This window comes from Aquarana catesbeiana, linkage group LG08 (genome assembly GCF_042186555.1).
Source record: "Aquarana catesbeiana isolate 2022-GZ linkage group LG08, ASM4218655v1, whole genome shotgun sequence".
Taxonomy (NCBI): Eukaryota; Metazoa; Chordata; class Amphibia; order Anura; family Ranidae; genus Aquarana; species Aquarana catesbeiana.
Window position 1 is genome coordinate 98,975,222 of NC_133331.1, and position 144,179 is coordinate 99,119,400.

At 43.3% G+C, this 144,179-nt stretch overlaps 1 protein-coding gene across 1 annotated transcript; it reads right to left on the bottom strand.

The window, feature by feature from the left end:
- Positions 1-58,404: 58,404 nt before the first annotated feature.
- HTRA1 (HtrA serine peptidase 1) lies at positions 58,405-117,991 on the bottom strand. The gene is made up of 10 exons (XM_073596208.1): positions 117,835-117,991; positions 116,707-117,183; positions 110,201-110,300; positions 106,857-107,064; positions 85,598-85,792; positions 83,289-83,321; positions 80,349-80,463; positions 68,996-69,053; positions 68,525-68,620; positions 58,405-61,262 (listed from the first exon to the last, which is right to left on the bottom strand). The coding sequence occupies exons 2-10, from the start codon at positions 117,116-117,118 to the stop codon at positions 61,094-61,096; spliced, it is 1,386 nt and encodes a 461-aa protein (XP_073452309.1). The 5' UTR covers positions 117,119-117,183; positions 117,835-117,991; the 3' UTR covers positions 58,405-61,093.
- Between the last annotated feature and the right edge of the window lie 26,188 nt (positions 117,992-144,179).

The window sequence follows — 144,179 nt, forward strand, 5'->3', positions numbered from 1 at the left end:
TATTCTCTGTATTTCTGATTCTAGAATGCAATTATCATAACCCTTCTCCACGAAGCGATCTCTCAGAGTGGATGCCTGCAGACTAAAATCGTTTAACTTGGAGCAATTTTGTCTAATTTGTTGAAATTTACTTTTAGGAACTGATTGTAACCAGTTGGGATGATGACAACTCCCAACTGGTATAAAACCATTTTTATCAGTGGTTTTAAAGAACGTTTCTGTCAGAAGTTTATTGTGTTGCTTGAATATAGTAACATCCAAAAAGTTGATTGAAGTATCATTCCATTCGTTAGTGAACCTAATACCCCAATTGTTAGTATTCAGATCACTCATGAAAATATGAAGGGAGTTCTCCCCATCCATATGAAAAAGGCGTCATCAATGTAACAACGTCAAAACCTCACCCCTAGAATCAGTAGTTTTTTCAGCCATCAGAGACCCATATCTAACAGTCAGGTGAGTGGACCATCGGTCCTTTGACTGTTCGAATCGCTGTACAATAAACAAGCCTTGTCCTGCAGATACCTTCTACCCACTGTTCTATTTTGTTAGACCTCCCACTGAGCTACCCCCCCCCCTATATATGGTTTGGCCTGAGGCTGTACGTTTGAACAACTGACTGTTGTGGCTACACATGCCACCCTCTAAAGCGTTTACCATTAGCTGGACATCAAGTTTATTCTGTCTATTCAGCGGCACTGGCGTCATAGGGCTTACTACTTAGTATTCAGGTCTTTAACAATTACACTCCATACCCCCTAGGCTGGGGCTTGATGGTCAATGGTCGCTGAATATGCACATGTCCTGATGGTGCCTGTCACCAGGACTTCTGTGCCAATTTAACTGCCACTTTTTGCACCATATATTGATATTAAACTTTCTATGTACATGGTGTGTGCTTGCTGTATGATGTGACGCAGCTGCTTTTACATAGACAATGTTGTCCTATTTTAATATTTATTCTAGGTGTTGGTGGTGGGTACCCAGTTTTTGTAATTTTTGTAATAATTTTGTGCAATAAAAAATGTTCCTTAGTTAAGCTGCTTGGTCCACCCATGACTTCTTTTTAAGTCTCTTTCCCCCTTATCCCTTTTTCCATAACATTTTTTTACGCACACTTTTTCATGCACTTTTTATGAAGTGAATCGTATATTTTTCACTTAATGAGTCATTTCATTAATTCTTTTATTTATTTTTTTACACTTGTTTTTGTAGGAGTGGACTTTATGGCCTTAAATTTTTGTCATGTGTATCTTTGCACTGTGAATATTCTTATAGATTAGCACACCTGTTTCTTTTAATTATCTATGCTTATGGTAGAGGTTCGGACCTTTTGAGGTTGCAGCTTTTCTTTATCTTTATATTTTCATTTATTTATTAATGTGTTTGATTTCTCTATTTCAATAGTCACATTTCCCTTCACCAGGAGGGTAGGATAAGCGCAGGATTTTAACCATTTTTTAACCACTTGTTACTGACAATGTTTACTGACTACTATTCTGCTTGATCCCCACCTACTATATCTGCTACTTGTCCCTGGCTTGCTCATCCCCTGTGGGGAGATCTTGAGAACCGTGACCTGATACTAACATGCAGCTAAACCCATCTCTGGAGCTCTGGTGAATGTGGATTAATTCTTAGAACTTGCACCTCGGATGAGCCCACGTCATCTGCCAGGGTGACCTGCTTGTGTACTTATCCAGCTGGTCAGTGGAGCCTCTCTAATGTTATAGCTACTGGTCTCTGAGTCAGCTCCACCCCAAGCTGAAGCCCAATTTATGAGTGTTCCTAAAGGGTAACTGCAGTACACCATTGTACTCATATCAACCCCTTCATAGGTATACCTGTAGGGGAACATCTGTATGTTTCAAGTAAGCATTTAGCGAAACAGGGGGATAGCTTCAGTCAGTGAGTGTAAGAGATATTTTCTAAAAAGTTCATGCTTTCAGTTAACTCACACCTTTAATATGTAAACGTGCTAATTATCATATACCAGCGCTGTCCAAAGGGTGGACCATATGACTTTGTTTTGCAGCTTGCCAGTTTGTTACCCTTTCTTTCTATAATCTATTAGAAAGGATATGCAAGACTGAGCTGCTATGCTATGCCCAGGCTCCAAGTGCTGACCCAACCCTTCTAGGTGCTGCTATGCCATGTTGTGATTCACAATGGCAGGTCTCCCTCTCCCCCATTGCTTTGGTGACTGATGGCACACTCCTGTCTGCAGTGCACACCTGCTGAGCAACATGGTCAAACAATAGTGGGGTGGGGGTGGCAAGCTATCGACCACACTAGCTCAGCAACCATAGCATGAATCAGAATGGGACCAAGTGCTACAAGCACTGGGTACCTCAACAACAGTTTTGATGTTGTTCTGATACTTCCTGATTCGGAAGTTTTTTTTAATATACTTCACCATTCACCTCAGCAATCAAATCTGAACTTTAGGATATGCCTGTCTAAATAAACAGGTGCCATAAATTTGCTATCCCTAAAAGCCTATTAAGCTCTTTGTGCTTATATGGTAATGACATAAAACACCTGAATCAAGCTATACTATGATCAATTTGTTGTATACTGTCTTGGCATAATAAATCATGTAAAAACAATTAGAGAAACTCTCGCTTGGTATTTAAAAGTGAAAAAAATAAGCTGCAACACCTAACCATGTCTGAATGTCTACAAAAACAAGTGCTGATACCATTGAAATTAAAGTTAATCAATAAATCTTTAAAGCTCCTGTGAATATGTCAAAGCCCTGAAAAAGCAGACCTACCCAGAACAAACTGCTGATTTCTCCATTGCGCTCCAGACATTCATCGCTCAGCTGGCTGACTGAGGGTCGGCTGGCGTCTCTCTATGCTTGGAGGGGGGCAGCGGCAGTGAGCAGTCTAGCAAGCGGCTGTGATAGGTGGATCGAGAGCCGCTACAGTGTGCTGTTGTGTGCCAGGCTGGTGAGAGGACGGGGAGGAGAAGCCCGGACCCCCGGAGGATGGGTGAACTACCAACAAATAGCGGTATGAGGGAAACGGGATGGCGGCTCCTGCATAAGCCCTGAGAAGCCATACACCGCTCAGCTGAGCCTCAGAGACGCCTAGGAGGTGAATCGTGGAAGGATGAAGTGCATGGATATTCCTGGAAACCGGGTAGGATCAGCCAAATTAACACCTTAAATGTGCACTTATACACATATCTTGTACCTGAAAGTATAGAGCACTTATATATTTTGTACTGGAAAGTATAGAGCTGATAAAGAAGCTGGTCAGGTAGAGCAGGATCAGAGGGACAAGGACTATTAATATAAGTGAAAAACTGTCTGCTCTGATCCTCTCTGACCTATAGCATCACAAGGTGAAAGATTCTGGATGAGCTTTGATGGACTGAGAAAATGATTTACTAGAATGTTTTAAAAGACTTTATTTGCCCACTCTCCAGTTAACCCCACAAGAAATCTCCTCTTTCCTCCCCTTTGAGAGGACCTTTGAGAGGACCTGTATAAGGAAAAAGGCTAAACGCATACACCCTGCAGTCTCACAAGGGCATCCTCACTTATACCCCCCTGCAAAACTGAAAAGGGGGGAACATCCCACTGTGAACAGGTAGAAGCTGGTCAGGTAGAGCAGGATCAGAGGGACAAGGAATATTAATATAACTGAAAAACTGTCTGCTCTGATCCTCTCTGACCTATAGCATCACAAGGTGAAAGATTCTGGATGAGCTTTGATGGACTGAGAAAATGATTTACTAGAATGTTTTAAAAGACTTTATTTGCCCACTCTCCAGTTAACTCCACAAGAAATTTCCTCTTTCCTCCCCTTTGAGAGGACCTTTGAGAGGACCTGTATAAGGAAAAAGGCTAAACGCATATACCCTGCAGTCTCACAAGGGCATCTCCACATATACCCCCCTGCAAAACTGAAAAGGGGGGAACATCCCACTATGAACAGGAGTAATCGGTACTGATCCATATTGTACTTTGGGGATCTCACCCTCCCCCAAAAGGTCAGAGGACTGTAAAATACATAGCTTTATAAGACTTTATAAGACTCCTATGGACTAATGTCCCTCCCCTCCTAAAATCTACACACGAGATATAGATATTGATAATGACTACACGCCGACAAGCTGCGCAGCAACCAGCAAAAGGAAATCGGAGTGAGTCAGGAGGGATAAGACTTTATCTCTCCCCACCTGCAGAGCAGAGATACCATCTGGGGGGGCTGGAAGAGAGAGGTGGAGGGACAATAGAGACTAAGCAAGACGCCGGGAAGCAAATGGAACGTAAGTCGCTAACATCAGGACGCGGCGCACAAGTGGCTGGACGAAATTACATAGAGCAAGGAAGGGGGTCCCCGACAATAGGGCGAGGGAGGAAGCTACCTGAGAGAAATATCCCTAATACTAAGCAACACTCTCCAAGCATGGGAAAAGTTATAATAGGAGGGGGACAAGATAGTCTGGGACTTGAAGTGGAGATGCTTAATATGGAAAGGATGGAAAAAGATCAAGGAAAGGGCGAGAATAAAGAAGGAGACACACAGAAAGGGGACACTTTGATGGTGGAACACAACCCCCCCGAACCCGTAAATAGTAAGATTCTAGATGCTTCACCCCTCAAGGAAAACTCGGCTATGATAGAGAGAGGAACTCCACCTCTGGAGGGAGAATCAGTAACGAAAGAGGAAAAGCAAGCATTGGCAGGCCGCGGCCACTCTACAGACCCCTCGTGGGAAAAAAGGGAGATACGGTCCCCGGCTCCAAGGGGAGAGGCAGGGGAAGCCGAGAAAGAAATTAAGGAAATTAAAGATCTACTAAGGGCCCTCCCTACAAAGACTGATATCCAGCAACTAATCAGCACAGTGGAGCAGGCTTTCCAGCAGGCGGTAGAGGACCTAAAAGAAGATACAAAGGCACTAGGGCATAGGGTGGAAAGCTTGGAAGATTACTATGAGGCAACGATACAGGCGGTGACGGAGGTCCAGGACTCGATCAAGGAGCATGAGGATGTCCTAAATCTATATAAGGATCAGCTCGATGATTACGAGAACAGAGACAGAAGGCAGAATATCCGCATAAAAGGGCTATCTGAAACAATTCAAACAACTGATTTAACCTCAGTGGCCCAAAAAGTTTTCTGTCAAATTATGGGGACCTCCATACCTGAAAGTATTGAGATAGATCGGATTCACCGAGTCCCCACATACTCCACTCAGAACAGGGAGAAAGCTAGGGACGTTATATGTAGATTACATAAGTACACAATAAAGGAAACCATAATGAGAATGGCCCGCAGTAGCCCTGAAATCCTATTTGATGGCATGACTCTATCATTATATCCAGACCTAACACGCAGGACTCTGTTCCAACGGCGAGCTGTCCGGCCTCTGCTTGAAGCCCTGCGTTTAAAGGAGTTAAATTATCGGTGGGGATTCCCATTTAGCTTGACAGCGTCAAGAAATGGTAGAACAGCAACTCTACGTACGAAGGACGATCTACAGTCATTTGTGGAAACACTGGACCTCCCGGCAGTAGACTTCACAGACTGGAGGACTCAAAAAAAGGGGACTCTCCTACAGCGGCCCGAACAATGGCACCAAGTCTCCCCTAAGGCCCAATGTAGAAACCGCTATGGAAGGCATGACCCCGCTTAGGAAAAGGAAGAGAAGGGGGAAGAGAAGGAATAAGAAAGGAGAAGAAAAGAGAAAAAAGAAGATTAGAAGATAACCTAATTGTATAAAGTACACGGAACTCAATGCTAAGTAAACGGGTTTAAGGAATGGGATGAGGATTGACACTTAATATATAAGATAGGTGTAATAGGTGATATAAGGGTGACAGGTAAAGGTGGAGGAAATTAGCCATTACTGTAAGAGTGAAGAGGGGAACATACGCAGATCTTTGGAGGGTAAGACATAGTATAGGAAGCAGCTACAAAGAAATCACTAATATTAAAGAGAAGGAAGAGAGAGGGAAGAGATGGGAAAAGAGAAGGAAAAAGGAAAAAAGGTTTTTTAGTTGATATAGTTAAGATTTAAACACAGGGAGAATATAAGAGAAAGAGTTCTGGGAGGAGGGAATTAGAAGGTGACCCGTGGGGTTATATTGTTCCATTAGGTAGGTCCCGATATAATGGGACTGGTTGAACTGGTACTAGTGAGGGGATGGAGGGGATCTGGCACAGGGGGTGTGCCCGGACCCCTCCACCAGTTAGATAAGATACTCCGAATGGGGAGATACTTTTGCAGTGTCTGGGGGGAGGGGGGGGTGGGAGGGCGGGTTGGAATTTTTCTGGGTTTTTTTTTTTTTTTTTTTTTTTTTTTCTTTTTTTTTTTTTTTGTTTTGTTTCCTCCAGGCAAATGACAAATATGTATTGGCTCCCTTTTTTTGGTTTCTCTTGAAGGATGGCTGCACCATTAAGGATTGTATCCTATAATGTAAAGGGACTGGGCTCACAACATAAAAGGCGCCAACTTTGGCATGAATTACAACATTATGCAGCGGACATAGCATTTCTTCAAGAAACGCACTTTAGGGAGAGATCAATACCTAACCTACCGAGACATATGTTCAGCCATTGGTATCATGCAGTATCACCGATTGCAAGGGCAAGAGGGGTCACAATAGCATTTAGAAAAACTTGCCCATGGGTATTAACGTCTGTTCAAACAGACAGAGAAGGTCGTTTCTTATTTGTCAAGGGGGCAATATATGGCCAGCGATATACATTTGCTGCTATTTATGCCCCAAATATGGGAACAATTAAATTTCTTGTCGAAATGCTGAGGACGCTGGAGAAATTCAGGGAAGGATGTCTGATCCTGGGTGGAGACATCAACATGGTACTAGACCCGGGTCTAGACACAACATCAGGGAAAACCTCCATATCTTTTAGAGCCCTAAAATATTTAAAACAACGCCTACGCACCCAACATCTGGTTGATAGCTGGTGGGCATTGCATAATGAAGCAAAAGATTATAGCTATTACTCTACAGCACATAAAATGTATTCACGTATTGATGTATTCATGGTAGATCAATTCTATCTGGAGAGTGTCCGGGATTGTACTATTAAAGCTATAACTATCTCGGATCACGCCCCAATAACGTTAACATTCTTCCCGAACCAGACAGGGCATATAGAACGAACCTGGCGACTGAACGAATCGCTACTGGATAACAAAAAGATAACTGAAGAGTTAATAGTAAAAATACGGGAATATTTTGAAAGGAATACGCCAGGAGAGGTGTCTGAGCAGTCAGTGTGGGAAGCTCATAAATCAGTTATAAGGGGAGAATTAATAGCCTATGGAGCCTATATTAAGAAAGAAAGGAAAAGGGAAGTGACAGAGCTATTGGAGAAAATTAACATATTAGAGACTAAACATAAAAAAAACTTAGATCCCTCAGATATCCAACAACTAGGGCACCTTCGAACAGAACTTGCACAATGTCTGGATCGTAAAATAAACAATAAATATAGATATTTTGCCCATAGGTTCTATGAGCAAGGTAACAAATGCGGGAGACTATTAGCTAAACAACTTAAAAAGCAGCAAGATCCTAGACATGTTCATAATCTATTAATTCATAACAGGAAAGTAGTGGAAACACAGGCCATAGCGAAAGAATTTCATAAATTCTACCAGACCCTATATAACATTCAGACACCGGAGACAGCTCAATTAGGAAAAAAAGAGGATCAAAGAAGGGAGGAAACACGAGAATATATCAGGGAATCATCCATGCCGACCATATCTGAGATGATTAAGACGGAAATGGACCAGCCAATTACGGTGAATGAGTCGAGCAGAGCAATAGCGGCCCTACCAGCGGGGAAAAGTCCTGGCCCGGACGGCCTGACAAATGCTTACTATAAAAAATTCTCTTCGGAGTTGATAAAACCGCTATGTAACTATTTTAACTCTATTAATGCAGTTAATTCTTTGCCCCCAGAAGCCCTGGTGGCGTATATAACCATAATCCCCAAAGAGGGGAAAGACCCTCAATACTGCGCCAATTATAGGCCTATTTCTCTGCTCAACTCAGACACTAAATTGCTTGCCAAAATTTTAGCTATGAGATTGCAAGAACATATAGGGGATTTGGTGCACACCGACCAGACAGGTTTTGTAAAAGGACGTGAGACAAGGGATAATACAATCCGGGCACTTCATCTGCTCCACTGGATACAATACGGTCCAGAGAAAGCCCCAAGGATCGTACTATCGATGGACGCAGAAAAAGCCTTCGATAGGGTGAATTCGGACTTTATGAAAGAAGTTCTGAAGGGAGTGGGTCTAGGTGACCGTATGATGGGATGGATAATGGCCCTTTACGCAGATCCAAGAGCAAGAGTTAAAGTGAATGGTACAATCTCGGACTATCTCAACATACGAAACGGAACAAGACAGGGGTGCCCACTTTCCCCGCTAATATTTGCTATAATGTTAGAACCATTTCTCTGTAAGATTAGAGGTAATGGGGAGATAAGGGGAATAGGCGTGGGGGGCGTGGAGCATAAGGTATCAGCCTATGCTGATGATCTGCTGTTTTAACTCTCAGCACCTCAGACTTCCCTAGTGTCACTCATGCAGGAAGTAGGTAAATATGGTAGGCTATCTAATTTTAAAATCAATTATGAAAAACCAATACTTCTTCCCAGTCATGTCCCTCAAGAGATGGCAGAGATATTGAAGAGGGAATACCCCTTTGTGTGGAAGAAAGATTCACTGTTTTACTCGGGGATTCATGTCACCTCAGATCAAAAAATGTTGTATGATCTTAATTATACTCCCCTAATAGCCGGGTTAAGGAAGGACTTAAAGAAATGGACAGGACAATATTTAACATGGTTTGGAAGAGTGAGTGCCATTAAGATGTGTATACTACCTAGAATTATTTATATGTTACATACAGTTCCGATTAAGTTACCAGGAATCTTTTTTAAACAGATACGGAAGGCTTTTACAGCATTTGTGTGAAATAATAAAAGACCAAGGCTTCCATATGACATCCTGTGTAGAAGTAAGGCTGAAGGAGGTTTGGGCCTTCCTGATATATCAACAGACTATAAGGCAATGTCGCTGGTCTGTATTCTGAATTGGTGTCATGATTCCCCTAGTAAAATGTGGGTCCCATTAGAGAAAGCTATAGCGGGGAGGAACCTGGCAGGAGCTCCCTGGATTCCGAATACAGAAAGAGGACTCTCGAAATGGACACCCCCCTGACCTGGAACACACTGATAACATGGGATAATCTAAATAAAACAGGAGAGTACTCCCCCCGGGTGTCCCCCTTAGCTCCACTGGAGGGTTTCCCATGGTTCCCACCGGGGGAGGGAGGAGGATTCCTGGGGGCATGGGGGAGGGACGGAGATGTCACCTGTGGCAAGTTTGCCCCACGGGGGACCTTAGCAACTTATTCAGAGCTGGTTACAGCACTAGAGAATATATCTATAACAGGATGGAGATACAATCAAATGAAAAGTTTTTTCAAAAAAATTAAACCCCTTCTGAGACCATTAAATACAATAACGAGGTTTGAGAGCCGGTGTGTACACCTGGGGGAAGGCAGACATATGTTGTCCCAGATGTACAGATGTAATCTTTTTTAAACAGATACGGAAGGCTTTTACAGCATTTGTGTGAAATAATAAAAGACCAAGGCTGACATATGACATCCTGTGTAGAAGTAAGGCTGAAGGAGGTTTGGGCCTTCCTGATATATCAACAGACTATAAGGCAATGTCGCTGGTCCGTATTCTGAATTGGTGTCATGATTCCCCTAGTAAAATGTGGGTCCCATTAGAGAAAGCTATAGCGGGGAGGAACCTGGCAGGAGCTCCCTGGATTCCGAATACAGAAAGAGGACTCTCGAAATGGACATCCCCCTGACCTGGAACACACTGATAACATGGGATAATCTAAATAAAACAGGAGAGTACTCCCCCCGGGTGTCCCCCCTAGCTCCACTGGAGGGTTTCCCATGGTTCCCACCGGGGGAGGGAGGAGGATTCCTGGGGGCATGGGGGAGGGACGGAGATGTCACCTGTGGCAAGTTTGCCCCACGGGGGACCTTAGCAACTTATTCAGAGCTGGTTACAGCACTAGGGAATATATCTATAACAGGATGGAGATACAATCAAATGAAAAGTTTTTTCAAAAAAATTAAACCCCTTCTGAGACCATTAAATACAATAACGAGGTTTGAGAGCCGGTGTGTACACCTGGGGGAAGGCAGACATATGTTGTCCCAGATGTACAGCCTGATATTTAGTACCCAAAAGAAAACAATCCCATACTTTGTCAGGGAATGGGAAAGAGAACTAAATAAAGTACTATCAGACGAACAAATTAAAAAATGATCCAATCAACTTATTCAACATCCATAAGCTCGTATTCTCAGGAAATGGCCTATAAATTTTTGACAAGGTGGTATAGGACACCAGCAAGATTAAATAGGATATATCCAACAGCAGATGCCCGATGCTGGAGAGAGTGCGAGCAAAGGGGTACATTTCTTCACCTGTGGTGGGAATGCCCCAGGATTAAGGAATTCTGGGAAGCAGTTGCACCATGGATCAAGAGGTTAGCCCCTAGATCTATAGAGTGTACACCTTTGGACTTCTTATTTTATGGAACAACTGGCACAATTAAGGCCTATAGGAGGAGCATTACACCACATTTATTAAATGCAGCCAAAATTTTAATTCCAAGATTTTGGAAGCAGATTACCTGCCCAACATTAGAGGATTGGAAAAGGGAGGTCAACCGGACAATGGAAGCGGAAAGGTGGATTCATGTAGTTAAAGACAAAAAAGGGGAATTTGAGGACATATGGGCAGGCTGGATACAGTGTGTACAGGGGATAGATTAAGAGGGAAATATGAAACGAGAAGGTGCAGGGAGCCAGGGCCATATAAATACCTTGGATTAGTTGCATAGGGGTTTAGCCAGGGAGGAAAAGAAAGGAATTGGGGTTCTTTTATATATTTTTTTTTATTTATTTATTTATTTTTGTTTAGACTGCTGTCTCCCCCCCCCCTCCCTGTCCCTTTTACCCGTATAATGAGATACCTGATTTGGTGAAAGGGGGGAGGGAGGTGGTAAGGTGAATGTCTCTTATTTTTCTTGGGTTTTTTTTTTTGTTTTTTTTTCTTATTGTTGTTTAATGTGCTGGTTTGTAAGCGCATGGTGTAGGGAACGTCACTAAGGAAGGGGATATAAAGATTGAAACACACAATCAATGGGAATTATGCTAATCACCTAGGGTTTTTTTTTTTGTTTTGTTTTTTATAGATGTTATAATTAATATGGCCGTTAGTGGCCTCTTACACAATAGGGGGTAACACATGAAGGTATTTTAGGATCAATTGGATCACTTTAAATAAATCACTTAATAGAAGTGAAGAACTAGGCCATGATTGGCCAATAAATATAATTATGGGATAATTAACAATAACCACAGGGTATGTACGGGTGTGGTGGGTTTTTTTTTTTTTTTGTTTTTTTTAGAAGTGAGGAACAATTATGGAATAACAATAATAAACACGGGGATTGTATGGACGGGGCCGGGGGTTTTCCCTTTTTTTTTTTTTTTTTTTTTTTAAGCTTGTTTAATGTGTTGGTTTGTAGGTGGTGGGGGTGTCAATGTGGAATTGGATACACAGACCAATACGCACAAATATTGGGAATCTCATCAATCACAGGATATATTTGGTTGTCAAACATATGTCGGGGGAGGGAGGGGGTTGAGACAGGCAGCGTTTTTTTCATTCCCCTTTTTTTTTTTTTTTTGGGAGGGGATAGGGTTAGTTGTAAGAGAACGATGTTACCAATTGGTCTCTTATTAATGTTTAATATGTTAATCCTGCGTAATTATTGTAAAAATATGAAATTAAGGATGTTTAATTATGAATTGTGAAAAGTATAACAGAAAATAAAAAAATTTTGATTATAAAAAAACACATTACTCAATGTTGATTCAAACATCGATCAAATCGATCAAATATACCAGAAAACTTAGAAATAATGATAAAAACATGCAAATCATTAAACATTTATTGAGTTTTTTGATGAATTTGATCATTTAAAAAGTCCACAATTCATATAGTAAGTGCTTAAAAAGTCCCAACTTCGTTGGTGATATTGTGAATAAGTGCTCTCAGTGCCACTCCAATCAGCAAAAAAGTGCTCCAGTGCTGTCAGGGATGTGCTGGCAATATCGCTACTAATATTCAAAGGCAGTCGCAATCCCGCTAGTGCACATTGTGCCAGGCACACGAATGTGCGCATGCGCATGAATATACGCATATGGCCAATGAACATTGGCGCCAAGTGCCATATATGTTCAGCAGTTGCACTACAGCTTTGCTGTCGGATCTGCAGCCGTACCTGTGTTCCTTAAACTTGATCCTGTTATTCCTGTGTTTGACTCTGACCCCATTGATAATCTCCTACCTTGACCCTGACCTGTATCTGCACTTTGCTTCTTGTCCCTTGCTCATCTGTCTGAACTCACGTTGCCGATCTCTGCCTGACTATTCTTTGCCTGCATCTGAACGTCTGTTACCAATCCGGCATGTTTGACCACGCATTCTGTGTCTCTCCTGCTCTGCATGCACCTGCCTGGTCCCTGCTGCCACCAGCCCGGAATCTGCTGGCCTGCCAACGCCTGCTGTTTAACCTTTTGTTCCACCCTGGTGACACATTCACCATACGGAAGATGATCCAGGCACCCATACACCCCCACACTCTCGAGGCCACTGTTACAACATCGTTGGTCCTTGAGGCAGAGTTGTACGAGAGGCCTTCCCTCTACACATCAGGCTCAGCTGTCAGGTACGTGACAAGTGCTCAGTGGTAGCCCGCATGCACAGCTTCTTACCGAGCCACAAGATGTCAACACAAGAGGATCCAATAGCGCTTTAGCTGTAACACAGCGGGAGGTTGCATTGGCTGGATCCCAAAATGTATTGTCACAGGGATATCCAGAATAGGCACTCAGTCATCACACTCAGCCATATACAGTGTTACCATTGAAAAAAAACACAGGAGAAGCCTCATAGTGCAGTAAAATCAAACCAGATTTAATATAAGGATAATGCACTTACACAGATTAAAGAGAAAAAGGCGTGGTATACAATCCAAAGCACCACCGCGGGCATGATGCTGTCACAGAACAGCTCCGTCTGACGCATTTCTCCTAAACAGGTATCATCAGGAAATGAGGAAAGGAGTTGTATACTGCTTTGGCTGATTAAATCATGTCTCACACAGTGCAATAATTATTAAATTAATATTTTCCATGCAAAAGGTTATATAAACAACATTGCAATCCAGGTAGTTAAAAAGCAGACACAAATTTAAACGTATTGTTCCATACTTAATGTTTACTTCCACCTATATTTTATATTAGAGGTTGATATTTGGCCTTTTTTAAGGAATCGGCATCGGCCGATTATTATGTAAATTCAGCCAATTTAATAGCACCGTACCCCATCGACCCACAAGTGTTCCTCCTCCCTTCCCCACACTTCATTCGCAGAGCGGCGCTTGATGCTTGCAAGAGCAGCAGAGTGTGTGAAACTGACATATGTAACTAAATGCGATGGAGACCAGCTTTCAAAATTCATTTTGAATCCTTTCTTAAACCACTTAAGGACTAGCCTCGTTTTGAGATTTTGGTGTTTACAAGTTTAAAACAGTTTTTTTTGCTAGAAAATTACTTAGAACCCCCAAACATTATATATTGTTTTTTTTCTAACACCCTTTTTTCTCACCATATTTGCGCAGCGGTCCTACAAGCGCACTTTTTTTGAAAAAAATTCACTTTTTTGAATAAAAAAATAAGACAACAGTAAAGTTAGCCCAATTTTTTTATATTGTGAAAGATAATGTTTCGCCAAGTAAATTGATACCCAACATGTCACGCTTCAAAATTGCGCCTGCTCGTGGAATGGCGTCAAACTTAAATGGCGTCAAACTTAAAAATCTCCATAGGCGACGTTTAAAAAATTCTACAGGTTGCATGTTTTGAGTTACAGAGGAGGTCTAGAGCTATAATTATTGCTCTCGTGCTAACGATTGCAGTGATACCTCACATGTGTGGTTCGACCACTGTTTTCATATGCGGGCGCTACTCACATAGGCGCTCGCTTCTGCGCGTGAGCTCGTTGGGATGGAGCGCTTTAAAAAAAAAATTTTTTACTTATTTATTTTACTTGATTTTATTTATTTGTTCACTGTTTTTTTTTTAAAAAAATTTGGGTCACTTTTATTCCTATTAAAAGGAATGTAAACATCCCTTGTAATAGAAAAAAGCATGATAGGTCCTCTTAAATATGAGATCTGGATCAAAAAGTCCTCAGATCTCATATTTGGACTTAAATGCAATAAAAAAAAATAAAAAAATGTTGTCGTTTGAAAAAATTACTTTGAAAAAATGGCTCTTTAAGACGTATGGGCAGAAGTGACGTTATGACGTCGCTTTCGCCCTGTTATGGTATGGAGACGGGTGGGGGCCATCTTCCCCTCACTTGTCTCCATACCCGGCCACAGACAGGTCCCGATCGTCTCCGCCGCTGCCGACGGCTCCGGTATGCAGGGGAGGGCGCAGGAGAGCGGCGGGAGGGGGGTGGCACCTCTCCTGCGGCCGATAACGGTGATCTCGCGGCGAATCCGCCACAGAGACCATGATTATCGTAAACGCGACCGGCTCCTGAAGAGATGGATACCTTGGTTGTGGCAGCAGCTGCTGCCGTTACCGAGATCTCCATCTTTAAAGTGCTGGCGTATATGTACAGGAGTCGTCGGCAAGTGTGGTTGTACACCCTGTACAACCACTTTTACCTACAGATAAGCCTATATTAAGGCTTACCTGTAGGTGCTTGAAATATCTCCGAAACCTCCACAGTTTAGGAGATATTTACTAAAAAGACAAGGGCCGATGACTACGGCGCATGCGCCCTTTAGAAAGGGCACATTGTGCCGTTTTTAATAGGGGTGATGCCGTGACTGGCGGCTCCCACGCGTATGTGCGGGAGTGACGTCACGCGTCTCCAGCTAATCACAGAGCCGGAGTTCACGGCCCCGGAAGGAAGAGGGGCGAAGATGGACGCTCCCTGCTCATGGGGACAATGGCGACAGCACGGGCTTCGGTGTCAGGTAAGTGACACATAATGGGCTACTATGCGATGCATAGTAGCCCATTATGCTTTACCTTTGCAGGCAAATAAAGAGGAAGTAAAACCCATCAGGGTTTACTTCCTCTTTAAGCAGCCCAATCATTGGCTGGTGTTTGATAGCTGTTGGGTCCCACCCCGGGCCCCGCCCACCCCCGACATCACCAAATGAATTTTTACAGCTGGTCTTTCTCTGCATTCAGGTACATATGTCAGTTTCACACAGTTACACTATATCGGCTCAGTGTGAAACCTGCCAGTGCCAACCAGTGCCACCTGCCAGTGCCATCTGTCAGTGCCAACCTGTGCCACCTGCCAGTGCCAATCAGGACCATCTGTCAGTGCCAACCAGTGTTACCTGCCAGTGCCAATCTTTGCCACCTGCCAGTGCCTGCCAGTGCCAATCAGTGCCAACCAGTGCCACCTGCCAGTCCTAATCAGTGCCACCTATCAGTGCCACCTGCCAGTGCCAATAAGTGCCAACCAGTGCCACCTGCCAGTGCCAATGTGGAGAGGTACTGACTGACCATTCAGGGGTAATATCTAATACAGTGGAACCTCAGATTGCGAGTAACATGGTTAACGAGCATTTCGCAACACGAGCTATTATTTTTTTAAAATCCTGACTCAGTTTGTGAGTGTTGTCTTGCAATACGAGCAGGATTCAAGCCTCTGCGGTGTGCAGTACCACATTTGGCCAGAGGTACGGGGCACGGGTGACACTCGGAGCCGTGGATACGCTCGGAAATACTTGGAAACACTCAGAAATACTCAGTTCCCGAGTGTTTCTGAGCGCATCCGATCGGTCTCAGAGTATTTCCGAGTATCTCTGGCGCCCATGCGGTATTGCATGCAATAGAACTCAATGTGGAACTAATTATCTTTGTTTCCATTGACTTCTATGGGGAAACTCGTTTTGATATGCCAGTGCTTTGGATTACAAGCATTCTCTTGGAACAGATTATGCTTGTAATCCAAGGTTCCACTGTAAATTATATCTACCTAACTTTTGTTGGAAATGGATAATTGAAGCAGAACCAGGAAGCATTGTAGAACTCAGTTTCTCCTATGTAAAGTAAGTACACCAAACACGTGGAAATTTTATAAAGTAAGTACTCAAAAGCATTTGTTAATTGTATTAACAATAAACTTCCTTTGCTATTTTATTTAAAAAGGATGGATCCCGAATCTGTTCTGGATTGTCACTTTGGGGCTGTGACAATATACAACGGATATTCAAACAACAACATTGTGCTTGGGAGGATGTGTCACTATACAGAAAAAAAATTCTATTCCACTTCCCCAGTAATGGCAATAATATTCGCAACTGATTCCCTTAACGCTGGAGATGAATTCGAAGCTCACTATAATACTCAAGTGACTCCTACCTTTGCAAAGTGATCAGACTTGTGCTGTTAGGCAGTGGTATGTGACTAAGTGAAAGTTGATTGTTTTTGAATAAATGCAATCATTCACACTATGTGTGAATTTATAAAAACTCCCTGTATGAATGCCAAAGCATTTGCAAAGCCATTGCAAATAATCTCCATAATGTGTCTAATATGTTTATTTTCTATGTCCGTCAGCTCCATCTAGAGGCCATAATGTGGTATTTTCCTGTTTCAGGTATTTCAGGAAAATACCACATTATGGTCACTAGATGGAGCTGACAATAATAGAAAATAAACAAATTAGGTGCATTACAGGAACTATTTGTGACAGCTGTGCAAATGCAGTAAGAGTGTACACTCGTACAACAAATTTCCTATAAATAGAATCCTGGGTTTTTACTATGTTCATTTGCTTTTGGTACATGTGTGTCCATTTAATGGGAGTCCACAGAATAAACAGAGAAAAATCTCAGCCACCGCACACAAGCCCAGCTTGCAATAAGTGATAGCAGATACCTCCATAACTAAGCCCCGTAGATGGGGAAAAACATGTCGGGCGGGCATGGCCTGGATGGAGCTAGGCTGAGGATGCTGTCACTTATTACACGCTGGGCTTGTATGGTGAGCAGTGGCTGAAAATTTTCTCTATTTGTTCTGTTGATTACATGGAGTCAGGGTGGACTCCTAGCCTGACCTGCACCCTCAGTGGAACACACCGAATGGGGGACATAGATGCGGGAACAGAGACCCTAAAGTTGGTTTAGGTTCAGATTTAATGGGGGTACTTAATTCTCTGATCAAAATTATGTAGTGTAATATTGTCTGAACATTTTTACTGAAATAAAAGGTAAATTTAAATTTAACCCCTTCCCGCTAACGTAACACATATATGTGGCCTCACGGAAGTGGGCTTTTTTCCATGGGACCGCATATATGCATATCTCGCTTTGTGCTGGGAGCGCGCCACACAGCGCTCCTAGCACAGAGATGGGGGTCTCACAGATCTCCCTATTCCGGGTCACCTGGTCACCATGGTAGCCTCTGATTAGCTACCACAGTGATCAGTCGCTGTGAAGCCCATCCCTGCATTTTTCTCTTTCTGTGAATGGAGAGGAAAGATACGTATCTCTCTCTTTCCTTGCAGAGAGGGGGAAAAAGAGTTTGTAAAAAAAATAAAAATATAATCAAAAATTAATTAACAAATACCTAGATCAAGGTTTGATCTAGGTCATTGCCAGGGTTAGTGTTTGGGTCAAGTAAGGGTCAAAGGACAGGGTCAGTATATTTTTGGCAGGATTTATTTTATATTTTTTAATTAGCATCAATGTCACTTAGTGTCGGTGTGTTTTAGGTAGAACAAAAAAATGTGCACTATTGCTTCTGGGCTATACTAAGGGTACAGACAACAACTGACATACACATGTGGCATTGTTGCAATTGTCAGAAGTATGAAAACATTTTTTTGAGTTGTTCTTTGGTGGTACCAACAACTTTGGTAGTGGTCTTATGGTAGCAACAAGAAATATACAGCTACATTTACAAAAAAACAAGGTATAATCCACCTGGATGCACAAAGTAGTTGTGATGTTATATACGGTTTTACTAATACATGTCAAAGTTGCAAAATTGTGCTTAGGCATTTAGATTTGTTTTACAATTAGGTATAAAGCAACTAAAGGAACTCCTGCAAATTTGCAAAAATTCTTACCTGTACAGTCCTCTTCTTTGAGTACATCATGGGACACAGAGTCAGGCTAATATTTATTACCTGCTGGGTTATACTCCATCATTAGGTGAATGGACACTGGTAGACCAAAGGTCTGCAGACAGGAAGTGATCCCCTATATAACCCCTCCCATACCGAAAGTACTTTAGTTTTGTAGCAAGCACTAAATCCTCAAAAAATAGGGGAGGGATCTGCCCCATGATGTACTCAAAGAAAAGGATTTTACAGGTAAGTATGACGTAAAAATCCTATTTTTTTTTTCATACATCATGGGACACAGTCAGGCTAATATTCATTACCTGTGTCCCAGAGCAATAGCCTTAAGGGGAGGGAGACACCGTGTCAAACAATAGCCATCAGAACTTATACGGCAGCCCGCAGTACACCGTAGCCGAAAGCCGAATCCTCGGCTGCACGAAAATCCACTTGATAAAATTTTGTGAACGTATGCACTGAAGACCGGGTAGCAGCCTTACAAATCTGAGCCACAGATACCTGATGGCGAAAAGCCCAGGAGGTTCCTACACCCCTGGTAAAATGAGCTCCCACCCTAAAGGGAGGAGCTTTGTGTTTCAGACCATAGGCCTGAATGACCAATTGACGGACCCAATTGGCAATGGAAGCTTTGGAATCTGCCTGCCCCTTCCTGGGTCCTTTTGGTAAAACAAAAAAAGAGTCTGATCCTCGGATCTCCCCAGATCTAGACAAATAAACCTTGACTGCCCGGACAACGTCCAAAGAATGCAGAGAGAAAGATATCACCGCTCTAGGAAGGTCAATCAGGAACAGACCTCTCCTCCAGGCTGGAAGCCACAGGTGCCGGCAATGCTTGTAATGATAAAGTTATGAGAAAAGTCCTGGACAGCCGCACTCAAAATAATGTTCGCCTTTATTATTTAAAATCAACAAAAATACATGCCACAGCAGGAAGTGCAGGGAAGCTGATGCGTTTCACACTACAGTGCTTAAGCATTATTATTATTATTATTATTATAATTATTTTGAGTGCGGCTGTCCAGGACTTCAGGAAGGCTAGCTTGTGTGACAGCAAGTCTAATGGAATTTCTTTAATAGGTTCAAATGGTTGTTTCTGTAACACAGACAGCACCAAGTTCAAGTCCCAAGGACACATAGGTGACCTAATTGGGGGAAACAAGCGAGTTGCCCCTTGCATAAAGGTTCGGATCAGTGAATGGGAGGCTAAAGGCCTTTGGAAAATACTGATAGGGCCGAAACCTGACCTCTGATTGTACTCAAAGCCAATTTGATTTCCACAGCAGACTGTAGAAATGAGAGAATTCTCCCAATCACATATTTCCGAGGATGCCATTTTCTGGCTTCACACCAAGCAATATAAGTCTTCCAGACCTTATGATAAATCTTCCTAGTGACAGCTTTAATAGCATTCACTAGGGTAGACACCAATGGTTCCGAGATGCCACGGTCCTTTAACACCCTGGCTTCAATAGCCATGCCGTCAAATTTAGAGACTGTAAATTGGGGTGGAATATAGGACCTTGAGACAGTAGATGGGGGTGACGTGGAAGCGTCCATGGCCTGTCTATTGTCAGTCTCACAATCTCTGGGAACCAGGGCCTTCTGGGCTAGGCTGCTGCCATCAGAATAACTGGAATCCCCTCTCTCTAAATCCTGCGCTGCTGCGCAACAAATGTAGAAGAGGAGGGATCAGAGGGAAAGCATAAACCAGGGAGTACTGGCTCCATTGAACTTTCAGAGCACCTGCTCCAATTGCCAGAGGATCTCTTGATCGAGACAAACTGCTGTAGCTTGTTGTTGAACCTAGATGCCAGTAGGTCGACCTCTGGCCATCCCAAAGGTTGGCAAATTTCCTGGAACACCTCTGGGCGTAGGGACCATTCCCCCGAGCAGATCTGCTGGCGCCTGAGATAATCTGCATTCCAGTTCTCTACTCCCGGGACATGGACTGCCGATATTATTGACACATGTCCCTCTGGACAAAGGAATTTCCCTTTCGCAGGTTCTGATCCTGCAACCACCAGTTTAGGCTTAAGCATGCCTGAGGAGATAAGCACATTGGATAATCTGGGGCTTTTCTTCCTCTGTTCCAAGCCAACAAGATGTTTTGTTGTAAAGGCCTGGAATGGAACTGGGCATAGGGCACTGCCTCGAAGGAGGATACCATCCTCCCTAGAAGACTCATACAGAGCCGAATAGAGGGTTGTCTGGTGCCCCTTATCTAACGCACCTGATCCTTCAGGGCACAGATCCTTGCGGGTGGCAAGAATACTCTTGCTTGGACCGTGTTTATAATCAGAAATAAATATTTTTAGACTTTGAGCTGGTCTCAAGGCTGATCCAGGTATTTATGATCTAGCCTAAGCTTTTCAAATACCTCACTATGTATATTATGCTCTGTTCTAGAGCCTGTACTGAGTGATCTCTGAGCAGGAGGTTGTCCAGATAACCGGGCACCAGGATCCTTTAGGCCCTTAAAAGCCCCAGTACTGGTGCTAGGACCTTTGTGAACACCGGGCTGTAACAAGCCCCAAGGGTAGAGCCACAAACTGAAAATTATGTTCCTCTACTGCAAAACGTAGGAACCTCTGATGAGGCTGAAAGATAGGTACGTGTAAGTATGCGTCCTTTATATCGATGGAGGCTAAAAAGTCTCCCCTCTGGAGTGAGGTTACTACTGAGTGGACAAACTCCATTCGAAAGGATTGTATCAATAGATACTTGTTCAGGGACCTTAGGTCCAAAATGGGCCTTGTGTCCCCCGTTTAGTTTCTGAACCTTAAACAAGTTTGAGTAAAACCCTGTGCCCCTTTTGGATACCAGAACCTCTACAATCACTCCTTGATGCACTAGATGATGTTGTGCAAGAAGCAATAATTTTCTTTTTGGAGGATCTGAGGGAACGCTGGATCTTAGAAACCTCTGAGGGGGCACCCCCCGTAACTCCAGCTTGTAACCGTGAGATATAATTGAGATGATCCACTCGTCCTGAATTGTTGTTTTCCAAATATCCGCAAAGTGCAGCAGCCTTCCCCCCACCCGATGGAGTGGGGGCATCCCCTCAAAAAGAGGGCTTGGTGCTGGGTTTAGAAGAATTTTGGACCCAGGGCCTTTTCTGGCCCTAGCGCCCTGTTGGCGGCGGAACCGCCCTAACACTGAGACTTTTGAGGAAGCAGTCCCTGGGTTTTTAAACAAGGGATGTTTGGTGCTTTTCTTCACAGTTAGTAGAAAATTCTTCCCTAGTGCTAAGAATGGAAAAACTGATATACCAACACAGAGGTAGTTCGCATAAGTTTGAAAGGTTGTGGGCACTGTGGTTGGACGTACCAGGACTATCTCCGGTAGATTTGGTAGCAGGCAGACTACTGGGAATAAATGGTGGATGAGATGGTGATATGTGAATTAATAAAGAGGAATGTGAAATATTAGACATGTAGACTTTACAGATAAGCGGGTCTCTGAATGGTTACAATATCAGGATTTTATTAATGTATTAATAAAACATGTTGGTATCAAGATTCAATACAAATGACAATGAGAAACATGCATGTAATGTACCTTTGAAAACTAAATAAAAGTTTGTTGGATATAAAAAAAAAAAAAAGAGAATTCTTCCCTCCAGAAATCTTTTTGGATATATTTGTCCAAGTGATCACCGAATAAACGTTCCTCATGAAACGGGAAACCAGCCAATAACCTTTTACAAGGAAACTCGGCTAACTATAAAAGTCTGCGCATATGTACAGACAAGAGAAACCTGCTGTATTGAATCCTTTAAAGCATCAACAGCAAAACACAGCGCTCGAGGAATATCTGTTTTACTTCAGGCAGATAATCCTCCTGGTTAGGCCTATCCAGTCGTTTGACTTGATCCTTTATGGACTGGTAAATACCAATTGCTGCAACAGCTGGCTGAATAGCTTAACTGGCCAAAGAAAAGGAAACCTTTAATAATAACTCCAATTTCTTGTCAACAGGGTCTTTCAAGCTCTGTGCGTTATCTACCGGACAAGTTAAGTTCTTGTTTAAGGAAGAGACTGCTGCATCTACGGCTGGCATGCTCCATTTTTTAACAAACTTTTCATCCATGGGATATAAAAGGGAAAACCTTTTAGGAGGCAAAAAAGTCCTGTCAGGATGTTCCCAATCAGCATACACCGCCTGTTCCAACAGGGGGTGTAGCGGGAAAGTCTGTGCGACCTGAAAAGGTCTCAGAGATGCCAAAGAGGACTGGGGGGGATCAGTCACCTCTGCAAGAGGCAACTTAAAGGCAGAACGAACCATTGACTGTCAGAGTCAGTATCAAAAACCTCTGTGACTGAGAGGCAGACATCGAGTGGATATCTTCTTGTCCAGATTGCTCGGAAGAAGACTCATCTGCCGGGCACTCCACCGAATCCTGAGCTTTAAGTTCTTCCCCATCCTCAACCCATTCCTGCTTCAGACGAGGAGACTCTGGGGAGGGGGATCTGTCACGCTTCCTGCCACCCTGCGGGATGGAGGCAATCATGCCGGCAATCCTGTGCTCTAACCCGGCTAGGGCTGAGGACAGTTCATCCTTAGTGATAAAGGGTGAAGCAGCAGAAATTGACTGTAGGCAAAATACCAGATAGGCGCAGTGGCTCAGATTGGCCGGGAGCCTCTGGTCTTTCAGGGGATACAGCACTAGGGATACGACTAGGTTCATCAGGAACTACTGATAATGTAGGTGTGGCCTTCCCTGTGGTGTTAGTCCCACTCCTCTTTTTGGAAGACATTCAATGCCGCAAACAAAGGGTACTTGGGTGTAATTAAAACACCTCAAAAGGGAGACCCTTTAACAGGGCTCACCAAGCCCCTATGCAACAATCCTGCTAAGCGCCTTTAGCCTGCCAAGCAACACCTGTTGACTCACGTGACCCGGGTAAGGAGAAATGAACCACTGTAAGTGTCTGTTCAGAGCCTGCTCTGTGTCCCACAGGTGCCTTCTGGAAGCACCACATGCTTGGCATACACAGTTTAAATAACCTGTGCATGGTCCCATGGCTGCCAAACAAACTGCTGAGCCCAGCGGCACTCTTGCGAACGCACGTGCGCCATGGCGAACCAAGGCGAAATAGCGCACCGTAGTGCGCCATCGTACAGGTAATAAAACAGCCAGACACAAGCAAAAAAGGACCACTTTGCAAACACCCACAGCTAGCCCAGAACTCCCCCGTATGGTCCCCTCACACAGGTGTCCAGCCTTTAGCTAGCTTGGGCCCAATTTTCACACTGGTCTCACAAGCTCAGCATGTTTTTGTTTTTTTTGCCCATCTACACAATTTTCTGAGCCTGCAGGTAGTGAAAAAAAACAAACAACGATGCAGCAAGGGGCAGCAAAGATGTAAACAAGGAGGGTGGGACTTTATATGAAGCTCATGATGACAAAATGAACAGTATGGTGGAAAATAAAAATTGTTTAATAATGCATAAAAACATGTTTGACATACATAGAATTGCACACACATAGAAATGCACCAATAACAAGGTGCCAATTTCTAAACTGGCAAAGACTGGTAATAAATTGTTTAAAATCATAGATATTAATAGTAAAAATGAGGGGTCCACCAATATTCATGAATAGGTATATATGTTAAAAAGATAACATCTGCACAGTCAATAGTTCTTAGAATCCCTATCAAGGTAGAAATAATGTCAACACATATCATAATGGATGTGTAAATTGTACACGATATCTAGTAGCTTGACGCGTTTCGCGGCTTTAAACCGCTCTTCAGGAGCAGACATGTGAATTATCTGCAATAAAAGAATGATTTACGTAAGTGTGCTATGTCAAGGTAGGAGGAATATTGGTAAAAATCCCCCCAGGAAACCCATTTAGGACAAGCAAACTTACGAATATGTATGCACTAGCAGCATGATGTCAGGGCCGGCAGGCCAGCCGAAAGCATCAGTAATGGGAGCCAGGAGGGCGCGTCCAATGGCGGTACCCACCACAGGCAACAGTCCCAGCCGATCAGGGCTCCCCGGGCTCACCTGGTGTAATTTTAATTGAAAAGTAATGAGTGAATAAACTGAAACAATGTTGGGGCAATGTGAGGAACGAAAGAAATTTGAAAATAAATGATAAAATTGATATTGTGTAAACATCATTGAAGTGTAAAGGTGAGGGTGGACTGGTGGGGGAAGTAATGAGTGATAGAGTGAAAAATTAGAATGGTGGTCAACCTGGAGTGAAGGTGAAAGACCATAGTGAAGGATCATCACCAAAACACCCGATATAAGGGAGGAGAAATGGAGTGACAAGTGAAGTGTACCTGTGTGGGAGGGAAGGAAGGGACCAGTCCAACCATGATTGTGAAGCCAATCTAACAGAGAACTCAAAGAATCCCGGACCACGCCAGGGCCATCGCCCATAAATGCATGCCACCATGGACACGCCCCCTACGTCACACCGCACAAGTGCAGAGGGGAGGGGCGCCCGGATGCCGACGTCCAGGCAGGAGATTAGCCGGCGCCAACACAGCCCCTCCCACCACTCACGCAGATGGACAGCATTCCGCCGGAAGGACCACGTCATGAAGATGCTGCACATTCGGCACACATGTGTGACGTCGATACGCAGTGGTGGCGCATCCGCCCCCGAACGCCACTCTATCACTCATTACTTTCCCCACCAGTCCACCCTCACCTTTACACTTCAATGATGTTTGCACAATATCAATTCTATCATTTATTTTCAAATTTATTTCTTTCCTCACTTTGCCCCAACATTGTTTCAGTTTATTCACTCATTACATTTCAATTATAATTACACCAGGTGAGCCCGGGGAGCCCTGATGGGCCGGGACCGTTGCCTGTGGTGGGTTCCGCCATTGGACGCTCCCTCTCGGCTCCTGTTACTGATGCTTTCGGCTGGCCTGCCGGCCCTGACATCATGCTGACCAGTGCATACATATTCGTAAGTTTGCTTGTCCTATATGGGTTTCCTGGGGGGATTTTTACCAATATTCCTCCTACCTTGACGTAGCACACTTATGTAAATCATTCCTTTATTGCAGATAATTCACATGTCTGCTCCTGAAGAGCAGTTTAAAGCCATGAAACGCGTCGCGCTACTATATATCGTGTACAATTTACACATCCATTATGATATGTGTTGACATTATTTCTACCTTGATAGGGATTCTAAGAACTATTGACTGTGCAGATGTTATCTTTTTAACATATATACCTATGAATATTGGTGGACCCCTCAATTTTACTATTAATATCTATGATTGTAAACAATTTATTACCAGTCTTTGCCAGTTTAGAAATTGGCACCTTGTTATGGGTGCATTTCTATGTATGTGCAATTCTATGTATGTCAAACATGTTTTTATGCATTATTAAACAATTTTTATTTTCCACCATACTGTTCATTTTGTCATCATGAGCTTCATATAAAGTCCCACCCTCCTTATTTACATCTTTGCTGCCCCTTGCTGCATCGTTGTTTGTTTTTGTCACAATTGACAGGGATAGAGGCACATGGCTCTACCCAGCCATAGCTTCATTTAAAGTCCCAATCTCCCAATTTCCCCCTTCTTTTAATGAGCCTGCAGGTAGATGTCATCAGGGTAGACACTTGTCACAGCAACCTCCTGTCAGGAAGTGACAGTAGGATTCTGTAGCTAGTCACAAGGCCCCGCACATAAGAGGGGTTTAAAGGCTGTCATATACTGTAAGTAGCATAACATCTTGGTTTTTAAATGTATTAAGTGGCACAAAATGCAGCTCTTTGACACTTAGACGTGCTTTATCAGAGTACAAAACAAGGTGACAACATCAAATATAGACCACACCTAAAATCAGCCTTCTAAACCCTGATCCATTCAAGCCTAAGTACAGCCAAATTAAAATAAAACTGAGAAATCAGTACAAAACATATAACCTACAGTCAGTATGATGTGTCCCTTGCCCTGATGCCTCTTTTAGTTGAAATCCCCCTTCATACATGCCCTGCTTCTTCCCCTTTAATCTTCCAGTACAGGGTTTATTACAACTAAGGGGCTGTCACACTCATCAAGAGAGCCCAACTATGACCACCCTTTCCCACAAGCTGCTCTATTCATAGAAGCCATACTATAGCTTCTATGAATTAAACACAATCTATGAATGGAAGGGGCGGACTTATCAATCATCCACCCATTCTCAATTCATAGATCATGTTATATTCATAGAAGCCGTAGTACAGCTTAGGGGGTTAGGCATGAACGGATTTCTAAAACTTACTGATTACGCTATATTATGGATGTATAATGATTTTTTTAGAGGTTGCCCAAGGCATATGAATTATTTCAAGGGTTCTTTGTTGGTAAACAGGTTGAGGAAAACTGGAATAGAGGTTGTTCACTAGTGGAAAGCACAGTAAATGTTAGTAAATAATGTGAGTGAATGTCTATTAACTATGAATATCCAGTCATGTGTAAGGAAAATTTAAAAACAGAGTTTTTGCTAGAACATGATTGGTTGTGTGAAGTGAACACGCAATTTTATTTGCTAAGCCTAGTGAACAGCTTCTATTCTTTTGGTCAAAAAACCCTACTGTACATAGGTAAATATTAGGGATGCTTCTCTAGTTTCAAGAAATATAATTACAACAAAGGTTTGATTTGCCTGACAGCATTTTCTTTGTGCCCTTCACATTTTACTTGCTATGGCACAATCAATGTGCTGCACTACTAATCAGAATAACAAGCAATAAAGCTAAATAAAAAAATGAGCTAGACGTGATGTTCAGCTTTTTTAAATGTAAGTTGATAATGGTGCTTGCTTAGTAGAAGTAGACCACTCAGAAAATATAAAGTGCAGGAACTGTTCAGCAGAGCTGGGACATGGAACTTCAGTAGTTTACACAAACAAAAGAAACAAAGTACCAATTGATCAGTTCGAAAGTCCATATAACCTCTATTCTTGACAACAGTGTTTCAATGGTAGTGAATGTATTTTGGGGTCTCAGTCAGACAAATATCTGATTGCTTTAACTGGAAGCATACAGAGCTCAATGAGTATGTGATAGCACACCAGCAATCAAATGTCAGCCCTGATGAAGGGAAATTTCTTGCCCCCGATATGCGCTGGATACTGTTGTGACATTTTTGTCAAGAAAAAAGGTTAAAAGGTTTTTATTTAGCTTGAATATTGTGGTGGTATTAGTAAGAAAACAGTTATATGGACTTTTAATCATTTGGTGCTTTTTTTCTTCTGTTCATGTTTACCCAGCAAAACAGCAAAACAGCAAGTAGTGAGTGTACAGCTTGTATAACAGTGTAAATTTGCTGTCCCCTCAAAATAACACAACTCACAGCCATTAATGTCTAAACCGCTGGCAACAAAAGTGAGTACACCCCAATTGAAAGTTTACAAATTGGACCCAAAGTGTCAATATTTTGTGTGGCCACCATTATTTTCCAGCACTGACTTAACCTTCTTGGGCATGGAGTTCACCAGAGCTTCACAGGTTGCAACGGGAGTCCTCTTCCACTCCTCCTTGACGACATTACGGAGCTGGTGAATGTTAGAGACCTTGCACTCCTCCACCTTCCCTTTGAGGATGCCCCACAGATACTCAATAAGGTTTCGGTCTGAAGACATGCTTGGCAAGTCTATTACCTTTACCCTCAGCTTACTTAACAAGGCAGTGATCGTCTTGGAGGTGTGTTTGGGGTTGTTATCATGTTGGAATACTGCCTTGCAGCCCAGTCTCAGAAGGGAGGGGATCATGCTCTGTTTCAGTATGTCACAGTACATGTTGGCATTCATGGTTCCCTCAATGAACTTTAGTTTCTCAGTGCCAGCAGCACTCATGCAGCCCCAGACCATGACACTCCCACCAACATGCTTGACTGTAAGCAGACACACTTGTCTTTGTACTCCTCACCTGGTTGCCGACACACAGGCTTGACACCATCTGAACCAAATAAGTTTATCTTGGTCTCATCAGACCACAGGACATGGTTCCAGTAATCCATGTCCTTAGTCTGCTTGTCTTCAGCAAACTGTTTGCTGGCTTTCTTGTGCATCTTTAGAAGAGGCTTCCTTCTGGGACAACAGCCATGCAGACCAATTTGATGCAGTATGCGGCGCATGGTCTGAGCACTGACAGCTAACAGGCTGACCCCCCACCCCCTCAACCTCTGCAGCAATTCTGGCAGCACCAGACAATTTCTGGATATGATGCTGAGCACATGCACTCAACTTCTTTGGTCGACCATGGCTAGGCCTGTTCTGAGTGGAACCTGTCCTGTTAAACCGCTGTATGGTCTTGGCCACCGTGCTGCAGCTCAGTTTCAGGGTCTTGGCAATCTTCTTATAGCCTAGGCCATCTTTATGTAGAGCAACAATTCTTATTTGCAGATCCTCAGAGTTCTTTACCATGAGGTGCCATGTTGAAGTGCAGTGACCAGTATGAGAGAGTGAGAATGACAACACCAAATTTAACAGACCTGCTCCCCATTCACACCTAAGACCTTGTAACACTAATGAGTCACATGACACCGGGGAGGGAAAATGGCTAATTGGGCCCAATTTGGAAATTTTTTACTCACTTTTGTTGGCTGAGGTTTAGGCATTAATGGCTGTGTGTTGAATTTATTTTGAGGGGACAGCAAATTTACACTTTTATACAAGCTGTACATTCACTACTTTACATTGTAGCAAAGTGTCATTTCTCCAGTGTTGTCACATGAAAAGATATAATAAAATATTTACAGAAATGTGAGGGGTGTACTCACTTTTGTGAGATACTGTATGTCCAAGTGACCAATTTTAAATTTAATCATCAGTTCTATTTATTCTGGTGAGGAAAGACACAGGATTTGCATTAAAGGCCAGTTCACACCACAATTTCTGTGTTTATGGATGCGTTTCTGCATGTGCTTTTTTATGCGTTCTGACCTATTTTTTATGTGTGCCGATGCAATTTTGATGCTTTTCTGCCGTATTCCAGATGCATTCCATACAGAAAAAATGTGAATTCTATGTTTATTAGTATTCTTTTTGAGAAGGTTGAGGCAAGGAACAGGGGACCCATCCTATCCATTAGCTCCTACAAAGGTAACAGAAGAGGGATCCACATAGTGTAATGTCCTTTATTAAAAAAATTCCATATAAAACAATAGATTTACACTCACTTTTACAAAGGTTAAAATCATAAACCTCTGAAGACACCTTATTGGCTGGTGAAACATGTTAGATGGGACTATCCAGTGATGTCATATTCGGCGAGGGGAACGGTATGCCGTTCCTTTAGAGCAGTGGTCATCAACCCTGTCCTCAGGGCCCACTAACAAGCCAGGTTTTATGTATTACCTTGGGGAAATGCAGACTAGAATACTGCAGCAAATGATATCACCTGTGATGTATTTCAGTTATCTTTCAAACCTGGCCTGTTAGTGGGCTCTGAGGACAGGGTTGATGACCACTGCTTTAGAGCACATGCGCCGGTGATGTCACCAGTGGCTTCACAAGTAAATATCTCCTAAATAGTGCACTTTAACCACTTCAGCCCCGGACCATTTGGCTGGCCAAAGACCAGAGCACTTTTTGCGATTCGGCACTGTGACGCTTTAACTGTCAATTGCGCGGTCATGCGATGTGGCTCCCAAACAAAACTGACGTCCTTTTTTTCACACAAATAGAGCTTTCTTTTGGTGGTATTTGATCACCTCTGTGGTTTTTATTTTTTGCGCTATAAACAAAAAAAGAGCGACAATTTTGAAAAAACAGCAATATTTTTTACTTTTTGCTATAATAAATATCCCCCAAAAAATATATAAATTTATTTTTTTTTCGTCAGTTTAGGCCGATACGTATTCTTCTATATATTTTTGGCAAAACAAAACTCGCAATAAGCGTTTATTGATTGGTTTGCGCAAAAGCGTCTACAAAATAGGGGATAGTTTTATAGCATTTTTATTAATATTTTTTTTTTACTAGTAATGGCGGTAATCAGTGATTTTTATCATGACTGTGACATTATGGCGGACAGATCGGACACTTTTGGTGCTATTTTGGGACCACATTTATACAGCGATCAGTGCGATTAAAAATGCATTGATTACTGTGTAAATTTGACTGGCAGTGAAGGGGTTAACCAGGAGGGGGTGCTGTAGGGGTTAAGTGTGTCCTAGGGAGTGATTCTAACTGTGGGGGGGAGGGGCTACGTGTGACACATCACTGATCACTGCTCCCGATTACAGGGAGCTGTGATCAGTGACAGTGTCACTAGGCAGAATGGGGAAATGCTTGTTTACAATAGCATTTCCCCATTCTTCCTCACCGTGAGACGATCACGGGTATCACCGCGGACATCAAGTCCGCGGGACCCGCGATCCTACCCACAGAGCTTGCAGCGTGTGCGCTCGCGCGTGGTGCCAGCAGCGCGAACGCGATGGCATGGCGGCAAATTCAAAGGGACGTACAGGTACTCCCATTTGCGCAGCCGTGCCATTCTGTCAACGTATATCTACATGCAGCAGTCAGCAAGCGGTTAAGGAGACATTTACTGTACCTACAGATAAGCCTTACTACAGGCTTACCTATAGGTAAAAATCGCCCATGGGAGTTTACTCCCACTTTAATCTGCAATAGGCAGCAGATAGGAGTGTTTACATGCTCATTCATGTTGAAGTGCTTTGTGCCATGATTGAAAGGTACTGTTACTGGCTGCCCGTCCTTTTTGATACCTGATACAAGGGAAAAATGCCATTCTATAGTTTAAGATGAATTAACCAATTGGCCACCTTTCCAGGGAGTGGCAGGATCCTCTTTCATTGCTAATGTTCTTCTAATCCTCAGACCAGGTAAAGGAGGAGTGGCGGTGGTTGCCTCAGCGACCCTTTAAAGCTGTTTTTCAGAATACATTAGCTAGGCATGTCTCTTGGCAGCAGTTACAGTCAGTGCCCTAAACTATATGATCTCAGATTACCTGGGGTCCAGAGCAGTTGTGGACAACCTTCCAACTGAGAACCCCATGGACTTTTGGGTGTCACCTGAAGCTTGTGCAGTATGGGAGTTGTGTGTGGTCACAGAGGGCATTCAGTGCAGCGGGAGGTTTTGTGACAGAAAGACAAAGCTGCTGCCCCATAACACAGCTGACCAACTCACTTTTATAAAAATGAACGAGTTCTGGTTTAGCAATGATTACACAGCTAGTGCAACTGATGCTACCTTGCTTGGAATTTAGCCCCCCAAATTTTTTATGCAATTACCATCTCTTGCCACTGCTGCTGGCCTGACACTATTACCATTTCTTACCACCATTACCATCTCCTGACCGCATTGCTGGCCTGCCAACATTACCATCTCCTGCCATTGTTAAAGCTCCTTCCATTTTTGCTTGCCACTATTACCATTACCTGCCACCATTACTATCTGTTGCCATCATTGGTGGCCTGCCACCATTACCATCTCAGGCTCTCTCTGCTGCCCATTCCAGGGTTCTAGCATTGTAAAGGTGCCACATATCATTTTTCTGCAGCAGAGCCTTAGCTGCCAAATTTATTTATTTACTGTATTTTCTTTTAGCAGTGTCAGTGCTGCATTGTGTTGATTTTTTTCATGTGGCACAGGTCAGGGCTCAAGTTTGCTTTAAATACTGCATATGGAGTCTGCACAGAATTTTTGCCCCTTTTTCAGTGAAATATAAACAATTCAGTTTCTATTTTTTTATGAAAAGTTGCTAGCCGTGTGTTTTTCCCTGACAATAATGGGGCTTACTTTACACCCACTTTTTCAGTGTACCACAACCCCTACACCTATTTCTTTCTCGTACATCACGGGACACAGAGCCTCAGTAATCACTGATGGGTTATAGGGTATCACTAGGTGATTGGACACTGGTCACACCCTAGACAGGAAGTTCAACCCCCTATATAACCCCTCCCCTTACTGGGGATATCTCAGTTTTTTCGCCAGTGTCTTAGGTGTTGGTCACGAATAAGATGTGCTGTGCTGAGCTCCAAAGGAATATCCTATACTGGGGCAAGCCATGCAACTGGATCCATTCAAAGAGCTTTTTCAGGCCAAATTGGATGGTACCCGGGCCTCGTGTCCAAAGAAACAAGGTTTTACCTGTAACGCTTCTCATTTTAGAGACCTGGACCCCGGGATCCAGTATTTGTTTTTTTCAGCCATATCCCTGGCGGGGTGCTTTATGGGGCCAGAACTGCGGATCCTCCTATTCAAGGGGACCCCAGTCTCTGAAGGTTTTTCAAATGGAGCCTGTATAACAGAACCCTGCGGCTGGATAAGGTAAGGGAGACTGCTCAGGAATATTTTAATTCTAGTAGGTTTTCTCCTGTAAGTAAATGTATGCTATGCCTATTGTCGCCACCGGGGGCTGTCAAGAGCACATACCTTTTCATGCTTGTTCTGTCTGTCTCAGTGTCCACGCTGTACGCTCCTCCAGCCAGGCTCCAGGTAGTATGGGTTGGGGGTTCTCTCCCCCCCATGGTTAGGGGGGCCGGGGTGGCCTGAGCAAACTGCGGTAGTATACCGCACCACCCGCCGCTACTGCCATTTTCGGCAGGTTCCTATCCACCGGCCCTTCTCTCTCCTCCACCCCAGCCTCCCCTCCATGCTTGTCCCGAGGATCGGAGCCTCGGCTCGCGCGGGAAAGCACAAGTTTTTGAAAAAACGAGGGGGGGGGGGCGGGAGGGGTAGTCGGAGGAGGGGGAGCGGAGCATTGACCCGACGTCCGGCGTGATTAGACGCCCACATCGCTGGCTACACAGGCCATAAAGTGCACACAGCCTATGGAGGGACACAGAGCTGACGGGCGCATGTGAGGTGGGACACAGGCATTCTCCCAGGCAGCATTTACTTAAAACACCAGACTGAGCATTGGTAGCACCAGCAGTTTCTGAACTACATCGCTCAGCAGTCAGTGTTTGTTTGTGGTACCTCCACCTTTTGTTGCTTTGCACTATGGGTAGAAGAGGTACAAATACCCCGAAAACCAGAGGCTCTAGGGGACCTCCCTCAGGCTCTGAGGACCCCCCTTCTGAAGCACCTTCCCCCCCGAAGGACCTGGGATGGCTGGCCAGGGTGAGCCGTCGGGGTCAGGGGCTGCATCTGCTTCGGGCACTTCAGCCCCTTTATACATTACGCAGGAGGTTTTTTCCTCAACCATTAATGGACTAGAGGAAAGACTAATGGCCTTAATCGCATTTTCACTCAGTGGAAGAAAACGCACTAGGTCTCCCTCTGTTACCCAGGACCCTCAAGCAGAGGAACTCTGGGAAAAAGGAGAGGAATCCCTCTCAGAGGATCGGGATGAGACTAATGATTCCTCTTCTGAGGAATCAAGTGGAGAAGGGCCCTCTTCAGCTTCTCAGGATGAGGTGTTAGTGCAAATTCTTTCTGGATTGGTCCGCTCCACATTTAAGTTGCCCGTATCTGAGTCAGTTAAAGAACCCTCCTCTTCCTTGGGTTCACTGAAGCCTCCTCAAACAACACATGCTTTTCCTGTTCATAGTTTACTAGAAAAGATCATTTATTCTGAGTGATATCACCCAGATAAACATTTTTTTCCGCCTAAAAAGTTTTCAACACTTTATCCTATGAAGGAAAAATTTAGAAAAATGTGGGGTATACCAGCAGTTGACGCCGCCATTTCCTCTGTAAATAAAAGTCTGACTTGTCATGTCGACAATGCTCAGATGCCTAGGGATCCAACTGATAAAAAAATGGAATTCCTGTTAAAAAATATTTTTTCCTTAGCAGGTTCAGTAGCTCAACCTGCAGTGGCAGCAATCGGAGTCTGTCAATACCTGAGAGACCATGTTAAACAGGACCTCAAAGTTTTACCTGAACAGCAAGCCCAGGGGTTGGCCAACCTTCCAGCGGCTTTATGTTTTGCTATTGACGCAATCAGAGATTCTATTATCCAAACCTCTCGCCTGTCGCTTGGGTTGGTGCATATGCGTAGAATCTTATGGTTGAAAAATTGGTCAGCCGAATCACCATATAAGAAGCTTCTGGCTGGATTTCCATTTCGTGGTGCAAGGCTGTTTGGAGAGGATTTGGACAATTATATCCAAAAGATCTCTAGTGGGAAAAGCACTCTCTTACCAGTTAAGAAAAGGAGTAAGCGTCCCTCTTTTAAATGGGCTCTTTCCCCAGTGCCAGGAGCATCAGCCTCCAAGCAGTCGCGACGGCCTCCTCCGTCAGGCTCAAGAAATACATTTCAGAGTCGACCCCAGGGACAAAAGAAGTCCTGGGGGAAGAAGCCTACTAGAAAAGACGCTAAAGCCTCTTTATGAAGGAGCGCCCCCGCTCGCTCAGGTGGGGGGGAAGACTGCTACAGTTCTCAAAGCTCTGGCAGGAAGATTTCCAGGATAGGTGGGTGATCTCCATGGTAACCCTAGGTTACAAACTGGAGTTCCGAGCATTCCCCTCTCCTCGTTTCCTCAGATCAAATGTCCCCAGAGATCCAGAGAAAAAGCAGTCTCTCCTTCTAGCGTTGGAGCGACTATTGTCGCAAAAGGTTCCCACGGAAGAGCAGGGATTGGGGTTTTATTCAAACCTTTTCACGGTTCCAAAACCAAATGGAGATGTCAGACCCATTCTGGATCTAAAGGATCTAAACCGATTCCTAAAGATTCGATCCTTTCGCATGGAATCAATTCGATCAGTAGTCTCCATCCTACAAGGAGGAGAACTTCTGGCGTCAATAGACATCAAGGATGCGTACCTGCATGTACCCATTTTCCCTGCTCATCAAAAGTACTTTCGTTTCGAAGTAGAAAAACGCCACTTTCAGTTTATAGCCCTGCCTTTCTGGCTAGCCACTGCACCTCGGGTGTTTACAAAGATTCTGGCTCCTCCTCTGGCCAGATTAAGGGTCCAAGGTATAACTGTCATAGCATACCTAGATGACCTGCTCTTGATAGACCGGTCGGTAGCCTGCCTGGACCAGAACTTGGTCACCACAGTCAACTATTTGGAATACCTAGGTTGGATTGTCAACTTAGAAAAGTCTTTTTTTCAAAACCAGTAAGAAGACTAGAGTATTTGGGCCTGGTCATAGATACAAGCCAAGAGAAGGTATTTTTACCTCAGGCAAAGATCAGTGCCTTAAAAGAACTGATTCAGGTAGTCAGGACAAAAAAGGGTCCTTCTGTTCGCCTTTGTATGAAGCTGCTGGGAAAGCTGGTGGCTTCATTCGAAGCAGTTCCCTATGCTCAGTTTCATTCGAGACAACACAGTATCCTGTCTGCCTGGAACAAGAAAGTGCAGGCATTAGATTTTCTGATGTGTCTGTCTCCTACAGTGCGTCAGAGCCTCAGTTGGTGGTTAATACCCGAAAACCTGCAAAAAAAGAAATCCTTTTTACCGGTTACCTGGACAGTGGTAACTACGGATGCCAGTCTTTCGGGTTGGGGAACAGTTCTGGAACAGTCTGCGGTCCAAGGGGAATGGTCCAAAATCGAGAGGACCTTACCCATCAACATTCTGGAGATCTGTGCGGCATATCTAGCCCTAAAGGCCTGGACTCTCAGGCTACGGGGTTGCCCTGTCAGGATCCAGTCCGACAATGCCACAGCAGTGGCTTATATCAATCACCAAGGAGGCACCAGGAGTCATGCAGCTCAGGGACAAGTGAACCAGATTTTAGTCTGGGCAGAAAAGCATGTGCCATGCATATCAGCAGTTTTTATTCCGGGGATAGAGAACTGGCAGGCGGACTATTTGAGTCACCAGCGGTTAGTTCCAGGGGGATGGTCTCTTCACCCCGACGTCTTTTGGGCCATATGGGGGGGTTCCAGATGTAGATCTCTTTGCATCCAGATTCAACAAAAAGATCTACAAGTTTGTGGAAAGAACAAAGGATCCTCTTGCATGCGGGACAGATGCGTTGGTGATTCCGTGGCATCGGTTCTCACTGATTTATGCATTCCCTCCTATTCTGCTACTGCCACGACTCCTTCGCAAGTTCAGGCAGGAAAAGAAGTCTGTACTTCTGGTGGCCCCAGCTTGGCCCAGGAGAGCTTGGTATGCAGAAATAGTAAGGATGACAGTAGGTTCCCGGTGGACCCTACCGTCACGTCCAGACCTGTTATCTCAAGGTCCAGTCTTCCATCCTGCCTTACAAACGCTGAATTTGACAGTTTGGCTATTGAAACACACGTTCTGAAGAATCGTGGGCTTTCAGGTCCTGTGATCTCTACCTTGATCAATGCAAGGAAGCCAGCTTCCAGAGTAATTTATCATAGAGTCTGGAAGACTTATGTATCCTGGTGTGAAGCCAGGGGTTGACATCCCAGAAAATATGTCATAGGTAGAATTCTTGACTTTCTACAAATGGGATTAGAAATGAAGCTGGCCTTGAGTACCATCAAGGGCCAGGTCTCGGCCTTATCAGTATTATTTCAACGGCCACTTGCTTCACATTCTTTAGTCCGAAAGTTTATGCAGGGGGTAACGCGTCTTAATCCTCCGGTTAAGGCGCCCCTAAACCCCTGGGACTTGAATTTGGTTCTGTCAGTTTTACAGAAACAGCTTTTTGAACCAATACGTCAAATTCCCTTGGTCTTGTTGACAAGAAAGTAAATTTTTCTGGTAGCCATTTCTTCTGCTAGAAGAGTATCAGAATTAGCAGCCCTTTCCTGTAAAGAGCCTTATTACTCATGCATAAGGATAGAGTGGTATTGCGCCATCATCCTAGCTTTCTACCGAAAGTGGTTTCAGATTTCCATCTAAACCAAGATATTGTTCTACCTTCCTTTTTTCCAGATCCCTGCTCTACGGAAGAAAGGTCACTACATTATTTGGATGTAGTAAGAGCAGTCAAAGCCTATCTGGAGGCAACTGCTCAAATTCGCAAAACGGATGTTTTGTTCGTGTTGCCAGAAGGTCCCAATAGAGGACAGACAGCATCAAAGTCTACCATTTCAAAATGGATTCGACAAATGATTATTCAAGCTTACGGTTCGAAACAGAAAATTCCACCTTTTCAAATCAAGGCACACTCCACAAGGGCTATTAGTGCTTCTTGGGCGGTGCATCACCGGGCCTCTATGGCTCAAATCTGCAAGGCCGCAACCTGGTCTTCAGTCCATACGTTCACCAGATTTTATCAGGTGGATGTGGGAAGGCATGAGGATATCGCCTTTGGGCACAGTGTGCTGCAGGCAGCTGTACGATGTCCTCAGGTCTGATTACACCCTACGTTGTGTGGTCCCCTCCCCTCAAATAGCATTTCTCTGGGACATCCCATCAGTGATTACTGAGGCTGTGTGTCCCGTGATGTACGAGAAAGAAAATAGGATTTTTATAACAGCTTACCTGTAAAATCCTTTTCTTTTGAGGTACATCACGGGACACAAAGGTCCCGCCCCTCTTCTAATACACATATTGCTTTGCTACAAAACTGAGGTATCCCCAGTAAGGGGAGGGGTTATATAGGGGGTTGAACTTCCTGTCTAGGGTGTGACCAGTGTCCAATCACCTAGTGATACCCTATAACCCATCAGTGATTACTGAGGCTCTGTGTCCCGTGATGTACCTCAAAAGAAAAGGATTTTACAGGTAAGCTGTTATAAAAATCCTATTTTTGTCTGTTTGTCACTGTGAACTTACACAATATTGGCATTGCCCACCATTACATACACCAAATACATTATTAATCTCAATCCCTTAAAGGTTTCCCTACTTTGATACATGTAAGCTGCTATGACAAACTTTGTACCATGTAAGCAGACTTTGTAACATAAAAAAAATAATGGTGGACTGTGGGTGGGGTAAGCTGTCCAGCTACATACAAACTGAGGGAAAACCTTTATGATAAAAAAGAAAAAAAAAATTGGCCCTACTCTTGTTCTACTCTTCTATACAGATGTAAAATAAGCTGTATCTTTTAAACCATGCCTATTTATTCATGCCCCCTCATAACGAGCCACGCTGCTATTTTGCTGTGGTGCCCACAGCTTTATGGTGGGCCTTTCATATTACTGCAGGAGATCACCAAAACTGAGATGCAAAAAGGAAGAAAAAAGGTTGAAAACAATCATTTTATTAAACAAACATGACAATTGTTTATGCTATACAGTGCTTTAGCAAATGAAATGCCATTCCAGTTAGAACTTACATGTACTTTAAATTCTTAGATGCTCAGCTTATTGCCACCAAGGAACTACATTGTCGCACGTTGGGTTGGATGACCCCTACTTCCAGTTCAGGGGTCGGCAGCATATATTCATGACATATGCTGGTGCATTTCTGGTATTTTAAGTGGAAAGTTGCTTAAGTTGGGTTTTCTTTTTTTTTTTTAAATCTTTATTTAGGGAATGCAGATTATACATTTAAATCAACAATACAATATGACAGTTATCTGTTTCTGTTAGTATTTTTCACACAGAAAAAATAAAAGAAATTCAAGTATATATTGGTTTAACAGCAGGCATGGTTCCTTTGAAATGTGCTATTGAGGCAGGTAGTCGTAGGTTAACGGTTCCAGCTTGATTTATTCATCAGCGCCGAGGAGGATGCCCTCTATCTGAAATTAAGTAATAAACATAAACTAAGCATAATTAAAACGAGGGTGCTCCAACAATGCAATGTAACTAACTGATTTCCCGAGGGGTAACACCATTCTATCCCTATTGGCCAGATAGCGCTCTGCTATCTTATGGTGAATTAATTCTATGTATTGCATTATATAAAAATTATGGTGCTCAATCCTACGAACATAGGAGTGGTACCAAAATGGGATACTGCAATCCGGGGTTTTTTTTTTGTTTTTTTTACCTTCCCCCTTATTGATGGGGAAAAAAGGTAAAGGACACTAGTGGTGCCAATGAAGGAAGAGAGGCATGGGTACAGGGTTCCAGGAAGGCCGACGACCCGCGGCCCCGAAGCATCTAGGGACCGAATACCTATGTATAAGAGTTGTATTCGTCTGAAAGGCGGACATATCCCAATGTGTCCAACGGGTGCCATGTTCCTCCACTTTTTCCCTGAGAGCAGCTGTGAGGCTCTCCATTCGCTGAATATCACAGACCCTGCTAAACCATTGTGTCACTGTTGGAGGGGACTGCTGCTTCCACATGCTGGGAATACACGCCCTAGCCGCGTTCAAAAGGTGTTTCAGCAAAGATTTGCGGTACCGCTTGCTAGACATCGGAGTCAGATTCAGGAGTACTGCCGCTGGATTGTTCTGAAGAGCCACATCAGCGAGTTTGTGAATGTTAGCCAAAACCTGTCTCCAGAAAGGAGTCAAGGCCGAGCATTCCCAGAAGGTGTGAATTAATGTGCCATTTTGTGTGCCACATCTCCAACATAGGGGACTGTGCCCCGGGAATATGGATGCTAGTACTGAAGGTGTCCTGTACCATCGTGTCAGAATTTTGAAGGTAACTTCTCGGTATTTGCTACATAAAGAGGATTTATGTGCATAGAAGAGGATTCGGGTTTTTTGGTCTTCTGTAAACGTAATGTTCAGATCTCTCTCCCACTTCCCCAAGTATGAGGGATCCTGTTGGGACATATGGGTCAGTAAGATATTGTAAGAATGAGAAAGAGATTTCCGAATTGGCTCCTTGCCCATGCACAACTCCTCAAAGGGTGTTGGTTGTCTACAGAAACTGCTGACCTCTGGAAGGGATCTGAGAAAGTGTGACAGTTGTAAGATCTTCCATCTGCCCAACATGGAGGAGTTAAAACTAGGGTATATGTTAGAAGGGTCACTCCAATCCAAAGGCCCACATAAAGAGGAGGCTCTAACTAGACTCCGATCTGAGTGGAGCCGAAAGGACCTATCGGAGAGGCCTGGGTGGAAATCCGGATGTCCAATTAAGTTGGGTTTTCTAAAGCTTATTTCATGTAATCAAAATAATGTCTATACCAACTTTTATTCCAAAAGTTTTTTTTTTAGTTTTGTTCTTCAACCAGTTCAATTACTGAACATTTAGGCTGGGTTCACACTATGTGCGGGGCACAGAAGGGGGTCCGGTGTGTCTTTGTTTGCCATTTCAGGTCCAAATTAGGCCTGAATTTTTGCCTGACTTCAGACCTGAAGCAGAACCAAAGACGCACAGGACCCTTTCTGCTGTGCGCTCCACACCTGCCCCGTAGATGTGTGAACCGGCTCCATTGAGAGCCAGTCACAGTCTCCTGCCATGCGAATTGGGTGAGGCTAAACCCACATCCTATTCGCATCAGTGTGAACCCAGCCTGAAGGATAAAAAATATGAGACTAGCAATGTTCACTATCTGGCAAGTCTCTAAACAAACATCCAGGATGGACCTACAGACTTTATAGGCAGCATTCAGATCCCAGTTTAGAGACTCACTAGATAGTTAAACTTGTGTCAAGTGTCAGTTTGTACCTTTAAAACAAAAAACAATCAGCTTTCATATGTCTGTCCTCACAGGTTTACTTTAATAAAAAATTAACATATATTGAAATGTACTAAAGGGGAAAAAGTATATTTTAACACACACATAGATTGTTGCTAATATAAGTTAATGGTCTGGCATTTATGGGGCACACTGGTACCTAAGAACACACACCAAACTTTTATTAGCTGCAGGTCACCCCCATTCAGCATATTGATAACTATAATGTATTTCTCAATTTTATGTACTATTCATGACATTGCAAGTGCAAACATGAATGAATGTGCTCAAACTCTTAGTAACCCTTAGTGTAATCAGATTACAGTTGACTGCACAACAATTTTGTTAAGTGATGACATATGAAAGGTTGTGGTCTGTTACACAAAATCTTTATTGCTGTTTGCTTTGGCTTGCTTGACTTGATGATTGCCCCATAGCATTGACATAGCAATGCCAGATTTATGACACAATGTTATTAAAAGATAATGCTTTTTGTTATCTTAAAATCTAACATAAAATAGAGAACTTGCCTGTGCCTAAAGTGCATATACAGCCAGGTGAACACAATGTAACAAGCACCACCCACAGGCTTCATGAAAGCTATAGGTGAACACTAAGATCCCTTTCACACTGGGGCACTTTTGAGGCGTTTATGCGCTAAAAATAATGCCTGTAAAGTGCCTCTCAAGCCACCCCAGTGTGAAAGCCTAAGTGCTTTCACACTGGGGTGGTGCACTTGCAGGACAGGAAAAAAAGTCCTGCAAGCAACATCTTTCAAGCGGTGCAGAAGCGGTGTATACACCACTCCTCCATTGCCCCTGCCATTGAAATCAATGGGCAGCGGCACTTTGCAAGTGCTTTTAACCCCTTATTCGGCCACTAGAAGGGGTTAAAAGTGCCCTGCTATCAGCCAAAAAGTGCAGCTAAAACTAGCGGCGCTTTACCACTAACGCCCCCCCGCCCCAGTGTGAAAGTAGCCTAACTAGGCATAGTATATTGCATATATCTGCTTCAAAATGCTACATGAGCTACATTCACCAAACAGAGACCTCAGCTCTATGTGGTCAGACAATGGCTTTAAAAGAAACAGGTGGTCATGTATAATAGTTTTCTTTTTTCTTATTGGCCATACAAATGTCATGGCCAAGAAAGAAAAGTCTAGGCATTTACTTCCTAAGATAAACATGTAGACTAAAATAGAGGCATTGGCAATGTAATAGGGGTCACAGCAGTCACAGCTACAACTGGGCCCCTGCTCCATGTGGGCCCAATCCCCTCTACTGTCTGCAACCCACATCTACAATTACTTTTTACAAAGAGTGTGACAAATGAAGAGGTGTTGGTCATTCACATCCTACAAAGCAGAGCTGTACAGGGAAGCTGCACTGACCTGGTACAAAGTGTAAAGATGCCCCATGATGTGTAATGCCTCCCATCTGCCTCCCATCTGTTTGGGAAAGGCTAATATGCATGGTATTGTCCTAAAAAGCATTTGGGGACCCGGGTCCTGCCCCAGGGGACATGTATCAATGCAAAAAAAGTTTTAAAAAATGATGTTTTTTCAGGAGCAGCGATTTTAATGATGCTTAAAGTGAAAAAAAAAAAAAAGTGAAATATTCCTTTAAATATCGTACCTGGGAGTGTCTATAGTATGCCTGTAAAGTGGCGCGTGTTTCCCGTGCTTAGAACAATCCCTGCACATATTGACATTTTTAAAGGTATAAAAGTCATTTAAAACTGCTTGTGGCTTTAATGTAATGTCGGGTCTGGGCAATATGGATGAAAATCAGTGAGACAAACGGCATGGGTACCCCCCCTCCCCAGTCCATTACCAGGCCCTTTGGGTCTTGTATGGATATTAAGGGGAGCCCCGCACCCAAATTAAAAAAAGGAAAGGCGTGGGGCCCCCAGGCCCTATATACTCTGAACAGCAGTATACAGGCGGTGCAAACAAGACAGGGACTGTAGGTTTGTTGTTAAGTAGAATCTGTTTGTAATTTTGAACTGGTACATTTCAAACTGGTACAAGGGGTCATCACCCCTGTAACAGTTGTTTTGCTGTCTGTGCACCTCTTCAGAAGATTTCACCTCACTTTCTGTCCCAATGACAAATGTTTTTTGAAAATTTGGGGTTTTTAGTGAAACAAGGATTGGTGATAAAGCATCAGTGTAGAGGAGACACGTTTTTCTCATATCAATTCTTACAGGAGAGAATTTCCCTTCCTAGGGGTAGATTTCATCTCACTTCCTGTTGTCTCCTTCCGTTTGCAAGTAGGAGTCGTTTGTAAGTTGGATGTTTGAAAGTAGGGGCCTGCCCTATATACCCTGCAGAAATTGGGGCCTTAGGTGTTGCCACAACACTGTAAGCCCTCACAATTACTCTTGGTGGGCGCAGGAACAGGCCCTGCTGTGAAATATTAGATCAAGAATTTTAATTACATGCCATTGTTGAAAAGGGGCAGAAAAATTGGGCCTTTGGTGGTGGTGGTGCTGATGCCACAAAACTAAGTCCTCACAGTTACTCTTGGTGGGCGTTGGAACGGGCCCTGCTGTGAAATATTATATCAAGAATTGTAATTACATGCACCTGTTGAACAGGGGCATAAAAATTGGGCCTTTGGTGGTGGTGGTGTTGCCACAACACTGTAAGCCCTCACAGTTACTCTTGGTGGGCGCAGGAATGGGCCCTGCTGTGAAATATTTGATCAAGAATTGTAATTACATGTCCCTGTTGAACAGGGGCAGAAAAACTGACCCTTGGGCACTGGTGCTGGTGCCACAACACTGCAACCCCTCACAGATACTCTGGTTGGAGCGCAGGAATGAGCCCTGCTGCAAAGTATTGCATCAAAAATTGTAATTACATGCCCCTGTTAAACAGGGGCTGAAAAATTGGGCCTTAGGCACTGGTGCCACAACACTGCAACCCCTCACAGATACTGTAGTTGAGCGCAGCAACGAACCCTCCTGCAAAATATTGCATCAAAAATTGTAATTACACACCCCTGTTAAACAGGGGCTGAAAAATTGGGCCTTAGCCACTGGTGGCGGCGCCCAGAACCAAAAATGTTCTTACAAGCTATCAGCATGATCATTGAGGAAGAGGATAATCACTCAGCATAACAGAATAGTCACTCAGCATCAGCATAGGCAGTCTTGAAGGGATCTGATATTTCAAAAAAAATTATTCGGTTACATCAGCATCGGTTGCCTGGTAGCTGGTGGTGATCAAAAACTGATTCATTTTTATGAAGGTCAGTCGATCAACCGAGTCGGTGGACAGGCGCACCCTGTGATCGGTTACAAAGCCTCCAGCAGCACTGAATGTGCGTTCCGAAAGAACGCTGGATGCAGGACAGGCCAGTAACTCAATTGCATACTGTGCAAGCTCTGGCCAGTGATCCATCTTCAAGACCCAGTAACCCAGAGGATTTTTGGTGGGAAAGGTGTCCAAGTCAGATCTTGCCCCTAGGTATTCCTGCACCATGTAAAACAGACGCTGGCGATGGTTGCTGGAACCGATCATACCTTGGGGCTGCGGACTAAAAAATTGTCTGAACGCAACGGTCAGACAGCCACCTTCTCCACCGCTCCTTCTTTGACTGACCGAAGCCTCAGCAACACGTTGTCCAGGAACAGGAGTTTGTAACCTCCCGGTCTCTGGGAACGCGTTGCACAGACCTTTCTGCAAGGCCTCCCAAAGATGTTTCATCCTCTGCTCCCTCTGCTATGGCAAGATAAGGTCCGCAACCTTACCCTTGTAACATGGATCAAGGAGGGTTGCCAGCCAGTATTCATCCCTCTCCTTGATACCATGAATACGAGGATCCTTCTGCAGGCTTTGCAGGATCAGGGAGGCTATGCAGCGTAGGTTTGCTGAGGCATTCGGTCCGGAGTCCTCTGGGTCACTAAGGACGACATAATCCGCAGCCACCTCCTCCTAGCCACGTACAAGTCCATGGGTTTCTTGGGACTGTAAATGATCCATTGAAGACTGCTGCTGATGCTGAGTGCCAGGCTTCACCTCCATGCTGACACAATCCTCCTCCTCCTCCTCTTCTTGTGTGATCGGCGGACATGCAGGAACACTGTCTGGATAAAGGGGGCCTTAAGAGGTAAGGAAGTCCTCCTCTTCCTCCCTTTGTTCTGCCTCAAGTGCCCTGTCCATTATTCCACACAGCGTGTGCTCCAACAGGTGGACAAGAGGTACAGTGTCACTGATGCATGCAATGTCACTGCTCACCATCCTTGTGGCCTCCTCAAATTGTGACAGGACAGTGCATGCATCCCTGATCATAGCCCACTGGCGTGGGGAAAAAAAACAAGGTCCCCTGACCTTGTCCTGGTGCCGTAGTCACATAGGTACTCATTGATGGCCCTCTGCTGCATGTGCAGCCGCTGCAGCATGGCCAAAAGTTGAGCTCCACCTGGTGGGCATGTCACAGATTAGGCGGTTCTTGGGCAGGTTAAATTCCTTTTGGAGGTCAGCCAGCCGAGCACTGGCATTATATGACCTGCGGAAATGCACACAGACTTTCCTGGCCTGCCTCAGGACATCCTGTAAGCCCGGATACCTGCCCAAGAACCGCTGCACCACCAAGTTAAGGACGTGAGCCAAACAGGGCACATGGGTCAGTTGTCCCTGTCGGAATGCGGAGAGGAGGTTGGTGCCATTGTCGCAAACCACCATACCTGCCTTAAGATGGTGTGGCGTCAACCACCTCTGAACCTGCCCCTGCAGAGCTGACAGAATCTCTGCCCCAGTGTGGCTCCTGTCCCCCAAGCACACCAGCTCAAGCACCGCATGGCATCTTTTTGTCTGCGTGCTTGTGTAGCCCCTTGAACGCCTACGGAGCACCGCTGGTTCCGAGGACAAATCAGCACAGGAAGAGGCCATGGAGGAAGAAGAAGAGGAGGGGGTGGAGGAGAGAGGTGTGGCAGAATCACCACTAGTAGAATTTTGGAAGCGTGGTGGTGGAACAACCTCCAACACTACTGCACCCTGTCCTGCATCCTTCCCTGCTGCCAGAAGCGTCACCCAGTGCGCAGTGAAAGATAGGTAACGTCCCTGTCCATGCCTGCTGGACCATGAGTCAGCAGTAATATGCATCTTACCGCTGACAGCCCTGTCCAGCGAGGCCAAGACATTGCCTTCCACATGCCGGTAGAGAGCCGGAATCGCCTTCCATGAGAAAAAGTGGCGTTTGGGAACCTGTCAATGAGGAACCGCACATTCCACAAACTCACGGAAGGGGGCAGAGTCTACCAACTGAAAAGGCAGCAGTTGAAGTGCTAGCAATTTAGCTAAGCTAGTATTCAACCGCTGGGCATGTGGATGGCTGGGAGCGAACTTCTTTCGGCGGTGCAGCAGCTGGGGCAGGGAAATTTGCCTGGTACACTTTGACGTTGGTGTACCAATAGCAGATTGCCCCCAAGTACTTGGCTGTGACACACCTAATTCTACACCTTCATTCCTCTCAGTGCAGGTCTCAGAGAGGACTGAAGGTATAGTGGGGTTGCAGATCCCAGCTGATGAGGATCAAGGAGAGGTCCTCTTTGTTCTTTGGTGTGGGTCTTTTAGGTACGCTTGCCAATGAACTGCATGGCAGGTCGACATGTGTCTCGTCAAGCATGTGGTGCCCCAGCAGGTGATGTTTTGGCCACGCGAAATACGCTTGAGACATATGTTGCAAATAGCAGCGGTGGGATCTAACGCACTCGTCTCAAAAAAGGCCCACACCAAAGAACTTTTGGAATAACGCGCAGAGACCGCAGCGCCCTGCACATGCGGAGCTCTGCGGTGTGATGCAGTCGGTGTGCTGCCCTTAAGCTGGCCCCTGGAGGGCATCCTGCCTCATTGGTGATGTGCCTCCTCCTCCTCTCAGGCACCCACGTGGAGTCAGTGAACTCATCATCCCATTCCTCCTCATCACTGGAGCAAACCTGGCAGTATGCTGCAGCTGGGGGAACATGACTGCGAGATTGCTGTCCTTCTTGGGCACCCCCTCTCTCTGGGCTCACGTTACTGCCTTCCTCTAGCTGGGTACCATCATCGGAGCCTTCAAATCGCTGGACATCCTCCTGGAGCATGTACCCAACACTGTGGTCAAACAGTTCGGGGGACTCCTCAGGAGGACATGGTGGGGCTAGGGAAGAAGAGATTGATGCCATTGAGCCGAGTGAAGAGGCCGCGTTGGCAGCTGCTTTGCCAGACAAAGTACCCTGAGCCTGGGTGAGAGAGGATGAGGAGGATGAGGACGGCTTGGTCATCCACTCTACCAAGTCTTCCGCATGTTGCGGCTCAACGCGGCCAGCTGCCGAAAAAAAGGACAAGCGTGTCCCACGGCCACGTGCTGATGAGGATGCACCGTCTCCATGACCAGCACTGTTGCCTCTAGACACAGAGCCTGCTTGCCCTCTTTTATTGGCTTGTGACTGTCTGCCTCTCCTTGTTGGCCTTCCAGACATACTAATTGCCTGCAGTGAGATGTAGCTGCACAAAGCTGGGATGTATAGATGTATATATATATATATATATATATATATATATATATATATATATATATATATATATATACTGATACTGCAGCTAGCAGAATCAACTGTGCAGAGGACGCAGTACACTAACTGTAAATACTGTAGCTGCCTGCCTGTGGTATTAATAGGATCAGAAGAACACCATCAATTTTCTTCAGGTAGCTTTAGGTGCACACTGTGCAGAGGACACAGTACACTAGCTGTAAATACTGTAGCTGCCTGCCTGTGGTATTAATAGGAGCAGAACAACAGCAATTGTCTTCAGGTAGCTTTAGGTGCACACTGTGCAGAGGACACAGTACACTAACTGTAAATACTGTAGCTGCCTGCCTGTGGTAATAATAGGATCAGAAGAACACCACCAATTTTCTTCAGGTAGCTTTTGGTACACACTGTGCAGAGGACACAGTACACTAACTGTAAATACTGTAGCTGCCTGCCTGTGGTATTAATAAGAGCAGAACAACAGAAATTGTCTTCAGGGAGCTTTAGGTGCACACTGTGAAGAGGACACAGTACACTAACTGTAAATAATGTAGCTGCCTGCCTGTGGTATTAATAGGATCAGAACACCACCAATTTTCTTCAGGTAGCTTTAGGTGCACACTGTGCAGAGGACGACACTACATTAACTGTAAATACTGTAATATATATACACAATACACTGTAAGTGCAGCTAACTGACTCGCCTGCCTACTCTATCTAACTTAAATCAAATGACACTGTCTCTCCCAACGCCGGAACACACTACACAGGGCCGACGTGCAGGCGGCCTTATAGAGTGTGGGGCGTGTACTAAACCCCCTGAGCCATAAATGGCCAAATCCACCCTGGCTTTGGCCAATTACAGCTCTCTGTACAGGAAACCAGTTGTGTCATTTTGGCATCATGTGAATTTAAAATACAAAGCAAACCTGAACAACATTTTAGAGTAACACAAAACATAGGAAACAAGCTATAAAAATGTAATCACTGGGTTTTCCAAATTTAATATTTATTTTAACATTTCTACTTTTTTGTCCAGTTAAGACACAGAATCTGGCACGATAGTTTGGAATAGGGCACATAGTCAGTGATGGGATGAGGAAGAAGCATAAGCAAAGGGCTTGGGAATGAAATGCTAAAGGGTTCTCCAGGCTGAGGCACATTAATACTCAGTGCTTATATACAGTGTCCTCCGACAGGCAGTGCCTAGATGTATATCTGTTGATTGGAAGACCTATGAAAACAGCTCTTTGCTTCCATTAAAAATGAATCTCTTTAGGTGTTACTGTGATGACGACATCCTCGTTTCCTCTTCGTATTACCATACGCAGGGGCCCTTCTTGTTTAATTGCCTCACTGACATCATTGCTTGAGGTCACAGTTTGACTGCCGATACTGATGATTACATCACTTTCCTTCAGCCCGGCCCTAAAGAAACAAATCAATGCCACAAAGACAATAATAACATGAGGTTAAATTAAAGAAAAGCATTGGCAAATGTATGTTCAACAAACATACACTTTAAAGTATTTCCTTATATAGCTGTCACATTTTTTTTACATGCTTGCTGCACCATATGTCCATTATTGTATTACATAAAAAGGATGACCAGCAATAGGAAGATTTTAAAAACCTACTGAAACAAATATGTATATCAGAGAGGGTCTGAGATGCTAAGATAAATACCAATCATCTATATCAGTGTTTCTCAACTCCAGTCCTCAAGGCGCCCCAACAGGTCATGTTTTCAGGATTTCCATTATCTTGCACAGGTGATTTGATCAGTTTCACTTCCTTAGTAATTACCACAGCCGATTCATCTGAGGGAAATCCTGAAAACATGACCTGTTGGGGCGCCTTGAGGACTGGAGTTGAGAAACACTGATCTATATTACTTAACAGATTGACAGATGTCAAAATATAGGAGAACACCTAATTAGAATGTGCTGCTCACCAGGACACCCTCAAGACTAGGGATGAGCCGAACACCCCCCCCCCCCCCTATTCGGTTCGCACCAGAATCTACGAACGTTAGAACCCCATTGACGTCTATGGGACTTGAACGTTCGAAATCAAAAGTGCTCATTTTAAAGGCTAATTTTCATGGTATTGTCCTAAAAAGGGTTTGGGGACCCGGGTCCTGCCCCAGGGGACATGTATCAATGCAAAAAAAACTTTTAAAAACGTCCGTTTTTCGGGAGCAGTGATTTTAATGATGCTTAAAGTAAAAAAAAAAAAAAAAAAAGTGAAATATTCCTATAAATATCGTACTTGGGGGGTGTCTATAGTATTCTTGTAAAGTGGCGCGTGTTTCCCATGCTTAGAACAGTCCCTGCACAAAATGACATTTTTAAAGGAAAAAAAGTCATTTAAAACTGCTTGCGGCTTTAATGTAATGTCTGGTCCTGGCAATATGGATGAAAATCAGTGAGACAAACGGCATGGGTACCCTCCAGTCCATTACCAGGCCCTTTGGGTCCTGTATGGATATTAAGGGGAACCCCGCACCCAGGCCCTATATACTCTGAACAGCAGTATACAGGCAGTGCAAACAAGACAGGACTGTAGGTTTGTTGTTAAGTAGAATCTGTTTGTAATTTTGAACTGATACATTTTTAAAGTGAAGCTCCAGCCAAAAAATCTGTTTTTAAGCTTTTTGGAAAACATAGGGAAGGGTTAGCACCCCTGTGACATTTGTTTTGCTGTCTCTGCTCCTCTTCAGAAGATTTCACCTCACTTTTTGTCCCAATGACAAATGTTTTTTTGAAAATGTGGGGTTTTTAGTGAAACAAGAATTGGTGATAAAGCATCAGTGGAAAGGAGAAAAGTTTTTCCCATATTAACTCTTACAGGAGAGAATTTCCCTTGCTATGGGGTAGATTTCATCTCACTTCCTGTTGTCTCCTTCCATTTGCAAGTAGGAGTCATTTGTAAGTTGGATGTTTGAAAGTAGGGGCCTGCCCTATATACTCAGCAGAAATTTGGGCCTTAGGTGTTGTTGTGGCGTCAACACTGTAAGCCCTCACAGGGCCCTGCTGTGAAATATTAGATCAACAATTGTAATTACATGCCCCTGTAGAACAGGGCCAGAAAAATTGGGCCTTTGGTGATGGTGGTGCTGGTGCCACAACACTAAGTCCTCACAGTTACTCTTGGTGGGCGCTGGAACGGGCCCTGCTGTGAAATATTATATCAAGAATTGTAATTACATGCCCCTGTTGAACAGGGACAGAAAAATTGGGCCTTTGGTGGTGGTGGTTGTGCTGGTGGCACAACACTGCAACCCCTCACAGATACTCTAGTTGGAGCGCAGGAACTAGCCCTGCTGCAAAGAATTGCAACAAAAATTGTAATTACATGCCCCTGTTAAACAGGGGCTTAAAAATTGGGCCTTAGGCACTGGTGGCGGCTCCCAGAACCAAAAATGTTTTTACAAGCTATCAGCATGATCATTGAGGAGGAAGAGGATAATTACTCAGCATAACAGGATAGTCACTCAGCATCAGTATAGGCAATCTTTGAATGGATCTGACATTTCAAAAAAAATTATTCGGTTACATCAGCATCAGGTGCTTGGTAGCTGGTAGTGATCCAAGACTGATTCATTTTTATGAAGGTCAGTCGATCGACCGAGTCGGTGGACAGATGCACCCTGTTATCGGTTACAAAGCCTCCAGCAGCACTGAATGTGCGTTCCGAAAGAACGCTGGATGCAGGACAGGCCAGTAGCTCAATTGCATACTGTGCAAGCTCTGGCCAGTGATCCATCCTCAAGACCCAGTAACCCAGAGGATTTTCGGTGGGAAAGGTGTCCAAGTCAGATCTTGCCCCTAGGTATTCCTGCACCATGTAAAACAGACGCTGGCGATGGTTGCTGGAACCGCTCATACCTTGGGGCTGCGGACTAAAAAATTGTCTGAACGCATCGGTCAGACGGCCACCTTCTTCACCGCTCCTTCTTTGACTGACCGAAGCCTCAACAACACGTTGTCCAGAAACAGGAGTTTGTAACCTCCCGGTCTCTGGGAACGCGTTGCACAGACCTTTCTGCAAGGCCTCCCGAAGATGTTTCATCCTCTGCTCCCTCTGCGACGGCAAGATAAGGTCCGCAACCTTACCCTTGTAAGGTGGATCAAGGAGGGTTGCCAGCCAGTATTGGTCCTTCTCCTTGATACCACGAATACAAGTATTCTTACGCAGGCTTTGGAGGATCAGGGAGGCCATCCAGCGTAGGTTTGCTGAGGCATTCGGTCCGGAGTCCTCTGGGTCACGAAGGACGACATGGTCCGCAGCCACCTCCTCCTAGCCACGTACAAGTCCATGTGTTTCTTGGGACTGATCCCTTAAAGACTGCTGCTGATGCTGAGTGCCAGGCTCCACCTCTATACTGACACAATCTTCCTCCTCCTCCTCCTTATCCTCTTCCTGTGTGATCGGCGGGCACGCAGGAACAGTGTCTGGATAAAGGGGGCCTTGAGAGCTAAGGAAGTCCTCCTCTTCCTGTCTCTGTTCTGCCTTAAGTGCCCTGTCCATTATTCTACGCAGCGTGTGCTCCAACAGGTGGACAAGGGGGACAGTGTCACTGATGCATGCACTGTCACTGCTCACCATCCTCGTGGCCTCCTCAAATGGTGACAGGACAGTGCAAATGAAAAGGAAATTTAGAGGAGCTGAAAAGCTCACTGAGATTGCTAACCCCAGAACATCTCCAGATTTACACACACCCAACAAATGTAAAGATTTGTTAAAGTGCTGTCAACATCATGAAGTAAACCATTTGAAATAAAGAGCTTGACATTACAGGGGATGGATGAAACCACTCAATCCTATAAATTGAGATATCTGTGCAAACCATTACTACACAATAAAATGGGACAGCTGAAAAAATACATAGAAAATACTTACATGTTAATAATGTATAAGCAAAACACTTTTGTCGGTGTATACAGTGCATCCAGAAAGTATTCACAGCACTTTACTTTTTCCACATTTTGTTATGTTACAGCCTTATTTCAAAATGGATTAAATTTATTATTTTCCTCAACATTCTACAAACAATACCCAATGTAGCACTAACTCTCGGTGGAGCTGCTGGTTTAAGCGGGTCTGTTACCTTCACTTTGCTTCCCTTGGTTTCACCGGCACCGGGTCTAGGGGTTCCGTTGAGTTTACTGCTAGACGACACACGCACCAACACTGGAGTACATTTTCAATGCTTTATTGAACAAACAAACTTTAGGAAGTAGCAGGAAAGAGGCGGAAAAGGAAACTTTCAGGAGAAACTCAAATATCTTCTTGTAGAATCTTAGCGACAAATGTCCTGGTAGAATTCAGATGACTAGGTGGAATGCGCTCCCCTTGTGGGACACACTCCTTGCTCGTCTGGATAGGCCTCTCTCACCGGTCTAGCAGCCAGTACGCAGCACGAATCAAAAGTCTCTGCCACAGACTTGTTTGAGGGGGGTAAGTCCGTACGATCCTCTGCCACAGGATGTATCAGATTTTCTCTGCAGTGAAAGTCAGTCACAGTGCTTGAACCTTTAAGCCGAACCGGCAACACTATGCTGTATAGTTACTTCTCTTGGATATGTCCTTCGACCGAGTCACCAGGCCCCTCTATAGACCAGCTCACCGCATGATCTCTCCAAGACAGGTCCTCCCCTGGGATCTCCTCGGCCGTCTAGCTTCGTCACACAGGACCGACAGCTCAGGACCATTCCTCGGCCGTGGTGGTAGGCCCCAGACAAGCCTCTGGACCCACCCCTGCGCCGCTGTATCGTGGGCCTCCCGATCGGAGGACCACGAGGTAGCTCCTTAACGCATACCTGTCGGCCAGGAGGGCCAGCAGGTGGCTGTAAAACCCCTAGAACATGGCGTCTGTCCCATAAATACCCTCTTCCCAGAATGCAACTCGGAGGACCACCTCCACCGAGCTTGTCTTCGAGACAGAGGAGCATCTATACACTTCGACACGTTGCCTTTCCAACACTGACCAGTGGTAACAGCAACACCCACCGGTCAGCACGGAAGCACACACAACGTCAGCCAAGCTGGAACAGAGGTGAACTTTTAGCCTTCCTAACACAATTCACTAAATTTACCTAACCTGCGGTAGATTGCAAATCTACCAGCGCTACATACTCCCCCCACTTTAATAGACGTTGTGCTCAACATCTGTCCCAACACAGTAACAGTAACTCTCAAGCCAGAGAGTAGCATTTGAGTTTCTCATAACTTTAGATAGGCAAAGAAAAAGAGAAAGGACAGTACAAAGACATTATGAGACTTATCCTATAACAATATGTTCACAGCCGCGAACAAAACCACAATATACGGTAATTATACACATCCTCACTAACTAACTAGCTGAAAAGCCTCCCAGCTATAGATGTAATCTGATGATCCCTAGAAAAAAAACATATTTAAGCACACATATATACACACTGCGCAACACCAGGAGCAAAGCCTCATTTAAAATGAGACTCTCTTCCCATTATCTATATTAGAAAAAATATATACTTTTGGAGTCCATCCCTGCATAAGAACTTTTCTTGTAAAAGAAATCCCACCGGTCAGCACGGAAGCACACACAACGTCAGCCAAGCTGGAACAGAGGCGAACTTTTAGCCTTCCTAACACACAATTCACTAAATTTACTTAACCTGCGATAGATTGCAAATCTACCAGCGCTACATACTCCCCCCACTTTAATAGACGTTGTCCTCAACGTCTGTCCCAACACAGTAACAGTAACTCTCAAGCCAGAGAGTAGCATTTGAGTTACTCATAACTTTAGATAGGCAAAGAAAAAGAGAAAGGACAGTATAAAGACATTATGAGACTTATCCTATAACAATATGTTCACAGCCACGAACAAAACCACAATATAATTATACACATCCTCACTAACTAGCTGAAAAGCCTCCTAGCTATAGATGTAATCCGATGATCCCTAGAAAAAAAACATATTTAAGCACACATATATACACACTGCGCAACACCAGGAGCAAAGCCTCATTTAAAATGAGACTCTCTTCCCATTATCTATATTAGAAAAAATATATACTTTTGGAGTCCATCCCTGCATAAGAACTTTTCTTGTAAAAGAAATCCGGCTAGCAAACAGAAGTCCTTGGATTTAAACACAGAACAGGATCTGTAGATCTTGACCACGCAGATCTCTTTACCCTGTCACTATCTAGCTAAGTAACTTTAAAGTGGTAGTGTCCATAATTTACCAGTAAAACCGAGGATCTGGCAAAGTCACATATTTTCCTTCTTTATCTACAGTGGTAATAAAGTACACAGCATTGTCCTTTCCCGGTCTGCAGATTACCACTTTATCAGCATAGATATGCCGACCATAGTTCCAATGTACGAAGCATCCGTTGAAACGTTCATCCATCCGGACAGAACATCCAGTCTTTCTGAAGGGCTTAGGCACAGACAAGTAGTCCCAAATAGCGTCACTATACCAAAGCTCCCGATTAGCTTTAATCTCCCGCATGACATCCTGGGGCACATAGGGGAACTCCAGTCCATACTCTGCGGCCACACGCTTTTTTAACATCCTTTGCAAGCGAGCAAGTTTTGGCAAAGGTCTGTCTCTCCCCATACCAGGCGGTACACAGGAATCCAATGACTTTTTCACCATAGACCCAGCCGGTGTCTGTAGAGAATCAATAACTTTAGACAAAGTCCCAGCAACAGCACTGTGCGTCTCCACACAGGGTGTCGTCTTCCCAGAACTCATGGCAGTCCATTCAGGAAGGGTCATTGTGGAGGCAACATCTTCGCCTTGTGACCACAATAGCTCTTGCGACATGGTTTCAAACAAGTCATCATCCTCGGAAAGATCCGGCATAGATTCTATTTCCGAGTCCCTTAATTCTTCCGCTGGCAAATATTTATTTACAGTCCCCAACAGTGGCTTACCCGTCCCAGGTGTAGACTCTGGTAGCTCCGGCTCAGGTAACCTCTGGGGTAGGCCTCGGCCGCGGGAAGCCTTCACAAAGCCCACCTTCTTCTGAGTAGGTACTACAGGAACAGGCGTAGTGGATTCGGCTCCACCACAAACAAATACTCTCCACACTGTGGATATCGGCCAAATGGACAAAGATGCATGGCCAATCCTCCACATCGATGGCAAGTCATGCTCAGTCCCTCAACATCTCCTGAGGTATACAGGACAAACTTCCCCTGCAGCTTCATTCGAACTCCAGTATCCGTGAGCAGAGTTCCAGATTGCACAGTATTCATCACGGTGCTTGCAGGGAACACTCTGGGTCCCACAACCGATTGCAACGCCGGAAAAGACATGGCCACACTCTGATCTTTCAGCACGATCACGAGGCTTCTCTTCTGGCGCCAAGCACACTACACGTGTCCCACACGGTAGCAAGTAGGGTAACTCCTCCCACTTGTTCTTTCAGTCACGTAGCTCTTGGGCTTCTTCTGGCGCCCAGCGTCTACGCACTCAAAAGAAAAGTCCCGCAGTTTAACCTTTCCTCTTCCTGAAAAGATTTTTCTCAAAGTCCAGCTCTCTCTGTAAACTCCCGGTAAAACACTCCACTGGGTTGCAACAATTGTCGGTCAACAAATCCCGGACGACGCACCCACATGTAGCACTAACTCTCGGTGGAGCTGCTGGTTTAAGCGGGTCTGTTACCTTCACTTTGCTTCCCTTGGTTTCACCGACACCGGGTCTAGGGGTTCCGTTGAGTTTACTGCTAGACGACACACGCACCAACACTGGAGTACGTTTTCAATGCTTTATTGAACAAACTTTAGGAAGTAGCAGGAAAGAGGCGGAAAAGGAAACTTTCAGGAGAAACTCAAATATCTTCTTGTAGAATCTTAGCGATAAATGTCCTGGTAGAATTCAGATAACTAGGCAGAATGCGCTCCCCTTGTGGGACACACTCCTTGCTCGTCTGGATAGGCCTCTCTCACCGGTCTAGCAGCCAGTACGCAGCACGAATCAAAAGTCTTTGCCACAGACTTGTTTGGGGGGGTAAATCCGTACAATCCTCTGCCACAGGATGTATCAGATTTTCTCTGCAGTGAAAGTCAGTCACAGTGCTTGAACCTTTAAGCCGAACCGGCAACACTATGCTGTATAGTTACTTCTCTTGGATACATCCTTCGACCGAGTCACCAGGCCCCTCTATAGACCAGCTCACCGCATGATCTCTCCAAGATTGGTCCTCCCCTGGGATCTCCTCGGCCGTCTAGCTTCGTCACACAGGACCGACCACCTCCACCGAGCTTGTCTCCGAGACAGAGGAGCATCTATACACTTCGACACGTTGCCTTTCCAACACTGACCAGTGGTAACAGCGACACCCACCGGTCAGCACAGAAGCACACACAACGTCAGCCAAGCTGGAACAGAGGCGAACTTTTAGCCTTCCTAACACACAATTCACTAAATTTACCTAACCTGCGGTAGATTGCAAATCTACCAGCGCTACACCAATAATACCCACCGTGAAAGAAGTTTGTTTGAAATCTTTGCAAATTTATTAAAAATAAAAAATGAAAAAAATCACATGTACATAAGTATTCACAGCTTTTGCCATGACACTCAAAATTGAGCTCAGGTGCATCCCGTTTCCACTGATCATCCTTGAGATGTTTCTACAACTTGATTGGAGTCCACCTGTGGTAAATTCAGTTGATTGGACATGCTTTGGAAATGCACACACCTGTCTATATAAGGTCACACACTTAACATTGCATGTCAGAACACAAACCAAGCCTTAAAGTGCAAGGAATTGTCTGTAGACCTCAGAGACAGGATTGTATCGAGGCACATCCGAGGAAGGGTACAGAAAAAATTCTGCAGCATTGAAGGTCCAGCATCCATAAATGGAAGAAGTTTAGAACCACCAGGAACCTCCCTAGAGTGGGCCGCCCCGGCCAAACTGAGTGATCAGGGGAGAAGGGCCTTAGTAAGGTGGGTGACCAAGAACTAGATGGTCACTCTGACAGAGCTTCAGTGTTTCTCTGTGAAAAGAGGAGAACCTTCCAGTAGAACAACCATCTCTGCAACACTCCACCAATCAGGCCTGTATGGTAGGGTGGCCAGACAGAAGCCACTCCTCGGTAAAAGGCACATGACAGCCCGCCTGGAGTTTGCCAAAAGGCACCTGAAGGACTCTCAGACCATGAGAGGGCCCAGACTTGAACCCGATTGAACATCTCTGGAGAGATATGAAAATGGCTGTGCACTGACACTCCCCATCCAACCTGATGGAGCTTGAGAGGTCCTGCAAAGAAGAATGGGAGAAACTTGTAGCATCATACTCAAAAAGATTTGAGGCAGTAATTGGTGCCAAAGGTGCTTCAACAAAGTATTGAGCAAAAGGCTGTGAATAATTCTGTACATGGGATTTTTTTCATTTTTGTATTTTTAATACATTTGCAAAGATTTCAAACAAACTTCTTTCACGTTGTCATTATGGGGTATTGTTTGTAGAATTTTTAGGAAAATAATGAATCTAATCCAGAGTCATCGGCTTGAAGAAGGAACCAATCAGCAGTTCCGAAACACGTCCCATTTTGATGACCTACTTCCGGTTTGCAGGCCACGCTGGTTGTCGTCCCCTCCCGCTGATGTAATTTGCGGGATTCATGTTCCACAATGACTTTGATAGGGTGATTGCTCCACCAGTGCTTCCAGAGCTTGTGGCATCCATCTGCTGGTCACCCTGGGATCTTCTGCTGCATATCGACACCACTGGAAACCTATAACAAACTGGGACCTTCCTGATGCCGGATCACCTGCCTTAAAAATGAAATGCTCCCTTCATTTTTATATCCTGTAAATCTCAATCCCTTAAAGGTTTCCATACTTTGATACATGTAAGCTGCTATGACAAACTTTGTACCATGTAAGCAGTCTCTGTAACATAAAAAATAATAATAATAAATAATAATAATAATACCATAATAATGGTGAATTGTGGGTGGGGTCAGCTGTCCAGCTACATACAAACTGAGGGAAAACCTTTATGATAAAAAAGAAAAAAAATGCCCTGGTTCTACTCTTCTATACAGATGTAGAATAAGCTGTATCTTTTAAACCATGCCTATTTATACATGCCCCCTCATAACGAGCCACACTGCTATTTTGCTGTAGTGCCCACTGCTTTATGGTGGGCCTTTCATATTACATCAGGCGATCACCAGCACTGAGATGCAAAAAAGGAAGAAAAAAGGGTGAAAACAATCATTTTATTAAACAAACATGACAATTGTTTATGATATACAGTGCTTTAGCAAATGAAATGCCATTCCAGTTAGAACTTACATGTACTTTAAATTCTTAGATGCTCAGCTCATTGCCAGCAAGGAACTACAGTGTCACACGTTGGGTTAGATGACCCCTACTTCCAGTTCAGGGGTCAGCAGCATATATTCATGAACATATGCTGGTGCATTCCTGGTATTTTAAGTGGAAAGTTGCTTAAGTTGGGTTTTCTAAAGCTTATTTCATTTAATCCAAATTATGTCTATACAAATTTTTATTCTGTTTTGTTCTTCAACCAGTTCAATTACTGAACATTTAGGCTGGGTTCACACTATGTGTGCGCGGGGCACCGAAGGGGGTCCGGTGTGTCCCTGTTTACCGTTTCAGGTCCAAATTAGGCCTGAATTTTTGCCTGACTTCAGACCTGAAACAGAACCAAAGACACACAGGACCTTTCTGCTGTGCGCTCTGCCCCTGCCCCGTAGATGTGTGAACCGGCTCCATTGAGAGCCAGTCACAGTCTTCTGCCATGCGAATTGAATGAAGGGAAACCCACATCCTATTCGCATAAGTGTGAACCTAGCCTGAAGGATAAAGAATATGAGACTAGCAATGTTTACTATCTGGCAAGTCTCTAAACAAACATCCAGGATGGACCTACAGACTTTATAGGCAGCATTCTGATCCCTGTTTAGAGACTCACTAGATAGTTAAGCTTGTGTCAAGTGTCAGTTTGCACCTTTAAAACGAAAAACAATCAGCTTTCCTATGTCTGTCCTCACAGGTTCACTTTAATAAAAAATTTACATATATTGAAATGTACCAAAGGGGAAAAAAGTAACACCAAACTTTTATTAGCTGCAGGTCACCCCATTCAGCATATTGATAACTATAATGTATTTCTCAATTTTATGTACTATTCATGACATTGCAAGTGCAAATATGAATGAATGTGCTCAAACTCTTCGTAACCCTTAGTGTAATCAGATTACAGTTGACTGCACAACAATTTTGTTAAGTGATGACATATGAAAGGTTGTGGTTCTGTTACACAAAATCTTTATTGCTGTTTGCTTTGGCTTGCTTGACTTGATGATTGCCCCATAGCATTGACATAGCACTGCCAGATTTATGACATAATGTTATTAAAAGATAATGCTTTTTGTTATCTTAAAATCTAACATAAAATAGAGAACTTGTCTGTGCCTAAAGTGCATATACAGCCAGGTGAACACAATGTAATAAGCACCACCCACAGGCTTCATGAAAGCTATAGGTGAACACTAAGACCCCTTTCACACTGGGGCACTTTTGAGGCGTTTATGCGCTAAAAATAACGCCTGTAAAGTGCCACTCAAGCCCCCCCAGTGTGAAAGCCTGAGTGCTTTCACACTAGGGTGGTGCACTTGCAGGACAGGAAGAAAAGTCCTGCAAGCAACATCTTTCAGGCAGTGCAGAAGCAGTGTATACACCACTCCATCGCCCCTGCCATTGAAATCAATGGGCAGCGGCACTTTGCGGGTGCTTTTAACCCCTTATTCCGCCACTAGAAGGGGTTAAAAGCGCCCTGCCATCGGCTGAAAAGTGCCGCTATAACAGCAGTAAGGCGCTGCTAAAACTAGCTAACGCCCCCCCGCCCCAGTGTGAAAGTAGCCTAACTAGGCATAGTATATTGCATATGTGCATATGTATGCTTCAAAATGCTACATGAGCTACATTCACCAAACAGAGACCTCAGCTCTATGTGGTCAGACAATGGCTTTAAAAGAAACAGGTGGTCATGTATAATAGTTTTCTTTTTTCTTATTGGCCATATAAATGTCATGGCCAAGAAAGAAAAGTCTAGGCATTTACTTTCTAAGATAAACATGTAGACTAAAATAGAGGCATTGGCAATGTAATAGGGGTCACAGCAGTCACAGCTACAACTGGGCCCCTGCTCCATTTTGTCCCAATCCCCTCTACTGTCTGCAACCCACATCTACAATTACTTTTTACAAAGAGTGTGACAAATGAAGAGGTGTTGGTCATTCAAATCCTACAAAGCACAGCTGTACAGGGAAGCTGCACTGACCTGGTACAAAGTGTAAAGATGCCCCATGATGTGTAATGCCTCCCATCTGTTTGGGAAAGTGACACCACAAATCACAAGACCAGGTACACAGGACATACAGGGGAGCCCCACTTCATTGTAACTTTGGGCCAAAACAGCTTCCCTGCACAGTTGTGCTCTGTAGAATAGAACTGATTTTCTATTCTGACCTTTCCATAGGAAACCAGTTGCGTCATTTTGGCATCACGTGAATTTAAAATACAAAGCAAACCTGAACAACATTTCAGAGTAACACAAAACATTGGAAACAAGCTATAAAAATGTAATCACTGGGTTCTCCAAATTTAATATTTATTTTAACATTTCTACTTTTTTGTCCAGTTAAGACACAGAATCCGGCACGATAGTTTGGAATAGGGCACATAGTCAGTGATGGGATGTGGAAGAAGCATGAGCAAAGGGCTTGGGAATGAAATGCTAAAGGGTTCTCCTGGCTGAGGCACATTAATACTCAGTGCTTATATACAGTGTCCTCCGACAGGCAGTGCCTAGATGTATATCTGTTGATTGGAAGACCTATGAAACCAGCTCATTGCTTCCATTAAAAATTAATCTCTTTAGGTGTTACTGTGATGACGACATCCTCGTTTCCTCTTCGTATTACCATACGCAGGGGCCCTTCTTGTTTAATTGCTTCACTGACATCATTGCTTGAGGTCACAGTTTGACTGCCGATACTGATGATTACATCACTTTCCTTCAGCCCGGCCCTAAAGAAACAAATCAATGCCACAAAGACAATAATTACATGAGGTTAAATTAAAGGAAAGCATTGGCAAATGTGTGTTGAACAAGCATACACTTTAAAGTATTTCCTTATATAGCTGTCACATTTTTTTTACATGCTTGCTGCACCATATGTCCATTACTGTATTACATAAAAAGGATGACCAGCAATAGGAAGATTGTAAAAACCTACTGAAACAAATATGTATATCAGAGAGGGTCTGAGATGCTAAGATAAATATCAATCATCTATATTACTTAACAGATTGACAGATGTCAAAATATAGGAGAACACCTAATTAGAATGTGCTGCTCACCAGGACACCCTCAAGACACAGTCAATGGTGTAATACATGAGGCAATATTGTATCTCTTGCTACTGGTACTTGTCCTTGCAAGCCCTATAGGTGTAGCAGAGGCAAATGCTAAAGCTGAAAAACAAAGACTAATAAAAAGCGCATAGGATAGTGCAGATCAATATTGATTAGCATTAAGGATAATAAAAAGTATTGCAATTACAGTAAAGCAATAACACACAGGTACATCTGATGTTATTTATTATGCAGAGTAAGCAGCCAGACGTATCATGAATGGATCTACCGTCTTTGAAATGGAAATGAAGAGGAGCTGAAAAGCTCACTGAGACTGCTAACCCCAGAACATCTCCAGATTTACACACACCCAACAAATGTAAAGATTTGTTAAAGTACTGTCAACATCATGAAGTAAACCATTTGAAATAAAGAGCTTGGCATTACAGGGGATGGATGAAACCACTCAATCCTATAAATTGAGATATCTGTGCAAACCAGATACACTGAATTACTATACAATAAAATGGGACAGCTGAAAAAATTCATAGAAAATACTTACATGTTAATAATGTATAAGTAAAACACTTTTGTCGGTGTATACAGTGCATCCGGAAAGTATTCACAGCACTTTACTTTTTCCATATTTTGTTATGTTACAGCCTTATTTCAAAATGGATTACGTTTATTATTTTCCTCAACATTCTACAAACAATACCCAATAATAGCCAACGTGAAAGAAGTTTGTTTGAAATCTTTGCAAATTTATTAAAAATAAAATATGAAAAAAAAATCACATGTACATAAGTATTCACAGCCTTTGCCATGATGCTCAAAATTGAGCTCAGGTGCATCCCGTTTCCACTGATCATCCTTGAGATGTTTCTACAACTTGATTGGAGTCCACCTGTGGTAAATTCAGTTGATTGGACATGATTTGGAAATGCACACACCTGTCTATATAAGGCCACACACTTAACATTGCATGTCAGAGCACAAACCAAGCCTTGAAGTCCAAGGAATTGTCTGTAGACCTATCGAGGCACATCTGAGGAAGGGTACAGAAAAATTTCTGCAGCATTGAAGGTCCAGCATCCATAAATGGAAGAAGTTTGGAACCACCAGGAACCTTCCTAGAGTGGGCCGCCCAGCCAAACTGAGTGATCGGGGGAGAAGGGCCTTAGTAAGGTGCTTGACCAAGAACTAGATGGTCACTCTGACAGTGCTCCAGTGTTTCTCTGTGAAAAGAGGAGAACCTTCCAGTAGAACAACCATCTCTACAACACTCCACCAATCAGGCCTGTATGGTAGGGTGGCCAGACAGAAGCCACTCCTCAGTAAAAGGCACATGACAGCCCGCCTGGAGTTTGCCAAAAGGCACCTGAAGGACTTTCAGACCATGAGAAACAAAATTCTTTGGTCTGATGAAACAAAGATTGAACTCTTTGGCCTGAATGGCAAGTGTCATGTCTGGAGGAAACCAGGTACTGCTCATCACCTGGCCAATACCATCCCCCTGCAGTGAAGCATGGTGGTGGCAGCATCATGCTGTGGGGATGTTTTTCCGCAGCAGGAACTGGGAGACTAGACAGGATGGAGGGAAAGATGAATGCAGCAATGTACAGAGACATCCTTGATAAAAACCTGCTCAAGTGCGCTCTGGACCTCAGACTGGGCGAAGGTTTATCTTCCAACAGAACAACGACCCTAAGTACACAGCCAAGATAACAAAGGAGTGGCTACAGGACAACTCTGTGAATGTCCTTGAGTGGCCCAGCCAGGGCCCAGACTTGAACGTCTCTGGAGAGATATGAAAATGGCTGTGCACTGATGCTCCCCATCCAACCTGATGGAGCTTGAGAGGTCCTGCAAAGAAGAATGGGAGAAACTGCCCACAAATAGGTGTGCCAAGCTTGTAGCATTATATTCAAAAAGATTTGAGGTTGTAATTGGTGCCAAAGGTGCTTCAACAAAGTATTGAGTAAAAGGCTGTGAATACTTCTGTACATGGGATTTTTTTCATTTTTAATAAATTTGCAAAGATTTCAAACAAACTTCTTTCACGTTGTCATTATGGGGTATTGTTTGTAGAATTTTGAGGAAAATAATTAACCTAATCCAGAGTCATTGGCTTGAAGAAGGAACCAATCAGCAGTTCCAAAACACGTCCCATTTTGATGACCTACTTCCGGTTTGCAGTTCACGCTGGTGGTCGTCCCCTCCCGCTGACGTAATTTGCAGGATTCATGTTCCACAATGAATTTGATAGGGTGATTGCTTCACCAGTGCTTCCAGAGCTTGTGGCATCCATCTGCTGGTCACCCTGGGATCTTCTGCTGCTGCATATCGACACTCCTGGAAACCTATAACACACTGGGACCTTCCTGATGCCGGATCACCTGCCTTAAAAACATGTGAAATGCTCCCTTCATTTTTATATCCTGTAAGTGTTTTTAATACTTTTTGGGGATATTAAAAGTTTTAATTCTGCGCCTTTTCTTCTGTTTGTCTTTTACTAGAGATTGCTCCCCTCTTTGAGTGCTGCCCTAAGTGTTTGAAGACCTCATCATATTCAGAGCGCCCTTTTATACACTCTTTATCTGGAATTATGGGGTATTGTTTGTAGAATTTTGAGGAAACTAATTAATCTAATCCATTTTGAAATAAGGCTGTAACATAAAAAATTGTGGAAAAAGTGAAGTGCTGTAAATACTTTCCGGATGCACTGTACATACTATAAAAATATTTTTCATTATATAGAAAAAAAATAGAAAATATAAAAGTTATAACAAAATGTGAAAGACCAAAATATATTTAAACAAAAAAAAACATCACTATGTGCTGTTCAAAAAGAGCCTGTTTGTTTTGTCCGCTTGCCCTGTTTGTACCACAGCAAGTACAGGAGTTCTATGTTAGAAAACATTAGGATTGCAATAACTTCCTTTAACCACTAGATGGCAGCCACATTCTTCCTGATAATATTGATAGGAATTTATCAGTGGCACACTTGCTGCCCTTTGAAAACTATTATTATTATCATCATACAGGATTTACCTCCCAAAACTTTTATAACACTTATGTCAGTTTCTGATACCTCATCTAACCTTATGAAAGACAGACAATCTAAAACATGTCAAATCAGATAATTATTTTGTTTTTTGACAACATAGGGACCTTTAGATGCAGCAACCTTAATGTGCAATTTGAAAATACACAGGTGCATCTCAAAAAATGTAAATATCACCAAAAAGTTAATTTATTTCAGTAATTCAATTCAAAAAGTGAAACTCTTATTTTATATAGATGCGTTACACACAGAGTGATATATTTCAAGCATTTCTTTTCTTTTAATTTTGATGATTGTGGCTTACAGCTAGTGAAAACCCAAAATTCAGTATCTCAGAAAACTAGATTACATAAAACCAATAAAAAAAAAAAAAAAAAAAGATTTTTAATACAGAAATGTTAACTTACTGAAAAGTATGTCCATGTACAGTATAGTATGCACTCAATACTTGGCTGGGGCTCCTTTTGCATGAATTGCTGCATCAATGCAGCGTGGCATGGAGGCGATCAGCCTGTGGCACTACTGAGGTGGTATGGAAGCCCAGGTTGCTTTGATAGCAGGCTTCAGCTTGTTTGTATTGTTGGGTCTGGTGTTCATAAACCCCATAGATTTTCTATGGGGTTTATGTCAGGCGAGTTTGCTGGCCAATCCAGCACAGTGATACCATGATCATTAAACCAGGTATTGGTCGTTTTGGCAGTGTGGGTAGGTGCCAAGTCCTTCTGGAAAATGAAATCAGCATCTCCATAAAGCTGGTCAGCAGAGGGAAGCATGAAGTGCTCTAGAATTTGTAAAATGTCTTTCCAGCACCCGAGCGGAGGTCACCCCCCAGGCTAGGGGGCACTGACAGCCTCCTCAGCATTTCTTCTCCATCTTCCACCCAACTGCCACTGCTGACCTGACCCATAAGAGTTTGAGGTACCTGCCCCCTGCCAGCCCATTTGCTGGGGATTGGCTGAGGCCCTTATCAATACTCCAAGCAGCTCCTCCTAGACTTAACCCTCTACTTCTGGAAGCTTCTCCTGAGTCACTCAGCTCTGACCCAGATTCAACCTAGGCCTTGCTCTTCGCCAGGCCAAATTTTCTTACACTAACAACTGCAAAACCTTCACTAACAACCCTAGCACACTAGCAGGTGCTACAGAGGGTAGGGCAGTTTTCATCCATTCGTGATTCTTTGGCCTGCTTACTTCTAAACCTTGGAAACATTGGATATGTCTGTATAACACCATAACTGAACTGTAAGTGAAATACTTTTTTATTCCTTTATACTGCTGATCTGTGCTATCTAGTGTGCTCTATTTTTGTCCTGACCCATGGACTGCACTGACAGGCTGTTCAAAGACAAATAAGCCTGCTCCAAGTACATATATAATTACAAGCATTATATAGAAACCAGGCTTTTAAAAACATTAACATACTGATATGGTTATGTACACCACCCTTGTCCTTTTGACTTTTATTCATATAATAGAAAATCTAAAAGGCTCTACAAGGTGTGTCTAAAAAGTTTGGTAAATGGTCCGATTCCTCAACGGCAACATGGACCAGGTGAGCGTGCATGCACTGGCTATCCAGAGACATGTAGATAAGCACTACCTAGCATGAAGGACACGTGACTGTCAGGGTAAACCCGCTGCAGGCAGTCAAATGTGAGAAGTAGGGTCACAGTGCAATGGAGAAACGAGTGAACATCAAGTTCTGCTACAAATTGGGAAAACGGTGAAAGAGACGCATGAAATGTTGGTGCAAGTGTACGGGACAGAAGCCATGAGCAGAAAATGTGTTTACGAATGGTTCAAACACTTTCGCGACAGGAAGGAAACTACTGAGGTTGAGCCACGTTTAGGTCAGCCATCGACCAACAGAATCCCAGACATGACCTAGCGCGTGCGACAAATGCTGGCACGAGATCAGCGACTGACTATGATTGATGGTGGAAGAATTGGGCATTAGCAAGGACGTGAAGATTTAGGTAAGAGGAAGATCTGTTTCCGGTTTGTGCCAAACAAGTTGACAAGCGAACATAAAGCAAAACAGGTGGAAACCTCTGGAGATTTCATTACCATGGGTGACCAGGATGCATCCCCTTTCTGCGAAGCATCCTCACAAGGGATGAGACCTGGTGCTACAAGTTCAATCCGAAATCCAAGCGGCAATTGATGGAATGACGTTGACTGTCTTCCCAGCGACCGAAAAAGAGTCACCTCAAAAGTCCAAGGTCAAGACAATGTTGATCACCTTTCTTCGACAACTATGGCTTCATCCAAGAATGTGTGACAGCGGTTCTGCGATCGATTCCTAAAGAGGCCTTTCCTGACAGTTTCCAGAAGCTTTATGAACATTGCCAAAAGTGTGTTGTGAAGGATGGCGATTTTGAAGTCCAATAAAGGTAATTTGTTTGCAGCCTCTGTTGTGTTTATTTTCTGATACCATTCACCAAACTTTTTAGACACACCTCGTAGTTTGTTTTTAATATGGGAAATTAATATTTGTAATAATATGTGTCACCAGTAGGTGACATGTAAAGGCCTTCCAATCTGTCTGTATTAAAATGGTTGCCAACTCTGTTCCACCACTTGTACCTACAGGTAAGCCTATAATAAGGCTTATCTGTAAGCACTGTAAATATTACAGTAGCCACTGTGCCCATCATATGCAGCCACTTGTGCCCATCATATGCAGCCACTTGTGCCCATCATATGCAGCCACTGTACCCATCATATGCAGCCACTTGTGCCCATCATATGCAGCCACTTGTGCCCATCATATGCAGCCACTTGTGCCCATCAATTGCCGCCACTGTGCCTATCAATTGCCGCCAATGTGCCCCCCACCAGCCCACCGTCTGCACTTACCTGTCTCTGTGGGACAGCTTCTTGATGTCTTCTCTCTTCCCATCCTCTGCTACGATTGAACGCCTGGCGTCCAATCACAGCGCCTGTCGTTTCAGCCAATCAGGTGACGGGTAACAGATCGGAGCACCTGATTGGCGGAGAGGCGGTTTAGTGTTAGGAAAGCAAATATTCATTCGCTTTTTTAACACAGCTGAGTAATCTGCGAGCACCCAACATGGCGCTCGCAGGTCACCTTTTTTGACGCCTATTAGAGCCTATGGCTCTAATCAGGTGCTTCAAAAACACCCACCGCCACTGTAATGCAGGCGCCCTGCGCCCGAAAAGGGGGTGGCGGCGATGGCCATAGATAGATTCATGCAATGCATGAATCTATCTATTGGTGCTGGGGGGGTGGCAGGAGAAAGGGGGCAGCGCCCGTGCGCCCTTATGGACGCACCGCCACTGCTTACCATATTATCACAGTTCCGCTATAAGTCACTGATCGCTGCCATTACTAGTATCAATAAATAAATAAAAATTTCAGTACATATACTATAGTTTGTAGACACTAACTTTCAAGCAAACCAATCAATACCCTTATTGGGATTTTGTTTTACCAAAAATATGTAGCAAAATAAATTTTGGCCTAAATTTGATTTTTTTTTTTTCTTTGGATATGTTTTATAGCAGAAAGTAAAAAATATTGTTTTTTTACATTTTCAGTTGTTTTCATTTATAGCTTTAAAAAAAAGCCCAGGGGTGATCAAATACCACCAGAAGAAAGCTCCATTGGTGTGAAAAAAAAATGATATACATTCCATTTAGGTACAGCGTGGCATGACTACACAATTTTAAGTTCAAGTAACGCAGTACTAAAAAGCAAAAAATGGCCTGGTCATGAAGGGGGGTAAATCTCCCAGGTGGCAAGTGATTAAAGAATGCAGCTAAGATGAATCATATTCCTGATTCTCATGTCACTCAGAAACTCAGTCAAGGGAACAAAAACTAAGGACAGTTTAGACTGCACTTACTCTTCTGCCGGCGTATCTGGAATCACTTCTACAATGTAAGCTCCGGACGTCACGTTAGGGAAATCCTTCAGCTGTTCCCTGAGCTCCTTCACTTTGCTGTTATGAGAACAGGGTTACTTGAAGTGACAGATAGTACAGCACATCAAAATAGTGTCAGATCATGCACCAAAGACTGCATAACCTTCAATGTCAGTTATCTGGTGGTTAGGAGACTAATATCTTAATGTTATTTTATGTTAAAACTTCTCTGGTATTACCTAGGGACCAGTAAACCTGGAGCAACCTATATGAAAATCTTGACAACCATGCAGTCGAGAGCTATGACATAACGCTTGCATTGTAGCATAATTTGTAGTGACCAACAATTCAAATTATATTTGATTAGAGAATAAATAAAGACAAATAATAAACAAATAAAAGAATCATACAAAATGTCCCCCTAAAAGGTATTGTGTAAATTGTTTATCTCACCCAGGACTCAGTGACAGCATCCTTATACCCAAGTATTTTTTCTTCTTAATTCCCTGACCTGCAAAATAGTCTCCAGTTAGAAAACACATAATAGAAAAGTGATGTGAAATTAGATCTGAACTGTAGGGCGGTCTGTGGGTCAGTCAACCATATTATAGTTTGCTGATCCTGAGAGTAGCCATGCACAAATTCAAAACACAAATTGTATAGCAATTTACCCAAGTGAAAGCACATGTATATCCTGTGGGAATGTTATTAGGCTATTTCCTGCGCTGGTCAAGTGTTTCTCATTGATTTAAAATAGAAATTGCTACATGTGGCCACTGGATGGCTCTAAAAATCATATTTCCTATTATACTTAGCACTTTAGCTTTAAGTGCTTGAATGCAGCATTTGTTGCAACCATTCTACACCCTAAATATGAGCATAACCTGGAGAGGGCTGGAGCGCAGCGTACAACGGGATGACGTCACGGGTATGATGCTGCACTCCAGCCCTCTTCCTAGACCTGCAGAGTGCATTCCGGACCTCGCTTTGGATCCCGCCCGAACGATGGAAGTAACCTGTCCAACAGAGCACCGATCTAGCTGCACACGGCAACACAGGAATATACAGATGCTGCCAGTTAACACAGCAGATTGACGCTACACTGGACTCCAATATGACGTTTTAAAGATGCCTCCATGTGAGTGTTTAAATGCATTTTGTCAATTAAATCTATACAGTTTTACTTAAGAAGTGCCTTTTTTTCCTTTGTTCTTTACTCCTCACTCCAGGGGCCGTTGCTTCTCCTCCCAGCTGAACAGGAAGTGGGTCCTGAGACAAGATTGGCCGGGAGTCCTAAGACTCCCTGGTCAATTGGATCTCAGGACCCGCTTCCTGATTGGCCAGGAGGAGAATCAGGAAGACACTACCAAATATTAATTTGTTATTGTCACACAACCAACTGGGTGGGCTCAGGGCACAGTGCTCTGCGCCCGGGCCCACCTTTTTTTGAAGTCAATTAAAGCCTCTAATCATGTACGTAAAAAAAAACAAAAATCATTTCTTTAAAAGCAAATAAATACTAGCAGTACTAACAACATACAACATTGGCCTCTTGTTGATGCCCCTTGTGACAAAACATGTCGGGCGGAACTAGCGCTGATGTCATCACATCCACTCCGTAGATGTAGAAGTAGAATGTTTGTTACAAGCTTGTTTTAATAGTTTTACTAGTGAGTATCTCTCATCTTTTACAATTACTACACTATGGCATTCCTGTGTTCTTCCCCTATATGGCTGTTTCGTGTATGAATATTTCTGGCTGTGCATCTAGTAGCAGAGAGGTCCCTGCTCTGCATCCATCTGTGGCCTGGACATACATTGGGTGCTGTTAGACCTCTTTCATTTGGGTTCTCAACATCTGGTAAGGTGTTTTTTTTTACTTCATGAAGTTGGTCACAGATGAATAAAATTTGTACTCTGCTTATTATATATGGACTTTAGAGGGTATATTGTTCTGCAAATTTGTGTGCTGTACACTTTGCTGTACCAGTGCTTCCTTTCATGGCTAGATTATTAAAAGGATTGACACAGCAGCCAGACAAGGGTCATGTACAGTAGTTGCTTATTACTGGATTGGTCAGGGCAATAGGATTCAAACACATGGTGATGACTACTTACTAGGTTGTAATGTGCGCATTCATAAACATACCATCTGTGCATATTTACTGATTAGGTATGCAGTGAGAACAGTCAACTATAAAGTGATATTAAACCTTCCATTTTTAAAGCACTTTCAGTAGCTAATGAAATCACTGAGTATGTAGCATCATTATCTTTTAATCCTTGCCTCTGTTCTGGTTTAAGCTGGAGCCATGACTGATACCCCAGGTTTCTTGTTTCAGGGTAGCTTTTTTCTCTGGCAGCAGCCTAAAGAGCCATTCTTGCAAGCAGGTACTAGAGCAGGGGTCGGCAACGGCACCTGGCCCGGCACCGCTAAATGTCCGGGCCCATCAGTGCCCGCAATTAATTCACGGCACCCGGCCCGCTGACATTTTCACCGCTGTCCTCTTCATTGGACAGAGGCGTGCAGCCAATATCACAAGGCTGGATGGGGACGGGAACCGCTGGAGTTAACTTTTTACAGTTGATTGATTGCTGGGTGATCCTCGCAACCAATTACCAGCTTGTTAATGTGAGAAGTTAACTTCAGCAGTTTCCACCCCCACCTAGCCTGTGATGCCGCTCTCTGTGGTGCTGTACACCTGTTTAAGGTAGGAGAGTTCTACCTACACAGTGTTCTTATGTGTGTTTGTGTGTGGGGTGGGGTGCAGGGGGGCAGAGGACACTATGTGGACAAAGAACTGTTGGTAGAGCAGGGGACAGTGGATTGTTGGTGGAGCAGGGGACAGAGGATTGTTGGTGGAGCAGGGGACAGTGAAAAGTTGGTGGAGCAGGGGACAGGGGACAAAGGACACTGCTTTGGGGGGCACAATAAACTGCTATGGGGGGGAACGGAGCAGAGGACACTATGGGAGTGATGTGATGGGGGACAGAGGACACTGCTATCGGGGTACAGTGGACACTGCAATAGGGTGGACCCTATTAAGGACCACATCACCCTTAGGGACCCCATCTCCCCTGGGGATGGGAACCCCATCTCCCCTAAGGGCAGGAACCCCATTTTCCCTAGGGGCAGGAACCCCATCTCCAGACCATGCTGGCTGGCGTCAGCCACCCTTGGATGCCAGGATGGGGAGGAGGCAGTAATCCGAATCCCCAGCCACATGCTCCCTCAGGGTGAACTGGCTTTGTATTAGTGAAGCACCTTAAAGTGAGGTAAACCCATGCTGTTATTATTACTATGTTAGGATTATCTTCATTTATCAGCAGGTGGAAAAAATAGGATTTTTATAACAGCTTACCTGTAAAATCCTTTTCTTGGAGTACATCATGGGACACAGAGCCTTAAGTAATTACTTAATGGGTTATAGGCTACCTTCAGGTGATGGACACTGGTTATACCCAATCCAGGAAGTACACTCCCTATATAACCCCTCCTTCTTCCAGGAGCACATCAGTTTTTGTAGCAAAGCAATATACCTAAAACTCAAAAAAGAGGGGAGGGACCTCTGTGTGATGTACTCCAAGAATAGGATTTTGCAGGTAAGCTGTTTTAAAAATCCTATTTTCTTTATCGTACATCATGGGACACAGAGCCTTAAGTAATTACTTAATGGGACGTCCCATAGCAATGCTACTTGAGGGGAGGGAGGCACAACCTGGAGGGTACCCCCAGACTTGAGGACCTATACTGCTGCCTGCAGCACACTGCGCCTGAAGGCGATATCCTCATACCTCCTTACATCCAGCTGATAAAATTTTGTGAATGTATGCACTGAAGTTGCGGCCTTACAGATCTGAGCCATGGAAGCCTGATGACGCACTGCCCAAGAAGCACTAACCGCCCTGGTAGAGTGCGCCTTAACTTGAAAAGGGGGAATCTTACCCCTTAAATCATAAGTTTGAATTATCACTTGCCGAATTGACTTAGCGACAGTGGATTTCGACGCTGCCTGCCCTTTTTTAGGACCCTCTGGCAGAATAAATAAGACATCAGTCTTATGAATCTGAGCAGTTGCCTTTAAATAGATTTTCACTGCTCTCACCACATCAAGACAATGTAGTGACTTTTCTTCCCTGGAACATAGTTTTGGAAAAAACGATGGCAGGACAATATCTTGGTTCAGGTGAAAACCTGAGACCACTTTTGGAAAAAAACTTGGACGAGGGCGCAACACCACTCTGTCCTCATGAAAAATCAAATATGGCTCTTTACAAGAAAGAGGGTATAGCAACCAAACATACCAACTTCCTTGTCAGAAGGACTAAGGGAATATGTTGTATTGGTTCAAATGGCTGTTTTTGTAACACAGACAAAACTAAATTCAAGTCCCAAGGGTTCAAGGGAGGTTTGACATGCGGATTAAACCGCGTTACCCCTTGCATAAAACCCCGGACTAAAGAATGTGTAGCAAGTGGTCTTTGAAATAAGACCGATAAAGCTGAGACTTGGCCTTTAATAGTACTCAAGGCCAATTTTATTTCTACCCCTAGTTGTAGAAAGGCAAGAATTCTGCCTATGATATATCTCCGAGGGTGCCAACCCTTGGATTCACACCAGGAAACATAAGCCTTCCAGACTCTATAATATATAGTTCTGGAAGCTGGCTTCTTTGCATTAAAGTAGAGATAAGTGACCCGGAAAACCCACGTTTCTTCAGAATGTGGGTTTCCATAGCCAAGCCGTTAAATTTAGAGACCGTAAGGAAGGATGGAATATATCGGTCCCTGTGAGAGCAGATCTGGCCGTAGTGGGAGGGACCATGGGCCCTCCACTGCCATCTTTATGATTTCTGCATACCATGACCTTCTGGGCCATGCTGGTGCCACCAGAATTACCGGCTTTCTTTGCAGCTTGATCCTGCAAAGAAGTCGTGGCAGTAACTGAATGTGGGGGAATGCATAGATCAGTGAAAACTGATCCCACGGGGTCACTAACGCATCCATTCCGCATGTGAATGGATCCCTTGTTCTGGCCACAAAGTTGACTAACTTCATGTTGAACCTGGACGCTAGAAGATCTACATCTGGAGTCTCTCATCTTTGGCAAACAGCCCGAAATATGTCGGGGTGAAGAGACCATTCCCCTGGGAATAACTGCTGGCTACTCAAGTAGTCCGCCTGCCAATTCTCTACACCCGGAATGAAGACTGCCGATAGGCACGGAACATTCCTTTCTGCCCAAGTTAGAATATGGTTCACCTCTCTCTGCGCTGAGAGACTTTTGGTGCCCTCTTGGTGATTGATATAGGCCACAGCTGTGGCATTGTCGATTGAATCCTGACAGGACAATCCCGTAACCTGAAAGTCCAGGCCTCTAGAGCCAGACGCACTACTCGAATCTCTAGGATATTGATGGGCAAGGTTCTTTCCGTTCTTGACCACTGACCCTGGATAGTGGTCTTTTCTAGTACTGCTCCCCAGCCTGAAAGGCTGGCATCCGTCAATTCCACTTTCCAGATGACTGGTCTGAAGGATTTTCCTTCCAACAGATTCTGGGTTAGTTACCATCAAGTGAGGCTTTGGGACACTATTGGGGACAGCCGCATTGTCAAGTCTAAAGCTTGAATTGTTTTGTTCCAAGCAGACAGGATACTGTTTTGCAACAGTCTTGAATGAAACTGGGCATAGGGAACTGCTTCAAATGAAGGCACAATGGTTCGTAGCAACCTCATACAAAGGCGAATGGAGGGATTGCCTTTTGACCTGACCATCCGCACCAGCTCTCTTATGGAGTTGATTTTTGCCTGAGGCAAGGACACCTTTTCCTGGGCTGTGTCTATGATCAGAACCAGGTACTCCAGCCTTTTTAGCAATATTAAGGAAGATTTCTCTAGGTTGAGAATCCAATCCAAACTTTCCAGATAATTGTTTGTAGCGCATACGCTTTGCGCCAAACAAGCCACCGACTGATCTAATGAACAATCTAGTAGTAGATTGTCTAGGTACGCTATGACTGTTATGCCCTGTGCCCTTAACCTGGCTAGAGGTGGGGCCAGCACTTTTGTGAACACCTGGGGTGCTGTGGCTAGCCCGAAGGGCAGGGCTACAAAGTGAAAATGCTGCTGTTCTAACTTGAACCGCAGAAACTTTTGGTGAGCGGGAAATATAGGGACATGCAGATATGCATCCCTGATGTCGATTGATGACTCCTAGAAGGATAGAAACTACTGACCTGATCATCTCCATGCGAAAGGAGCAGATCTTCAGGAACTGATTTCAATTTTTTAGATCTAGAATGGCTCTGACATCTCCATTTGGTTTTGGTACCATAAAAAGATATGAATAAAACCCAAGACCTTGCTCTTTTGTGGGGATCTGTATGATCACCCCTTGAGATATTAATCGGTCTAGTGCTTGAAACAGAGATTGTCTTTTCTCTGGATCTTTGGGAACGACTGACCTCAGGAAGCAAGACGGTGGAAAGTCCCGAAATTCCAGCTTGTACCCCAGCGTTACCATGGAGATGACCCATCTGTCCTGAATTTCCTCTTTCCAGACTTCTGAAAACTGCAGAAGTCTTCCCCCCAACTTGGTGAGGGGGGGTTGCCTCTTCATGATGAGGCTTTAGGATTCTGCTTTGCAGGTTTCTGACCCCAGGACTTCTTTTGAGCCTGGGTCTGACGGCGGAGGCCGTCGCCACTGCCTAGAAGCGGAAGCCCCTGTCGCAGGGGAAAGAGCCCATTTAAATGAAGCGTTTATACTTTCTTTTGACTGGCAAAAGAGTACTTTTCCCACTAGAAATTGTTTGGATATATTTGTCCAAGTCTTCTCCAAATAGTCACTCCCCATGAAAAGGGAACCCAGTTAGGAGGTTTTTACATGGTGCTTCAGCTGACCAATTTTTTAACCACAGGATTTTACGCATATGCACAAGCATAAGCGTAAGGCGGGACGCCTGGTGAATAGAATCTTTAATGGCATCTATGGCAAAGCATAATGCTTTTGGTAGTTCAGCCAATTCCCAAGCTTGTTGTGCAGGAATCTCTCTAAGGGCCTGTTTAAATTGGTCCTTTAGTGATTGACTGATGCTTATTGCAGCAACTGCAGGCTGAGTAACGGCACCTGCCAAGGAAAAAGTAGATTTTAACAGGGATTACAACTTCTTATCTGTTGGATCCTTAAGCATTTGTGCATTGTCTACAGGACAAGTTAGGCCTTTATTCACACTGGAAATCGCAGCGTCAACTGCTGGTACTTTCCATTTTTTTGGGAATTTCTCCTCCAGGGGATAGAGAATTGAAAATGGGAGAAAACGCTTATCCGGGTGATCCCATTCAGCAAGAATAAGCTGTTCTAGTAATGCATGTGCAGGAAACGCATGCAGAGGCTGAGAAGGTTTTACGGAAGCCAAGGAAGAAACCAAGCTTTCGGGAGACTGCATTAGGGGCAGCATGAAAGTGGAACGAACCATCTCCGTAAGAGTTTGTATCAGCAATTTCTCAGATTGTGAGGCTGAAAAAGATTCATCTACTGTTGTTTCCTCCACAGAGGAATCATCGGTTTGTTTTTCCTCCTGATCGACTGAGGTAACACCTCATCCTGAGCCCACTGTTCCCCTTGCAAAGGTTCTGAAGTAGGGGAGGGGGATCTAGCATGCTTCCTATCCATTTGAATGGAGGATACAATTAAAGCCACTAATCTTCCTTCCAGACCCTGCAGGAAGGAGGAAAGGACATCTTCAGTCACGTATACAGGGGCTGAGATGTGAGAAGCAGCTGCACCATCAATTTGTTCCAATGGCTCACCCTGGCTTATCATAACTGGTGATTCAGGCGAGGATGACAGCGTGGAAATGCAACTCGAGAACCTAACGCCTGGGGGTGAAACCTTTACTTTTTTGGTCTTTGTGGTGTCTTTTTTGGTAGGTATAGTCCTAAGTACAAAAACAGAGGCACTATACAATTGCACTTAATCGCTGAATATAGTCATGACATTTAAAGTCGCTATAAATTTCAGCCTAGTGCTGGGAAAAAAATGTCCTTCCTGTATCAGTAATGCCAGTTTACAACCCTCACGTGTCCCACAGCTCCTGTGTACCTGTGTGCAGGCTGCTTGTTTCCTCCTCGTCAGCCAAGGAGAGATTGTCATAACTGTAATTTTATCTGTTTTGCCTGCCGTGCGTCCTCATCGACGTTCACGGCGCCGCACTTAGGCCCGCCCCCTCCAGAAAAAAAATCTGACCCTTTTTACATTTAAAATGTTCCCGCGCGGCGTTTTCGGGTCTTACAGACCCAACACGAGGGGGAGGGGGAGGGGAGGCAGAGACCTGTTTGTAGCAAGCACACACAACAGTAACAGCATTCAACAGTTTAATAACATTAGCAGTACCAGCGGGACCTCAGCACCCCCCCCCCCCCCGCGGCGGGGGAGGGGTAATGTTAGGGGGGTGCACTGCTGATGTCCCCCTAACCTCTCGTCCCTTCAGGGGGGAGAAAAGTAAACATTTGGCAGATTTCTTTTACCTGGGAGGAATCTCCCTGCACGTGCTGCTGCGGCCACACACAGACTGACCGAGCTTTACAGTGAAGACAACAGAGTAAGGTATGTGCATAGACTCCCTCTAGTGGAGAATTAAGGCATGACAACATTTTTTCCCTAATGGAAGAATCCATAGGTGTTTTTACTACCCAAGTTTCTTCCCTTACCTTATCCCCGCTGTAGGATTTGCTGAATTAACAGACAATCCAACCTTCACCCATCACTGCGGGCTGCGTTTAGCAAACCTTCAAGGACCAGGTCCCTAGATATCCGGGTTCCAACTCCCTTGGACCTGTAAAGCACCCCACCAGGAAAGCTAGGTAATGTAGCAAGACCAAAGCCCTGGGTTCCAGCCCTACAAAGAGGTGTTACAGGCAAAAACCTTGTGCTTCGGATACGAGGACCCAGGTACCATCCTTTTAGGCCTCAATGGCACTTTGGATGGATCTGGTCTAAGGAGGCTATTTAAATCCAGCATGGATCCCTCCTGAGCACATCTTCACCCGTGACCAACACCTTAGACACTGGCGAAAAAACTGATGTGCTCCTGGAAGGAGGAGGGGTTATATAGGGAGTGAACTTCCTGGATTGGGTATAACCAGCGTTCATCACTTGAAGGTGGCCTATAACCCATTACGTTAAGGCTCTGTGTCCCATGATGTACGATAAACAAAGGTTGCTGACCCCTCTACTAGAGCTACACTATATTGTCAAAAGTATCGGGATGCTTGCCTTTACACACACATGAAAGGGTTCAATATTGAGGCGGCCCACCCATTGCAGCTATAACAGCTTTAACTCTTCTGGGAAGGCTGCCCACAATGTTTAGGAGTGGGTCTATGGGAATGTTTGACCATTCTTCCAGAAGCACATTTGTGAGGTTAGATACTGATGTTGGATGAGAAGGCCTGGCTCACAGTCTCCACTGTAATTCATCCCAAAGGTGTTCTATCAGGTAGAGGTCAGGACTCTGTGCAGGTCGGTCAAGTCCCTCCACCCCAAACTTGCTCATCCAGGTCTATGGACCTTGCTTTGTGTACTGGTCCAAATGATTTGGTGGAAGGGGAATTATGGTGTGGGGTTATTTTTCCAGAGGTTGGGCTTGGCCCCTTAGTTTCAATGAAGGGAACTCTTCGTCAGCATACCAAGACATTTTGGACAATTTTATGCTCCCAACTCTGTGGGAACAGTTTTGGGATGTTCCCTTCCTGTTCCAACATGACTGTGCACCAGTGCACAAAGCAAGGTCCATAATGATATGGATGAGTGAGTTTGGGGTGGAGGAACTTGACTGGCCTGCTCAAAGTCCAGAACTCAACCCGATAGAACACCTTTGGGATAAATTAGAGCGGAGACTGCACTTCTGGAAGAATGGTCAAACATTCCTATACCTACTCCTAAACCTTGTGGACAGCCTTCCCAGAAGAGTTGAAGCTGTTAAAGCTGCAAAGGATGGGCCAACTCAATATTGAACCCTACTGACAAAGACTGGGATGCCATTAACATTCATGTGCGCGTAAAGGCAGGTGTCTTAATACTTTTGGTAATATAGTGTATGTCTCCTTATACAGTGCACCAATAGAAACATGCAGCCACACAGCCTAGTATTCAAAGAAAAAAGGGGTGGCCCCTAAAAGTCGCACTCCATGGAATCCAGGCTGAGGTTGCCACTCTATTCACCCCAGAAAACCCAGATGTGCGACTTTTAGGGGCTACTCCATTGTTCTTTGAAGCCTTATAGGAACTAGGATGGGTTCCATCCCCTGTCAGCACTCTAGCGGAAGCATTGATGACATACCCATTTACCACTAAGCCTGAGCGGCACACGCACACTTCCTAGGTCACATAGCCTAGTATGCCAAGGGACTCTCCTGCTCTTCCTTCCTCCTCCTTCTTCCCTTCTTACCGCTAATAGATTAACTCCAGACTGCACTGTCCACTGTTAACTCTTTCCTGTAAAAACTGGAAATTCAGGGAAGAGCAACACTGACAGAACAGAAGTCAGCAGCACTGAAAGTTGTCAACTGCAAGTTCTTGGGTAAGAATTTTAACAAATATTTTAACAAAGATTTTACTGGGGGATGTTTGATTATGCTGAGTATGTTAAGATAAAAAAAAAACTTGAGGAATGAATACTACTCTGATGGCTGCATGTGGGGTACATAATTTAACCACTTGCCGACCAGCTGCCGTCATATTGCGGCAGGTTGGCACGATCCCGTGAACCGTCATAGCTATACGTTGGTTCCTTAAAGGAACCAACATATAGCTACGACGGTTCGCGGGATTGTGCCGCACAATCGTCCCTATGTAAAACACATAGGGAACACAGTTAACCCCTTGACCGCCCCCTAGTGTTAACCCCTTCCCTGCCAGTGACATTTATACAGTAATCAGTGCATTTTTATAGCACTGATAGCTGTATAATGGTCAATCGTTCCAAAAATGTGTCACAAGTGTCCGATGTGTCCGCCATAATGTCGCAGTCTCGTTAAAAATCGCAGATCACTGCCATTACTAGTAAAAAAAAAAAAAAATAATAATGCCATAAATCTATCCCCTATCTATTTTGTAGACGCTATAACTTTTACGCAACCCAATCAATATACGCTTTTTGCAATTTTTATTACCAAAAATATGTAGAATACATATAGGCCTAAACTGAGGAAAAAATTTGCTTTTTTAAAAAAAGATTGGGGCTATTTATTACAGCAAAAAGTACAAAATGTTGTGTTTTTTTCAAAATTGTCGCTCTTTTGTTTATAGCGCAAAAAATAAAAACCGCAGAGATGCTCAAATACCACCAAAAGAAAGCTCTATTTGTAGGGAAAAAAGGACGTCAATTTTGTTTGGGTACAGAGTTGCACGACCGCGCAATTGTCAGTTAAAGCAACGCAGTGCTGTATCGCAAAAAATGGCCTGGTCATTGAGCAGCCAATTTTTCCAGGGCTGAAGTGGTTAAACTAGACAGGTAAGCACTAAATCCACCTATTCATTTGCTCGTTGATTTAGTGTCTAAACATCATTTGGGATAATTTGTGGACAAAGTGCTGATCTGTTGCACCAAAAGGATAGGTTACAACGTGTGTGGCCTTGTTATTGATATGCACTATGTTAATAACACCCCTTTAAAAAGCCTGCCCTTTGGTTTATTTACATTAAAGCCACAAGCCAGTAAGTGGGCAGGCTGGCATGCTCTGTCCATTCTGGGATGATAAAAAGGCAATTATTCACACATAGGGAAAGATAGCGGCTTCACATTTACCTGCGGATTGCCTGCTGTGTGACTCGGCGAGAAATTTGCGTATTTTATCAGATGGGATAGCAAATGAGATGCCAGCAGTGACTTTCAGTGTGTTTATTCCGATCACTTCACCGTCCTGTGGTGAAAAGAGGAAAATGCCGGTTAATGAAGTGTGGTTGGCAAGCAGCGAGGAAAGGACACACTATCCTGCCTGATGGAAACAACATTTCTAGATGATAACTTCCAGAGAGCACTCCTTAATAGTAGCAATGTTCAACGCATCTCAAGGATGGTTGTGGTATGCAAGAATTAAACTGATGATTTATACATTGTGTCAAGTGATTGAATGGTCCTTAACAGGGCTTTTTTTTCAGCGGGAACGCGGGGGAACGCAGTTCCGGCACCTCCTGCACTGAATGTATGTAATGGCAAAGGGTGCTGGGGTGTGTTGGGGGCTGAGAGATCTATTGTTGATGGGAGGAATCTACTGTTGAGCGAAGGGTCTATTGTTGTTGGCTGCTGGAGGGTCTATGGATGCTGGCTGCTGGGGGCCAATTGCTGCTGGGAGGGATCTACTGATGAGAGAGGGTTTATTGTTGCTGGCTGCTGGAGGGTCTATTGATGCTGGCTGCTGGGAGATCTGTTGTTGCTGACAGGGGTCTATTGTCGCTGGGGTGGATCTGTTGTTACTAGTGTGGATCTTTTGTTACTGGAGGGTCATTTTGTTGCGGTGGGGGGTCTATTGTTGAAAGGGAGGATCTATTGTTGAAAGAAGGGTGTATATCTTAATGCTTAATAATAAAATCTATACAAATTACTTAGCACCACAAAATGATACTTGGTTATGTATTCTCTAGAAAGGGCCATAAAGGAAGATGGGTAGAGGATGGAACGGTGCTCAGAGGTGGATAGGGGGCAAAGACAAGGGGTGACTTGAAAAGGGGAGTTCCTGAACCTATTCTCTGAGAAAAAAAAGCCCTGGTCCTTAAAGTCATTGCAATAGATCACCTTAAAAACAACCCATTCAGTTTGAAAAATAAATGAAAGGAAAAACATATGTGTAAATATATATATATATATATATATATATATATATATATATATAAATCTTTTCTTTCCCTTTTTATAAGTGACCACATTTCCTCTGTGCTCAGCTGCATAAGAGCTAGGGGGAGGAGAAGCAACAGTACAGTGAATGGCTGTGCAGGGAAGGGGGGTATCAGGCCAAGTATGATCATTCCAGGAAAGCAGGCCGAGTTCCCAGCATAGCTAGAGAACTGACCACGGTGTGCTCTCCTGCTTAGTGTGGTCATTTATTAAAAGGAAAGCAGAGGGACTGGTGGGAACACCAGGGATTTTACATAAAGGAAACAATACAAAGAGAACAGGATTTTTTTTTCATACAAGTACATGGTACAGCAGGCACATATCAGGAATATGAAGTTCTGGGTTTATATAATCTTTAGGTGCCCTACACCTTCCCCAATGCCAATGGCTGAGAGCGCTGACCAGGAGCCGGTTGGCCGCTGGTTTTCCAGCATGCTCATCTGACAGAAGCCTGCTTATGTAGGACCGGCTGATATACACACGGGCCGAATGTCGGACAGTTTTATTGAACCAGCCAATGTCTCCCGACATTCAGCCCATGTGTACTAGGCATTAGTCACTATCTATCTACTGGACTATGGCTACAGACTGACAGCCTTGTGTATCAGGCAAGGAAAAGAAAAAAGGAAGAGAAGGGTGGAGGAAGGGAAGAAATGGGATATTCCAACATGCTGCACAGTAACAAGAGGACACTCTACTCCAGGCTCCTACTCCAGGATTCTGCCAAGGACAGGGGAACAGCCAGTATTCTGAGAACCTATTAGAGCGGTCTCAGCCGACAGCTACCTCTGGCACTTTCATCCCAAAAGCACACAGTCATCAGGGATCACAATTCAGGGATAATAGTCACAAGTCCCTAGGACAGATGCACACCTTCCAGCTTCCTCTGGACACAGTCCAATGACGGAGACAATCCTTCTCCAGACCCAATCCCTTATGCTGAAGTCCCACAGTCAGCTCTCAGACAAATACTCCAGGTCTTAGCTCTGCCACAGCAGAAACCTAAAAGAACAGCTACGCAGTCCACAGGCTGCCAGGGCATCCAGACCATTTATCACCTCCCTAGTCACCTTCTGGACACTCCCTTCCAGGAATTGGCAGGGGCATAGTAAATATTCCATCTGGTCATTTGCATCTCCCAGCCTCATTTTCCGGAAACTTCTTCCAGAAGCAGGAACCAAAAACTAAATGTTCCCAGCATCCTACCCTAGAAGGGTGCCACATCATGAAAATCAAATGAGGCACAGTCAAAAAGAAAGACAGAACAGAAAGCATAAATTCAGAAGAAGAAGAATGCAGATATAAGACACAAGATGTGACCACAGGGGGAATTCTGAAACAGATAGGGACACACCTAAGAAAAACAGCTTTATGGCAGGAATAAAGGTAGGAGCAGTTAGAAGGAAAATACAGATGGTGGTTTGGGGAAACACAGGGCTTGCAATGTTTGTTTAAGTTTGTCATCCCATCAGAGGTAATAATTTTACTCCATTAATCTTTATTTTCTGCCTCCCACTAAAAAAGTTGCAACACTTCCAACGCATGAAGATTTCCTGTCCGGATTTACTTTTAAAATTATCGCCATGTCAGTGGGCTGGAAACTTTAAATTTCCCCCAGTGACTAAACGTCAAAGTTTAGATCTATCGAGCTTTTACATGTGTTTCAAAGGTTAGTCAGTCAGTAACACCACCACCCTCTGAAAGTTTTGCCAACCACAGATCTGAGTCATAGTAATGTAATGCCAGTACAGCTAACCTCCTGCCAGGCTCTATCAGTCAACGTGTTCTGACAGCACATCATGACTCTACACATAGAACCAGTACCTGCAGGCAGGGAAGGACATTAGCTCTTACCAAGTTCACAAGAGGTCCTCCTGAGTTTCCATACTGAAAGACAAACAAACACAGTTAGTGCTGTCCCAGTTATTACCTATTTATCTTTCTTTTAGAGCATTCAGAATCAGACAGATAGATATGTTTTTCAGATACAAACTTAAAAGTGCTGTATATAGAGGCACATGACTGTCAACATTTATTTGGACTAATTCTGCCTTGTCACCAGCCATTTGATATTATGATAGCTTAAAGTGGATGTAAACCCAATTTTTTTTTTTTTATGTTATAATGTAGAGTATAATTATATACCGATAGTTCCTATCATTTGAGCCCAGTCTTGCCACAAAGAGTTAATCCAGCTCTGAGCAATCCTCTTTTATTGTTCAGTGAGAAATCTTGACAAGCAGAGAAAAACTTTGTCAAATCCTCCCCCTTGCTGTGAGTGACAGGTGATTTACATATCTTGTGCACTAGCCTAAGACATGCATTATTTTTTAATTCCCTCCCACTCCTTTCTTCAGCAGCTCTGCAAGGATTGGCTGTTCCACACCTCAGCATGATTTGGCATGCTGAAGTCATGTGGTTACTTTCCTGTCTTTTCACTGGATGTTAGAGATCATAGCAGAATTTCAGTGTAAGAAATACACAGGAGAAAATGCATATTGACAAGGGGAGTGTAGAGGTGGGCGGGGAGTCTACTGACACCAGGACTCCACCCACCGAGCTCCAGACAACAGGCCCACCCACAAAATCTGCAGTTTTTCGGCTCTCATAATAGACAGAGGGGAGACATTTGACAGGTAAAGATACATGCAGGAGGCATGTATATCCTTATAGATAACCCCTATGGCAGTAGTTTAGAAAGGATGACATTGGGTTTACATCCACTTTAACACCATATTTTAAACCACCCAGAATTTTTCTTTGTTTACAAAGTTGCCATTATTAGACTTTAGAAAACATTGGATTCTAAATAGAGCATTGCAGCAAAGTAGCCTCAGTGGTTGTAGGCACTCCCTAGTATGAGTTTTTTACAAGTTTGATCTTCTGCCAATCAATATATGCATTGAATTGTGGTATTATACCTCCTTTTCTGTTTTTAAGGTCAGCAGCCTTATTTGGAATGCATTATACAGTCTACAGATCAGCTGCCTTCAGTGAAAGAAGGATGCATGTTACGCAATCTAGTTTTGTGACTCCTCTTTATATCCCCTACACCATCTTCATTGTTGAATTCCCTGCAGGTTTGCACTGATGTCCAGATTGGGTAGCACCAAAACGATAAACCTAAATTGTCAGACTGTTCTTTTAGTGCTGTCATCTCTTTAACTGCTATAACAAGAGGAGGTCTGAAGATTTCCCCATCCCCCCCCCCCCCTCCCACCCGTGTATCCTTTGGCAGTTCAAATAAAGCTTCGGGCCTGTGAACTCTTTACTCCCTCCCCTACCCCACCTTCTCCACCCCCCCCCCCCCCCCCCCATCACACCCGTTGCCCATTTGAATGTTATTTGACTGTATAACTGGACTTTTTGTGAAATGTTTTTTAAGTACTGCTTTCAGGGTAATGCGGCGTCATGCATGATGTGATGTTTCGGGGTATTACTACTCTGCACAACACATTAGGCATCATACCGCAGGATGAATGTAATTTATTTGTATGCTTGGCAATGTATTGTTATGTAGTGTATTTATGCGCTGCGTCACAGTACAGAATGTACCCTGTTTAAGTATTTGTTTTTTGTATACTTTCTTGCAAAATAAAGTATACATTTTCAATAAAAAAAAACAATCAAGGATAACCTCATGGTAAAAATAAATATCCGGAAAACTGGTGCTTTTGCATAAAACATATCAGCTATATCAGATCTATGACTGGGCCTTTGGAGTTGGTAAGGTTACAGAAGTAATGGCATTGGTGCTGGTGGTAATGCCTGTTAGGGACACAAGCTGTACTAAATAGGGTAATAAATAATGAGATATAGCAGAAATAAAATGGGCCAAGACTGAACATATAATTGTCATGTGAGTTCCAGATGTGGAGAGGTTGGCCAGAGGGCACCACAGCTAGTGGGTATGCAAAAGTGTAAGAAAGCAAAAACAAACAGTTTGTGTAGGAGCAAATTACTATGTACTGCTATTTACATAAGAATATATAGAATTGGTTCACCTTGAGCTAGGAGTGAAAATGTGAAGAGCCATGCATTTGTCAGGTTACAATAAAATCACTAACATATATTACAAAAAAAAGGAATAAAATAATTTTCAGACTCATAATTAGCATGTTATGGCAAATGCTAAGGAGGTGCAATAACTATGAGGCACTCACATTTATGATAGCATCAGTTTGGATGTATTCCATATCAGAGTTCCTTAGGCCCAGTTCTTTCCCACCACGTTGTGCCGTGCTCACAATACCTGTTGTGACTGTATTCTGCAAAGAGAATGGACTTCCAATGGCCACAACAAACTCACCAGGGCGGAGGTCTTCTGATCGACCCAATAGCAGCACAGGCAGCTTCCCCTGTAGAAAATGCAACACAAAGACGATGATTATGGCACACTTATGGGACATCATTTCTCAAAGCTTAATCATTCTAGAAGTCATGAATGTTTTGGTTTCTAAAGGGATTTAAAAAAACTCAGGAAAGGAAAACTGTTGAGCTATGAATGGGAATTCTATTTGACAAAAGAGATAAATGACTGAAAAAGGGGATACATCGAGAAGAAACTGGGGAGAAAATGCAGGCATGGTGAGGGGCTTCGTGGGCAGCAAACTGTTGGAGCATAGGTGAGTTTTCTTGTCTTTGGTTCTGGTTTAACTATTGATGGAAATAAAATATGTATCATGGACAGTAGTACTCAGTTGTGTTGTTTCAAGTGTACTATTATGACTACAATCACCTCTAGGGATTTATGGGTCATTCTATCATGAACATTTCAAGTTATCCAGGACCAGCAAAAACAAAACATGCAGGTCATATTAATGCAATGCATGCCTGTATGTAATGTAGTACCAAAATATGTGACACAACAAGGCTTAACGTAATAAAAGAGCTAACACTTTCCCTCAAAGATATTGAAACAACAAATAATCATAATGCACCACCAAAAGAAAACAACACAAACATATACTACAGTACAAACACATAGCTATTAGAACAGACTTTTTGAATATGTTCTATTTAGTATGTTTTTATAGTATATGTTCAAGCTTTTAGCCCTGCTTCACCTGTGAGCATTTGTGAATCTGTGAAAGTAATTTAGGGGAAAGAGTTGCATATAATGTACTTAATTGAGATTATAACATGAAGACCATGGAAATATCCTGAGATTTCTAGGAGACCCTTATCATAACAGCCCAATCGTACTAAATACTTATTTATGTCTTGTTTAAAGGGCTCGTTTAGAACCCCCCCCCCCCCCCAAAAAAAAAGACGCCTGAAGTCATTGTATTATAGTAAGCAGTTGCTCTAGATCAGGGGTAGGCAACCTGGGGCCCTCGAGCTGATGCAGAACTACAAGTCACATCATGCCTCTGGGAGTAATTGTAACTGCCAGCCTTGCAATGACTCATGGGAAATGTAGTTCCACAACAGCTGGAGGGCCAGGTTGCCTACCCCTGCTCTAGAACATGTGTGGCAACCACAACCACTCATGAATATACTAACATACAACCAGGTTCGATCCAATATTGTTAATTGTCAATGCCAATGTGATAATTGTTGTAACATTGGCATGGATGGATTTAGGCCTATATGCAGATGTAAAGAAGAGCAATGGTACTGCTTATGAGAGATGTTGTCTGAATTTGAATCTACATAGTCTAAAGAAGCCAAGCCCCTTTTAGAAGATGAAGAACTGATATGTATGGATTAGGGGGACAGATAATATGGTTATGTTACAGATGGCACTTACCATGTGGTAATAATGTTTACATGCACTGCGTAAGTGCGCAGTCCTTATTTACAGACACAGCCTAATGAAGAAGTACTTAATTATCTGTAATGTACTGAAGCCAATTGTTTAAATATTAATCAGGTATAGTGAACATGCAACATGGCCTAAGGCTGGATATACATTGTTTCACGTGCATCGTGTGGACATGGTAATACACACATGTAAATGGGCCCATATGGTTTAATTTTGTCTGCCTGTGGAATCATGTGACGAGTGATGAATACCCCAACATCTGAGACCACTATACACATAGAATTATTAGATTAGCTGACCACTGAGGACAATTGTGCTCATCATTTAGGACACCAAAAAGCCAGGGGAAGTCTGAACTGTAAATAGACATTCCTTGAAGGAGCTTCCCCAGGTGTTTTTCAACATGTCTCAGTGGCCATAGGACAAGGAAGCAACATTATCTAAGGTATACACAGATTGACACACTGTTATTAAAGTGGAGTTCCACTCACTTTTACAACTCTTCAGCATCCCTCACTAAACTGTGCACTGTAAACGAATTGGATATTTTTAAATTTTTTTTCTCAGCACCTACTGTATATCTGCTGTATTCATTTTTCACTTCCTCCTCCCTGGCCGTGGCCCATCGCATCATTTCCTGTTTGCAATGCCTTCTGGGAAGGGGCGGCAACTTCCTCTGACACTGCCGTTGCTATGGAAACCTGACCTGAAACCTATTACACTGCTTGTGCTGCACTGAGCATGTGCGAGATCTGCAAGGATGAGATCCAGGAAGAAATACAGTCTGGCTTCAGATGCCCACACTTAAGATGGCCACGGCCTGCTGTAAGTTTATAAAATAACAAACTACTGCTATAAACTAACAAAACAGACCTTAGTTTACAGACTAACTTTACTAGAATACATTAAGGTTGTGTATTATAGGGGTATTTTTATTTAAAAAGTATAATTTCGGCCGGAACACCACTTTAAGTGGAATTTTTCAACAATTGAAGAGAGATAGGAGGGCACTTTATAACTTTTATCACTGCCTACCATCTTATACCTAAGGGAGATTACTATCTGGGTGAGTGGTTCACAGATTTGGCCATCTCTTGTGGGACTGGATCTGTGTGTATAAAAGCCATGGTCAACATGTTTTAAACTGACTGGTGTGTTGTTGCCTTGCTAAATGAATTATGGTTACCCTCTGGTTTTGCTGAGGTAGTGGACTTTTATGCCCATGAAACATGTCGGGAGTGTCTACTATAGCCCCATCAGTGATTCATGTTGCACATACATTGCTGTTTGTTTTCCTTTAAATAATTTTGTCCCTTCCTCACTCTGTAGCTAGGGGATACTCTGTGTAGTTAGTTCCAACTTTCATCTTCATGCTTTAGCCTCCATTCATAACATGTACTGTACTCAACTGGAGCTAGACACACTATTTTTTGGTCCTATCTGATGTCTATCTGTTATGATCTGCACAAGTTTTGAATTAGAGCTCTCTGTGATCTGCAAGATGTCATTTGAATTGAGTTACTGTTTGCCAAGCTACTGAGATGTAACTGTAAGTTAAGCTATTCCACCACAACTGAATCAGTTATAGAGATCAAACTTTCAGTGCTTAAATTATGGAAGCAGAACATCAACTTTTCTAGAAAATAGCCTATGCATTCAAGGGCCCTCAGTAGATATTAAAAATCTGTGCAGCTCTGTCAGATGATCGTTAAAATGATATTAGGCCCCTTTCACACGAGGCGGACTCCGTTTCTACGGAGCCCGCCTCGGTCCGCCGGCTCAGCGGGAGATCTGTCCGTTGATCTCCGCTGAGCCGGCAGATGACAGGTCCCTCTCTGCTCACTGAGCGGGGAGGGGCTTGTCAGGCGCCGCTGCCGCCTATGGAGGGATCGGATGAAAACGGACAGCATGTCCGTTTTCATGAGATCTCACCCGATCCGATAGCGACGGACCTGGACATAGGGCCATCCGTCTGCTTTTAGCGGATCGGACGGGGTCGGATGTCAGCGGACATGTCTCCGCTGACATCCATCGCTCCATAGACTAACATGGAGCGCCCGTTCAGGTCCGCCGTCAAAACTGATAGGCGGACCTAAACGGTCCGATGGTGTGAAAGGGGCCTTAAAGTCTTGTTTTTTTTTGTTTTTGTTTTGTTTTGTTTTGTTTTTTAAATAACAAACATGCTATACTTACCTGCTCTATGCAGTGGTTTTGCACAGAGCAGCCCAGATCTTCCTCTTCTCCAGTCCCTCGCTGGTGCTCCTGGCCACGCCCTCCTGCCGAGTGCCCCCACAGCAAGCAGCCTGCTATGGAGGCACCCGATACCAAGCCGCTGCTCTGTGTGTCCATTCATACGTGGAGCCGCAGCTCGGCCCCACCCCTCTCTCTCCTCATTGGCTCACTGACTTTGATTAACAGCAGTGGGAGCCAATGAAAACCAATGGTTTTTACATCCTAGCAATAAAGCAGGACATGGGGGTTGCTAACTAGGAGTTTTTAGCCAGGCTTCTGAGGGGACCCAAATGGCCCACACGTAAAACAAATTACAATGGTTGTAAACCTCAGAAATGAAATATGAGCAAATCATATCCCTCTATATTGTGTACTTGTCTCAATTAAAAGCACTAGGTGGAAGATTTGTTAAAATTGGTGCACACAGAATCTGGTTCAGCTGTGAAAAGTAACCAATCACCATCTAGGTATTATTGCCAAAGCTTAAGGCCTCTTTCACACGGACGATCCGTATGTCCGTTTTTCATCCTTACGTTTTCGGATGAAAAACGGACATACATTCATCCCTATGGAGCGTCGGATGTCAGCGGTGACATGTCCGCTGACATCCAACCCGCTCCGATCCGAAAAGTGTAACGGAGGAAAAACCTACTTTTCCATCCGTTTTCGGATCGGATGACGACGGACACTACAGTGTGCAGCGATGGACCTGTCATCTTCCTGCTCAGAGCGATCGGCGGAGCGATCCCCGCTGAGCAAGCGGGTGTTCACGGGGCGGATAATGACTGATCTGCCCCGTGTGAAAGAGCCCTAATTGAACAAGCTGAAGTTAAAGTGGTTGTTAAGCCACTACAATAAAAAAAATCTCAACTCTCTTTAACAACATTTCGTGCCCCTGTGTCTGTGTTATATAAAAAAGCTGCCGATCTGTAGCTATATCAGAGCTTCTCCTAGCAATAACGTGACTTCTCAGCTCTCTCCTCTCCCTGGCTATACAGCTATAGTGGGCGGTGCCAAGCACTCCTGCTAACGTCAGCCGGAGAGGAGGGGAGGAGAGTGGAGAGAACCGAGGAGCGCTGTGATATAGGTACAGATCGGCAGTTTTTTTATAGAACACAGGCACAGGGACACATAATGTTATGTTACAGAGGGACGGGATGTTTTTATTGTAGTTATGATAGCAGCAGGGGGGGGGCGGTACTGACACAGAGCAGACAGGCAGGCAGGGTGGGTGGGAGAGGAGGACAGAAGGACAGAGCAGGGCTGCGGTTGACGGAAGCATGTAAACTGACCACGGTGCCAGGGCTCAGCAGCCATGATAAACCGTGGTCAGTTTACAGGAGGAAGTGTATAGCCAGGCAGGATCAGCCAGGTTTTTTAGGCGATAGAAGGGGCCAAATTACACAGCACAAGCACTGTGTTGTTATTCATGCTTTAACCGCTTAAGGACCAGACGCCGCAGTTATACTGCGACAATGTGGCTTGATCCCGCAAATTGCCGTAGGTGTACATCGGCTCGCACACACCGATTTGTGGGCGCACTGGCCAGCCAATCAGCGGGTCGGCGGACTCGATGACCGCCGGCCACCTGCGATTGTTCCCCGCAGTGACAGAAGGGGGATCTGCCTGTGTAAACAAAGCAAATCTCTGTTCTGACAGGGGAGATCACACAGATCCTGTCTTTCTGCTATGCAGGAAGACGGATCTGCATATTTCCCCAGGCAGCTCATCCCCCATACAGTTAGAAAACAGCGAGGGAACACATTTAACCCTTTGATCGCCCCTGATGTTAACCCCTTCCCTGTCAGTGTCATTAGTACAATAACAGATTGATAAAGTGTAAAAAAATGTCAGTTAGGTGTCCGATCTGCCCGCCGCAATGTCGCAGTACTGCTAAAAATCAATGATCGCCACCATTACTAGTAAAAAAAAAATAAATAATAAAAATGCCTTAAATCTATCCCCTATTTTGTAGACGCTATAACTTTTGCGCAAACCAATCAATATATGCTTATTGCCATTTTTATTACCAAAAATATGTAGAAGAATACATATTGGCCTAAACTGATAAAGAAATCTCCCCCTAATTGTCATTTCTATCTGCTGCTTCGTTTCTCTACTATCAGCTTGAGTCACTGCTGACAAGTTTTCCTGACACCAAGAGAAAAAAGGTGACAAGGGAGGGATCTCCAGCTGATTGACAGCTTCAGCTCTGTTCTGTGTGTCCCTTCCTTCCAATCAGCTTTCAGAGCTCTCATCACTGAGCTCTGCAGTGTGTAATTACTGCTCCTTGGCCCCTTTTTTTTGGAACTCTCAGAAAAGCTTCATAAATTCAGCACTTTGAACAGATGTAGAGAGGAGAAGACCGCAGATAGACAGGTACAACTTACCTGATTTGTTTCATATCTGGGTATCACCTGAGGCCAGTCACTTCACTGGGTGTATGTAAGGGTTTGCAACCACTTTAATGATCATTTTACAAAGCTGAACAGATTTTTAATATCTACTAGGGGCCCCTTGACTGCACAGGCTAGTATCTGGAAAAAGTGAACTTAAGCCTGGTACACACAATGAGATTACCAAACGAATAATCATCCATTTTTTGTTGCATGCTAGTCTCATATTCAGTGGCGACTGGTGCTCGATCGATTACCCGCTCAATTGCCCGCTCGCTTGTCCGCCCACCCTGCACTTACCCCATCCAGGTTGCAGCTTTGGCGGATTCCCCCTGCATCTCCTCCCGAGTCCCAGCAGTCGCTTCTCCTCCCGAGCACTCGGGTCTTCGGACTCCCGGCCAATCGGATCTCAGGACCTGCTTCCTGATTAGCCGAGAGGAGAAGCAGGAAGACATTATCGAATATTAATTTGCTAATGTCACATAAGTGGGCGGGCTCGGAGCGCAGTGCTCTGTGCCCCGAGCCCACCCTTTTTGAAGCCAATTAGAGCCAAAGGCTCTAATCATGTGCTTAAAAAAAAACCCATTGAAATCTATGCGTCTGGCGCCCTGCAAGGAGATTAGGGGCCGGGCGCATGGCTTGGGGGCGGCGCCCCTGCGCCCCTTATGAGCGGCCGCCACTAGTCATATTGAAAAAAAGGTTAATCAGCGTACAAAAAGTCTCATACGACAGAATATAACTTCGGAAGTGATGTGTTGAATTGCTTTGTAATGTATTCTTTTGTATCTGAGCATGCATAGTCTTGCTCTTATGATTTTTTGCGGACAAAAACTGTACTAATTAAATGAAAATCTGATGTTGTGTTCACTTATGATAAAAATAGTATCGCATGCACCTTCAGGTTTTGTCGTCCGAAAAGTCAGAATCGGCTGTTCAAAGCACTATACTAACGATCAAATAATCGGCCGATCATTCGCCGTACTAAATTTTACTTCTGATTTTCTTATGGTGTGTATGGGCCTTTAGCCTTTAAAATCCCAAAGAAATCATATTTGTATCCATGTCTTTCACACTAAACTGCAGTTCATAGATGTGAACCAGCCACACACAAAGGCTGGGATTTCTACTTAACATGCCTTTTTCATGCAGCAACATGGACAAGTGTGAATAGGCTCTAGTGATCAAAGAAATCGCTGAAAGTAATGAATAATTAGAAAAGGGTGTTGTTATTCCACACATCACTGTTACCAGGCAATACAAATCTCCTAAAAAAAAGGACACATATTGTTCCCATAACTCTACTTGCCACATCATTTTGCTTTAGTCTTATAAGCAAAAGTGCACAGCACAAGGCCAAGGCTCAGGACGCACGGTCAATCTTCATTCTCCAAGAACTGCCATTGCTCTCAGCCAAAAAACAGCTGTCTGTGAGTCATACAAGCAATCAAACCTCTAAATACTAGAAACAGAAAACATATCATCTCATCAGAAGGGCTGACACCTGGATGGGAGTAGAGAGCTGTCATTTTATACATCAAGAAGTGGTGAACTTTGTAGTTTCAGCCCTGATTTATTGCCGTACCAGACGAGTCAATAACATTATCATGGGAGGTTCCCTGATGATGGCTCACTTTGATTTTGGCATTTATTAGGAAGAGTGTCAGCCAGATATTGTGTCCTGGTCTAATCACGTCTCCAGTTTGAATTGTTTTTATTTACAAGCAAAATCTTGAAATCCGCATCCGCTGAATGATATTAACTAAGAATGATGAGTCAAAGTGAATCATTCACAGCTGTGTTCCCACATGTTGAAATAAATCTACTTATTTATAAACCTTAACAGAGTCATTTACAAATGTGGAATAAACCATGCATGCATTAGAAATATAAACTGTATAATCAAATGTAAGGAAATGGATGCAATTATTATGTGTTTCCATAGGTCTGTCCTTTACTAGACATTAAAAGAGAAGTATGGCCAAAGCTATTTTGACCATACTTCTCTGGTGGGTCACAGGAGTGCACTTACTTTTGCTCTCCTGTGACCCAGAGTCAGCTAATAGACTATAGCCCGCCATCAGCTGACGTAGCAGAGCCACTACAGGCACTGGAAGGATCCTGACAATATTGTTGAGATTCACCAGGTTGCCTAACTGGCAGCTGGTTTTGCCTCTCAGCACACGAATGAGCCAGAGCCAGCCGTCCACCCCCTGCCCTGCACTTCAGTGAGTGCTGGAAGAGCACAGTAGAGAGCAGTGACTGACAATCACCACTGCTGCTGGAGCAGATCAAGAACTGAGCAATCAGTGGTCATGTGATCCCACCGTTCTCTTAGAGCTGACATAAAACAGCACCATCATAAGGATGCTGCAGCATAAATTTGATTATGGAGTTTCATTTTTTTGTTTTTTTAAACCCCAAACTTCTTTAATTAGTCCTATGCATTTTAAAAGAGACGTATGCCCCCCCCCCCCCTGCACTCCTGTGACCCATAGGAGAAGCCCAGCCAAACAAGCTCAGGCAGGTCTTCTCCTTTCAAGCTTGACTCCAGGAATGATCTGTATTGCATACTTACACTGGTGCAGTTGGGATCAATATAACCATGCATCTCATATCTGATGGACTGCTGGAGAAGCTGAAAATCACTGTAGTCGTCTGTGATACTACAGTGATAGCAGCAATCTTCTGAGTCCTGCTGGGTTTCTGTGTGAGCATCTTCCCCACTGCAAACTGACCACAGAGATGGCTCAATCAGCATCACTGCCATTCATGGGATGCCTTGTATTTTTTCAATAAATACACAGCATTCTTTGGTGGAACAAGATGGAAATCGTAACATTAACAAACCTTGCTCTCCACTTCATCCAGAGAATAGCTTGTAATCATTAAACAAAATACAACTTGTTCTATTAATGGTGGCAGCGCCAAACAAGCAGCCCCCTGTGGTCAGTGGAGTGCAGTGAAGATGCAGCATGCACAGAACCGAAGCAGGACCTGGAATGCACTCTATGCAGAAGATTGCAGCTTTAACTGTAGTAGCGCTGACTACAGTAATTGTCAGCTTCCCTACTGACCCATCAGGTGTAAGTTATGCATATCAAACTAAACCAATGTAAGTAGGCATTAAAGATTTTTCCTGGAATTTGGCTTTAATGTCACAGCCAATCTGCACAATACCAACTACTTTTGGTGACATGAAGCCTTTTCTGAAATTTTGGATAAAAGGGGAAATCTAAGATTTTCTCTCAGGCTTTACTATTGTCTGTGCCCCCACTGGGTAGATTTTCCCTTTGCTTCCCCAGTTGGGGGAGACCTTTCCAACAAGGACAGAGACAAAAATAAAAACCTAGCAGAGGTTATAACTCCTCCGCTGCTGCCAAATTAATAATTTCAACAACAAAAAATCCCATAAGATTGTATGTGCATTTAGCTTGTTTGTAGCATGGTATTTACCTGTAAAATCATCCCTTATATGAAAATCTAAAAGCCCTGAGACTTTTGCTGGGCATTGCTATCTTAGATGAAACGTCAGCAGCCCCAGCAGGCTCGGAGCACAAGGTACTCTTTAATATTCCCTGTCATTTCTCCCCTGGAAGCTAAATAAAAGATAGTGTACTGAGGGGAGGGGCAAAGGAGCTGGGACAGCACAGAGAGTAATTACTCCCAGAAGAGGAGAGAGCTATGACGTTCAAGCAGGGAGGAGGCTATGCTATGGAATTGATTCTTCCTGGGATAGTCATATTTCTAGCATGTTCAAAGAAACAATGAAAGTGATTAAAATTTCTTTAATAATTTCCATTTATTGATTACCAGCATATTTTTATCAAAAGCTACAGAAATACGCCCTGGGACTTTGAGTGAGGTGAGCAGTTTAGCCAATAAACATAACAGTGGTAAATGCAATCTGAAATGTATTCAAGAAGGTGCATACATACATAATAGCATGAATGGATGCCAAGCAGGTGGAATGATACTTATAACCTATGTTATATGTACAGTATCATTCCACCGGCTTGGCATCCATTCATGCAATTATGTATATATGCACCTTCTTGAATAAATTTCAGATTGTATTTACCTCTGTTATGCTGCTTTTGTTGTATTTAGGGATGGAGGTGTGTCACTGGTGACACCAGACCATTCCTTTTAGCATATTTTCATCATCACTCCAAAAATGCCTAAATTAAAAACAATGTAATGGTTCAGAAGGTATGGGAACCATGGACTTTGTTGTTTTTTTACCACTCACTTTTTGCCCTGACTTACTGACTGATGAATACAAAGTAAGAAAAACAAGGCCCTTACTTTTTTTCTTTTCCTTTCATTCTTCCCCCTTTTTTTCTTTACATCTCCTCTAGGGGGAGAGGAAGACCCAGACTTGGTGTGCCAACATCTATTTCTTTCCTATCCCCTTCCTTTTTAAAGGGTCAGTGCTGTATTTTATCTTTTCCTTTTCCTAAAATCAGTGGTGGGAAGTATGTGTACACACGGGCGGACTTTCCGACCGGACTGGTGCGATGGACCGAATCCGGCGGACAATCCGACCATGTGTGGTCTGCATCTGACTTCCGATGGACCGTTTCGGTTGGAAATCTGACGGACTTTAGATTTGAAACCTGCTTCAAATCTTTCCGTCATAACTCCACCGGACTCAGTTCCTAACGGAAAGCCCGTTCGTCTGTATGCTGGTCCGATGGACCAGATATGACGCAAGGGCAGGGTACTGCCTCTTGCACTCGCTGCAATAGGAAAAACAAATTTTCCTATTGCGGCGAGCGCGAGGCGACGATGTCCCTTGGGTCTGGTATGGATTTTAAGGGGAACCCCCTATGTTGATGAGGACAAGGGCCTCTTCCCGACAACCCTGGCCGTTGGTTGTCGGGGTCTGCGGGCGGGGGGCTTATCGGAATCCGGTAGCCCACTTTAATAAGGGGGCCCCCAGATCCTGGCCCCCCACCCTATGTGAATAAGTATGGGGTACATCATACCCCTACCCATTCACCTAGGGAAAAAGTGTCAATAAAAATACACACTACACAGGTTTTTAAAGTAATTTATTAGACAGCTCCGGGGGATGTTGACCCTGCCCCCTTATGCCGTCACAGTCCCAGCATGCCCAGGGACTGTGACAGCATAAGGGGGTGGGGTCACCGCCTATATAAGTCATAGCAGAGCGCTCAGACAGCATTACAGCCGGAGAGAGCATCGTGTCAACATCGAAAGAAGAGAAGAGGGAAGAAGGCCACGTAGAAGTCCGGACCACCGCTAGCAAAAGAGAGGCAGAAGAAAACGGAGGAGCCGGCAAAAGAACCGGACACCGGGAGAAGAGGTCGAAAACCGGGAGAAGAGGCGGGAGAGAGCGGAGAAGAACCGGACCCCGGGAGAAGAGGCCGGAGAGACCCCCGAAGTCAGAAGAAGACCCCCGGAGCTGTCTAATAAATTACTTTAAAAACCTGCGTAGTGTGTTTTTTTATTGACACTTTTTCCCTAGGTGAATGGGTAGGGGTACAATGTACCCCATACTCATTCACATAGGGTGGGGGGCCGGGATCTGGGGGCCCCCTTATTAAAGAGGGATTCCGATAAGCCCCCCGCCCGCAGACCCTGACAACCAACGGCCAGGGTTGTCGGGAAGAGGCCCTTGTCCTCATCAACATGGGGACAAGGTGCTTGGGGGTGGGAGGGCCGACAGGGCTCCCCCAAGCACCCACCCCCCCATGTTGAGGGCATGCGGCCTGGTACGGTTCAGGAGGGGGGGGGCGCTCGCTCGTCCCCACCCCCTTTCCTGACCGGCCGGGCTGCGTGCTTGGATAGGGGTCTGGTATGGATTATGGGGGGGACCCCACGCCATTTTTTTGGCGTAGGGGGTTCCCCTTAAAATCCATACCAGACCTAAGGGCCTGGTATGCCCCGCGACGGGGCTCGCAAGGTATCAAACTCACCAATAAAAGCGGCGAGATTGACTTCCTTTTCTAGTCCCGTCGTATCCGATTCACATTCAAAATGAAGGGACTTGTCCGTGTGTGGGGAAGTCCGTTCATTCGGAAAGTCCGCCGTAACTCAGTCGAAAGTCCGTCAGACCTAGTCTGCTGGAAAGTCCAGTCGTGTGAAGCAAGTCCGTCTGTTCAGAAAGTCTGTTGGAAGTCCGTCGGGAAGACCATCTGACCTAGTTTCCCAGAAAGTCCGGTCGTGTGTACGCTGCATTAGTCCAGCTACTTCTTTTCTTTAAGTCCATTGCCTCTCTGTACTTGTTACAGTATATACCATGTGTAGTAGGCAAATTCCTCATGCTTTGTACTATGGTTGGACATACTTTTTTATTTTATTTTTAGAAAGTAAATGTTGTTTAAAAAAAAAACAATAAAAATTTGCTGAACGAAAAATAATGTAAAAGGTATAATGTAAATGTAAGTAAAGATAAAAGTTTTGAGTCAGATTTTAGAGTCCTATCGATTTTACAGTGCTGCCTTATAGGTAAAATTTACTTTAAAAGGATACCACTTGATTTAATCCTGCAAAACAGAAATGCTTTGAAATGTGGATAGTGTTTTATAGTTGAAGCCACAGATCTTAAATTTACTATGTGAGCTGTGGAATTTATTAGAATTTTCAATTGGATATACTGATGTTCTATGGCAGTAATTTATGGCCACAGACTAGACTGCTATGAGCAGATCTGACATGTGCATGACGAAAAGTGGTGAATTAAAGCAAGAATTTAGAAACACAGTACTGACCCTTTAGCTAACTCCAAAGTACTGCCCTGATAAATGTGGTCTCCTAGGCCAGGACTGCTTCATCAAAATGTCAGGTCTGGGGTAAGTAGAATATACTGTCTTATTGAAATATTTATTGCATGGCAAGTTGTAAGATCCTGGTACCGTGTCAATAAATTTGTAAAAACCTTTTACAGCTGGAAAATATAGTGTCAGTCACTCCTATTAATATATTCTATTCATCTCTGGTATTAGTAAGTGTGTCATGATGGCTACTGTTAATGCTAAAGTTATAAATTAGCTTTGGGTGTAACAACCTCACCATTTTCCAAAAAGGTCTCTGAACCACCAGTAAGGTGATCTTACAAAAACTTTGAGGCTTCTCTTGATGGCTTTTAGAGCTTATTTATGACATGTCAATCCTCTCACTTTGACCCTAGCTGCCTGTTGTAGGCAGATCAAAAAAGAGCGCGGGCATACAGTCAGGGTGTAAGCGCCTCAAAGTTGGCTGCCAAAGAAAGCAAACAAGGATATTTTAGTTCACATTAGATGGTTATCCTATCTCCCTATGAGCCAAATCATGCCTGAATTTGAGATCTGAGTCAATGGACAGCGCTGTTCCACCATATGGTAACCTCAACACTAGGAACTGTCAAGGATTACATTAACAAGACGTAACAAAGAAAAGATTAAGGGCTTTGCTGCATTTGGATCAAATGCAAAAAGCTTAGTTGGCATGGTCTATGATTGTCCCTCACACAACACTACAGCATACATAGATTTTTGCCTTTAATTAGCCACTAGTACTGCCAAGCAACAAAATAGTACTTGCCATCTCTCAGTTTGCAGGTTTGTTAAAAGTACATTACCAATCAAGGATTTTATCCCTTTCCCATTCACACATTTCTTTTTAGCTGCCTATTTGGTGAAGCGGAAAACAATTTATAGAAAAGGTTGCAGGGCTTCCAGGTTAGCTGCGATGCCCTCAGAATCGATTCGTTAAAACAGCTTAATTCTACATTTCACTACAGTGGGTATTTACTGTAAAATTTCTGTCTGTGAAGGATTTCATCTGTCATAGATATTAGTAATAAGTCACATTTAACTGGACTTGTCTAGCAGAGTTGAAGATGTTTCATCACTCATACGTGGCTTCACTTGAGCATTTATAGCCACTTGGGTAACTAACTTGGTCAAACTGTATCTCTAGACAAAACTTCTGTCTTAGTTTTAGAGTGGGGCAGTTTACAACTTCTGTTTTTGTGGCTGTGTCCCCTCATGGGGAAGAGTTATCACTTTATTTGTCCTGATGACCACTGCCATCAATAAAGTATGTGAGGGAATATTTACAATTTGAGTTGTTGCCAGAACAAGAAGGGGAAGTCTTCCAGTCTTCCTTGTTCCAGGGACAACTGTCTAAGAAGGAGAATCCACTCTCCTTGGGATATTTTCTATAATTTCCTGTTCTTTCTCTGTGATATAAAGTGAAAGGAAATTTCACTAATGGTACACAGATAGTAAACAATGAACTTTCAGGGGTTTGTAACCTTACTCTTTCCAAATCTAAATCTACTTACACTTTAAATCTATCATATTTCATGTATCATGTTAAGACAGATGTTAATTGTCCAAGACATGAATAGAGATGTACAAGGTTTGAAATCTTCTCGACCAATGTCTTGATCAATGTCTTGTCCAGTCAACACCTCTGTCTAGCTTTTATCACCATGAACATTTTTAAAGTACATTTTTCTAAATAAGTTTGTTTTTTATTTAGTTTTCTTTGTTTAGAAATTATTACACCAAAACTCTTGGACACTTCACTGGCAGAATATCTTGTAACAAATTTAGCAGTATGATATATGAAGTATGCAATACAAAGCCTTGATAAGCCAGAGGTATTTTAAAGCCAAGTGCTGTGGCCTGGTGAAAGGAAGATGGAACACAGGCTTTAATTGCCAAAAGTGGATTTGGAGGAAAAAAAAGAAGAATTGTTTGAAGAAAAGAACACTTAGCCAACAGTTAAGTCCTGGGGTCGATCTATTATGTCCTAGAGATGTGTGGCACCCAGTGGCACAATTACTGTATACTGTAGGCATAGGGAATAATTTAAACTACTAAGCATCAATAAATCACGGAGGCTTATGTCCCACAATCAGTGTTGAAACAGGACCTAAAAGGAGAAGATACATTTCTACGGGATAATAATCCAAAACACAAATCAACCTTGAAATGCTTCAAGAAGTGAAATATATGTTTTGGATTGGCCTTAATATTCCCCTGGCTCAAATATGACTGAGAATCTGTTGGAAGATCTCAAATATTTAATGCATGCAAAAGAGGGAGTCAAAAGAATTCATGCTAGAATAGAATTATTGTTAGTTGTTTGGAGTCTGTGCTGCCTGCCAACAGAAATGTAAAGCCAGCAGTATATATTACTGTCTGACTGTAGAATTTCCTTGTAGGCCCTCACATTACAGAGTTTTTTTATAAATTGAAAGAAGATTGTAACAAAAATTGTATAATAAAACTGTAAAGTGCATAGCCAGCTTCCCTAAATACTGACTATCAGAGAACTATATTTTATTTTCCACATTCAGCAGACTTATTCTAATGGTGTAGTGGAATTTGGAGAAATATATCCTCCGAGAGTTACCAGCAGAGCTTTTTTCAGTAAGAAAATTACCAACATGTGTAATTTGACAGGGGTACTCAACATTTTTCATTTACTGCATATATCCAATTACTACACTCACATCTATACTTTCAATGCACAATACAGAAGGTAACCCCATTCTACCCTTCAGCACTGGATCTTGGCCATAAGAGCAGCAGTGACATGGGGCTCTTATCTACCCATCTGTCTTGTCCATTCGCTCTATTAAGAAAACATAAACCCATAGTTGTTTCATGCAGAAACATTTGGTAAATACTAGCATGTAGTTATCAGCATAGTCAATTGATTATGTGGTCATTTAGATCCAGAGAGCTCTAATGTCTACAGACTGTCACAGAATTCTCCTGTCTGCCATTTTTTTCAGCTTACAGAGGGACAATTATGTGTTACTGAAGTATTTACTGACGCACAGAACAATCAGCAAATCTAAGCATTTGCTTTAGCTCAGTATCACTTAATAATAATGAGTATGTCCTTTACACCATGCAAAAGTACCACGTGAACTCAGTAACAGTACATAAAATGCTTAGCATATTCAGGCAATTTTCCATTAGCCTTCAACTCATTTATTTCAATCACCTACCAATCAATTTGTATCCAATTAAAATAGTGGTGTAAATCACTTGAAACCACCACAAAGCCAGTTTAAAAGCATTTTAGTCAATTTGCACTCCAGTTTTATTCACTTAAAGCTGAACTTTATCTATAACAACTTGTTAAAAAATCATGTTCTTTAGCAAGTAGTATACAATCTACATTAATAATTATACTACCAAAATAGTGTGTGCTGTAAATTGCCTCCGGCATTGCTCCCGTTTTTTTTTGTTTTTTTTTGCTGGAGGCTGCCATTTTGCTGAAGCCCAGAGCCCCCGAATAGCAGTAAACCATGAAAGAGAACAAAACCCATCAATTTAACGGTTTCAAAAAACAGATACATGCCTGGAATGCCATGATTGCTGACTTTCACATTTGCTTGTGTCCTCAACCACACTGTCAAACCATCAAAACCATGGCAGTTGCAGATCAAACAGAAGAAGCTTCCTTGGCTTTAAAAGGATAGGAGGGTTTAATTCCACTTTAAGGCTGTCAGCAAACTTAACAATGGAGAGCAACTGAGCATATGAAGAGCACAGTGAGTCAGCATATTACTGGATTTTAAACAGTATAGCCACTTATTTTTAATGTTTTCCATAGCTATACCTGCAAAAGGGGCCAGTCTGAAGTTATCTAGCAGAACTTAAAGGCTACGTTCACCTTTGTTTTTTTCTAAATTTCAGCTCCCCTATGTACCAATATAGCATTAATGTACTTATTATGCAAAAATAAAACAGCTTTCCATTAATTCTACACATGCACACTTCACTCTCTTCATAGCTGTTTAAACACACTGCTCGATTATTTCTGCCTTTCTTCCTGTTTGACTTTAGGTCTTGACACAGGAAGGAGTTGACCAGCTGATCTCATCAGCACACACCCTGCATCTAACTTCAGCTGGTCAACCCCTTCCTGTGTCATGGCCTAAAGTCTGACCAGGAAGTAAGGCAGAAGTAATCGAGCAGTGTGTTTAAACAGCTATAAAGAGAGTTAGGTAAGCTGATGTAAAATTATTGGAAAGCTGTTTTATTTTTGTAAAATAAGTACATTAATGCTATGTTGGTACATAAGGGAGCTGGGATTTAGAAAAAATATTGAGATAAAGAATTCTGACAGTTTTCCAACACTCTTTTACACCATGCATGTTCTGAGTTTTTGAGTCAAAAGTATTGTAAACAGACAAAGTCAGACAACTAGCCTTTTCAAAAGAAGGCCAGCAATACTAGCTGCCATACTTTTCTCATGGCAGAGTCACTTTAATCTACTGAAATCAGGAGAAACAATCAAACCCACCTTTGCTGTGGCCCATTCAACTCTACTCAGTCAAGTCTTTAAAACTGCCAGCATCAGTCATGTATTGAAAACATCTGCTTTCCTGGAGCAGGAGCACGGTTTCACTGCTGTTCAGACCAGTCAAAGCATGCAACTCTAAAGCCGTGTACACATGACCGGACCTTTCGACTGAACTGGTCCAATGGAATGAATCCGTCAGACAATCCGACCGTGTGTGGGCTTCATCTGACTTTTTCTGTCGAAAATCAGACGGGCTTTAGATTTGGAACATGTTTCAAATCTTTCTGACGGACTTGATTCCGGTCGAAAATCCGTTCGTGTGTATGCTAGTCCGACGGACAAAAAAGGACGAAAGGCAGCTATTGGCTACTAGCTATGAACTTCCTTATTCTAGTCCCTTCATACGTCACAACATTCAAACCAACTGACTTTTGAACAGACTTTAGTCCGTTCGTGTGTGGGCAAGTCCGGTCGTCCGAAAGTCCGTCGTAACTCCGTCGAAAGTCTGTCGGAAAGACCGTCTGACCTTTGATGCTGAAAAGTCTGCTCGTGTGTACGCGGCATAAGGCTCAATTCACACTAATGCTTTTTTTATTCATTTTGCAGAACTGCAGGGAAATTTTTCTTCACATGGGTTCCTATGGAACATGTTCACATCAATACATTTTTGTGCCTCTGCATTTTGTTAAAGGGTCGGAGACATTTCTTACCGCAAAATGCAGCGTTTTGTATGTAATAGACTTCAATGGACTCACATCCAAAACGCAAGTACCAGGTTTTTACCACGATTTTGCCGTGATTTGCGATTTGTGTTGTTTTTTTTTTTTCTTTAGCTGTACATTCACTGTATATAACTGGTTGTGAAGGAGCCGGCCACAGCGTCCTTAACAACTGATGAGTCATCAGCTGTCAGCGGGCTTCCCCGCAAAATGTAAAAAATAAGAATTGGCAGCTAAAAAAAAATCATGGAAAAAACAGCGTGGGGCCCCCCCAGGTCCATACCAGCACCTTGGGTCTAGTATGGAATTGGAGGGGACCCCCCCCACGCCAATTTTTTTTTTTTTTAAATGGCGTGGGGTCCCCCCCAAAATCCATATTAGATTCTTATCTGAGCATGCAGCCCGACAGGTCAGGAAAGGGAGGGGATGAGCGAGCGCCCCCCATTCTGAACCATACAAGAACCCCGGCCGGTGGTTGTCTGGGTCTGCGGGCAGGGGGTCTTATCGGAATCTGGAAGTCCCCTTTAAGGGGGGCCCCAGATCCCGGCCTCCCACCCATGTGAATGAGTATGGGGTACATTGTACCCCTACCCATTTACCAAAAATGGAACATAGTGTGAAAAAATACAGTAGACAGATTTTGACAAGTCTTTTATTAAGAATACCTTAATCCCCGCTTCTTCCTCCGGTCTTCCTCCATCTTCTCCTGCATCTTCCTCCTCTGGGTTTCTTCGCCTGCTCTTCCTTTTTCTCCTGTCTTCTTTGTCTGGTGTTGTTCTTCCTCTGCCGCCGCCGACCCTCATCCAATCCTGCATCCCAATCCCGCAGATGACCCTCCTCCGATGCTGCATCTTGCTGATCTGTCCGTGCCTATGTCAAGCATGTCTTAGTTAATGATGTTGGCGTGGTCATCGGTTGACGTCATCCAGAGGCCCAGCCCCTATTGTGACGTCATGGACCCATCATGCCCCAGGTGGTAACTTCACAGGGGGGCTGGGCCTCTGGATGATGTCATCTGATGGCCACGCCCCCATTGTTACCCAAGACATGCTTGACATCAACGTGAATAGATCAGCGGGATACAGCATTGGAGGAGGGTCGTCAGCAGGAGCAGGACACAGCATCGGAGAAGGGTCGTCTGTGGCAGAAGAAGAAGAACACCAGACAAAGACGGCGGGAGAAAGAAGAAAATCGGAAGAAGAAGCAGCCCAGATGAGGAAGATACGGGAGAAGATGGAGGAAGACCGGAGGAAGAAGCAGGGAAGAAGATGATATTTTTAAATAAAAGACTTTCAAAAACTGTCTACTGTATTTTTTCACACTACACTATTTTTTTGTGAATGGGTAGGGGTACAATGTACCCCATACTCATTCACATAGGGTGGAGGCCGGGATCTGGGGGCCCCCTCGTTAAAGTGGGCTTCCAGATTCCGATAAGCCCCCCGCCCGCAGACCCCAACAACCACGGGCCAGGGTTGTCAGGAAGAGGCCCCTGTCCCCATCAACATGGGGGGCAAGGTGCTTTGGGGTGGGGCTCTGCCCCAAAGCACCCACCCCCCGTGTTGAGGGCATGCGGCCTGGTATGGTTCAGGAGGGGGGGCTTTCGCTCGTCCCCTCCCTTTACTGACCTGCCGGATAAGGATAAGGGTCTGGTATGGATTTTGGGGGCGCCCCAAGCCATTTTTTTTTAAATTTTGGTGTGGGGGTCCCCTCCGAATCCATACTAGACCCAAGGGCCTGGTATGGACCTGGGGGCAGACCCCATGCTGTTTTTTTTTTCACAATTTTTTTTTTAACCGGCAATTCTTTTTTTTACATTAAGCGGGGAAGCTGATGACTCATCGGTGGCTGGCTTCCCGCCCCCTCATAAGCAACCAGCTATATACAGTGTAAAAATGCAAATCGACGCAAAATTACAGTAACATTGTGGTAAAAACGAGTGTCCAAAATAGTGGTAAGCACCGCAAAAAGCACTGCAGAAGCACTCAAAAGCAACATGCACAGATGTGAATCGAGCCTAAGGACCCATTTACACCTCAGCATTTTGGCACAAAGCTCCAAAACGCTGGAGGAGAAAAAAATCAATTATTCTCTACGCAGTTGGTCTCCACTACAAGTCGTCTGAAGCTCAAAAAAGTTCTGCAGCTTTTTTGTAGCTGGAATCAGGCAGATTGGTGTATTTTTTAAGCATTTTTGTTTCACAGAAATGCTTGGAAATGCTTGATTTAAGCATTTTGAACATTTTATTGTGTTTGTTGTGAATTTTTGAGCATTTTTCTGCTCAAATGCATTAAATGAAAAGATATAATAATAAATAATAAAATAATCAAATAAATAATAATAAAACAAATAAAAAAACCCTAACCCTTAACCCTAATATTAACCCCTAACCCTTAAGCAAAATAAATACAAAGTAAATAAATAAATTAACCCCTAACCTTTAAACCCCAATTCTTAACCCCTTACAAAAAAGTAAAACAATTAATGAATAAATAATAAATAAAAGTGTATGAAAAAGGTTAAAAACATAGGAACAAATGATGGAGCAGATGATATTTTTCTCTATTGACTCATTTAAAACCGCCAAAGCTCAAAAAAGCTGTACACAAACTCGCAAAAAAGCACAAATAGTCGAAAAAACACCAAAAAAAAACGCTCAAAAGCCCAATGCTCAGGTGTGAATGCAGCCAAAGTATATGCAACATTCACATATTCACCGGTGAATCTGACAACAGAAAGCGTTATCATCAAAAACTAAGCAAAGATGCAGGCTTATATTAGGTGTATTTACTGAGTACTTTTCATATTTACAATGGACTTATTTAGTAATAATTAAATTCTGCAGATTGGATACCTGACATTTGTAACAGATTTGCAAACTATCATAGCCATAAATGTTTGCACTGAATTTCCTTTGCAGAGAGTGGAGATCTGGTGTGTCAGATACCAAATGACACTGAATTTATGATCCTGGGTGAAGGTAGGTTTAAAGTTAACAGTGTAGAAGAGTACAAAAGATGTGCAATACCTTTGGCTTGATTTTAATGAGGGCAATATCAGCTTTTTCATCCACATCTATTATTTTGGCATCATATGTGGACCCATCACTCCTCTCCACTTTCAGCCTTTGCTTGTTTGTCACCACATGGGCATTGGTGAGAATCAACCCATCTTCTGAGACAATGAAACCTGATCCGCTGGCTGAGGGGACTTCACGCTTTCCAAAGAAATTGAACCTGGACACAAAAATTGGTTGTAAGAAGATGAGATCACACCATAATACACAAGTAATATATTACAAAAGCTTTTCTCAAGCAGGGTTTTGCGAAACTCTAGGGTTCCTCCAGAGTTTCTGCCTTTCAGATCAGTTACCACTGACATCAAGTGATCATAAATTGAGGGCCAAGAGCAGGTGCCAGAGGGAATTTGTCTAATCTGCATCAAATCTTGAACTTGGCAGACCAAGACCCTCAGGTTTATTGAGCTGATACATACAAAGTATACTAGAGAAATTTTGAGTCGTGGCAAAAAGCTTAGCTTAATATGTATGCAACTGTAAAGAGCAAATAAGTGAAAGAACCAGAGTTCAGTTGCCTTTAAAATAGGGTAGCCAGAACAAGGAAAACATATTTTAGACTGGCTGCTATGGGAACATTGTTCTCTGTCATATGTAACAGTGTTCTTCAATTCATTTTGATATTTTGTACCACTTAAAAAAAAAAAAAAAAAATCTTTTTCACTACCCTTGTTTCTCATAAGGCCCCTTTCACACTGGGGCGGTGGGGGCGTCGGCGGTACAACAGCGCTATTTTTAGCGCTGCTGTACCGTCGTTCTTGCAGCTGTATTTGGCCGCTAGCGGTGCGGTTTTAACCCCCGCTGGCGGCCGAAAAAGGGTTAAAATCCCTCATACAGCGCGGCTATAGCCGCGGTATTGCCGCGGTATAGCCGCGCTGTCCCATTGATTTCAATGAGCAGGAGCGGTTTAGGAGCTCCTTCACCGCTCCAAAGAAGCGGTTTGCAGGACTTTTTTCACCGTCCTGCCAGCGCACCGCTTCAGTGTGAAAGCCCTCGGGCTTTCACACTGAACAAACAGCGGAGGCTGTTTAGGGGCGGTTTGCAGGCGGTATTTTTAGCGCAATACCGCCTGCAAACCGCCCCAGTGTGAAAGGGGTCTGAGTGCCCCTTAATGTGTGTATAATTAATGAACCTATCTACCAAATACATACAGTATACTGTACAGTAAGTCCCCTACATATGAACCTTTTCGAATTGCGAACTTTCAAAGATGCGAACATGTGTTTGCACAGTTTGTTTTCATTAAACCCTACTGATCAGCGCCAACAACCTTTGTCTGCAAGCACTGATCTTTGTTGGACTTATGAACAAGCTCCCAGAATGGAACGTGTTCGTAAGTAGGGGACTTACTGTACAGCTTTCCACAGTAGCCTCTTTTCCTACCGTGCTATTTAAAGTTTATACTATAAGGCTTCATGTACATGGGATGTTGTTCAACCTCTCCTGAAAGATTTAACTTCACAGCTAGAAACCGGCGTCTAAAAACGGCTGTTTAGCCACGTTTGCATCAAGAAGCGTTTGAAAAAAAAAAAAATGTTTTTCTCAAAATAGCCAAAAATAAAAAACACCTGTAAACAAAACGCAGCTAAACGTGAGTTGCTGCGTTTAGCCACGTTTGAAATGCCTCTAAACACAGCTTCTGAACACATTTTTTTTTGGGTTCCAAAAAAAGCCTCTAAACACAACTGCCTAGAAACAACTATAAATGAACCAGTGTACATGTACTGATAAGATAACAGAGGAGGGTCCAGGAGCAGTTGAAAAAAATGCCCAACTGCTCCTAAACATCTGTTTACCAGCAGCAGTGTACATGAGGCCTAATATTTATTGTTATCATTTGCTTTACATGTTAACCTGTAAATTAGAAATAACCGACAGTAGAAGTAATGCCCTGTACACACGGTAGGATTTTCCGACAGAAGAGTGCAATCGGATTGTGTTGTCGGAAATTCCGATCGTGTGTGGGCTCCATCGGACTTTTTCCGTCGGAATTTCCAACACACAAAGTTTGAGAGCAGGATATAAAATTTTCCAACAACAAAATCTGATCGTTTAAATTCCGATTGTGTGTACAAAAATCCAACGCACAAAGTGCCACGCATGCTCAGAATAAATTAAGAAACGAAAGCTATTGGCTACTGCCCCGTTTATAGTCCCGATGTATGTGTTTTATATCACCACGTTCAGAATGGTCGGATTTTCCAACAACTTTGTCCGACCGTGTGTATGCAAGACAAGTTTGGCCCAAAATCCGACTGATTTTGTCGTCCGAATGTCCGATCAATGTCCGATCGTGTGTACAGGGCATAATTCTTAAGGTAAAAGTACCACTATCTATGTAATTTCAAACAACAATTAGAGGTTAGCAATAAGTGCAATAATTGCACATAGATGAAACTTTGCGTATGATATATCATAAAGATGGAAATATGGGGTGTACAGTAAAACCTTGGTTTGAGAGCATAATTCGTTCCAGAAACATGCTTGTAATTCAAAGCACTTGTATATCAAAGCATTTTTTTTACAGGGTATAAAAAAGAGAAGAGAGGCACCTCTAAGTGTAGCAATAAGTTGCTAAATGTTGTACCTTCATTAAATGTAACCATATTGCTACACTCTCTTCTTTATTATACTCCAGTTGTGACATGACGCTACTCTTATATCAAGACATCGCTTGTATATCAAGGCAAAATTTATTAAAACATTTTGCTTGTCTTGTGAAACGCTCTCAAACCAAGGTTTTACTGTATTTATAAAAACTTTGCAGAGCTTTTTGTCCTGTGTACATTCCTTCCGTGTGAATTGGTGCAAAATCAAAAGTTATTAGGCTATTTTCCCTCCAGGTTCAATATTATTTATTCAATAAACAGAGTGGTTTGAGAAAATGCTGCATTGTCGTTGTTAGAATGAGTGAACAATCATAATAAATATTTATTTTTTTATGATCATCAGCTCCATCTAGTGACTCTAATGCAGTATTTTCCTGATTCACACTATTTTGTATGAATAAATAACATACAACCTGGAGAAAATAAGCCTAATAACTTTCAATTTTGCCCTCATCTACACAGAATGGATGTACATTCAGTTTCACAGGATGAATAGCTCTAATTTGTTTTTTTATAAACACACACAAAAGCATGCACTGTACATACCAAACATTATTTACACACAACATATACATTGTTAGGTTAACTTTTTCCATATGGTTACTAGAACCGATGCATCCTGTATGAAAATGGTTAGTACAGTCCCATTTAAACTATGTTGTATAACATGACATGGCTGACATTTACATTCGATACAACTCAATATGCACAACAGCTGGCGCAATCTTCTCCACCACATCAGCGATAAAGTTATACTTATAGCGAGGGCTGTCTGGATCCGTCTGACCTGTAACAAGAACAAAGGTGAACAAATGCTATATAAATGAGTACTAAATACGAATAAACAGGAGGCAGTATTCACTGATAGTAAAAGCAAAAGTAGGATGACATCTCAATCTGGATCTTGAATAAGTTCCAGCTATATATTCCCAGGCTATACTGTTGACTGCCAGTTTTTCATTTGTGTTTTTAATGTCGTTATATTGCCCTTATCTTCAACTAGGAATTTTATCCAAGCATTTATTTTAATTGGAAGTGAAACAAGACATATTAATGGCTACAAATTAAACAGACCAGTCCACTATTCTGGCAATTTTTATACTGTAGAGGAGGGAAACAAAATAATCAACCACCTAAACAAAATGTTTTACCTGTCATGTCCCCTTATATGTTAAAAAGGTCAATCCACCAAAAGAATATTTCAATTTGGGGTATATGTGGAAGAGTTAAACTACCTGACATTTTTTCATACCCCGTTGAAGACCTCCTGTGGCCATTATGAGGCATTCCCACTCTCCTTGTCAGATTATGTATTAATTTTATATTACAGGAAATATGGGGTGCAGAACATGCAAAGTTGAGCAAGAATATCCAGAATACAGAAATTAATTATGGCTGGGAGATCTAACTGTTGGGCTATCCAAGAATTATAAAAGCTAAGGTCTGGCTCAACCCACTAGGTTCCACTGATTACTTAACTATCACTTTTGGATGGACTGACTCTTTAGTAACTTTTAATGTTAAGTCCACTGAGATAAACGTAGGTTTTGCTTGTTGCTTTGTAGACACATGGAACACCGTATGAACATTTTGAAGACAGATGAAGGTAACTGAAAACAGCTGTAGATAAACTGTTCAAGAAAACATGCAAAATCTGAACATTTCACAGTGGGGGGAAAAGCTTGAGGAAGTATAACTACAAAAATAGGTAAAAACATTTTTATTTTTTTATTTTTAATATAATTAATAGTCACAACCTATATCAAGTTTCTATTCCTGTCGATAACCTCAGACAGTGTTGATGCGGGAATACCTCCTGGTGGGTAACTGTCTTCTCCCATTGGGAGGGCAGGGAAGCCATCCTGGCCGGTAGAAGACAGTGATTATTGCTAGCAGTTATGGCAGCCACTAGCAATAATCACAAGAGAATCGGGCAGGCTGGTTGTACCCGAGTTGATCAATCGATCAACTTGGTACATTCAGCCTGCCAATTAACGGGTCAAATCTCGGCTGGTTCCTGCTGAACCCCCCACGAGATTTGAACCGTGTATGGCCGACCTAACTCTTCCCAAAAGGGGATACAGACAGCAATAAAAACCTGTCCCTACTGTTTATATAGCTAATAAAATGTGTGGCTGAAGTTCCTATTACTACATGTTCAAGCTGACAACACCGTGCATATGCTGACATCCCAAGCAGCATTATCAGTCTTGCCCAGTTCTCTCTTCTGGAATACATAACACCTCTCCTCACAACTCTAACACAAGGAGAAGGCAGACTGTAGTCATAAGGACATAACTGAGGCAAAGCTGACAACACCGGTTGGGATTTCAGTGCAGCAGAGGCAGAGTTGTTAGCTTACACAGGGTTTGGTCTGAATACAGTTCAGCAGAACCCAAAAAAAACTGTCACATGATTGCATCCCCGCCAGCCCAATTATCTGCAGCTGGGACATTTGCATGCACAGAAGAGGCAGGGATGCTTGTGGCACCACTAATCTAATATGGGCACATGGCCATATTTGGTCAATTATATTGACCAACTTATTGGGCCGGGAGGTTTCGAACATGTGACACCAGGATCTGCAGAATGGGGTTTGGACTGAGTTCAGACTCAACTAGGGCTCATCTCTGGTTAGGAGTGCTCTGGATTTCTAGCAGGATCAACAGGTATTTTTTTTTTTGCACGGACAAAACATGGAGAAATATGCATATATTGCAGAGATGTATTAAATGTGTTTTTTTTCTTTCATACACTGACATTCCCCATCTCTCTGATAAATGTGATTTTGTAAGTAATGACAGTAAATGACAACTTTCTAAACATTAATTATCTATCTTGTTCTCCTAGGCCTGTGAAGTGTTCAGACTGTGTTCATTGGCTTGATTTCCTGTCTGCGGCTATTCATAATTCAATATGGAAAGTTCACATGGACACAGCTTTCCATGGTTCCAACAAAGTAACAAGTAAAATATGAACATTTCTCGCTGGGCACAACATAAAAATGTAATGAATCATAACCACTTATTACCAACTTTATCATTAGCCAGAAAAATGTAAGAAGAAATTGTGATTTAAGCACTACTTCCATTTCTTCTGTCTAGTTTTGCAGTTAAATATTTAATATATAATAAATACCACTTGTTATTAAAGGGGTTCTCCTAATAAGAGACCATAACTGCTGCAAAAAGACAAGGGAAGGTTATGCAAAATGGGTAGCACCCTCCATGTGAGAATAGACTTCCCTGATCATGATGGGGTTGCTTTACATTTTGGCGATAATGATTCAGTTAAAGTGTAACTGTACCACTATGCAACCTATTACGCTGTTTGCCACATGTACTATCAAACTCGCAGTGTTGCCCAAATACAGTTCCTGCTTGTCTGGATAGGTTCATACCCTTGCGTCTGCATTGCCTGCAATATGAGTTTACATGTGTTTTCAAGCACCCTGAATTTTTCGTTTGTCCAACCAAAGTCTTAAATAGAGTAGGGGTTTCTAGGGGGCTGGGGACTTGTTGTCATGAGCTAAAACACAAGAAAATGCATGTTACAAATGTTTTTTATGCTCTGCCATTGAGGCCTATGGGGATAAAAGTGCATGTTGATGCTCTACAAAACTACACCTGTACTATTTTTACCAATACACAACAGTGTAGCACACAGGTGTGAACTGGCCCAGTAGAAAAGAATAGCGGCCCTCTTGTCTATTGTGCACAGCCTAATGGCCCATATACACGATCCGAAAATGGGACGAAAAATACTGCTTTCGATGCGATCGTACGATAATCGGATCGTTAGTACCGAGCTTTCGAGAGCCGATCACGACAGTTCATCGGATATTACTCGATCAGACAAGCAGGAAAATTTTCCTTGTATGATACCAGATTGTACGATTTTCGTTTAGTCAGTACAGTTGTCCTCCAAAAATACAATAGAAATACAGTACAACACATGACATCACTTCCGCTTTTTTTTTCTGTCGTATGAGAATTTTTGGGACTTTAATAACCTATTCAATTTCTACTTGCGACTAGTAAGCGAAAAACGTCGGACGATCTGTCATCCGATTTTTGGATCGTGTGCACGGGGCATAAATCCTCTGAAAATTCTCTAAACCTTGGGAGCAATGATCTGCAAATTTTGACTTAATGCCCTGCCAGGCCATGCCCCTTCTTGTATTACCTATTGGTCACTTAAAGCTGTTCATCTCATGGTTGTTCCATAGAGAGACAAAGGAGTAGGGCCAAGTACCAATTTAGATGAAGTCAAAGTTAGCAGGTGCCATTTTAGAGGGGGTTATGGTGTGTGTAGACACCTGTGGGTGCCTGCTGCTATATCTTAATAGCATTTATAGTCATGCAGGTGCAGTTAAGCTGGACCAGCGAAAAAAATATGAATGACACACTGGGGAACTGAAGAAATGTGAACTGCCTTGGCTGCTCTCTTCGATCACAGGATGATGCCAAGTCTCTTATCTGAAGGACAAGAGACTTTAGCGTTTCATGGCTGTAGCTACAGTCAGGTCCATAAATATTGTGACATCGACACAATTCTAATCTTTTTGGCTCTATACACCACAATGGATTTGAAATGAAATGAATGTGCTTTAACTGCAGACTTTCAGCTTTAATTTGAGGGTATTTACATCCAAATCAGGTGAATGGTGTAGGAATTACAACAGTTTGTATATGTGCCTCCCACTTTTTAAGGGACCAAAAGTAATGGGATAGATTAACAATCATCCATAAAACTTTCACTTTTTAATACTTGGTTGCAAATCCTTTGCAGTCAATTACAGCCTGAGGTCTGGAACGCATAGACATCATCAAACACTCTGCCAGGCCTCTACTGCAACTGTCTTCAGTTCCTGCTTGTTCTTGGGGCACTTTCCCTTCAGTTTTGTCTTCAGCAAGTGAAATGCATGCTCAATCAGATTCAGGTCAGGTGATTGACTTGGCCATTGCATAACATTCCACTTCTTTCCCTTAAAAAATCCTTTGGTAGCTTTTGCAGTATGCTTCAGGTCATTGTCAATCTGCACTGTGAAGCGCCATCCAATTAGTTCTAAGGCGTTTAGCTGAATATGAGCAGATAATATTGCCCGAGACACTTCAGAATTCATCCTGCTGCTTTTGTCAGCAGTCACATCATCAATAAATACAAGAGAACCAGTTTCATTGGCAGCCATACATGCCCACGCCATGACACTACCACCACCATGCTTCACTGATGAGGTGGTATGCTTTGGATCATGAGCAGTTCCTTTCCTTCTCCATACTCTTCTCTTCCCATCACTCTGGTACAAGTTGATCTTGGTCTCATCTGTCCATAGGATGTTGTTCCAGGACTGTGAAGGCTTTTTTAGATGTTGTTTGGCAAACTCTAATCTGGTCTTCCTGTTTTTGAGGCTCACCAACGGTTTACATCTTGTGGTGAACTCTCTGTATTCACTCTGGTGAAGTCTTCTCTTGATTGTTGACTTTGACACACATACACCTACCTCCTGGAGTGTGTTCTTGATCTGGCGAACTGTTGTGAAGGGTGTTTTCTTCACCAGGGAAAGAATTCTTCGGTCATCCACCACAGTTGTTTTCCGTGGTCTTCCGGGTCTTTTGGTGTTGCTGAGCTCACTGATGCGTTCTTTCTTTTTAAGGATGCTCCAAACAGTTGATTTGGCCACACCTAATGTTTTTGCTATCTTTCTGATGGGTTTGTTTTGTTTTTTCAGCCTAATGATGGCTTGCTTCACTGATAGTGACAGCTCTTTGGATCTCATATTGAGAGTTGACAGCAACAGATTCCAAATGCAAATAGCACACTTGAAATTAACTCTTGACCTTTTATCTGTTCCTTGTAAATGGGATAATGAGGGAATAACACACACCTGGCCATAGAACAGCTGAGCAGCCAATTGTTCCATTACTTTTGGTCCCTTAAAAAGTGGCAGGCACATATACAAACTGTTGTAATTCCTACACCGTTCACCTGATTTGGATATAAATACCCTCAAATTAAAGCTGAAATTCTGCAGTTAAAGCACATCTTGTTCGTTTCATTTCAAATCCATTGTGGTGGTGTATAGAGCAAAAAAGATTAGAATTGTGTCGATGTCCCAATAATTATGGACCTGACTGTATTATAATGTAGTCATTATAATGTCAACAAAAATGTCACTGGGCAGCATAGTAGTCTAGTGCATAGGGTCTCCAAACTTTCCAAACAAAGAGCCAGTTTTCAGTCCTCCAGACTATGGAGGGGGGGGGGGCAGACTCTGGCTAATGGGAGTGGAAAAGGTCCTGACGTCAGTGGAAAAAAACAAAGCCCCCTCTTTGGTGTCAGTGGGAGGAATTGTGCCCCATCGCTGGTGCCACTGGGAGGAATTGTGCCCAATTGTTAGTGTCATTGGGAGAAATTGTGCCCTATCCTTAGTGTCACTGGAAGAAATTTCACCCCATTGTTGGTGCCAATGGGGGAAATAATGCCCCATTGTTGGCATCAATGGATGAAATAGTGCCTCAAGGGCTGGATAAAAGCAAGCAAATGGCCGCATCTGGCCTCTGGGCCGCAGTTGGAGACCAATGGTTAAGTGGTTAGTACCTCTGCCTTGCAGCACTAGGGTCCCCAGTTTAAATCCCAGTCAGGACACTATCTGCATGGAGTTTGTGTGTTCTCCCTGTACTTGCGTGAGTTCCTCTCACACTCTAAAGACACGCTGGAAGGTTAATTGGTTCTCATCTAAAATGGTCCTAGTGTATGTATGTATGTGAGATAGGGACCTTAGATAGTAAGCTTCTCGCGGGCAGGTACTGATGTAAGTGTACAATATATAAAGTGCTGCAAAATTGGCAAGGCTGTATCAAGAAAGTTACTTCCAGGTACAGTTTTTACCTGTCTTTAATAACCAATATAACTATTTTAACAGAGAGACAACAGCTAAACTATATAGAATATAATCATAGCCATAGAAAAAACATAAAAATGCCAATACAGCAAAACGCAATGTGCAGAGCATAGTAATGTTTGCAAATTGACTCCAAGCTCATGAACAGTTGAAATAGGTTACTACACTTTGCACATCCTTTTTAAATACCTCTAAAACAAAATCACAATTGTTAGGATTAATAATGGAGATCATTATTGCCCTACATTTATAACTGGATATTTCAGTCCCCAGCTACCCTTGTTCTTACCTAGCTGGCAATCTCCTCTCTGGATTGGGATGATGGCTGCAGATCCCTGATTCTGCACAGCTTTACTCTCTGCCTGTAGCTTGCATAGGCTGCTATAAGTATTTCCATCGCTCCCACACACAGGCTGGGGAGATGAACACTGGCAAGTCCTGGGGCTCCCTAAAAGCCCACTCTTCATACAGCGCAATGCGGAGGCACAAGTAGGATCTGCTGGTCCTTCTCCACATCTATCCCCCTCATCAGCAGCACATACAGTACAGCAGCCACAACGCAGCGCTGTCTCTCCAGACGGGCAGTTCGTAGGCGATGGTGGGCAGGAGGATGGATCACAGCGAGAGGGACACCGGGAAACAGGTGATGGGATCGAAGCAGCAGGAACCCCACAGGACAGCAGTACCAAGAACCACAGCATTGTAATACCGATGCTTGACACTAGAGGGTACCACACGTGCAAATGCCCTAGATATAAAAGTGTACCTGGGAAAATATGAACAGCAGATATTAGCACTAATGATAGGGTTCCACAATTCTAGTTACTGAATCCAAAGAGATTAGCACTCTTTTAAAACATTATTTAATATAGCAAATTAAAAAAAAGGGCACAGCTACATGCATTCACAAAATAAATTCTAAAAAAGGAAGGTTATGGCTGAATTGAGGTAACCTCATTCCCCAAATAGCATTATAGAGGTTAATATTGCTTGATCACAGTAATATCTATTGCAAACTAAATATTTTTATTAGGCAATAGGAAACAAACTCCAGCAAACTACCAAATTTCAGTTTCCTGGAGTCTGCTGAAAGATGCAATCTTGGGTGCTATTGATTGCAACACTACACACTGCTATTTGCCTTAATGAATAACTGTAGCTGTCAACAATGCAAATAGATAATATAAAAAATGCAGTTAATAGGATCTCTCCTTTTAAATGTTAATACTGTGACCTGGAGGGTAAAAGAATTTTACAGTAAATAGCAGAGAAAATTGAGTATTGTCCGTGATACTTTTTTATTTGCACTAACATACAATTTTTCAGGACAAGCTTTTAGGGTATGTCCCCTTCTTCAAGGTCCAAGCAGTACTCACAGTAAATAGCAGAAAGTGTGAAGTATAGGCAGAGTACATACCAGCAGATTGTCAGTGTGTGCCAGGCGCAGAGGCTGGATCCCAGCAGCAGCACAGAAGTCCCTCTCCCTGCCCAGGAGACCAGCAATCTTCTCTTCTGTCCAGCCTACTCTGTGCGTCCTCACAGCCCAGCACTGATTCAGCTTCTTTTATCTGGAAAAGCCCCAAAACAGCATTACTCCACCCCCAATGAGAGACCAGGGCAGCCAGCCAAGGATAGTGCACACAGCATGACAGCAGCAGAGCAGAATAGAGTACATTACCCGGTACAGCGCAGCCTGCTGAGACAAGAAACAGCAACACAAAGCAACCAAGAGTCAGCCCAGGACAGAGCTGAGGGCAAAAGCAAGGGCAGTATAAAGCATAGAGAGCAATGTACAGACACAGTGAAGTATACAGCATAGAAAACAATGTACAGAGACAGTGCAGTATACAACATAGGGATTAGTGTACAGAGACAGTCTGGTCTACAACAGTGTTTCTCAACCTTTTTCCAGTCAAGGCACCCTTTATAGTTAGGCAAAATCTCGAGGCACCCCAGTCTAAAATGTAAACAAAACTAATAGTTTTATATAATGCAGCAACATCCACACACATAGGACACCCAATGTTAGAGGTGTTTTATTCTTTTAAAGCATAAACAGCAAAGCAGGGGATGGGCTAACAAGGATGCTGTGCATGTGCCGGACATCCTCCTCATCAACCGATGACATCATTGGTTGTTTGAACACCAGGCAGCCAGAAGGTTGAAATGGTGCACAATGAAAACCTGTGGTTTTGTGTAACTATAAGGTAGACTTCATCCAATTGCTGATTTGTATACAATTTTTGGGAAATTTTTAGGCATTTTGCCAAGGCACCGGTAAAGAAACCAAGTCACCCTGGTTGAAAAAGGCTGGTCTATAACAGAGAGCAATGTAAAAAGACAGTGCCTTATACAGGATAGGGAGCAATGTACAGAGACAGAGCAGTATACAGCACATAGTTGGCAATGTTGAAAAATATTTATGGGGACACTTTTTTGTGGTGTGCTGACGTCACCGTAAACAACGTAAAGTCATGGCAGCAACGGGCAGCTATCGAGAGCCGGCCAGCTCCAATTTAACAGACACGCTTTTTTATATTCGGCTAAGTGTAAGTGCATTTCTGTTTTTAATACAATAAACATTTATGGCATTACACTATGGAAGCCCTTTTTATCCTTACATGGGGAATTATTGACTGGTGTTAATACCGAAGAGTGGATGATCTGGGACACCTGGCTGCCAAGCACAGAGACCCGGGGCTGGGGTACAAGCCACAGGCGAATTTGATCTCCTTAAAAAGAGATCTATTTATCTGGTAAGCGGCAGTGTTTTTAAAGGTGGAGGACCCTATCATACCCCGTCACATCTTTTTGGGTGTTTTCTATCTTAAGTCACCGTGGAACAGTCAGTTGAGGAATTTCTATATGAACTATCGTTTTCAGCCTTTTTATGTTGTGGAATACCTTCTTTTTTTAATAATCCCACAGAGGGAAACGGACACTTAGAGCACTTCAGTTCTTTTTATTTTTGGCTCATTTGCACATTTATGAGCTTCACCTATTTAATACTGTTTTATTCAATGGCCATTTGAAAGGTTGCCAGCCCTCACTGATGTCGGTGTATGCTCTAGAATTTATATGTCACTGTATATTATGTTTTCATTATTCATATAGCGCAGCTTATTTTTTATTTTTTTATTGTTTATGGTGTGTATCTCACTTAAAGCTGCAGCTGTTCACTATTTATTTGTATCACTTGGATAACAGATTCAGAGCGTTTACAGACAACGCAATAATCCATTTTTGACTTTTTTGTCTGTAGGTGGAGTCCTATTATAATTAGGGGGTAGGGCATTTGTTTTTAGGCGTGGTGATTAACTTGACATATGTCCAGAAGGGGAAGGTAGAGTCGAGCATTTTAGCTTGAAGTGTTTCAAATGGACTCAGGTAGCCTCTTTGAAAAAATTGTTCAGCTCTAATCTGTTCGTGTGGCCATCCTTCCCATTGAAATTGGGAGGAAAGGTCTGCTGTGAAGTCGGGGTTATGTTTAATAGGAGCGAGTGGGCCTGGGTAGGATGTTAGTTTTATGTTTTTGGTAATGAGGTGTAAGCATTGAAGAGATGGGCCTAAAGTTGGATGGTCCTTGTGAAGTTTTGCTGTATGCAATGTTGGTAGCCAGGCTGCCATTTGTAGAGGGATTTGAGCACCTGCATTCTCTATCTGGACCCAATGTTTGGTATTTGCATGTAAATTCCAGTCCGCTATTCTTGTGAGGTGACAGGCTATATGATATTTGTATATGTCTGGTAATCCAATGCCTCCTTTAAGTTTAGGTAATGTAAGAATCTCGTATATTAGTCTGGGGCATTTGTGGCCCCAAACAAAAAGTGAACAAGCTCTCCTGTATGATGCAAAAAAGTTTTTGGGGAGTCAAATTGGGACAGTCTGTAAGATATATAGGAGATGGCAATACATTCATTTTTATTATGGCTGCTCGGCCAAACCAGGAAAATGTACCTTTGTGACAATTCTCAAGGTCTTGTATATTTTTTAGTAACGGTAAATAGTTAAGATGGTACAAATCGTCAAGGCGGCTGGGTAATTGTATTCCTAGATAAGTAATTGTGTCTTCCATGAGAAGGGGAATTTAACTCTACAGTCTGCCACTTCAGACGGTGATAGTGTTAAGTGCGTGTGACAGAAAAATTAATTTGTAGGTTAGATAGGGATTTGTATAGACCTAATTCTTTCAGTAAAGTGAGTATGGTAGTTTGGGGGTTAGTTAAGAATAGTATATCATCTGCAAATGCTGCTATCTTATGTGTATGGTCTGTAACTTCAATCCCTGAGATGTTATCATTCCTTCTAATGCACATTAGTAGAGGTTCAAGGGAGGGTACATAGAGTAAGGGTGATAAAGGGCATCCTTGTCTGGTTCCATTTGAAATAGGAAAGGCATATGATAAGTGGCCATTAACTCAGACTTTTTCAGATGTGATTATATACAATTTTACGTGTGGCGTATCATCCAAACAGTTAAGGAAAAAATATAAAAACAGTAGCCTTAGTAAGGGGCATGAATAGTTAGCATTATTATCCACGTCGGGTCACTGTCTCTCCAAGGAAGACGCAATGGTGCAGGAACACATGAAAGAGAAACAGCAATGCAAATGCATCCTATCCCTCTCATAACATAGTGCAATATATACATAAGTGACTCTTATGTATAAGATACACACATATAAAATGAAAGTGGGCTCCATCCTCGTCCGAAGATGCCACCCCTTTCCACGACTACCCTTCAGAAATTTTCCTTAGCATGTCCTATCAGATATACACATAATGTGAATAAAGGCTCACTCAGGTTGGCACTACTCATCCTCCTCCAAATCACACACTTGCTACTCTTCGCTATCATTCCACTTTCCAGTCCAAGAAAATTGCCTGAGAACAATTCGGAGATCCCGTCAGAGGGGATACTCAAATTGGATATGGTAGAGCATTCTTCGGCCAGGAGATAATTGCGCTTGGAGCTGGCTTTAATTGGCACAACCGTATTATCTCCTTTAATGGCCACTAGTATCACCTCCCCCCACTGGCACACCACTTTCACCCCTTGCAGGCTTACCCGACTCCAGTACGCTTTTCCTCTGTGATTCCGCCATGTACAGAGCTAGACTGCCCTTAGGTGTATACCGCATGGCGTCAGTCAGAACGCCTTTGGACTCGCTTAGTCAAAAGCCAACACCTGGAGCATACATCTCCCAATTCGCCATAGTACTTCCAAACTGCAGCATCTTCTCCAACCCACAACCAAGCACACGTGGCAGCACTTCCTTATCCTCCTCTGCAGAGCGGGGGCTCCTCCCCCTGCCAGCTGATTGATGCAGATACTTTCTGAAAACTTCAGCACACGCCTTTTTTTCCTTCGCGTCCACCAAAACTTTAATGGAGTCCGTTTTAACCCTTCCAGCACTGGCGTAAAGTGTCAAAAGACCAAGTTGATACTCTCCCATGAGCAATATGACAGGTTGGTTCTTCCCCACATTGTTTGAATGCACAATAACAGTCTATACAAAGTAAAGATGTTACTTGCCACTTTCCCATGGAGCCAGATGAAATCCCGAGGTAGCTGTAGCCGGTTCCTATCGGCGACTGCTGTAGGAATAATGCCTTTGCCCCTCGTTGGGCGCCAAATGTAGCAAAGTCCCGGGGCCCCTGAAGCCCAATGGTGACCTCCAGAGTTAAGGACAGCCAACATCCTTCAGTGTAGAGTGGGTTACAAGGCATGGTGGGTGTAATTCAAGATGAACAGGTGGGCGTCAGACACTTTTTGACTGCAAAGATTTATTGCCTCTTAAACAGAACTGTGGGAGAGAGGATTAGGGCCAGGACACCCTTAGGTAGATACAATGTTAATTGGCAGACTCAAGACTTCTATAGGTAGACAGCTATACAGGTGAAGACCTCCAGCTGGACACCACTTCTGTATAGGTAGGACTGCTGTCTCCTATGGCAACAATCTTATAGCTGTTACGAACGGTAAAGGTATTCAACTTTCTGTAACACGAACAGTTCTCTTTACCTCACAATCACTTACTGTGGGTCTTCACTCAACAAGCTCCCAGTCTCTCTCACTAGACTTCAGATCCACTAGCCACTGGATCCCCTGAGCTCTTTCACTGTAGCACTCAGAATCTTCCTCAAGCGTCACCCCCTCTTCACTGTTAGGTCCCTGGCTTGGCACTCGCAGATACTCAAGCTTTACCCCTGCTGACACGTTAGGTCCCTGGCTTGGCACTCACTCTACAAGCATCACCTCTGCTGTCCCACTGGGTCCCTGACTTGGCACTTGCTGATGCTTTCCCACTTCTTCACCATCCCCGGTTGGCGAGAAGACTGCTCTGGTACTGGCCTCAGCTCACTCACTGTGGTCTCCGGTAGCAAGGTGGCTGGACCCTTTGTGGCGACAGCTTCCCCTCTACCTCCGACCATGACAGGTTCCCTGGCCGGCGGAACCGTTACTTCTGGTTGCACTATAAGCCCGCAGTCCCAACCCTGCACTACTTCTGGATAGGCTCTCAGATAGCCTAGCAATAAGATGTCCCCAGTATAGGCCTTAGGTTTCTGACCTAGCAGCCCAGGGCAATTCGACACGTCCACCCAGACAGATATCCAGGTGGCACAGAACCCCGATCACCTGACGCCACCCAAACAAATAGGTTCTCCCAGCAGGCCAAGGGACCCAAGAAAATCCCTGCCCATTGGCTGAGACACCCTATTCATGCCTAATCTGTCCTTGCAATACCTTGTCTTATCTAATGTCACCAGTTACTTGGCCATCTAGTGGCAGAAGAGAGAAGTGCAGCAATTCCAGAATTAGGGTGAAATCAATTGACCTCCTATCAATTGGACAAGGCAACTATAACTTAGCAAATAAATTTACTAGCAACCCTGCCTAAACATCAGGGTGCTACACTTACATCAGGTGTTCCCAGGCAGTGGAGTCCCTCCTTACATCAGGTGTCCCCAGTGGAGCCCCTTGGCTCTGCCTCTGGTCGGCAGCAGGCCACGGGGCAGGGGGTTGGGGGCAGCCCTATTTGCAGGTCTCTCCTCTGTGTTCAGTGGAGGGGAGGTGCCTCTGATCTGTGCAGCTAACTGGATTCAGTGTACAAGTGAATTGTCTACTTGTACACTGAAGAGAGAAGCCGATTGACTGCACAGATCGAAGGCCCCTCCCCTCTCCACTGAACACACGAGGAAAGAGATCTCATGGCGGCGGCCATATTATGGGAGCCAGAAGCTGCTTTCAGTGCCAAAAACAGCCCCGATTCCTGGGACAAAAGCAAAATCCCAGGATTTTGATTCTGGGCGGCCTCAGATCGGGACGAGGGTCCAAAAATCAGGATTGTCTGGGAAAATCGTGACTGTTGGCGAGTATGACAGCAGAGAGAGAAGAATACAGAGGCAGTGCAGTATACAGCATAAGGAGCAATGTACAGAGATGCAGGATAGAAGTGAGGATAGCATAGAGTGCATGGCACACAGTATGACAGAGCTAACAAAGCAGCGTACAATGACAGTGCAAGACATAGCTAAGACAGAGCGGTGCACACAGACAGTGCAGGACAGAGCGGTGCACACAGTGCGTGACAGAGCTGAGGAGAGGACAGAGTGATGCACACAGACAGTGCAGGACAGAGCTGAGGACAGCATGAGAGCAATGTACAGACAGTGCAGGATAGAAGTGGGGATAGCATAGAGAGCAGTGTACAGAACTCTACTAAGCAGTATTTAATGCAAAAGACTACAAGGCCGTATATAATACAGTACAGAACATTACTAGGTAGTATATAATATAGAACACTACTAGGCCTTATATAATACAGTACAGAACACTACTAGGCCATATATGGTACAGTACAGAGGACTACTAGGCAGTATAAAATACAGAACATGACAAGGCCATATACTGTATAATACATACCTCTCAAGTTTTTGAGATGGGAATGAGGGACACCCATTAGCAAAAGTATGTAGGCATAGGAAACACACCCTGCCACGCCCATTAAAGGAGAATTATCAAAAAAAAAATTATTAGTTAAAACCCACCCAACCAACCCAAGTGCTTTTTTTTTTTTTACCACCACCACCTTTATACTGGCTTTTATATACAACTATATAGAGCAAACCAAAATGAGGAACAAATGAGGAGGAAAGAGGGACAAAGTGATTTTGTTCCAAATCAGGGACAGTCCCTCAAAATCAAGGACAGTTGGGAGCTATGCAATACAATACAGAACACTACTAAGCAGTATATAGTATAGAATATAGTAGAGTGCAAAGCACCACTAGGCAGTATAGAATATAGTACAGAACACTACTAAGCAGTTGAAAGTACAGTATACAGTAGAAGTTCTCAAAACATTTTATATGTACAGTAAATGTTACTAAAATCTCCAACAATAACCTTGTCTGAGCAAAATGTCTACTGTAATGGAAATAAGCTTGTATTAGTACAGTAATAATTCCTATCACAGTGACGTGATACTAGCAACAAAAACGCTTTCATATCTAAAATGTCATGTAATAAAAGCTTTGCCAGTTTTTTACAATTTGTCAAATTATTAGCACTGAAACACATGGATTTAGATCTTTCAACTATAATATGATCTGCAATTCTAAAGCCCATTACACTGTACTGCTCAGTTTCGCAGGCAGTGATGCACGTACCACTGGGGCTAATACTATCAGGGTTAGAATACTTAGGACTTACAGTGCCTTGCAAAAGTATTCACCCCCCCCCCCCCTTGGCTTTTTACCCATTTTGTTACATTTCAGCCTTTAGTTCAATGTTTTTTTAATCTGAATTATATGTTATGGATCAGAACACAATCTTCTAAGTTGGTGAAGTAAAATTAGAAAAACATATACATAAAACTATTTTTCAGAAATAAAAAACTGATAATTGGCATGTGCGTATTTATTCACCCCCCTCTGTTTTGAAGCCCATAAAAAGCTCTGGTGCAACCAATTACCTTCAGAAGTCACAAAAATAGTGAAATGATGTCCACCTGTGTGCAATCTAAGTGTCACATGATCTATCATTACATATACACACCTTTTTGAAAGGCCCCAGAGACTGCAACACCTAAGCAAGAGGCACCACTAACCAAATACTGCCATGAAGACCAAGGAACTCTCCAAACAAGTAAGGGACAATGTTGTTGAGAAGTTCAAGTCAGGGTTAGGTTATAAAAAAATATCCAAATCTTTGATGATCCCTAGGAGCACCATCAAATCTATCATAACCAAATGGAAAGAACATTGCACAACAGCAAAACCTGCCAAGAGATGGCCGCACACCAAAACTCATGGACCGGGCAAGGAGGGCATTAATCAGAGAGGCAGCACAGAGACTAAGGTAACCCTGGAGGAGCTGCAGAGTTCCACAGCAGAGACTGGAGTATCTGTACATAGGACGACAATAAGCCATACGCTCCATAGAGTTGGGCTTTATGGCAGAGTGGCCAGAAGGTCATTACTTTCAGCAAAAAAAACAAAATGGCACGTTTTGAGTTTGCAAAAAGGCATGTGGGAGACTCCCAAAATGTATGGAGGAAGGTGCTCTTGTCTGATGAGACTAAAATTTAACTTTTTGGCCATCAAAGAAAACGCTATGTCTGGCGCAAACCCAATACATCACATCACCCAAAGAACACCATTCCCACAGTGAAACATGGTGGTGGCAGCATAATGCTGTGGGGATGTTGTTCAGCAGTCGGGACTGGGAAACTGGTCAGAGTTGAGTGAAAGATGTCTGGTGTTAAATACAGGGATATTCTTGAGCAAAACCTGCACCACTCTGTGTGCGATTTGAGGCTAGGACGGAGGTTCGCCTTCCAGCAGGACAATGACCCCAAACACACTGCTAAAGCAACACTTGAGTGGTTTAAGGGGAAACATGTAAATGTGTTGGAATGGCCTAGTCAAAGCCCAGACCTCAATCCAATAGAAAATCTGTGGTCAGACTTAAAGATTGCTGTTCACAAGCGCAAAACATCCAACTTGAAGGAGCTGGAGCAGTTTTGCAAGGAGAAATTGGCAAAAATCCCAGTGGTAAGATGTGGCAAGCTCATAGAGACTTATCCAAAGCGACTTGGAGCTGTGATAGCTGCAAAAGGTGGCTCTACGAAGTATTAACTTTAGGGGGTGAATAGTTATGCACATTGACCTTTTCTGTTATTTTGTCCTATTTGTTGTTTGCTTCACAATAAAAGAGAAAAAAAATCTTCAAAGTTGTGGACATGTTCTGTAAATTAAATGATGCAAATCCTCAAACAATCCATGTTAATTCCAGGTTGTGAGGCAACAAAACACGAAAAATGCCAAGGGGGTGAATACTTTTGCAAGGCACTGTAGCTCCCTCAGTACCAATTGGCTGATAAGAAAGAGTAGTCATTAGAATATTTCCTATTAATTAAATCATTGTGACTTAATGACCACAGGATAGGTTATCTCACCCTACAATGCTCCTGACCTCCATCGATGACAATTAAATAACTTCTGTTAGTTTATATATGTAGTAGAGAGAAATAGCTGGGAACTGTACCCTTTGGAATAATCCGGTGTGGCACTATCATGAACTAGTATGTGTACTGAGGACCCCTTTACCAGTTTACCTTCCAGAATTGTGGTACCTATGGCACAGAGGTAGGGGGGTAGTATAAGCAAGGGTTAGTACCTTTTAGGGAAACTCATCTCATGGGTGGGCACTGTGGATGGGGCTAGCCCAGGGCCGTCTTTAAGGCAGGGCAAAAGGGGCAGCTGCCCTGGGCCCTGTCATTGTTGTGGGGCCCAAAGCAGCTGCCTCATACTTGCCAACTTTCCCAGTTTAAATTCCCTTGTCCCTTGAGGTATTAGTCTCATGCTGTGTCCTGATATCTCAGTGTGAAGTTCTGTTATTAATGCTGCCCAGCTCTGCCTTGTTGTTGTGTACAGAGGACTCACCTGCAGACCCTGTGTTTACATGTGAATACCGGCATTGATATGTAAATAGCAGCAGCATTCATATGTAAATAGTTGCAGACCGGCGGCATTCTATGTAAACAGAGGTGGTATTCATATGTATATCATACCCCCCTAAGGTCATATCAACCATCGCCTATACTGAATGCTACCCACAGGGGGGAGATAAAGGGGCATGCTTGAAAGTCCTGCCTACAACTGTGGTCATTAAGCCTACCATCAGCCTGTTCTGCAAAGGTAAGCAAATTAGTGGGGGGAGGGTATTGTGTGGTGTACAGTGGTAGGCAGAGAAGGAATAACAGTTTGGGGTGCACAGGTGAGCAAGGTCCAGTCCATGGTGTGCAGCCAGTGAGGAGATGATGTGCTGTAACCTCTAGCAACCAATCAGTAAGTAGTAACCAATCAGTGAGCAGTATTGATGTACCGTAATCTCTAGTAACCAATCAACAAGCAGAAATCATGTGCTGTAACCTCTAGCAACTAATCAGTGAGCCGAAATGTTTGCTGTAACCTCTAGCAACCAGTCAGTGAGCGGCAATGATACACTGTAACCTCTGGCAGCCAATCACAATCACTGCCTGATATGATTCAGTAACCTGATTTTGAGTCTAGCTGCTATTTATTGTATGTCTCAGAGCAGGTGGAGAGCAAAACTGCATGGGGGGGGGGGGGGGGGGCAAGACAATTTTTGCCCAGGGTCCAATCAATATTAAAGATGACCCTGGGCTAGCCTAGTCCTCTATTGTCCATGGTCGTAAGAACTTTAGTGCAGAGATTTATGGGAAGAGGCAGCCTTCAGAACATTACTATGTAGTGCATTGTACCCCATCTGTTCCTATTGCAGGACGACGGTGGCCCTTGAACAGCATGAGCATTACTGGTGACAAATCAAGGCCCTGTTTACAAGTTCACATTGAGGGGAGACAATTTTTTTTGTAAATTAAAAAATGTAGAAATAAACTTTGAACAAAAAAAATATGAACTTGAGAGGGAACTTGCAATAAGTTAAGCTGAACTCCAGGTAAGAAAAATCTTTACCTATGTAGATGGTCTACCTATGCACTGCAAGAGGTAACCGCTTATTTTGCCTAGAGCAGTGGTTCTCAACCTGGGGGTCAAATGATGATTTGCCAGGGGTCAACAAATCCTGGGTTGTCCCTGGAGCCTGTGGCACAGGGAAGCCAGAGAAGCAGTGAGTAACACTACCTGTGATTGTAGTTGCCATTAAAAGTCCCCACTACAGTTCTAAGATCAGCAGATGACCTTGATCAAGAGCACCCAAGTTGGCTGATCAGAACTCCCCCCCAGCATTGCCACTCATCCCAACTCCCATTCTTCCCCCACCCCCCACCAAGGAGTAAGAGAAGGAATGAAAATAGAGACTACATGGAAGGGAGAGGAAAAGAGGGGGAAGAACAAATAAAAAGGGAGAGAAAGAATAAGAGCAAGAACAAGAAAGATGGATAAAGAGAGGGATGGGGAAAAAACCCAAGAAATTAGGATAGAGAGAGATAAAAGGAAACGAAAGGAGAACAAAGAGAAAGGGTGGTACATCCTAAAATGTACCATAAGGGGTTTAATACTGTACGAGTGGAAGGGGCAAATTACTTGTCATGCCTTGGGTGCTGACAACCCATACCACAAAAGTAATTTTACTGTTAGGGGTCCTCACAACCTGTGAAATTTTATCAAGGGGTCACGACACTAGAAAGGTTGAGAACCACTGGCCTAGAGGATGATGAATAAGGTAATACTTTTCCTAATCTTCGCTCCACTGGCAGGTGCTGTTCACCTCCGCTGTCTGACACTCCCGGGTTGTGGAAAGCACTGTATGGGGTAATGTCGAGTGCTGCGATTGGTTGGGCAGTGAAAAAAAGAGGCTGCAGAAGACCAGTCCCACAAAGAGGAGGAAACCTGCAGAATTGAGGCATAAGGTGTGTATTTTACCTTATTTATCATCCCCTAGGCAAAAGAAGCAGTTAACCCCTGAAGTGGGAGGGGGAACCACTGCAAAAGTAAAAGCTTTTTTCCCTGAAGTATAGCTTTAAATGTCAGTGTACTTAAAAAAACAAAAAAAAACATTTTTCAATCATTAAACATTTTACTTTCATTAAAAGAATAAATGATGACCCTGCTATGAGGGTCATGCTATGTTCATGCACTTCCTGTTATAGGGTGACAACACAGTCCCTGCCTCACAATTTTGCTACTGCATTGTCACTCCGTCACAAACCCATGGTGGGGATTCTACGCAGTTGTGCAGATACATATTGTACACCCACATTCCACCATTTTCATTATCAGAAAGCTGCTCCAGAGTAGTTATGTGAAGAGATCAGCAGCACTGAGCTAAAAAATGTTGAAGAAAATAGTGAAAACAAACTCGCAGTTGGTTATAAAGCACAGTGATTGAGCAAACTAAATGTCATCTATTTAGGCTTTACATCTGCTTTAAAATCTGCCAAGATGAAATGGTAAGGCGTCAGAATACTTTTAGAGCAGCAGACCTACCATGCTGCCTGCTCTTTGGGTTAGTGGTCAGTACAGGGGAGCAAAAAAAGGAGTAAAAGCAGTAAGAATTTTAGAATGATGAAAAAAAGTTTTTGTCTACTTTCTGTCTCAGTTTCTGGCTGTAATCAGGGACCACATTCCCAGATATGTATACAGTCAGTATATACTGTATACTATTAAATATAACAATCAAAGGATAAAACAGAAAGCAAGTAACATAAGAGCTGTATATTACTTTAAAATGTAAGATAAATGTGCCTTTTGTGTGCCTGCCTTCTCTTTATGTGCTGTATAGTGAAATGGCTATAAGACGCAATGCTTATGTTATGTATGTAAAAACAGGTTGCTGCTGTCCCAAACTGATAGACCAATGAGATCAGAAAGGTACCAAAAATGGGGGAAAGCGCTGTACCGTAGCAGAGTCATATCCTTGATTGATAAAAGCGTGTATATTTATTAAACAATCCAAGGCATACAAATGACAGGGGGCAGCCAATCATGAGCATTGCCAACCAAAATAGATGGTGAAATACCTGGAAGTAGGAGCCACATGAGTGACAGGGTGACTTAAAGATGTTCCAAGAGAACCAGCTGGGCTGTCGGGCAGAATGTATGAAGAAGGCACGAACATAGGGGCCCTGTAGGGGATCATGATGTGGCCTTGATGGATCAGAAGAACCAAGGATGAATTCCTGTGTGTGGTGAAAGAGCCAGCTGGGGATACCAGGGCCGATGGAGGTAGCCAGGGCGCCCTAAACTGATCCATCAGGGCCACAAGACGATCCCCTCCAGGGTCCCTCTGTTCATGCCTTCTTCATACAACAGCCCAGTTGGTTCTCTTGGAACATCTTTGAGTCACCCTGTCACTCATGCGGCTCCTACTTCCAGGTATTTCACCATATATTTTGGTTGGCAACACTTATGATTGGCTGTCAGAGGAGCTGAGAGAGGGCTGTAACTGGAAATACAGGGGTATTGTGTAAGGTGGTCTGGGGGACCAGAAGCCAAAGGCTAAGGTTTAAGGCCTAAAATAGAGAGGCGTTACCTGTCTTTGATGGTGAAAATCCCCTGCGTGGCCAACTGTTTTCTGTTGAACTTTAACTTTGTTTAATAAAAGTGGGCTGGCAAGATCTCAACCACAGTTTGAACTGGCATGGGCTCACTAAAATTGCTTTAACCACCGAGCTAAACAACCCCCAATATCACAATAGCTTGTAACTTTGGCTACCTCCATCCACCCTTGTATCCCCAGCCGGCGCTTTCACTGCACACAGGAATCCATCCTTGGAACAATGTAATATGTATATTACTCCTGTAATATGTTGTAATCCTAAAGATTCATTTGGATATTGTAACATTCCTTATGTGCATTTTTGTACATAAAAATATTTAAAAACTTAAAAAAATGGGAAGCCAGTAAAAATGTCAAAATTACATGAAAAGGTCTTTAGGGTAAATGTTATTATAACAGCTCAAAATGTGTGATTCCTGAAAATATACTTAAAGGAGCTATAACAAGCATTTCAGGACTGTACTGCTATGTGGGCCTCACTGAGTCAAAATGGAAACGATTGTAACTAATAAGCAAAATGTCTAAATAAGACAGAACGTTTAGATCCTGAAAACATTTTCGAATTAAATTGCTCGATGATTAAAGGCTGTTTTAAATTATAATGCTGTTATTATGAAGTTATGTCCTTCGGCTACTTGCTTTTGGCTGATAACATATTCAGCTATGTCATATAATCAAAACAAGTAACTTCAGATGACTACATATCTATGATCTGAAAAATAATATGTAAACCGTTATAAAGGACCATTGCTGAACTGAAAATGCTATTTGCCTGGGTGGCCTTGTAATGCTTTGACTTTAACACTGTCACTGTATATTAGTATGATCAAAGGGAGTGGTGCCCTCTTAAGTTGGTGGTCAGTGCTGCAGGGTCCTTCTACAGAAAAGAAAAGTAGAGCAGAAGGACCCTTTGCATTTCACTTCACAATAGGGTTACAAAAGAGTCCAGTAGGAAGAATGCCCCTCACATTGGAGGTCAATGGGAGGAACGACCCCTTACAGATAGCTAAAAAGATCATTGATGTCAGTGGTTACCCATTTAGAAGCTGAGAGCAGAGGCTCCACTGGTCCCATGTTGTTGACTCTGTAGAGCGACATCAGCAATGGAACCACTATAAGCAGGCACCAGATAACAGATCAATCTGTCACTGCTCAAGGAATCTGTAACCACCTCTGAAGGAACCCTAGAACTCCATGGAACTCAGGTTGAGAAAGACTACCTTACCACTTATTCTAACCTTAACTCTCTGTTGCCTGGAAAAAATTTCCTAAAGAAAGGGCACCTAAAAAAGAAGGCTGTTCACACATAATACTCCAGTGATTGCTGACTTGGATTCTATTCTGCATTCCACACTCTTTCTGGAGTGTCAGATGCCTGATTCCCCATGGTGTGATGATGCTTTTTCTGCCATCTGCTACAACACTGCAGGACATATTAGTGTAGTAGGGGCCAGCCGATGGAACCACAGTGTACAGTGGAGTATGCAGGCATGCAATACACCCGAAAGGGTTGGATGGGAAGATTCTTGTGGAGGCTGTAGTTCTTCAATAAAGTTACAATCTAAGTCATTGCCTGCTGGTGGTGGTAAGTACGAAAAGTCTTCTTTTACAGGTAAACACATGTGCGGGCTTTCGCAACCTTTTTAACACAGTGGAACCCTCAAAACAACAGAGAACCCCTGCTAATAATTATAGCTACAGCTCATGGTTCATTAGTGTCAAGGTCACTAGAAGATATCAGTGGGGCATAGTTTGGAGCAGCGTCTAAAAGTCTGCAATCATAAAAGGTGGATTCTCCTATTTAAACATTGCACAATATTTTACATTTCAAGCTGTTGGGGTCCTTGTCAGATAGCAATCTTGGTGAAAGGCTTCAAGCGTATACAAAGAAAATAAATCTTGTATAAATAGTGTATTATAGCAACTGCTTTTGGATCTATTATATACTGGATTTAATCTGGCTCACAGACCTTTGATTAAATACACACAGTATGTACCCTAAACAGATAGAACATTTCCTATGTATATACATACACACACAGTTGTGCTCATAAGTTTATATACCCTGGCAGAATTTATGATTTCTTGGCCATTTTTCAGAGAATATGAATGAGAACACAAAAACTTTTCTTTCACTCATGGTTAGTGTTTGGCTGAAGCCATTTATTATCAATCAACTGTGTTTACCCTTTTTAAATCATAATCACAACAGAAACTACCCAAATGACCCTGATTAAAAGTTTATATACCCTGGTGATTTTGGCCTGATAACATGCACACAAGTTGACACAAAGGGGTTTGAATGGCTATTAAAAGGTAATCATCCTCACCTGTGATCTGTTTGCTTGTAATTAGTGTGTTAGTGTGTGTGTGTATAAAAGGTCGATGAGTTTCTGGACTCCTGACAGACCCATGCATCTTTCATCCAGTGCTGCACTGACGTTTCTGGATTCTGAATGATGGGGAAAGCAAAAGAATTGTCAAAGGATCTGCGGGAAAAGGAAGTTGAACTGTAAAAAATAGGAAAGGGATATAAAAAGATATCCAAGGAATTGAGAATGCCAATCAGCAGTGTTCAAACTCTAAACAAGAAGTGGAAACCAAACCACGTCAGGTAGACCAACTAAAGTTTCAGGCACAACTGCCAGGAACATTGTTCGGGATGCAAAGAAAAACCCACAAATAACTTCAGGTGAAATACAGGACTCTCTGAAAACATGCGTTGTGGCCGTTTCAAGATGCACAATAAGGAGGCACTTGAAGAAAGATGGGCTGCATGGTCGAGTCGCCAGAAGAAAGCCATTAATACACAAATGCCACAAAAGTATCCCGCTTACAATACGCCAAACAGCACAGAGACAAGCCTCAAACCTTCTCGCACAAAGTCATTTGGAGTGATAAGATCAAAACTGAGCTTTTTGGCCACAACCATAAACACTAAATTTGGAGAGGAGTCAACAAGGCCTATGATGAAAGGTACACCATTCCTACTGTAAAACACAGAGGTGGATCACTGATGTTTTGGGGATGTGTGAGCTACAAAGGCACAGGAAATTTGGTCAAAATTAATGGCAAGATGAATGCAGAATGTTATCAAAAAATACTGGAGGAACATTTGCATTCATCAGCCAGGAAGCTGCGCACGGGATGTACTTGGACATTCCCATACAACCCACCTACCGGCGGTGCTCGCCCCCCGAACTACCAGACAGCCTTAGCTCGCCAGCTCTCAAAATCCACTCGCAAAATGAGAGCAGGCGAGTGGAATTTTTGAGGGCTGCTTTAGGCCCCATACACCGGGGTGTATGAATTTATGCTCTAAAAAAGGTTCCAGAAGTTGGGAAAAATTATGCCTCTAATTTCACATTTGTATTCACATTTATGCACTTATACAGGGGTATGGCGTTTAGAAGCATATGAGCATAAACGCTTTCTATTGGCTAGAATATTCATTTGTTCTAGTCACTTGCCTAAATTTATGTGTATATGTGCACGTGTATGTGCATTTAGGCATGTTCGCGCTTAAATTACATTGATAAGTTCCTTTCCAAACGCAGCTTTGGGACATTTTCTTATGCCTCTAAACCAAAGGCGTAACTAGAACCTTCAGGGCCCAGATGCAGGAAAAACCATAAAGGGGCACCCTGACCCCCTGCCGGGACCCCCCCCCAGTGGCGGAACGATAGGGTCCGGTCGCAAGTGCAGCCTTTGCGACCCTGGTAGTTCCGCCACTGATGTCAGCAGTTTTTTATTTTTGTTATTTTTTTTTAAATTATTTTTTACAATTTTTAGGATACCCATTGGGGGCTTTGGTGAAATGTAAGGGGTCTAAACAAATCTTATATGTTTTACTTTTGAGAGAGAGAAAGGAGATTGAGGACACAGCCCTCAATATCCTTCTCTGCAGCCTCAGCTGCACAGAATGAGTGGACAGAAATAGCTCTGTACAGAGCTTCACCTTCATTCACAAACTGAAGCACAGTAAACACGGTTTACTATGCCTCAGTTATAAATGAACAGAGTCAGTGTTCATGACTCTTTTCATTAAAACTCGAAAGGGGCCAGTACATAACACAATTACCAGCCCCTTCTCACAGAGCCCCCCCTCCCCATGTTGAGGGCATGTGGCCTGGTATGGTGTAGGGGGGGGTTCTCGTCTCCCCCTTTCCTGACCTGCCAGGCTGCATGCCCGGATAAGGGTCTGGTATCGATTTTTGGGGGGACCCCACGCCTTTTTTTCCTTCAACTCCTTTGCATCCGCGCTATCGCCGAATGACTACTACATCGCGGAACTACTTTGTTGGGACGCCGTCCGCCCCTTTGCACGTTCCCTACAGGTCACGTGCGGCGCGCTCTGTGATCACCGAGTCAATGAGACTCAGCTGATCACAGATCGAAGTAAGGGGCTGATCCTGGCCCCTTACCACGTGATCAGCTGTCATCCAATGACAGCTGATCACCTGATGTAAACAGAAGATCGGTAATCATTTTTTTTCTCCTCACATTGACAGCGTGAGGAGAAAAAAAAGCCTATCGCCGGCTTCTGTGAAAGGGACATCGGTCCCAAAGAGGAAGAGGCACAACCACATCATCAGTGCCACCAGTGTCACCTATCAATGCTTACCATGCCACCTAGCAATGCACACCAGTGGTGCCAATCACCGCCACCCAGTGTCACCTACCAGTGCCCATCACTGCCATCCATCAGTGCCACCTATCAATGCCACCTCTCAGTGTACACCAGTGCCACCTATCAGTACCCACCAGTGCCGCCTCATCAGTGTCCACCAGTGCCGCCTCATCAGCGTACATCAATGAAGGAGAAAAATTACCTGTTGCAAAATTTTATAACAAAATAGAAAACAGTTTTTGTTTTTTTTCAAAATTTTCTGTCTCTTTTCGTTTTTAACCACTTCAGCCCCGGAAGAATTCACCCCCTTCCTGACCAGAGCACTTTTTGCAATTCGGCACTGTGTCGCTTTAACTGACAATTGCACGGTCATGCGACGTGGCTCCGAAACAAAATTGACGTCCTTTTTTTCTCACAAATAGAGCTTTCTTTTGGTGCCATTTGATCACCTCTGCGATTTTTATTTTTTGCGCTATAAACAAAATAAGAGCGGCAATTTTGAAAAAAACGCATTATTTTTTACTTTTTGCTATAATAAATATCGCAATAAGCGTTTATTGATTGGTTTGCGCAAAAGTTATAGCATTTACAAAATAGGGTATAGTTTTATGGCATTTTTTTTAAAAAAAAATTTTTTTTTTTTTTTTTTACTAGTAATAGCGGCGATCGCGATTTTTTTCCGTGACTGCAACATTATGGCGGACACATCGGACACTTTTGACACATTTTTGGGACCATTCACATTTATACAGCGATCAATGCTATAAAATTGCATTGATTACTGTGTAAATTTGACAGGCAGTGAAGGGGTTAACCACTAGGATACAAGGGGTTAAATATGTTTCCTAGGGAATGATTCTAACTGTAGGGGGCGGGGACGTACAAGGGGAGGAGACCGATCAGTGTTCCGCTGTACTGGGAACACAGATTGGTCTCCTCTCAACTGACAGGACATGGATCTGTGTGTTCACACACACAGATCCACGGTCCGGCCCGGCCAATGGGCAATCGCGGGTGCCCGGCGGCCAGGAAGCCCAGGCCGTCATATGACGTCCACCCAGGATGGGAGATCCCATCTGTGGACGTCATTTGACAATAGCCGCGGAGCGAAGTGGTTAAATACCACCAAAAGAAAGCTCTATTTGTGGGGAAAACATGATAAAATGTATATCTGGGTACAGTGTTGCATGACTGTGCAATTCTCATTCAAAGCGTGACAGCGCTGAAAACTGAAAATTGGTCTGGGCAGGAAGGGGGTTTAAGTGCCCAGTAAGCAAGTGGTTACATTTATAATAGCCTGGTGCTGGCAATTGCAACTGCGAGTCATTTTAAAGTGATTTGACTTGTTTTTTTGTTCTTTAGAAATTGCATTTTTGCTTCAGAACGTTTTATATATGCTATAGATGCGCCACTTTACAGGCAGATTGACCCCCAGGCACTATATATAAAAGGAATTTTTCTTTTTTATTGTTGCACTTTAAGCATCATTAAAATCACTGCTCCTGAAAAAACGATAGTTTTAAAAATAAATGTGCATTGATACATGTTCCTCAGGCCCCCATACCCCTTGTATGCCCAATAAGCCTTCAAAATGGTCACTTTTCTGTATCAGAAACCTTAATTTCACCTAATTTACTCGGTGAATGGACAAAATATACCTAGAAAAGCCAAAACGGGGTTGTTTGGCGATCTCCCGGAGGAGATCCCTAGACATCTGCGTACTCTTATATTCTTCATTCTTTTAGCAGCTAAAATAACCATTGCACTGCATGGAAATCGCCTGTAATCAATATTGCCCTGGTGAAACAAAATATCATGGATCATGATCAACGAAAAACTGACTAGTATTCGACAAGATAGGCAAACTAGGATTGAAAAAGTGTGGAACCCCTGGATCGCTTATCTCCAGGCAGAAAGAGTGGCTGGTTCATGGGGAAATACCCAGAGTGGAGGGACTTACCCAACCCTACTCTTTTCTAACCCCTCCCATTCAAACGTATCCCCCCCTCCCGTTTCTGTCTCTTTTCTCCTCCCTTTTTTTTTTTTATTTTATTTACTTGTTCTAAGTTCTGTAATGCCAAATGGCAAACTTCTGATAGGATGCTGTTAGTGGACGATAAAGTCTCCTCAACTATGCTATATTCGTGATTAACATGTTTTAGTAAGGTTTAATGGATCAAGAAAATTTATCCTATAGGATAACGCATCCCTGTTGTAACTATTACATGACGATTAGTGAAACAAACATCTGTATGTTGACTTAAATCTGTAATAAGAAATATTGAAACAAAATGAGCACCTTTGATTTTTCCTGTTCGGCTCCCATAGACTACAATACAGTTCCCCATTCGGGGGATGTTCGGCCCATCTCTAATAGGGAGTATGGGATAAACCAGATGAACTGTCACTGAACAATTTGAGGACTCCTCAACTTCTGGCTGTACTGCACACACTGAATGTCCCACAGGATGCCTAAAGCTGCTGGCAGCTTGTACTCACTCAGGAGTATAAAAGCTACATACTGTCACTTCTCTTCAGCATGGGGGTAATTTATTCACTTAGCCACAGGACCACCTGTTGACTCCTGCTGATTCCCACCGGGCTCTTCCTAGATTCACACCAACGCAGGACAATGGACTCCTTCTCACCAACTTCCTCCTGGCTCTCTCCAGTGAGCTTCCTCTTGAACCAGCTTGATCCCTGTTCAATGGATTTGTGAATAGGGCCCCCAGCTAAGCATAGCAGTCATCACATCTAAGAATTGGTAAGCTGCAATATAATAAAATGTTTGCTTTTGGGTTTAATACCACTTTATTTTTGTTATTTAACAGATTACTACACATTGGAAAAGCTACAGAAAATTATACAGTGCCTTGAAAAAGTATTCATACCCCTTGAAATTTTCCAAATTTCGCTATGTTACGACTAAAAACGTAAATTTATTTTATTGGGATTTGTATGTGATAGACCAACGCAAAGTGGCACATAATTGTGAATTGGAGGGAAAATGATAAATGATTTTCAAAGATTTTTTTTACAGATAAATATCTGAAAATTGTGGCGTGCATTTGTATTCAGCCCCCTTTACTCTGATACCCCTAAAATATAGTGGAACCAATTGCCTTCAGATGGCACCTAATTAGTAAATAGAGATCACCTGTGTGTAATTTAATATCAGTATAAATAAAGCTGTTCTGTGAAGCCCTCAGAGGTTTGTTAGAGAACCTTAGTGAACAAACAGCACCATGAAGGCCAAGGAACACACCAGACAGGTCAGGGATAAAGTTGTGGAGAAGTTTAAAGCAGGGTTAGGTTATAAAAAAATATCCCAAGCTTTGAACATCTCAGAGCACTGTTCAATCCATTATCCAAAAATGGAAAGAGTATGGCACAACTGCAAACCTACCAAGACATGGCCATCCACCTAAACTGACAGGCTGGGCAAGGAGAGCATTCATCAGAGAAGCAGCCAAGAGGCACATGGTAACTCTGGAGGAGCTGCAGAGATCCACAGCTCAGGTGGGGGAATCTGTCCCAGGACAACTATTAGTCATGCACTCCACAAATGTGGCCTTTATGGAAGAGTGGCAAGAAGAAAGCCATTGTTGAAAGAAAGCCATTGTTGAAAGAAAGCCATTGTTGAAAGAAAGCCATAAGAAGTCCAGTTTGCAAGAAGCCATGTGGGGGACACAGCAAAGATGTGGAAGAAGGTGCTCTGGTCAGATGAGACCAAAATTGAACTTTTTGGCCTTAAAGCAAAATGCTGTGTGTGGCGGAAAACTAACTGCACATCACCCTGAACACACCATCCCCACCGTGAAACATGGTGGTGGCAGCATCATGTTGTGCAGATACTTTTCCTCAGCAGGGACTGGGAAGCTGATCAGAGTTGATGGGTGGATGGATGGGGTAAAAAAGAGGGCAATCTTAGAAGAAAACCTTTTAGAGTCTGCAAAAGACTTGAGATTGGGGTTGAGGCTCGCCTTTCAGCAGGACAACGACCCTAAGCATACAGCCAGAGCTACAATGAATGGTTTAGAGCAAAGCATATTCATGTGTTAGAATGGCCCAGCCAAAGTCCAGTCCTAAATCCAATTAAGAATCTGTGGCAAAACTTGAAAACTGCTGTTCACAAATGCTCTCCATCCAATCTGACAGAGCTTGAGCTACTTTGCAAAAAAGAAGGGGCAAAAATTTCACTCTTTAGATGTGCAAAGCTGGTAGAGACATCCCCAAAAAGACTTGCAGCTGTAAATGCAGCAAAAGTTGGGTCTACAAAGTGGAACAGAATGCAAATGCACGTCACACTTTACAAATATTTGTTAAAAATTTGGAAAATCATTTATCATTTTCCTTCCACTTCGTGTTGGCCTATCACATAAAATACATTTTGGTTGTAACATAACTAAATGTGGAAAATTTCAAGGGTATGAATACTTTTTCAAGGCACTGTATGCTAATTACCATTCAGCTATGCTGCAAGCAAACTGGAGAAGAGGTGTACAGCCAGAAGCCTTGCTAAATTAAGTCATTTGTGTTGTGTTACTAGTTCTTGAGATTTGATTTACTCCAGGCAGAGTACTATGAATGCACCATGCCGGCTACACATCAAAAAAAGGTCTTGCTTTATTTCCACTTTTTGGGGATTTTACACCAAACTATATTATAGATAGGATGGATAATGTTAAAGCAGAGTTCCCATCCTGTAAAATAAAAAATAATAAAAATTACAAGTCAGCAGTTACTGATACTCTATCTGCTGACTTTTAATATAAAAGGACACTTACCTGTCCAAGGATCCCATGATGTCGGCACCTCTAGCCGATTCGTCAATCAGCTTTGGGTGCAGGCACTGGCATCTTCACTAAGGAAAACAGGAAGTGAAGCCTGTTTCCTACTGCGCGTGCGCAATTTGCGCTGCGCTTTCTGAATGGTCCTGCTGTCTTCTGGGAACTGTGTGTTTCCCAGAAAGCAGGGGGGGGGGGGGGCAGGTGCTGGAAATTTAATAGATCGCTGTGATCGTTGTACTGCGATCTTACCCGGAAGTCTATTATTCGCAGATATTTGCACTCCCCTAAAAGTGCCAATTGTGGCAGTTGGGGGGTGGAGGGTGCCAACAAGTGGTGCTTCCCCTTTTGGGCGGAGCTCCGCTTTAATAAGAAAAATCTTTAAATATTCAGGGAAAATTAAAGCAGCAATGGGCAGAGTTGGAAACGCTTAGACGTTTATTGCTGAACAGTACAGTTGTACAGAATCCTCTCTTGTACTGAAATTTCTTACTCTAATTTTACTGAACACTGAGTTTCTCACATTGTGCATTAGAAGCTGCAGCAAATCAGATACAGCATACTCGATTTCTTGGTTAGAGGACATCCTGCACTTTTCTGTCCTGCCTGACTGTCCCCAACCCATCACTTTCATTCATTGTCCTTTCATTTATAAAGATTCATTAACACATGTACGGGTTAACTAGGGCGGATACCAAGGGCGGTCTGCAACCATGAAAATGCAAGCTGACCAGGAATGCCCACTCCTTCAGACTACTATACACCCATCAAGGCATTTTAGATTTGTATAACTGGACTGAGGGCTCTGGAGAAGAGTAATGATGAGGTAGGGTGTTGTGATGTTTTCATGGAGCTATGTACTGCATCCTGCTGGCCCCTCCCACCGGTCATGGTCTGCCTGTATTGTATAGAGAAGCACAGAGACTCAGTGATGATGTCATTGGGTCTAAAATAAGGCATGTAATGAAAACGGAAAGGTTAACATTTTATTAGCATGTTTTTGAGGGAGAAAAGGAGGATCCAGGGAAGCAGCAAAATATAAACAGATTAAACTTCAGCTTTCAATTGCATAATATATTTTTTTTCCTTTGTTAATCTTTTATTGTCGTTTCATATAAAAAGACAAAAAAATATATTTGATTAGACAATTATTACCAAAGCAACTATTAAATCACACCTTTCTTAAACAGGTAGCTTGCAAATTATTACTTAATTCAGATTTAATTTAAAAATCCACATATTTTGAGCAATCAATTTAATATCAATATAGACTTCATAGAACACCAGATTCCTGGCAGCAGGGTGGCTTTGGACAAAAAGGCCTGGTGAACTAGAGGTAAGACTGAATATGAAAACAAAAGCCCCAGGGCAGGTTGGACTGTGTCTATTATAGGCATATCAGTGTTTCATTTTCAGTTTTGCCTGAGGCATCTTTTTTTAACTTTATGTAAATTGTAATCTGTTGTTTTATAACATCATAGCATAGTAGCTGCACAACAGACTTGTTACATACGCCTAGAGGTGGAAAACACTTCACCTTTACGCAATGCAGACAGTTGTATAACTTTACTGTCCCAGAAAGCTCTTGAAAGTAAAACTAATCTCATTGATTTTCCTACTGGCTTGGCAGACTCCAAGCAGGTTGATGTGTATTCCAGGCCTGAGGCAGCAGTACGCAGGCTGGAACAAGCTGCACTGGGCATGGCCAATGAGCTGCTGCTGGATGCTGGATCAGTTACATGAATAGATTTTGTTCTATGATCAGTTTAAATATAGATGCATATTGATCGGTAGGATGTAGGGTAAACAAAAGTATATTGAACAAATGTGTCCTGGGAAGAGAAAAACCGACTGTGCTTGATTTACTTTGAAGCTGAAGTCCAGGAACAAAAACCTTCATACTGCTCCACCAGCCATAAAGGATATAAAATGCACTTTGTGTGCCCCAAATGCCTTTGCGAACCCAGTTCTTACCTTGTAAAAGTAGCAGTGGCATCATCACTGTATTGTACATAGTCTGTGCAGAGAGCAGAGCCCAGAAGGCTCACCCATTACAGGCTACCTGCAGAAAACTACAGGAGGAACAAGAAACAAGACCAGTCACCCTGCACAAGGAGAGAGAGCAGCAGTGACCGTTTTTTATTATAGGATGCTTCGGCACCAGATGTCAGCTTCAGAGAAATCACGAGAGCCAAAAGGCTCATGCGCATAAGCACACACATTGTCAGGCATGGGAGCCCAACAAAGCGGGCAACAATGCACATGCACACAGGAAAGCATGCACAACAGCATGCACATGGGCGCACAGATATTGGTACCTAGTGGCCTACTTAACCACTTGCCGACCGGGCCATAGCCAAAAGACGACTACAGTGCAGTCGGCTTATTCTGTGTGGGCGTCCATGGACGTCCTCCCAGAATGTTGCTCTCATGCGCCCCCTGGGGCACGCTCCCGCAAACATCCGTGACCGCCGGGTCTGGAAGACCCGGCGCATCACGGATCGTGGTAAATGGTCGCTTGTAGCGGTTGTTTACCACGTGATCACTCTGTCACATGACAGAGCGAACACTTGTAAACAAACCGGCGTCATCTCATGATGCCAGTTCCTTCCTCCCCTCTCTGTACCGATCTGTACAGTGTGAGGGGGGGAGGGGGAGAGATAGTTTTTAGCAGCGCTGTGGGCTGGATCTGTAGTGCCCACAGCGCTGCTCAGTGCCCATACTGTGCAATACTCTGCAATAATGTGTAATACTCTGCCAATACTCTGCCAATAATGTGCAACACTCTGCAGTACTCTGCAATAATGTCCAATACTCTGCAATAATGTGCAATACTCTGCAATAAATTTTAACATTTTTTTTTTATTTATAGCGCAAAAAATATAAAACCCAGCGGTGATAAAATACCACCAAAAGAAAGCTCTATCTGTATGAAAAAAAAAAAGGACAAAAATTTCATATGGGTACAGTGTTGCATGACTGAGTAATTGTCATTCAAAATGTGAGAGCACCGAAAGCTGAAAATTGGTCTGGTTAGGAAGGGGGTTTAAGTGCCCAGTTGTCAAGCGGTTAAACCATAACCCTGTATGAGATTACTGCTGAATGGTCTTTCAGCTTGAGCAACTGTTATCCTTGTTCCTGAATCTGCTTGACACTGTTATTGACCCGGCTTTTGTCTGACCTGCTTCTGGGTTACCCTTACCCATCTGGATTCATGATGAAGGTTGGCCTATCAATTCTGTACTACTCTGACTACATGTTGCCAGCCTCTGCTCATCCCTGACCTTGATCATGCTTGTGACTTGGTGCCTTCCTGCCCAGCCGTTACTGAACTTGGCTCTTGACCGGTGAATTCCAAGTGCCCAACTCACTGAGCTGCTGCTCTTTCGACATCAGTACTCCCAAATTCAAGTTTTCAGTTCCAGCTTTCCAGGACATGCACCCCTCCATTGCAGCTTTTGCAACTTCCATAGGTGGTTGGGACAGGAAAAGTGCGCACCGCGCAAGGCCACCCTCATCATCTCAAGGTTCTCACACAAATACTGTACATGACACTGGATTACTGCACAGATCTGAAAGAAATACACAAACACCACTAAGGTACAATGTATGCATAACAAAAAGGGAAAAAAAAAAAAAAAAAAGGGAAAAATGACTGTCATGCATTAAAGCTGAACTCCAGACAGTTATAAAGTACATAATAATGCAGCTCCGTAATGGTCAATAACAAAATTAAATATTTTTTTAATGCAGGCTACATACAGTAAGTACTTGACTTGGACTTGGTATCAGCC

Coding starts and splice junctions, on each gene's coding strand:
- HTRA1 (XM_073596208.1), bottom strand. CDS start 117,118: ATGCTGTGGTTCTTGGTACTGCTGTCCTGTGGGGTTCCTGCTGCTTCG. Junction 110,301..116,706: donor GAGAGGAGATTGCCAGCTAG/GTAAGAACAAGG, acceptor TTCTTGTTACAG/GTCAGACGGATCCAGACAGC. Junction 83,322..85,597: donor AAACTGATGCTATCATAAAT/GTGAGTGCCTCA, acceptor TTTGTCTTTCAG/TATGGAAACTCAGGAGGACC.